This window comes from Triturus cristatus, chromosome 1_1 (assembly GCF_964204655.1).
Source record: "Triturus cristatus chromosome 1_1, aTriCri1.1, whole genome shotgun sequence".
Lineage (NCBI taxonomy): Eukaryota > Metazoa > Chordata > Amphibia > Caudata > Salamandridae > Triturus > Triturus cristatus.
This window is the reverse complement of record NC_140579.1, coordinates 768,250,310-768,394,488: the sequence shown is the minus strand read 5'-3', so window position 1 is coordinate 768,394,488 and position 144,179 is coordinate 768,250,310.

Here is a 144,179-nt window from a genome sequence, read left to right as displayed (position 1 = left end):
TTGGATAACAGAGGACAGGAGAGACATGGAGAGGTGCACCAAACCGACCCTGCAGGGCAGGCATCAGGGTTTGCAGCAGCACAATACACCACACAGGGCATGCAGGACGGGAGTGCAGCACAACAATCCATAGAAAGCAAGAGGGAGGGGACAGGACCATGCACATGGACAACAGAGAACAGAGGGGCAAGAGGCAATGGTAGCTAGCTGACCATAATGGACAGACAGGAGAGAAGGCTGCAGCATAACAGACCATAAAGGGCAGGAGGGACGGATCAGGGGCATTACAATGGAACAGACAAGCCAGGAGGGAGGGAGTAGGGGTCTGCACATGTAAACAGAGGGCTGGGGGCAAGGGGGCAGGGCAGGAGCAGCAAGATGGCCATGGAGGTCAGGCAGGATGGGCACTAGAAGCAAGACACAACATGAAGAGCAACAGTGAGACTGTGATGGCATACACACAGACCATGGAGGGAAGGTGGGAGGGGGTCAGGGGCAGCTAACTGACCACACAGGGAAGGTGGGAGGGGCCATGGCAGCACAGAAGACCATGCATGGCAAGTGGGAGGGTTAGTGGCAGCACAATGGCTATGACGGGCAAGAAGGAGGGTGCAGGGGCATGCACAAAGGACGATGGAGGATAGAAGGGAGGGTCAGGACCTGTGCACAGACAAGAAAGTTCAGGGGAAGGGGCCTCACAACAGACCACACGGGGCAGGCAGGAGGAGCAGTTGCAGCACAACAGACCAGGGAGGGCAGAAGGGTGTGGCAGTACAATGGACCATGTAGGACAGGAGGAAGAGGATAGAGGCATGGCATGTGGACAGGCAGGGTGGAGGTGGCAGGGACAGGTTACAGTCATCTGACAATGCTAGGCAGGTGGGAGGGGAGTGGCAGCTCAACAGAACACTCAGAGTAGATAGGAGTGGCAGGTCCATGGGACATGGTGGGCAAAAAGGATGGAGCAGGGGCATGCACAAAGACATCGGAGGGCAGGGGGAAGGAGAATAGGGGCAGCAAGCTAAGCACAGAGTTTAAGCAGGAGGTCAATGATGGGGCATAGAATTGGGCAATGGAGGGCAGGAGGAGTGGACTGGTACATCATACTAAATTGAGGGCAGTGGCAGCACATCAGACCATGCATGGCAGGAGGGAGGAGGCTAGTCCATGGATTCACACAACAGAGGATAGGGAGGAGGGGGATGGGGCAGCAAGCTAACTGTTCAGAGAAGGCGGGTATTAGAAACTTTATTGTTTTTAAAACATTTTGTCTGTGCAAACGACTTAAAATATGAACAAGTATGCAGCATAATCTCACTTTTATTCAGGAAGAAGAAGACGTTAGTGACTGTGACTCCGGGCTCACTTGGCAAAAACACCCCCTGACCCTCCACCCCCTATCGCAAAATGTAATGCCCGTGAAAAGGGTAGGTGAACACAGTGTTATATAGAACATAGTCCTGAGAGCACGATTGAAAATGAAAACTAGATATAGTGTATGGTATAAACTATGCACCAAAAAGTGTGATATAAGATGAACCAGGCGTGAAATATAATATGCAATACATTGTGCGCAATGACAGATTCATTGGAGAGCGCGAGATAGCACAGGCACTAGCGTGTGCTATGCGATATGCGCCTTGGAGTGTAATATGCACAGGGCAGTGTTGTGTAACCTAACTAGTCTCTAAAGTTGTAATATAAAATATGTGCTGGGGAGTGTAACGTTGCATATGCACTGTGACAAAGATATGGATCCCAAATTGTAATATGTATGGCATAGCACTGTGCGTTATAACATAGGCATCGAGGAAGGCACGTTAGATGGGGCAATATAACCCGTGCGAAGACAAGTGTGGCATGACATTTTCACGGGGTGGTGTTACAGTGCACATGGGCTAGAGAGTGTCATAGCATATGCACTAGCTAGTGGAATACAATACAGAGGTGTGTGGCACTCGGCAGGCAATGGTGGGTGTAACACAGCATTGGGCTCTGTCAGGAGCGCGCTGTGACTCGCAAGTGATGTTCGTCCCCTTTCCAGAGAGTAAAAAAAAAAGTATTACACATCCGGCAGTGGATGTGTGTTTTATTAACTGTGAGGGGGGTTTCTTGCATAGTTTTGGTTGAATTTTTGTCGAATCCCCTTTGAATGGCTTGGTGTGCATGTGTATTAAATGTGCCCGTCAATAGCTACCCATGTTTGTATAAATAAACGACAAGGGTGTCTACCGGGATTAGGCACGGTAGAGCATCAGACATGTCAGAGCTTCACTAGTGGTGTAAATACATTCCACGTGGATTCATTGCATGCATAGTCGCCTTTTAATGAATATCACGCAAATCATCATGGTGATAGGTACGTACGGTTTGTCCAGCATGTCCTAGGTGTGTCTATAAATATATATTTTTTAAAAATAATAAAAAACAGTGGCCGGCCCTGGGGATTGGGGTCAAAAAAATATAATTAGGAGACAGGCCCTGGGGGATGGGGTCATCGGGGCCAATAAATTAGAATAAGAAGGGGAACCACACAGCCCCCCTTCTTAAAAAAATAAAATAAATAAAAGACTGTCATCGTGCCGGAGGCCATGCCCCCTCCATGCAGCACTCTGCAAACGCGCCCCCAACAGGCATCTCCAGTATGCGCCAGGGAGCTGCGCTGCAGACAGGTGTTCTGAGGCCAAGCCCCTTTTTACACCTCTCTGCAACGCAGCTCTGTGGCGCTTACTGGAGGTACCTAGTGGTCTAGTGTGACCCTAGGGACCCTTAGGATTCAAGGGGACTTAATCTCTCAACTTAGAACAGCCACAGGGCGCGTTTACACAGTGGTGAAGGGAGGGGACGGGGCCTGAGGTGACGTGTGCAAACACGCACCATGGCACGTTTTAAATTGGGGATATAATTTCCCTTCAATACTGAGGGCCCCTGGGGGCTAACTAGCCCACCAAGTGCTTCCAGTAAGCGCCACTGAGCTGCATTGCAGAGAGGAGGTCCAGGCCGTGCCACTTTTTACACCTCTCTGCAACGCAGCTCTGTGGCACTTACTGGAGGTACCTAGTGGGCTAGTTGGACCCTAGGGACCCTCAGGACTCAAATGAACTTAATCTCCCAACTAAAAACGGACACAGGGCGTGTTTACACAATGGTGAAAGGAGGGGACGGGGCCTGAGTTAACATGTGCAAAAACGCCCTGTGGCCTGTTTTAAGAGGTAGTTTTAATCCCCATGCCCTATTATATACTAGGGGCTTATAGAGGAGGTAAGGCTAATCACAGGGGGACCCCAACGCATAATGTTCCCTAGTGTATGTAGGTGTTTTCACTGTATTCTAAGTGTCTTTTAACATAGCACTGGCTCTAGGACTGGTTAGTCAGACTCAGTTACCACCAGTATCCGTCTGAAAAAGTTGAGGGTACAGGATGATTTTGCAACAAGGCTTCTTTCTGCTCTTCTTTTTGTTCTTTCTGCACGTTATCCTTCTTCCTGCACTTATCTTCGTATTTGAGGACTTCTGTTGCTTCTTTCTGCACTTCTTTTGTTTCTTTCTGTGCATTTTTTCTTCTTTCTTCACATGTCCTATCTCTGTAGGCATAGTTAGGAATTAGCATTTAAAAAACCTCAGAAATTCACTGAAAAAACCATAGGTTTCAGGGGTGTTATAGTTAGCTAGACTTTTCACTTGTACAAAACCATTGAAATTCCCCCGTTATAGTTAGTTCAGCTAACTATAACTCGCGCGCCCGCAATGCACTGCTGATGACGTCACATATTACATCACTCATGACATGGTCAGTGACATCACTCATGACATCACTGATGACATCTCAAATGACATCACTGATGGCATCACTGATGACATCATCCTTGTGATAGAGTGGCAGACCTCCTCTCACCCTAATATAACCTTTGATACACACATTCAAAAATAGAGACTAAAATTTTCAAAACAATGGACATACCAATACCAGTTACAACAACCTCTTCAGTAATTCTAAGATCCACATACACATCCACTCATTCACCAACAGTCCAATACAGTCACTCATACATGTACTCACTCATCATATGTACTCATACACCTATACATCCTGTTACACAATGCCACTCATCCATAGTTACTCACACACATAGTCACTCATGCTAATAAAGAATCAAACATACATTTACTTGCATATACAGTTATACACACACCACCACACTTACTTCTACGGAAACTTACACATACTTAGTCTTTTAAACAATCACTTATAGAAACACATACTTATTCATACAGGAACTCTTTCAATCTCTCACTCTCACATATACTCACATATATACACCAATAGTCACATATACTAGTTTAAAACATATGTAGTTACTCATAAAGACACTATTGAGACAGTCATTCACTCACTAACACACCCATACACACACTCATCCACCCATACAGTCCTGCACACATACTGTGTTCAACACATACAAACAGTGAGTCACTCATTCATGCACCTATGCACTACGTAATACCCCCACCGAACCATGCAGACACTCAGACTGATACTCAAAAAACCAACTAATAACCTATATAGACACCCATGTAGCTACTCACCAACCCATGCAGCCACTTATACACAAAGTGAGAGACTGATACAGATATTTACATATTTAAACATTACTCACTAAGCCATGTATTCACTATGATACACTTAATCAGTCAGTTACACAATCAATTTTTCAAAAACAAATCATCCATTTAGACACTTATATACCCATTTATTCTTCCATCGACCTTGAGATATACATATATAAAACATATTTAATTTTCAGAATAACACACATTCACTGGATGATGTCATCAGTGATGTCATCAGTGATGTCATTTGAGATGTCATCAGTGATGTCATGAGTGATGTCACTGACCATGTCATGAGTGATGTAATATGTGACGTCATCAGCAGTGCATTGCGGGCGCGCGAGTTATAGTTAGCTGAACTAACTATAACGGGGGAATTTCAATGGTTTTGTACAAGTGAAAAGTCCAGCTAACTATAACACCCCTGAAACCTATGGTTTTTTCAGTGAATTTCTGAGGTTTTTTAAATGCTAATTCCTAACTATAACGTGCCTGAAACCTATGGTTTTTTCTGTTAATATTTATATATATATCACTGACAACATGGTTAAAAGTAAGTTAAGGTTCTGGTTCAAATACACAAAACTACTGAAATTTGATACTTATGGTATGCAACGCACAAAATTAATGCAAGGTTTTGAGTTGTCTGGTGGTTACGGATGCTGGGGCATAAGTTGGAGGGGGTGATTAGCATCATTCAGGTGTCTTTGTTGGTGACCACAAGGCAGACATGGGTGTTGGTGGTTTGCCGAGACTTGCACCCACCCTTCTGTTCGACCGCATGGGGGGAATTACCTCTGGGAACATTTGGGACCCCATCAGTAGTCTAAAGGGAATGAAGAGGCACCATACCTCAACACAGTAAGATTCCTGTGTAAGGCAGAAGGTGGGGTAATGGCAGAAACCCGTCAGGTACCCGTGCTCTGCCTACCCATGACCCCCTGTAATAGTCTATTAGGGAATTATTGTCAAATCTTAGGTTAACCACAAAAGCCCCATACACCAGACTGACTCTGCTGTTGCTTATTAAGTCCCCAAGACCACCAAAGCTAAACAAAATGAAAATGGCAAAACAGGTCCAGCCATACCTGCTCGTCCCTTATGTCACCTTCTTGATACAGCCTATACCTTATGATTAGGCTTTTCTGTTTTCAGTTTCTATTTTTAGTAAATTCTGGTGGGGTTTTTTCAGTGTTTTCAAGTGATTTTAATACCTTAAAAAACAGTTGTTATCAGTGGTTACACATTTTCGCGCCACTAAAAACAACAGAAAAAGGGTTTTTCCGGTGTTTATGGAACATTTTGCTTTTATTATTGGTTGCTTTCTGCACTGATAGAACATGGTATATAGACAGTGTACATATAGTGTATATGAGGTCCAAATCGATTTTTGCAAATTAAACTTATTGTAGTACACCATACAATACGTCTTCAGTGAGTCTTTGGTCAAGTGTGCCTGCTCTTTCCTTCCCATGTAACCTTCTGTGAAAAGGCCCTCTCAACATTGGCACTTGAGACGGACAACGCCAAAATGCGAGCACACAATTTCTTAAATCTGGCCACTGACATAGCTTTCCATGCCAATACTGGTGCACCTGAAGATTGCCGTTCTTAGGGCAGGTTCTACAACATTTGCATTGAGCTGGGCGCTTATGCCCTCAGAGTTATTGAAGCGGTCAAAAATGAAGCAGCACTTAAGAAACTACAGAGGAAATGCCCCTTTACTGAAGGGATCTAGAACTTGTACCGAGTACCACAGTGAGGTTTCATTGACTTCAAATGCCAATGGTGGTGAAGGGATATTTCTAGGCATCATTGCAAGCCATTTCTCATACTTTGTAAAAGAAACGTTCCTGAATTGCTCTTCAACATTGCTTTGCTTACCAAGTGGCAAGCACTCAAACATGAAACATGCTGCAGTGCCAAAGTCACTAAAGGTGTCGCCCAGCCTACTCTCAAGGAGATGTTTCACATCTATCCAATAATGCCAGTCAGTTTCTTACTGCTAGCTTGGATAACAAAGTTACATTGTATTGACCCCTTCTTGATGAAAAAAAAATGACTCTTTTACTCTCTTTTTCCTTTCATTGAATGGCATTTAGTTTGCATTTAGTTTGTGGTTGTGCAGGTGTTTTTTCAGTGTTTATATGTTTTCACTGGGGAGGGCTATTCTCTTTCAGTTGGGTTTTATCAGTTATTATAGGTTTAAACCTAAAACCCCACAGCCTACTTATGATGTAACATTAGAAAGGGGACCAACCTTGTTTCTCTTTGAAATCCCTTACAGCCAAAGTTGCTCAATTCTTACCAGCAGAGGAGACGCACTGAGGTTGCTGTCCCCTCTATATCATTCTATGGGTGACGTGGCCAACAGCAATGTGTTTTTAAAACTTCCCTCCAGCCACTGCCACTGCCATTCAAATGTGCACGTGTGAGCATAACTCACCAAGTCTTTGAGAGCCCTTGTCCAGTGGCGGCCATGGTCGGACTGGCCTATAGAGCAATCAAACAGTGCCAGGTGGGTTGATCTGATAGGTCAGTGTGTGGGCTATTTTTGGCTATTTATGGGCCTGTTTCATCATCTAGTGGGCCAGTTTTTACTGTTAATTTCCCTGATATTAAAAAATACATTGCCTCCACCAGGAACACCTCTGGGGCAAAGAAATGCAGTACAGCGATTTGCACTGTTTTTTTGTTATTCTGTATTTATCAACTCACGCAAAGTGGCCTTGCGCTGCTTGATAAATCGCATTTAAGGGTTGTGCCGCACATGCACCCCGTTACACGGTGCAAATGTGATGTAACCCTTTCATAAAGATGGCCTTGTGTCTTTATAAGTTAAAAAATGCCCCAATTTGAATACATGGGTCCATTTTTCAGCTGTCTAATTCATTAATGAGGGCCCGGGCCAATTTTCTGGCCTAGTCCGGGCCTGGACTGTCTGGCACTGTTAATTTACATGATCCTTCTGGTCTTCCTGTGCAGCACTAACACAATAAAATCATGCATGCTCCCTAAGCAGCTCTTTAAGTAACATTTTTAGTAGAATAACTTAGACTTCGGTTAAAAATCATACAACCAACAATCATACTATGCAACACAATGCAATATATTTCATCTAAATGCATTTCTAATTCATCATATATACATTTAAAATGGTACAATTCTGCCACAGACTTTTGCAATGAGTCTGCAGGGCAGGTACCAGAGACCCCATCAGCTGAGCTGGTAAAATAGCTCAATAGGTTAATGCATCTTACGAATGTGTGTGAGTTACTCGGCGGTTTGCCGATGGTTCTTAATGTCGTTTGAATAAGGTAGATTGGGTTTAATAGTAATAACTTCTGGAATTAGCTCTAAGAGACAAGCATTGGTTGAGCAGAGAGACAGGGTAGTAATGACCTTGGTGCAGTTTGGGTTCCTCAATTTCCCCTTACTACCACGGACAGAGTGATTTCGCAGTCACACACACACATACACATCACACGCTGGTGGGGCCCATAACACCAACATTCATTCTAATCAATCTATCCGTACCACTTTATTCAGGAAAAGGGGAATGAACATTTAGTTCCGAACTACACTGCTTTCCCCTCGATGGGAAATTTTCACTAACATCACCTAACAGAAATCCCTTTCTCCTCCTCCTCCTCCCATCAAGGAGAACAGCTTAACTTTGCTGGTGAATCATTTAGTTGAATTTAGTTTAATGACTCCTAATTCCCTAAATCAATCAATAATACATTTCAATGAAAGAACAACACCACACATGAATTCAATAAATCTTTACTTTATCTAAATCAAATGAAGGTTGGACCTAATTAGTAAATTTCATCTTTTGTCATATTTACCTATTCTGGCTATTTGTCGTTTTCTAAGTCAGAATCTGGTCCTCAGTCAAATCGTCAAAGTTCTGTTCTATCATGCAGCGTCACCGTCCTCTCCGTCAGCATAACTTCAGGATACTGGATATGGTGGAGTGCATTCAGCTACGACCCTCTCTAATCTACTAATATTTATACTAAAATTTACATTTAAAAAGTTACAATCGTCTTTTTCAGAGCATCTCATTGGACGGACCAAGTACATCTTAGTTCATCAGGTAACATTCGATGTCGTTCCCACAGGCAAAAAGTTCCAAATCGAATGTATGGGAACGGTGGCAATTCATGGTTTAGGTTGCAACAATTTGTATTGAAGGGTTGGCTCTTCGCCTGGTACAGCCTTGATGGGCACAGCGATGACAGTTCACCGGCAGGTCGCAGCTGCTGAGGTTTGCGCAGGCGCGTTTCTCCATTCCCTTCATTGATTTTACTTCGTAAAGTCTGATTCAGTCGGCGGCCATTTTATAGCAGGCCCAAATGGTCAACTTAAGCAAAGAAAAACAAAAACGTCATTAATACATTGAAATGATTGAACAGTGTTATTTCCCGTGCTAATACCCATATGTGTATGCATTTATCTAGCCATATGCCACGTCCAAAGCCAATAATACTTGTTTATTTAAGCAGAGTTCACGAAAACATAACATAAGCAACGTTTATCCTATTAATATGCATACAGACTTAGTTTACATATTATCCTTAGCCATGCAAAGCAATCCCACGTATATTCTCTTAGTTAATAAGGTTGATTAGTATTGAAATCCATACTTCATTAATTCTTATGATTAATCATTAGTCGTTTTAATACAAACATATATAAATGGATTGGGTATATAAAAAGAAAACATTTTACCCGCTCCATCAATCCCCCCTTTGGTGATTATATCACCATAAACAAAACCGACAAAAATCCATATTTTTTTCCCTTTTTATGGAAATTCGAAATGTTTTCTTTCTCAATTATAATTCTGTTTCTCTTTCATCTTCTCTTTTTGTTTTGTCATACATACTCTCCTTCCATTCTTCCAATTCCATCTCGTCAAAATCCCTTTCTTGTTTCTTTTCCTTCTTTTTTTAATTTCTCGTCTAATTTTCTTTTTATTTCTTCTATGTCTGCAACACATACATCCTAATCTAAGTATTAATAATATGAAAATCACACACGTTAATGGAAATAATATTTTGCCTAATATAGTACTACCTAATTTACCTAAGAAAGTCTTAATAGCAGCCATCTTATTACTAATTCTAGTCCAGCTACTTTCAACCTCCAGTGGTACTATTTTATCATGCAGTTCTGTAATATTTTTAATATATACCTTTAGATCTTTGCTTTCATCAGGAATGTAAGTGCAACAATGTTGAACTTTCAGCATTCCTCAGACTCCACCCTCTTTTGCCAATAAGATATCAAGGGCAAGTCGATTTTGCATAATCATAGCACGGATAGCAACCATTTCAGTATTTACCAAAATAAATCCTCCAGCGGTGCTTGTTGACAAGCGATCCACTATGGTTGACAATTTCCGATTATTATTTGTATTCAAAGATATTCCCACTGCTGGTATCAAGGCTCAGAAAATATCACCTACAATTTCTAGCCAAGTTTCTCTTCTACTACGCATTAATAGGTTATGTGGTCCACTACTTTCTACTCTATCCATGTGAAAGATTTTTGGAAAGACCAAGCCAACATAACATGTGCCATACCAATGGTCGGGCAACCTGTAATAAGCTTTGTTCTCACAAATATAGTACAGTCCAGGAAAAACTGGATCTTCTCCGCCTCTAAATCCCCATCCGGATGCAATAAAATATGTTTCATGACACTCACTTGTCCCTATATAATAATAATCATATTGAGATCTTTCCCTCATAATGCATAATTTGCCTTTTTGTGGTGAATCTATAGATATTGTTGGTCTAGCTTCACCCTTTGTCTCCTTTCTCCCATCTATTTCCCAAATATTTTCCCCCACTTCATGTCCTTCTGCATTTTTATGTATTTTCAATCTCCTTTCTTCGACCATATCTAGAAATGGTTTCTCTTCTGTCTTCAAACTGCAAGTTAAATTGTTTCTAAAAATATTTTCTAAAGTTAGTTCTTTAGTCTCTATAAAAATCTCACCTAGTACATTAGCTGTTTTAGCTGGATTCAATTCATTATTCATGGGCAATTGTCCAAGAATGTTATCTATATTAGACAGATTATATTCTAATTTCCCTACTTGATAAAATATACTGGTTAAGACACTACATGTTATTCCATAAGTTGCTGGAAGGTGATGATAAGTCACTCCTTCTGAAACAGAGGCAGGTAACTGCATACATACGTAGCAATCCCTTACGTCCATTGTTTTTACATATTCATACAATAATTTTGAAAATACATTGCTAGAAAAATCAGTTATAGACCTATCCTTGTGTATATGTTCAGTACTTGTTTTAAATGGAACTACCTTTTGTGAATTCTTCACTATATTAGTCATGTTCTCTGTATGCCCTTCTAGTGTATCTAAAGTTACTTTGAAAGAGATCAAAAGAGCGAGTACGCTCCAAAGAAGCATTAATAGTCCTGTACAACAACAACACATTATGCACCATCTTCTCATAAAGGTACATCTACTCTTATTATCATTTATGTTAGCCATCTTGTTAAATTGACCGTGTCTTTTGACTTAGCCTCTTCTATTCCGCTTCTTGTATTTTCCCTGCAAGAGCTAGGCCCTTATCAGGTTATCCGAATCCTTCAATTTCTTATTCAATCCTTTATATTTTCTACAAGGACTTTTTTTGAAATCGCTCAGCTTGGCCTCTCATAGTTTTTCACTTCCTTGTCATCATCCACATACAGAATTTCCTGATCTTCCGCTTCTTCTCCGATATCAGATAGAATAACTCTCAGGATTTCCGCTGTCTCTTCTTCCTCCACCACTTTCAGTAAAGTCTCCTCTGGATTTCCTTGACTATCTACCTCTTCTCCTTGTTCAGGCAGTGCCACATACGTCCATTCGGGTGACTTATACTTCTGGTTTGGTTTTCTTGATCGTTTGTTTCCTTCAGACACTTCTGTCTCTCCCTCCTTTTCTTTGTGCTGACTTGTTACTTCGTTCACTTGTTCAGCTTTTGAGGGTTTGACTCGTGTCAATCGATATCTCAGTCTCTTTATTTTGTTTGGCCAAAGGTCTCCTTTAGCATTTCTTCTTGTTTTGCCTTCTCTACTGTTTCTCTCTTCGATCCAAGTTCTCTTCCTCAGAACTCGACCTTCTGGTTCACTGTCTTCAGATTCTGTCTCATTTGACTTTTCTTTTCCACCAGCTACTTTCTCCACCTCTTGTGTTGGCCCTACTTCTGTCCCTCCTCGGGTCTCCGACACGCAATCTTTCTGTTTCCTGATTGTCCCTTCACCTAACTCAGTGTTGGATGTCCCTACACCTCCTCGGGGGTCTTCCGCGGAAATCTGTCCCTCTCTCTCAATTTCTGTCCCTTCTTCAAGAATTTTCTCAGGTGGAACTTCTTCTACTCTTTCATCTGGTGTAAATGTTACTTCTGACGAGACATTCTTTTCTTTTCTCTTCTTCTTTCGGTGCTCGCCACTGGCGTTTTGCTCGTCGCCAGAATCTGAACTATCTGAAATCTGCAATCTCTTCCTCAGAATTTCTTCTCCTGGAGTTGGAACTAGTCTTGGTTCCTTTTCCCCCCTTTCAGGATTTTCTTTTGTCTTTGTATTCTCATTGTCTGAATCAGCACTTGATTCCGAATCATTGAAATATTATTTTCCAATGCTATCTGCTGGATTTGAAACTCTCAAAGTGTGACTTGCATGTATCCAATTATTCAGTCCAGCACACTTCACAGCAGTTGTTGTGGTCAAGATAACTTGCCTTGGCCTTCCGCACCTTGGAACCAAGCAATTCCTTCTTCTGTGGACTTTTATTCTCACCCAGTCTCCTGGGCTCAGGTCATGGGCTGGTTTTCTCTCAAGGGTGGTGGCGTCCGCTCCAACCTGGTGAAACACAGAATGGACTGCGTCAGCCAGGCCTTTACAGTAATCCAAAATCATGTCATCAGTTATTGTCATCAATTTGTTGACTGGAACAAATACGTGTCTCATGGCTCGTCCCATGATAATTTTGTGGGGACTCAACCCTGTAGTTCTGTCTGGAGTGGATCTGATGGTCATCAAGATTAGAGGCAAGACATCAGGCCATTTCATTCCTGTGGCTAAACACATTTTCCCTATTCTGTTTTTGATCGTACCATTCATTTGTTCAACCACACCAGAAGCCTCTGGTCAATAGGCACAATGTAGTGTTTGTTGTACACCCAATGCTTCACAAATCAATCCCATGATCTCATTGTAAAAATGTCCTCCTCTGTCTGATTCAATGGTCACTGGGAACCCGAATCTTGGGATGAATTCCCTCAACAAGAGCTTGGCCACTGTGATTCCATCATTTATTCTTGTTGGGTATGCCTCCACCCACCTGGAGAACAGACAAACTACCACCAGAACATACCTCAACTTGTTATAAGGGGGCATTTCAATAAAATCTATTTGCATTCTGGTGAAAGGTCCTCCCTCTCGGCCTATTGTGCCTAGGCTCACCACTGTTTTCCTTCCAGGATTGTACTGCTGACATATCAGGCATCTTTGACAGAGACTCTCTGCTATCAAACTGAATTTTGCATTGTACCAGGTCTGCTTAAAAGCCCTTATCATGGCATCTCTCCCTAGATGTCCTTGACCATGATACATCTGTGCCATGGTCGACATCATGCTATCATGCATTACTGGTCTTCCATCCCGATAGACCCACATATGATCTTTCTCCCTGGGTGCACAACCTGCTTTTACCCACTGTTTCATTTCTTCATCTCCGGCTTCATCCTGCAACTGCCTTACTTCTTCCCATGTTCCCACAACGTTAGTAAACATTATGGAGCAAGAAAACATTTTCTTTTCTTTTGCTCTATTGATTGAATACTGGTTTCGGGCATGGTACTGCGCCATGTCATTGGCGTATCGGTTCCCAGTAGTGATATAATCACTACCTTGACTATGAGCAGCACATTTTACCACTGACAGTTCTTTTGGCAACTGTATTGCTTCAAGAAATTTTCCCACCACTTCTGCATTCTTTATAGGAGTTCCACTTGAGGTCAGGAAACCTCTCTGCAGCCAAAGTTGGCCAAAATCGTGGACAACTCCAAACCATACTGGCTGTCAGTTATCACAGTCACTCTTACATTCTTCCCAATTTTGCATGCCCTTGTCAATGCCACTAGTTCTGCTACTTGAGCGGATTTAACTCCTTTCAAGTGTGATGCTTCCATGACTGCAGCAACTGTGCATATAGCATAGGCCGCACTCAACAATCCTTCATCTGTTCTCAAGCACGATCCATCCACAAACAACACATAATCACTTTCTGGCAATGGTAAATCTTTTATGTCTGGTCGGGGTTTCGTGCAAAAGTCAAGCACATCCAAACAATCATGATCAACATCATCTCTTACCTCCACTCTCTCTGCATCTGGCAAAAGTGTAGCTGGATTCACATTCACACATCTTTCCAGACTCACATTGGTTGCACCTAGAATGACCTTCTCATACTTAGTCAGCCGACTATGTGACATGAACTGTGTTCGGCTCCTTGTTAAAAGGATCGCCACATTATGAGGTACAAACACTCTTACTGGATATCCCATCACAATGCTTTCACTCTGGTCTAGGCTTCGGCAGGTAGCAGCTACTGCTTTCAGACATCCTGGCAAACCTACCGCCACTGGATCTAACATTGACGAAAAATATGCAACTGGTCTCCTCTGTCTTCCATGTTTCTGTATTAACACTGAGAGTGCACATCCATTCCTCTCACTGCAGTACAATTCAAATTCTTTCTCATAGTCTGGCATCCCTAGAGCTGGGGCTTCGCAAAGGCTGTTTTTTAATTGTCTGAATGCTGCCTATTCTTCTTTGTTCAATTCAAGGGGGTCTTTAACCTCACTTTTCGTCAATTTTACCAATGGTTTGGCAATCAGGGAAAAGTTACTTATCCACTGACGACAGTAGCCAACCATCCCTAGGAACATTCTCACTTCTCTTTGAGTCATTGGGGCTCTCATTCCTCTAATAATTCTGATTCTGTCTATAGTTACTTTTCTCAGCCCTTTTTCAATGTTATGTGCCAAATATTGTACTTCTTTTTTACAGAATTGTAATTTTGTCAGAGATACTTTTAGTCCTCCGTCTGCCAAATGATTCAGCAAAGCTATTGTGTCTTTTTCACAAGCTTCGCGTGTTTTTGACGCCACCAATAGGTCATCAATGTACTGAACCAAAACTGAATTTTCAGGCATGGTTAGACTTTCCAGAGATTTCTTTAGCAACTGATTGAAAATTGAGGGGCTCTCTCTGTACCCTGTGGGATTCGGCACCATGCCAAAATACGCTCTTTAAACCGAAATGCAAAAATCGGCTGGCTGTCATGATGCAACGGAATGGAAAAGAAAGCATGACACAAATCAATTACTGTGTACCATTCTGCATCATGGGGAATCTGATACAAAATCACTGATGGATTTAGAACAATGGGACAACATCACACAACGATTTTGTTAATCCTTCTCCAATCCTGCACAATCCTGAACTTCCCATTAAGCTTTTTCAGTCCCATTATAGGTGAGTTACATGGACTGCTCATTATTTCCCTCAACACCCCTTGTTGAATCATTTTCTCAATCAAAGGTGTCACTCCTTCAATTATTTCAGGTGTCAGTCTATATTGTGGAATATTTGGATAAATCACTCCTTCTTTTAGTGTAATCTTTACTGGATCTATATTTCTCATAAGGCCTACATCTTCTCCAGTAAAATCCCAGACTCCTGCCTTCACTGACTGCTTCAATTCTTTGGGTAATTCATTGGGGTTAAATACTGCATAAGTTCCTGTAATTCCATTTTCTTGATTAGCTATTGTCATTTTATACAGTACATCCTCATCTGGTGTCTCAAATGCTATTCCATCTGGAGTACAGAATATAGTGCAATTCATTTTGCACAGAAGATCCCTTCCTAGCAAATTCACAGGACTGGTATCGCACACCACAAATCGGTGCATGTCTGTGAATTTCCCTATTTTCCCTATTTTAACCTTTTAACCTTTACCGGGGGGTGACCTAGTTTAGGACACCCCCCGCGCCGCACGGCCACCAGCTGCTGCGTGTGCCCCCCAACTACCTGCCTCTGTGCTCCGGCTGCCGCCGCGAGACCAAGCCCCCTGCCTCGAGCAGCGTGGTCTGTGCTCTCTTTCCTGCCTTGCGCCACTGTTTCTGCTGAATTGTGTCCCTAATTGTACCACTGTGTCCCTAATTGTACTTGCTGTATATTGTATATTGTTTTCCTTTTTTGCCTGCTTGCCTGCTGTCCTTGTTCGCCCCGTCTCCTCCCTCCCCGCTCCCGCTTCCCGCCACCGCCGCTAAACCCCGCCCCTTTCTTCATTCTGTACCCTCCCCGCTCCCGCCTCCCAGCTGCTCCGCCCCCCCTCACACTTGGCCATAAATGGCGACCGTGCGATGCAGGTGAGTGTGACCTAGTTTAGGACACCCCCCGCGCCGCACGGCCACCAGCTGCTGCGTGTGCCCCCCAACTACCTGCCTCTGTGCTCCGGCTGCCGCCGCGAGACCACGACCCCTGCCTCGAGCAGCGTGGTCTGTGCTCTCTTTCCTGCCTTGCGCCACTGTTTCTGCTGAATTGTGTCCCTAATTGTACCACTGTGTCCCTAATTGTACTTGCTGTATATTGTATATTGTTTTCCTTTTTTGCCTGCTTGCCTGCTGTCCTTGTTCGCCCCGTCTCCTCCCTCCCCGCTCCCGCTTCCCGCCACCACCGCTAAACCCCGCCCCTTTCTTCATTCTGTACCCTCCCCGCTCCCGCCTCCCAGCTGCTCCGCCCCCCCTCGCACTTGGCCATAAATGGCGACCGTGCGACGCAGGTGAGTGTGACCTAGTTTAGGACACCCCCCGCGCCGCACGGCCACCAGCTGCTGCGTGTGCCCCCCAACTACCTGCCTCTGTGCTCCGGCTGCCGCCGCGAGACCACGCCCCCTGCCTCGAGCAGCGTGGTCTGTGCTCTCTTTCCTGCCTTGCGCCACTGTTTCTGCTGAATTGTGTCCCTAATTGTACCACTGTGTCCCTAATTGTACTTGCTGTATATTGTATATTGTTTTCCTTTTTTGCCTGCTTGCCTGCTGTCCTTGTTCGCCCCGTCTCCTCCCTCCCCGCTCCCGCTTCCCGCCACCGCCGCTAAACCCCGCCCCTTTCTTCATTCTGTACCCTACCCGCTCCAGCCTCCCAGCTGCTCCGCCCCCCCTCGCACTTGGCCATAAATGGCGACCGTGCGACGCAGGTGAGTGTGACCTAGTTTAGGACACCCCCGCGCCGCACGGCCACCAGCTGCTGCGTGTGCCCCCCAACTACCTGCCTCTGTGCTCCGGCTGCCGCCGCGAGACCACGCCCCCTGCCTCGAGCAGCGTGGTCTGTGCTCTCTTTCCTGCCTTGCGCCACTGTTTCTGCTGAATTGTGTCCCTAATTGTACCACTGTGTCCCTAATTGTACTTGCTGTATATTGTATATTGTTTTCCTTTTTTGCCTGCTTGCCTGCTGTCCTTGTTCGCCCCGTCTCCTCCCTCCCCGCTCCCACTTCCTGCCACCGCTGCTAAACCCCGCCCCTTTCTTCATTCTGTACCCTCCCCGCTCCCGCCTCCCAGCTGCTCCGCCTCCCCTCGCACTTGGCCATAAATGGCGACCGTGCGACGCAGGTGAGTGTGACCTAGTTTAGGACACCCCCCGCGCCGCACGGCCACCAGCTGCTGCGTGTGCCCCCCAACTACCTGCCTCTGTGCTCCGGCTGCCGCCGCGAGACCACGCCCCCTGCCTCGAGCAGCGTGGTCTGTGCTCTCTTTCCTGCCTTGCGCTACTGTTTCTGCTGAATTGTGTCCCTAATTGTACCACTGTGTCCCTAATTGTACTTGCTGTATATTGTATATTGTTTTCCTTTTTTGCCTGCTTGCCTGCTGTCCTTGTTCGCCCCGTCTCCTCCCTCCCTGCTCCCGCTTCCCGCCACCGCCGCTAAACCCCGCCCCTTTCTTCATTCTGTACCCTCCCCGCTACCGCCTCCCAGCTGCTCCGCCCCCCCTCGCACTTCGCCATAAATGGCGACCGTGCGAACGCGCAGCGGTCACGTGCAGCGGGTGCGCCGATTGTGCGCCGAAGGTGCGCCAAAGGTAAGCCCGTCTGCGCCCGTCCGCGCCTGGACCGCGCCCAGTGCCAGGACCCCTGGCCCTCGAGGACTCCTGCCCACCCGCTTGACGTACACCGCCGCCACCCTCATCGCTCTCAACTCCGGCCGAATCCCAGGTTGCCACCGAGCCACCCCATGACGCACCCACGGACCCTTCAGCTGCCTCGCCTGCAAGTTCACCTGCATTCGGACCCGCCCTACTCCAGCACCCGCCAAGCCGAACACCAGCAGCAACCACCTCAAGAGCATCCTGCTCAACACCCGCTCCGTCCACAGACACGCCATCGAACTCTGGAACCTCCTCGACACCACAGCTCCTGACGTCGCCTTCCTCACGGAAACATGGATGAACGCCTCTTCAGCGCCCGACATCGCCATCCCAGAGGGATACAAGATCACCCGGAGGGACCGCACCGCCAACCAAATGGGAGGAGGCATCGCCGTCATCCACAAGAACACCATCCGCATCACGACCAGCACCGACGACACCTTGACGACCGCCGAACACCTGCACTTCCAGATCCACACCGACCCGAAGACCACCCTCAGAGGCACCCTGATCTACCGACCCCCGGGACCACGCACACAATTCAGCGAGGACATCGCCGACTTCATCAGCCCGCATGCCCTCCGCTCCGCCGACTACATCCTCCTGGGGGACCTCAACTTCCACCTGGAGAACAACAACGACCGCAACACCTCCACCCTGCTCGATAACCTCGCCAACCTCGGACTCAAGCAGCTGGTGTCCACCCCCACCCACCTCGCCGGACACACACTCGACGCCATCTTCTCATCCAGCAAAGACATCACCTTCAGCCACGCCACAGGACTCCACTGGACGGACCACAGCTGCGTCCACTTCACCTTCAAAAGAACGACGATCCACCACCACCAGCAACAGGCTGCCCGAAGAAGCTGGAACAAGATCACAGCCGACCAGCTCGCCGCTTCCCTGAGCCAGCACCCTCCTGCCAGCTCAGCGAACCCCAGCCAGGCCGCCGACAACCTCACGAAGTGGATCAGCAACTGCGCGGACGAACTCGCCCCACTGAGGACCCCGCCCAGCAGACCCGGCAGCAAGAAGGCCCCATGGTTCACCGACGAACTCAAGAGCTCCAAGACGAACTGCCGAGCCCTCGAGAAAGCCTGGAGAAAGGAACCAACACCGGACAACATGACCACTCTCAAGCTTGCCACCCAGAAGCACCACCAACTGATCCGCACCGCCAAGAAAACTGCATTCAAGGACCGGCTGGACAACAACGCACACAACTGCAAGGAACTCTTCAACATCGTGAAAGAGCTCTCCAACCCCAACGCCGGAAACAACGACATCACCCCATCGCAAGACCTCTGCAACTCCCTCGCCTCCTACTTCCACAACAAGATCGCGAACATACACAACAGCTTCAGCACTCAACCGACGCACGCCACGACCACAGCAACGCCACCCACCACCACCCTACGCGCCTGGACTCCGACCACCTCCGAAGACACCATCCGCATGATGAACTCCGTCCACTCCGGATCTCCGACCGACCCCTGCCCTCACCACGTCTTCAACAAGGCCGACGCTGTCATCGCACCCCACCTGCGGGACATTATCAACACCTCCTTCAACACCGCCACCTTCCCTGAGAGCTGGAAGCACGCCGAACTCAGCGCTCTACTCAAGAAACCTACAGCGGACCCCACCGAACTCAAGAACTACCGCCCCATCTCACTCCTCCCGTTTCCTGCAAAAGTCATCGAGAAGACCGTCAACAGACAGCTTGCCGCCTTCCTCGAGACGAATGGATCCCTCGACCCCTCACAGTCTGGCTTCCGAGCCAACCACAGCACCGAGACCGCCCTCATCGCCGCCACCGACGACATCCGGGCCCTGATGGACAACGGAGAAACAGCGGCCCTCATCCTCCTAGACCTCTCCGCGGCATTCGACACTGTCTGCCACCGCACCCTAGTGCAGCGCCTCAGCAATGTCGGAATCCAGGAGAAGGCACTGGAATGGATCGTCTCCTTCTTCGACGGAAGAACACAGAGAGTCCGTCTACCACCGTACAAGTCAGAGGCCACCGAAGTCATCTGCGGCGTCCCTCAAGGATCCTCGCTGAGCCCCACCCTCTTCAACGTCTACATGAGCCCCCTCGCGGCCATCGCATGCCAGCACAACCTCAACATCATCTCCTACGCTGACGACACCCAGCTGATCCTCTCCCTGATCAACGACCCCGCCGCCGCCAGAGCCAACCCACACGAAGGGATGAAAGATGTAGCCGAGTGGATGACGACCAGCCGCCTGAAACTGAACTCAGACAAGATGGAGGTCCTCATCTTGGGCCCCTCGCCCTCCGCCTGGGACGACTCCTGGTGGCCCCCCGCCCTGGGCACCGCACCCAAACCGACGGACCATGCACGCAACCTGGGCTTCATCCTGGACTCCTCCCTCTCCATGACCAGACAAGTCAACGCCGTCTCCTCGTCATGCTTCAACATCCTGCGCATGCTACGGAAGATCTTCTGGTGGATCCCCACGGAGACCAGGAAGACAGTCACCCAGGCCCTCGTCACCAGCCGACTGGACTACGGCAACGCCCTCTACGCCGGAACCACCGCCAAGCTCCAGAAGAGACTCCAGCGGATCCAGAACGCCTCAGCCAGACTCATCCTCGACATCCCACGAAACAGCCACATCTCTGGACACCTGAGGAACCTGCACTGGCTCCCCGTCAACAAAAGAATCACCTTCCGTCTCCTCACCCACGCACACAAAGCCCTACACAATCAAGGCCCGAGCTACCTCAACAACCGAATCAACTTCTACGCTCCCAAACGCCACCTCCGATCAGCCAGCCACGCCCTCGCCGCCGTCCCCCGCATCCGAAGAGCGACTACAGGAGGAAGGTCCTTCTCCTACCTGGCCGCCAAGACCTGGAACTCCCTCCCGACTGACCTGCGCTTGACCCAAGACCATCTCTCCTTCAGGAAGAAGCTCAAGACCTGGCTGTTCGAGCAGTAGCGGCACCCCCCCCCCCCCAAGCGCCTTGAGACCCTACGGGTGAGTAGTGCGCTATATAAATGTCATTGATTGATTGATTGATTACCGGTTCGGTAAGGTAGGTCCTAATCTGGGTGTTTGACACACCAACTACTTGGATTGTTTCATCCGAGAGAGGAAGATTCTTCACATCTGCTGACCTGACAGTAGATCGCGTAGCTCCAGTATCTACTAGAAAAGTAATGTTTTCATCATTAACTTTCCCATACACAAATGGTCCTGTCTGATCTATTTCTAGAGTTGAGCCAAGTACGCACTCTTCTTCCTCTCTTCGGCACCGTCAATAATTCTCTTCTGACTCACTCTCGTCATTTCGCAGCCAATATTGTGAAACAGCGCTCGCACGTTGCGGTTTGTTTACCTGTTCTTCATTGTAGAATCCCACTTCCTTGCTATATTTCTGGGTATTCCTGCTTTGCGGTAATGGCGATTTTGGCACCTGATTCTGTGGAATAACAGCCTTCTGCTGTTGCTGCGGTGGGCCACTCACCTCACACTGCACCTGTGGATTCAATGATGGATTTTCATTATTAGTACTCGGTGGATATTTACAATGCCCTAACCTTCCGCAATTGTGGCATGGAAACTTCTTTTTAGCTTCTTCTATATTACCCTTCCCCTTTCCTGGGCCAAATCTTGGTTTGATTCCTGGGTTATTGGCTTGTTTGACCAGCTGAGCTTCCTGTCTTTCTGCAACTTTCACTTGAGCCCACATTGCCTTTTCTTTTAGTTTTCGCTGCTTTGCCTCAATCTCATCACTAAAGTATTTGGCATGTCTTAGAATCTCATCAATTTTCTTGCTTTGCCAATCTACAGTGTGCTGCTTGATCATTTCCCCAATTTCGGGACGTAAACCATACACAAATCTGTACACAAAATGACTTAGATCCTTTTCTCCCAGATTGTCATCTCCACTAAACTGTTTGAAAGCTAATATTAGCCTTTCATAGTAAGCATGAACTGATTCTTTCACTTCCTGATGTGTTCGATCTATTTTAACCCAATCTGTTTCTTTGGGAGGCACTTTGTTTTTCAAAAATACCATAACTTGTTTATATTTCTTCATTACCTCAGGGTCTGGTGCTCCTGTTTTGGGATCTCTCAGGTATTCTTTAGCTGGCCAATCTATGACTATTTTGCATTCTGCCCATAAGTCTGCTAGCACTATTATATCAAATAAGCTATTCAGATCAATCCACAGTACTTTTGACAACTTAAAAAATCTATCTACCTGTCTGTACCACTTGACGGGCTTTTCTCGCAATCGAGGGAAGTCATTTGTAAATGACAAAATGTCCTGTCTTGTCCATGGGACATGCACATATCCCCCTCCTGGAATCACTCTCATGGGAAATTCTGTCACTACCTTTTCCTTTTCTCTCACAGGAAATGCTGAGAAAGGTCTGTCTGAGGTATCATCTCGCTTTCTATACCACCTGCTTTTCCATTTGTCCACATCTCCCCATTTCCTCAACAATGTGATTATGTCCTTAATCTGCCCTATTCGTCCTGCGGTGTTCAGATTTTCAATATCCTTTTCCGCGAAATCCACTCGGTAAGGCTTCTGTAAAGCTTTTACCTTGTCCATGTCAATTCCCATTTCACTTGCTATTTCTGTTAGCCTGTCATGTAAATTCTTTGCTCTCCAAGTGACACTCTTACATAAGAATAACAACTCCTCGTCCTGGTAATTTTTCAGCTTTTCTATGGGGATTGTCCCTACTATTAATTCTTCTAACACCATGCGTAATTTTGCCACATCAATGGTTTGGGATTCTTTCTCTTTGCCTTGCAAGCCCTTCAGCCATTCGCTCAATTCGTCTGTAGTTATACCTACTGATATTTCTACATTCCTTTGTTCTGTCATTCTCTGTGGTTCTAATATTGGTCCCCCTACCATTCTGCTTCTTTCTACAGTATCAGGATTATAAAATGGGTTATTTGACACACATGTAGTTCACCTTCACTCATGGTGTGTCTCCAAGGATTCTCCTTTGCTCTCATTAGGGGTTGTTCCACTTGTCTATTGCTCACATACGGAACTGTTAGACCATGCTCACTTTCTTTTTACTTCTCAAAAATGGGCATAACTGGACCTATGGTTACAGGGACTGTAACTGCTTCTAGATTTTTAGTTAATTCTCTTATTTTCTCTGTAAGTTCTAACGTGGTTTTTGCTAATTCCCTCGATTTTTCACTCTCAACCTTATTTTCCATCTCTCTTTCCCTAAGAGAATTCCTTCTCTTAACCTCTGGAGTCGTAACCTCTGTCTTGCTGATTCGCAGAGTTTCCCTCACTGGAGTACCTGAGGTCAGCGTCTCTGATTCCAGTCTGTACGGAGGTGGGCTTTTGTAAAACATATCATCTAGTACATCATCTTCTATCTCATTAGCTCCATACCTTCTAGGTTCTACATTATGCCTCTTCTCTATACATTTCCTTCCTTCACTTTCCCCTGCAGTTCTTACGGGGAACAGTCCTTCTGTCATACTTGCGTCTCGCCACCTTCTCATTCGATCACAATGAGTTTCGCGATCATTTGGTCGTCCGAACATATCTCTATATCTACTGCCATTTCTCTGTTTTTCTCGCTCATGCATTTCGTCTTCCCACTCAGTCAATGCCTCAAACTGTGTTGGTCTAGGCCGCGGATCTAAGGCCATCATTCTCTCCCGTAAGTTTCTTAAAATTGCCAAATTAAATGAACCAATTTCGGGAAACGCTAAAACTCTGTCTTCCTTTGTATACTTTGCCCAATTGTCTAACCAAATGCAAGTATGGTATACATATTTCGCAACCATGAAGGATGCGGGTGTTTTTGTCGGAGGAAGTAACTGTCCTTCCCTAGTCCCAATCTCTTTGCCTTTCACAAACCATGCTTTTATTTTACTAAACACTGACCTTTTCTTTTTTTCAGGTGAATGATAATACATCTTCCTTTCTCTCGTGAACCCTTTAGTCTTTTCGTCCAATAGCAACGCGACTCTTACTCACGCACCAATCCTGGCACGTCTACGTCACTGTCACAATCTCCAATCCCTGCGCGACTCACACTAACGCACCAATCCTGGGGCGTCTACGTCACCCTGTACTTCTCCAATCCTAGCGCGGTTTTACACTGACGTACCAATCCAGAGCGTTTTACACCTCTGACTAGCTGTCCAATCCCAGCGCAGTCTTTCTGACATCAGCAGTCGCTGCAGCAGCTTCTGCTCCTAACTCCTGTCTCCAGTCTACCCCTCCTTTACAAAACTACTCGGTAGACTTTGTTTCAATTTTACAATACTGTTAGTTACAACATATAAACATCTCCATTGTCTGCTTCGCTAGCCACAGAATAGCAATAGACCTTTCCCACGAGAATCCTGTTTTCCCCGAGAGCAGCGCTTACCTCTGCCCTACCACAGAATCGTTACTTCCGTTGATAAAGTAGCACATCCCTCTACTTCACCCTTCTACCAAGCATCAATTACCTGTTTCTCCAGATTTAAGACACATAGTTGGAAACGCAATGCTCCTGAGAAATAAAACCAGAGTTTCACAATTAACCCGAATGCTATTTCATTTACGCACTTTCACACAAGAAAATGTAGTTCATTCACACAGAATCCTGTCTTTTCCGAGAACAGCGAACAGTCTGTCCCACTACAGAATTATGTCACACGTTAACAAAGCAGCGCTTACCTCTACTTTGTCCTTCACTCAAGCTCAGAGAACACCTGCTACCTTTTCAGTGATAAGCGTTATCGGTATGCCAATTAGTTTCCTGGTACTTAAGACCAAAATTTCACAGGTAACCCTTTGCTATCATTCACACTTTTCTCACACAGAAAATATCACTAATGGTAACATTCAGCGATGCTACCGAATCAAACCCAGACAATGCGCCGTGCAACTTCAATTATCACCCAGTTTTCCCGTGTACCTACGGGCAACCACAATCCCGTCTTTCCCGAGAACAGCACTTACATCTGCTCTGCTACGGAACTGTTACTAATTCCCGACTTCCTACATCCCAGAAGCCGTACAGACAACATAAAACTCAATACGACTTTAACATATAGTGTTAGTACATATATCAATACCAATCAATAATCGATAAGCTATGTACATGCCAAAATCATTAAACCAAAACAATAAAAAACATCTCTAGCTACCAGAAATACTGGTGCAGTTCGGGTTCCTCCGTTTCCCCTTACTACCACGGACAGAGTGATTTCGCAGTCACACACACACATACACATCACACGCTGGTGGGGCCCAAAACACCAACATTCATTCTAATCAATCTATCCGTACCACTTTATTCAGGAAAAGGGGAATGAACATTTAGTTCCAAACTACACTGCTTTCCCCTCGACGGGAACTTTTCACTAACATCACCTAACAGAAATCCCTTTCTCCTCCTCCTCCTCCCATCAAGGAGAACAGCTTAACTTTGCTGATGAATCATTTAGTTGAATTTAGTTTAATGACTCCTAATTCCCTAAATCAATCAATAATACATTTCAATGAAAGAACAACACCACACATGAATTCAATTAATCTTTTCTTTATCTAAATCAAATGCAGGTTAGACCTAATTAGTACATTTCATCTTTTGTCATATTTACCTATTCTGGCTATTTGTCGTTTTCTAAGTCAGAATCTGGTCCTCAGTCAAATCGTCAAAGTTCTGTTCTATCATGCAGTGTCACTGTCCTCTCCGTCAGCATAACATCAGGATACTGGATATGGTGGAGTGCGTTCAGCTACGACCCTCTCTAGTCTACTAATATGTATACTAAAATTTAAATTTAAAAAGTTACAATCGTCTTTTTCAGAGCATCTAATTGGACGGACCAAGTACATCTTAGTTCATCAGGTAACATTCAATGTCGTTCCCACAGGCAAAAAGTTCCAAATCGAATGTATGGGAACGGTGGCAATTCATGGTTTAGGTTGCAACAATTTGTATTGAAGGGTTGGCTCTTCACCTGGTACAGCCTTGATGGGCACAGCGATGACAGTTCACCGGCAGGTCGCAGCTGCTGAGGTTTGCGCAGGCGAGTTTCTCCATTCCCGTTCATTGATTTTACTTCGTAAAGTCTGATTAAGTCGGCGGCCATTTTATAGCAGGCCCAAATGGTCAACTTAAGCAAAGAAACACAAAAACGTCATTAATACATTGAAATGATTGAACAGTGTTATTTCCCTTGCTAATACCCATATGTGTATGCATTTATCTAGCCATATTCCACGTTCAAAGCCATTAATACTTGTTTATTTAAGCAGAATTCACGAAAACATAACATAAGCAACGTTTATCCTATTAATATGCATACAGACTTAGTTTACATATTATCCTTAGCCATGCAAAGCAATCCCACGTATATTCTCTTAGTTAATAAGGTTGATTAGTATTGAAATCCATACTTCATTAATTGTTATGATTAATCATTAGTCGTTTTAATACAAACATATATAAATGGATTGGGTATATAAAAAGAAAACATTTTACCCGCTCCATCAACCTTGTCCCCTTATATTTTATATTTTATATTTTCTCGGCTAGCAGAGGTGATTAGGTGTCTGTCACGAACTCAGGCACCACAAATAAAGTCAGCCTCTAGGCAAATAGTTTAAACAATTAATTGTTGTAACTCTGGAGCCGGTCAATCCATCATGCTGTCTCTGCACCGATGGCCACATCCTGTCCCCAAGAAGAGACACGAGATTAGAATCAAAGTGCCAAAACAGGAATTTCTGCATTTTGCCGCTTCAGCGTTCCCCATAAATAGAACGCTGCCGTAGCTGGTGCTGAGCTGAGAACAGGTGCCCTGCGTCCCTGAGTGCAGGTGCATCTAGACTCTGCTCCAGTCTCCCACCTCTACAGCATCACTGCACCTCAGCAGAGACAGCCGAAAGTGGAGAGGTTCTACTTGATCTCCAGTGACAGGCGTGAGTATCCATCAGAGGCATGTGCACTGGAGAGGGAACACTACCAGAGGGTTATTCTAAGGGTGATGGCCCAGTGGAGTCCAGGGAGGGCACACCATAGGGGCATTTTGTGGGTGATGGTTGAGTACAAACCAGGGAGGGCACACCAGGGGTACATTGTACGGTTGAGTGTCCAGTGCAGACCAGAAAGAACATGCCTTAGGGGTATTCTAGGGGTGTTGGTCCCATCAAGACCAGACTGGGTACAGCAGCGAGGCATCATATGGGTCATGGCCCAGTGAAGACGAGATAAGGTAACCACGATGGTCATTCTAGGGCTGGTGATCGATAGTAGAGCATAGAAGACACACAAACGTGGCAATACTAGAAGTGATGCGCCAGTGCATTCCAGAGCAGGCATTCCATATGGACATTCAGTGGCTAGTGGATCTGTGAATTCCAACCAGGGCACGCAACTGGCCTTCTAGGGGTGATGGTCTAGAGAAGCCCGAGAGAGTACAGCAGAGAAACATTCTGTGGGTGACTGTTGCGTATAGAAGAGAGAGGGTTACCAGAGGGGCAGACGTATCAGTGGGTATTCTGGGATGATGGTCTGGGGCTTACCACAGAGGACACACCAGGGCGACATTTTACGGGTGATGGGTAGGTGGGCATTATAGGGTGATGACTGAGTGCAGACAGGTGAAGGCAGCCAAAAGTGGCATTGTATGGGTGAGAGTCCAGTGCATGTAAGAGATTAGATATTAGAGGAAAATTCTTGGAGTGATGACCTTGGGCAGACCGGAGGGGCACAGCACAGGAATATTCTATGGTTGATTGTCCACTGCATACTAGGGAGGGAATACCAAAGGGTATTTGGTGAGTTACGGTCCAGTATATGATGAGGGGGGGTATACATTTACCAGATGGCAACTGTGGTAATAATGGACAACGCAGTCTTAATTCTCTTCCTTTTCATGTTTGTGTGCTTTGAAAGTCTTAGAATTATTTGCAGTAATCTGAACATATTCCAGAGGGTTCTGATGTAATAGTACCTGTTTCTGAAATACTTAATTTGATGTTCATTCAGATAAACTCGGACAGTCTGCAATAGACAACGTTTCACAACTTTGTAGTAAGTCTTTTACAGGCAGCTCACGGTGACAAGTGCTTCGTTTTGACCTAGTCTGTATTTCACTATTTATCTCACCACTCAATTTCTTAAATTGACATATACTTGATGGTGTTGTGTACATCTCGCTAACCACAACACATTCCTATTTAACTTGTTAAATAGCCAATCACGAAAGCACATTAAAAATACCTGGTCGTAGAAAGTAAAGGAATCACAGTCCCAGATTGTATTGCCTCCCCTCATCAATTCCTTTAACTGCCCCTTCCATGGACAGGCCATTTAGCACTTAAGCGTGAAAGTCATGGAGACCTACGAATAATCTAAAATCCACGTTGTGTTGCTTGTAACCGCTGACCTGCATCTTCTGTATCCACTCTCCCAGCACACACTACCTCTGGCCCCACTCAATCAAAGGTAAACAAAATGACCTGATGTGCTGAAACATCGCCCCACATGGTTTACCCAATCAATAATGATAAATTGTGCCTTACATCTTGAGCCCTTTCCCTTTATCCCCACCCTCAAAATCAAGTGAACTCCTGATGCCACCACCCCCCACCTCCCTCATTCAACGCAGACAGCCAGAGCAGTGAGACGCGCTGAACTCTTCCTCCCTGATTTTCCAAATAATGAACTGGGGCTGACTTTAACTATATTAATTCCGGCAGCGAGTCACAACGCCTAACTAATACAGCTGTCCCTGCCATCCAAGCCTACTCAAACGTGACAATTCTCACGAGCAAATCTTAAGCGCTTTAACCCTGGTGAATTCATCCACCCCCAGCTGCTAATTGAAGCTCTTGACTACAATTCTTATGCCAGCAACTCGGCCATTTTCGCCTCACGGATTACTGTACCAATTCAGCTTGTTAAACTGCTATATGTCCTGATGATGATCTCGAACAATTGAGATCAAAATGCCGTTGATCCCTTACAACATAAACTCTTCCTATTGTATAAAAAGTTTTTGAGGAGTTTTCTACAATTGTTGTCAATGCGATGCCGTAATTTTAAACTTCACTATCACTCTGCACGTCACGCTTTTTTTACTTATTGTGTGAGCACCTGAATACTTTTATTGTGGAAATAAATCTTTCACATGAACTGACCTATGTCCCTTTGTACATTGTTTTTGCTCCCTTAAGGAAATGTATTTTTCATTTCTCTAGTCATAGTGCTCTCCCTAGGATCACTTTATAATTGGACCTTTTAGGCCCCACCCTAGCACAGACACAACTTCTGGCTTATTTTAATGCTCTTCCTTGCTTTTCATCGTGTCATGCAAACAGTTTTCCCAGTGAATTTGTCAGCAGTTTTGGATTTATCACATAAACAGATGTGTGTCAAAAATTCATTTTGCTGATACTTGATACAATATGGCTCCATACATTAAAACAATACTTAGTGCATGATTACGAGTGTGGTGGTCCGATGATCCAAATGCCTTGGCTGTGGCCGCCGGAAGACCGCAGAACCTGCAATGCATATGTATACATTACGACTGCACATGTATCGAATGTACACATATGCATGATACATATGTAACAATACCACCTATTCATTGCTGAAGTCTGGCCCTTATGTGTCCAGTCCAGTCAATGGGTATATGGTACAGACGGACTTACCCATTTTTCGGCCCAAACAGGGTTGTGATATTTGGGGTGAAGATGCTGCTGTGAAAGAGGGACCTGGAGGAAGGAAGAGTCTGACAGGAAGAAGAGGAATTGGGTGAGTATGCACCCCAAATCCTTCAATTCTGCATATTCAAGTCAGGCGGCTCAACCTCCAGGGTCGGCTCTTGAAAAGCCAACTCATAATATGGACAGGGTGCTACAGTCCTCTGTAGCACCCTATGACTGCTGCTTTCTTCCCACTGCTGCAATGATGGTCTGCAGCTGGCTGGCAGTGTCAGCGGTTTGCCGGCAGTCTTTCTGACAGCAATCTGACAATCTTTTAATAAGGCGGTCAGACCTCTGAGGTTTCGGCGGTTGGACTGCGACCGCGGCTATGGCAGTCTCTGGACCGCCAAACTCGTAATCAGGCCCTCAGCCAGGCTTGATAATTATAATGGGCTTGGGAAGTGAAAGTACATCTCCACTGCTTGGCAAGTGAGTGTGTGTGTGTGTATTTGTGGGAATATATCTGAGTGAGTGAGCATGAAAATGAATCAATGTGTATGCCAACTGCATCTTGCAGTAGTGCAGGAAAGGTCCTAGAAGGTGTTAGTCCAAAGTGAGATGTGTAGCACATGGTAGGATTGATGGATTAATGAATGAACATGGGTAAGCAAGTAGATGGACGCCTGGATGAATGAGAAAGGGAATAGGGTGAATAAATAGGTGAGTTAGTGCAAGCATTTTTTCACACTCCAACATGAAAACTGTGACAAAATCTCTTCCTCAGTTTCCTCGCTAAAGATCTTTTCTCTTTCACAGATCAGGATGGGGAAATAAAAATATGTGGTGCCTGTCTCAGTCAGTCCTCGCTTTCTGGATAAGATGCAAACAGACAACTTCACTCGCACTTTTCTGCTTTTTAGCCAGGGAGCTCCTTCAATCAGATTTCCAAGGAACTGGATGAGGTCCTTAGGCTGTTGAGTAAGATGCCTGAAGTTAGGGAGTACATCTGGAAAAACTATTACTGTCATAGATTTCCAGAATTTGCCCAAAATGTATGGGTAATCCTATGGGAACAAATGTCTAACTTTTCCCTCTTTGCCTTTGTGACTGCGGACCTGAATCTTTCTTTGTCTTCCTCTCTACCTCCCTGGTTCACTTTTTCTCTTTATGCCCGTCTGATCCATTACACGGTAATTAAATATCCTCGCATCTTTGAATGTTAAGCTAAATTGAAAATGTAACCTCCCAGAGCTATTAATAATGGCCTCATTTGGCTTGTGACTTTGAATGACAATAAATTAGTTTGCCCATTCCGTCCACTTTGAGGTGGTTTTTTCGTAAATCAGCTTTAGACAGATGCGAATTTCAGTTCCTTTTGTTGTTTAAGAATCCCCTTTAAATCCATTCCTTCTTTTCTAGACCAGTCTTCAGAGCAACTCGCTGGTCAGTATGAGGGACTCCTCTGTGCTGCCCCTGATGTTCCTCTGCATCCTTTACACTCACCCAGCATCCAGCTCAGGTAAGATGTATGTATGTATGCGGTGAATGTATAGCACAAACCAAACCTAAATGCATCGGACCGCTGTACAGGGTCAAAGACAAACTTACCGTGAACGAGTGACAAGAGAGTCATTTAAAAAACACAGGGATGCGCTGTATTTATGACAATACGGTGCACCCCTGTGCTCTCAAAATAGCAGGTTTGCGCTAATGCAGACACCTTGCTCCATGGTGCAAGGGTGCCTGTGTTGCAGGGATTATTGTTGTTGTGCAGGAAGGTGCATCTTCCTGCACAAAAACAATCATCAGTGGAGTTTCGCTCCTTCTATGTGGGCCGCTGAATGCACCACACATAGAAAGCAAACAACCACAGAGAAATACAAGTATTTCTCCTTTTTTGCACCAAATGAATGCCTCCTTTTGAAGATAATCAATAGAACATTGGAAGTTTTAGTAATTCACCTAGAAAACACAACCCAGCTACCTGGAACATAGTTGTGGGTGGTGGGGTCAAGAGGAAAAACAGCTGGAATAACAGAACATGTTGTAAACAAGACACTAACCAAGCATTGGCAAAGCCAAAAGGTCTTGCCTAGAGCTATTGGCAATGTGTTTTAGCCATGTTGTACACCAGTGTGACTGGTGCAGAGGCATAGCTAGAGCTTGTGGCGCCCGGGGCTATCCCTCAGATTGTCGCCCCTGGGGGGGGGCGGGGGTTGCTGGGGAAAAAGGACGGCAAGCACTTGAAAGAGGACCTAGAGACACGTAGTATTGCCTCTAATAGTTACCACGATAATGCAAGTTACATGCACATACATGACACGGTCCAAGGCTACACAGTTGAATACATCGGTGACTGGCAGTACAAAAGAGAAAACACAGACTGCATGATCTATCTGGGGACTCAAAAAAACCGCATGTGACCTCCATCAGAGAGCTGCGTGAACAATTACCTGGTAATCCCCTCAGCACAATGCAAACATGCACATACATGACACTGTTCAGGGATCCATCATCTACAGCTGACATTAAATGACCATTCATCATGGTCCCCCCAATAAAAAAAGGGAAATTTGTGATCTGCATGGTACATGTTCTTTGCAGCAGGCATATTAACCCTCTGTGCTACCTTTCCAGGAGTCAATCCTTCCACTAGACAAAACTCGGATCTCTCTCTAGGAAGAACATTAATCATCGAAGTTATCATGACATTTTTATTGTTTCTGAAAATTGCTGGAGGCCAGGAAGGTGGCAGCAAGTTTTTTTAAAACCATAATATACTTGCAAACACTACGCACCCACCCGAAATAGGTACCCAGTGCGGTCACACCGTTTGCACGGCCCTAACCTGCTCAAGGTTCATGTGACCTCAGTGACAGAGTCACAGTGACTGGATCACTGTTGCTCTAGGGTGTGCTGCTTCGTAGGCCTGCCCACAAGACTGGAGATGAACTTCAGTATGGATTGTGGTGGACAGGCCTTCAAGGTTAACTCACAATTGACACCACTAGGGTACACCTACTTGCGCTAAGACATCAAGCCTTCTAAGGTCTAGTGGGGCCTTGTAAGGTCTAGCATGGGAATATGCTCCCTCAGTAGAGTGGTCTGGTGGACTGGTCATGAAGGCTGAACCCAGTACCCCAGTTCCAAATTCAACAGCTCTGGCCATAGTGCTACATCCTCTCCCCCACTGAACACCATACTGCCCCACTGAGAGAAACCCGCACTGCCTTCAGCTACAACCTAATTGTGCCCGCTATAAACACTTGGATGTGGCTCAATTCAAATTATGCACTTGATAAGAGTAATATGCTGCCTAAAAAAAAAGTAAAAGCAAACACTCATAGGGGATGCAAGATTAAGTAAAGCATGTGCAATGTAAGCAGAAACAACATGGTCTTAACGATCTCTCACTCACTTTTCAGAAATCAGCGAGTGGTTTTACCTGAAAAGTTAAGGACATGACTACAGGGCCCTGAAGGGAACCGTTTCAATGTCCATTGCTTATATCCTTAATAAACGTAAGCAGTAAAAAGACCACATCCATAAACAGAGCCATGGTACACATTTTGTTTTCCAATCCATCCATCAACCAGGTATTGCAGTACCTCCAGGAATGGTGCACTCCCCCACCTGGGGACAACAAAGCTGTTCAAAGAAAGACGAGAAAACAAAAGTAGGCTTCACTGCAAAGTCTGTAAAGTGAGGCTGGTGTGTTTGGATGTGAATAAAACCAATCTGGACACTTTGCAACCACTCTGTCTTGCTTTATTTAGTTATGTATTTATTTTTCATATTTAAAACCTTCTATTTCTCTCCATCCCGCTGCACTTTGGAATAGAAAAATGACAGATAAAGGGCATTTCCCACAAGAGTGTTTTTCTTTTTTGGATCCATTTCACAGGGAAGCAACTAAATGAAAGAAGGAAAGAGGTTGTGAACCGTTTCTTCAAGTTACGGTTTTCAGTAAGTGAGGAGCAAGACAGAAAGAGAGGGAATAATAGGAAGAGAGGGGGGGACAGCTGCCAGCACAGAAAAGAAGAGGACATTGCCCGAGTCCTATTCCTTCTCTGCCCATCCCCGAACATCCACGAAAGCAAGCCGAGCCTTATCTGAATGCCTTTGTCTGCCCCCAAAATAGTGCCGCCTGGGTCGGACCGCCCCCACCGCCCCCCCCCCTAGCTACACCACTGGACTGGTGTTCATCCTAGCTAAACGTTAGTGGGGTTTGGTAGAACGAAGTGACCTAGATTTGAGTATGGTAGATTCAGTCAGATTGGGGTAGTATGGAGTGGATAGATTTGAGTGGGGTAGATTAGGGTACATTAGAATTGGGTAGATTGGAGTGGTGTAGAGATGGGTAAATTGGAGTGGGGTATGGAGGAGCATATTGTGGTAGAACGGAGTGGGGGTAGGTTGGGTTGCATTGAAGGGGGTACATTGGAGTGGGGTAGATTGGATTGAGGCAGGCTAGGTTGAGGAGGTAGAGTGGATTAAATTGGAGTAGGGTAGATTGGAGTGGTATAGACTGGTGTAGATTGGATTGGAGTGGGGTAGATGGGGTACACTGGAGTGGTGTATATGGGTAGATTGGAGTGGGGTAAACTAGAATGGTGTACATGGGGAAGGCTGGGGTTGGGTAGATTGAAGTGTAGATTGAGGTGGGTTGGGTGTGGTCGATTGGGGTAGGGTAAACTGGGGAGCGGTAAATTGTGGTAGATTGGGGCGGATAGATTGAAGCATGATAGATTGGTGTAGATTAGGGTGGGGTAGGTTGGGGTAGATTTGGGTGGGGCAGATTGGAGCTTGTTAGCATGGGGTGGGTAGATTGGGTAGACTGGGATGGGTAGATTGTGGTGAAATGGGTGTAGTACATTGGGACAGATTGGGGTAGATTGGAGTGGGGTAGATTGGGGTAGATTGGAAAAGGTAGATTTGAGTGGGATAGATTGGGTGGAGTAAATGGGGTTGACTGGAGTGAGTTAGTTTGAGTGGGGTAGATTGGAGTGGGGTAAATTTTGATAGTTTGGGTGGCATAGCTCGTGGTAGATTGGTGTGGATTGAAGAAGGGTGGAGTAGGGTAGATTGGAGTGTGATGCTTTGAAGAAGAGGTGCAGTAGCACATGGAGAAAAGGGGAGTAGCAGTGTCATAGAGATGGTGGAGCAGTAATGCAATGAAGCGGATGAGGCAGCATTATTATGATGAAGTGCACTGTTCCTTCTTGTTATCAATAGCTGTGAAGGCAATTTGTTTTGAAAAGTGAATAAAAAGACTTTTCCTGCCCTGGACCCACTATGCCCATTGCAGGAAAAACCCAACTATCCAGTTTCAAATGCTTGGGAACTGTTTTAAATGTAGGCGTTTTGTTAATAGAACGGATTTACTTTGTGATTTTTTTTGTCTTTGCAGGACATTTGTGTTGTTCCAGGTAAACAACTGCAATATTGACAAATTTAGGTGGCGGTGAAACCGCCACTGGCAGGCTATCGGTGGAGGTTTCACCGCCATCGTGAGGCCATTTTCCGCCCACCATATTATGATGGCGGGCGGTACCATGGTGGTCGGAAACACCGATTGCCACGTATACGAAGGGCTCCCCACCATTCTTTCCATGGTGGTTCACCTGCTGGTGGGGATGGCCTTTGGGGGCTCGTTGTGGGCCCCCCTTGTGCAGGGGCAGTTTGTTTTTGCACTTGGGGGGCACCTATTGTGCACCCCTACATTTCCCTGCATCATGTGGCAGGCATCGCGTGGTGCTTGCCACGTAGTGCAGGGAAAAGCAAAACCTGTCTTATTTCCATCACAGCAGGTGCTGTAGCCAGCAGCACCCGCCGCAATGGACAAAATGCCTTTTGCGGCTGTCGTGGTGGCGGATGGATTGTATTTGCATATGTGGGACGATGACAGACGGACAGAAATCCATCCGCCATCATTATCAGACCCTTAGTTTCACTGTATATAGGTGTAACTGCAATGCAGAGCAAGCCGTTCCATGGTTTATTTGCATGCCCATATTGCCATGGACTCTAATTACTGATTTAAGATGCTTTCCCCTTTTTAATTGTGTTTTTGGAATAGTAGAGATAAGTTTGAAAGTTGACAGTAGACAGGGCAGAGTACATGGGCAGTGGGCCCTAGTTTTTAAAATCACTCTCACTTTAAAGGAAATCAGATTAGGGCTTTATATACTGTTCTGTACAATTTTGCTGTGACTCACATTCTGCCTGCTAAACATAGGAGGGTTTGGAAGGAGTGATTGCCATTTGCTTGTTTGTTTTTGTAAAAAATAGGAATGGAAATTAAAGAGTGTTTAAAGAGTGTTTAAACACATTTAAAGGGGGCGGGAGGTGAGACAGAAAAGGCATGAATGGTGAAAGGAACAGGGGGGTGAGAAAGGAGTGAGTGAAACCCCAAGCACTCGTATGGAGTGTGTAAACACTATTAAAACAGTAGCTCCAAAAATGGGAGCAGTGGATGGACACAAGTACTTGGTCCATGCTAAACACATGAAGCGTCATGACGCATGCATGCCAAGACAAACTCCAACAAAGGATATGAGAATGAGATTGTAGCTAGAATATGGTAAACAGTTAGTAGCCTATGGGTGGGCTACTAACTGTAAACAAAATGCTTTGAAGAGAAAGCACATGCGCTGTCTAGCCGAGACCTGGAAGGGGAATGAAAAGGAGTGAGCAAGGAGAGATAATAGAAACAAAGAAAGAGGGTGTAGAAGAATAGGAGAAGGAAAGCATAAATGAGGTGCTCAAGCTCAAGTGCCCAGAGCTAAGTGTGTGAGGTACAGAGCCCCAACATAGCCCAATATATATTTGTACCAAAGACTAGCTCTATTCGGAAGAAAGTACCCCACATTCATTCAAACATTCAGAGTAGGTCATTTAGCTTAGGTATCAGCCTTTAAAGAGATAACATCATCATCTATTAATTCAACCAGACACAATGTATAGACAAAACTGCTGACATCCATCTCCAGAGTTGACAGATTTTTGTTATTGCCAGAGACATGAAAATCTATCTGCTCCAGTTGTTCTCCAGTTCGGTATTTTTTGGCATGTCATAGAGCAGGCGAATGGAGTTTGCTACATCACTGAACCCCTCATAATAGACCAAGCCCAGTTAGAATAGAGCCTTTACTCTGGATTGGGCTATATGACATGTGGTGTGTCAGAGACAGTTTGCCAACATCTCCTGCAAGAGGGAATTAGGATTAAGTCATACTGAATTCAAACAAGACCATTGCATGCTATTAGAGCAGTGTTTGAAAGATGCTGCCCTTCTGAAGGCCCGGCCCTTGTTGTGTATGAGGAGCAGAGCAGACATGGTGTCTTCAGATCATGGTATGAAATGATTCAGAAAGTCTGTCTTGTCAACAGTAGTGCAGCATGTCCTCTCTGGGTTTGAAGAATATCTAATTCATCAGGTAACTGCCGAGGAAACTGAGAGTCTCTTGTGCTGGTCTCATAAGTTCAGTTCTGAAAGTATTGGCGACACCGGTAGACCAAAAGGAGTCATACCCAGGGGGTTCCTCAAGCAGTTGGGAAGCGGAAGGTATCTCCATTTTTGTGAGCATGTGCAAACAAAATGCTCTTTATTATGTCTGAAGTGGCCACAATGCGCAGAAAGTCCTGAAGATGGTTAATGCACTCAGCAATTCATAGCAACCAATGAAAGTGTCAGTTGTCATATGTTGCTCATCATTCTGCCAAATAGAATCCCCAAAATGGGGGAGGATCTTCAAAATTCATGCCTCGCGGACAGCCGTTAGCAGGCATCATAAAAAGAATGACTACGTTACAGATTACCAACCATCTTGTTTGGCAAGACGACAAGTGGCATATTGTCTGAAGTGTGTGGAACTCATCGAGTTTCAATCCACGTAATTCTGCGGAGTTAAATAAAAACTCAGTAGCATGAGCAGCGCTGAAAGTCAGTGCGAACGGTACCATGCGTTGCGCAAGACCGTGCGGCCATTCGTGTTGATTTCAGTGCCAATGGAGTAGAAAATCTAATCAAGCTGCAGCAAATTTACTAGAATGGCAGCTCTCTGACTACGACTGCTCATAACCACCCGCAACTGCCTACGACTGCCAACGTTAGACAATCATGCTAGGGGATGCCAAATCTGTCTTGTGCTCACCAGCTTGTATTTTCTGGAGCCTAGCGGGGGAAAATTGCGGCACGGAATGATTGGCAGTATTTGGGCATAACTCTGCATTATAGAGTAATGCGGAGTGACCAAAATTCCACTAATTCTGGGGGCAGAACCAAACATTTTGCCCACCCTACATATTATAGTCTTATCATAGCTGAGTACAGTTACTTGCGAAAGGGGACTATCTATATGACTGGGAAAAAGTCATAGTCAAGAGACCTTATGAAACCATTGGTGTGACCTAAAAATCAGAGAGCCACATGCATGAAACACACAATTTGTGATTACCTATTAGCGATTGTTACTGAATCGCAAATAGGCAATCGCTAAATGTGATGTAACAAAACATACAGGAAATAGCGATTCCCTAATAGCAATTTCTTAAAAATCGCAAACGCAATTAGGGAATCGCTATTTGTAATTGCCAATCCATTTCTTCCTCTGGGCCTCAAGATCCATAGGTGCAATAGGCTTTGCATTACCTAAATTGCGGTTAAATATTTTGTAATCACAAATTAGGTCATGCAAATGCAAGGGTGTACTGGGGCTTCTGACCCACCTGAAGTGCCCCCCCAAAAAAGGTGCACAAGTAAGGCACACACATAACCTAGGGGAATGTGTGTGCCACATGGCATTTTGGAAAATGCTTTTCTTGCATTTTCTAAAATGACACGTTTACCATCGAATAAAAATCAATGGTAATATCGATTGCTAAATACACAGTTTTTATTTAGGAAAAGCTTCTTACATGAGCATTAGGGAATCGCGAATTGCAATTCACTATTTGCAATCGCAATTTAGGTAATCGCTAAAAATTGTGATCACCTAAATTGCGAATCTCAAAGCCTTTCATATATTCAGAAAGGCTATTTTGCCTTTGTAAACAGGCGAATTTAGCGATTCGCACTGTTTGATAATGATAAATACTTAGACACATGTGGCCCAAAATTATTCAGTCTGCCTGAACACAAAGGCACATACAACACTGTAATTGCTCATCGTGAATATTATTTCGTTTTTATAAAGCACATGAGGCCAGAAGTACTAAGCATTTTAATGGCAACAAATGATCCAATTTGGCATTTGTGGCCGTTAAAATGCTTTTTGTATGTACTGATCCCATTTTAGGTATTGGAAAGATTTTTTGCGATCCTTAATGAATACCAATTCAGTATCGGGATGAGTGTTGTAGGCATCCCTTTCAAACATGGAATTATTATCCTATCTATCAATATTTTGAGACTAAAATCTAGTCACAAAACATTGAAATTTTACAGACATCACAAATTATTATTGTTATTTAAAATTTGTAGGGCGCACAGCTTCCCCAAAGGTGTTCCCGGCACCAGGCAGGGTAAGAAAGAGAGAAGAGGTATGAAGAATAGCTAATTTAAGAACAACCAGATTTTCAGACCCTTGCGGAAGGCAAGTAGAGAGGTCTCAGCTCACAAGGAGGCTGGTAAGGAATTCCAGAAGGTTGGTCCCAGGTTAGCCAATGGCCGGCCTCTTGCACGGGTCCGTCTGATTTTAGGAACAACAAACCGAATTTGCTGAGCAGAGTGCAGGGGGTGAGATGGAAGGTAACACTGCATTACATCCTGCAGATGTTTCAGGGCCAAACCTGTTATAATTCTAAACATATAACACAGAGCCTTAAATTTCACCCTATTAGACACAGTCAGCCAGTGTAAGACTTGTAGACACCCTGAGCCTGAGGACAACTTAGGCAGTCGAAAAAGAAGTCTCGCTGCTGCATTTTGCACCAGCTGCAGACTCTGGATGGCCAACTTATCTGCTCCCAGATAGAGGAAATTACCATAATCCAGTCTTGAAATAACAAAAGCCTGGACCACGATTCTCTGGGCTGAGAGAGAAATCAGCCATAGAATCTTCTTCAACCATCGCAAGACTGCGAAACTGGTAGATGAAATCTTAGCCACTTGTTGTTTCATCGATAGATATTCATCTATAATGAAATCCAGGTTCCGAACACTGTTCACTAGCATGGGAGGAGATCCCAATTTAGGGGGCCAATGTTGTGGTCCTCAGAGGTCATGTCTTTTGCCTAAGATCATAACTTCCATCTTGTCGCCATTTAATTTGAGCGCATTATTTTGCATCCAAGAGGCTACTTTGCTCAATTCTAGGTTAAGGTCAGAGGTCTTATGTCCTTTTGATGAGGAGAGAGAAAAGATAATCTGTGTGTCATCAGCATAGGAAAAAAGAGACAGTCCAGAATTTTCAACAACCTCCGCTAAAGGGCGGATGTATATATTAAATAACAGCGGACCCAGCACTGAACCCTGTGGCACACCGTAAAAGGATGCATGAGAATTGGAACAGACAGTTGCTGAGGAGACCTGGAAGGTCTGATCCTTAAGGAAGGAACAAAACCATTCTAAAGCCATTCCGTCCAAGCCAACTGTAAGGCTTTCTCCACGGAATGATGGGATACCGTGTCAGAAGCGGCACTAAGATCTTATAAAATGAGTGCCTGCAGTTTCGCCTTCATCTAGACGGTGCCTTAGCATTTCTGTCACCCCGAACAGTGTGGATTCAGTAGAGAATCCAGCTCTAAAACCTGATTGGGAGGTGTGAAGAAAATTCTGGGTTTCAACGAAGGAGGCCAGTGGACCATTGATATGCTTCTCCAAATTTTTGAGAAAGTGGGGAGCAGCGAAATAGGGCGAAAGGTAAACGAAATGGAAGGATCATAATTGGCTTTCTTTGTGAGGGTGAGGACCATAGCGTGTTTCCATCTGTGGGGAACTATCCCATCCTTTAAGGAGGCATTTATGACCTCCACTATCATTACTATAATGGAGGATCCAACTGCCCTAATAAAGGTAGAGGTATGGGATCAAGCGGGGAGCCAGATTTAATATTTGAAAGGAGTTGATTAAAGGAGATAGAGTCCATGAGGGCCCAAGTGTCCAGTTTGGAGGAAAAGCTAGTATTTCTTATGGAATCAGATATAGCAAGGGCCTCTCTAGCATTGATGACTTAGTATCGAGTGTGTTTTTCCTTCGTGGCCCTGTGTGTATAGTTTTAATTTTGTCAATGAAGAAGAGAGCAAGTTCTTCACATTGACTATGGGAAAGGGAAGGAGACTTTATCAGTTTTTCAGTACCGGATAGTTCTTTTACTACTGTAAAAAGTGTTTTAGTGCAATTTTGTGACTGCAAGATTTTTTGTAAGAAAAAGTCTGTGCGGGCCACTTTGCATAAACTGTGGTATGCACTTAAAGCTTTTTTATATGTCGGTTTAGTATCTTCATTGTAGTGTTCCCTCCAACGCCTTTCCAGTGCGTTACACTTGGACTTTTCCCTTTTAGCCTATCCATAAACCAGGGAGCCGGAGGCAGGTGTCTGTTTGTGCGTTTAGAGAGGCATAAATCTACTGCTTCCAAAAGCCAGTTATGAAGGAGATAATGATGCATTTGCAGAAGTGAAGAGGTCACCTAAGGAATATTAAAAATCATCTCCAGTCACAGCGTTAAAATTTGTGACCTACATATGTAATATTTATCAGGTATTATTACAATGATTTGAAACAATTATTTACCGGTTAGAAAAATACCAGTCACAAATTACAACCAGTGTTTTGCGACCAGTAACTAGTACATCTGACTGTTGGTCTCTATTTATGTAGTCTTTTGGTCTAATGTAACACAGGAAACTTGGCAAGCGTCTTCTGATGACATTCCTCATTGAATGGAGAAGGTACTACCATGGAGCATGCCTTCCTCTTGAGCAGTCCAACAATGAGGTGGTCTTGTGAGGATCAAAAAGTGTGGTGCATTCCTATTTAATGCTTGTAGGCTTTTAGCTTAGTATGCATGCTTGCCAACAATAGTCTAACATGGAGTCAAAACGTAGGAAAGGAAGACCCTGCCTGTGAAAGGACCAGTGTCCTTTCAACAATGAACTGTGCTTTCTAAAGCGGTAAGTCAGAAGCTGGTGGGATGTGAGTTTTGGAAATGCCAAACGATTATGGTGTTCTTGATGAAGGACATATGGAAGCACTTGGGCAGTCATCTCACCAAAGAATCTAGTTCAGTGACACCAATGCATTCTTTGGGAAAAGGCAAGAGATGGAAGAACCCACTTGAGGGGCTTAAGATGATTCTATCAGTCCTTAAAGAAAACTGATATGTAAGGAACTAAAGTCAGTGTGATGTGATAGAAAACTCTCAAGGTCTTTAGCATTACAGCTAGACCCTGACTGGTTCCAAGTGTGAAAGGCCAGAAATTCTTATTCCAGAGTTGACAATGAGAAACAAAGACTTTTGTTGAGGTTTATCTTTAAGAAACTGTAACACATCCAGCTGTAGTGTCCTCAATCAAGCTGTTGAAAGCACAGGTCGTCCAGAAGTCTTGACTACAAACCTTAGAAAGATGTAGGTATCAACAGCATGGTTGTAGAATTCTAATAATTACTGATGGCTGTAAACTACGCAGAGCGGAAGAAACAGAATATCCTGATGCCACTGACTTACATGCCCAGAGCAACATGATTCTGTGAGGGTGGCTTTACTAGACAAATTAAACTTGGTTTTTAATTAGTAACAAGATATTTACATGAAAGTACTGTGATTCATGTGGTTGATGAAGAAGTGGATGAATTGAGAGTTGTCCCTCAAGTCAGACTAGACAGATTTACTGTGGAGGGCCACTAGACAACCTCCTGTTGTAGTCGATGAAATGATAACGTTGTCAGAAAGCGTTACCCACAGAACCATTATTCTTCCTTAAATATATGTGGTTGAGGAGCCCATCTGCTGACTTCCACTGCGCGCACATTCCAGTCATTAACTGATCTCCTGGCGGAAATCTGGAGTTCGAACGCAAAACCAACTGACAAGATTATTGAACTTCAAGAAATTACAACTGCATCAACTAAAAGCTGTAATAATAAATGCAATCACACAGGTACAACCCCTACGCAACTTGGGGTGCTCATAAAAAGACCTTTATCCCCCATTATGAGTATTATTCTCACAGTTTTCTGCAATATCTCATGCTTATGCCAGCTACCCCTTTGACACACAGTGATTAGAGCATGTCTCCAGTCCTCAAACACTTTATTCAGACCATACACAAGTTCCCACACATACCAGAGTTTATCAGCCCACTCGTAATGAGGGCCTATGTCTTTCCTTAACCTAACCCTGAGCCTACATTTAACTATAACCCTTTCCCTCAACCTTTAATCTAGCTGGTAGCCTAGTAGCCTTTACCCTCACCAAGCCCTCCGTGCTTCTACCCTTTCGCTAACCCTTCCACCAAGGCTAACATTAACCCAAACGCTGCCTCTTACCTTCAGCTTTTCTATGGCCTTTTCTCAGGAATGATTTTTCAGATCTCTCTTTATGTTCACAGCGCGTATAAGTCGCGTAGAGCAGCTGCTAGGGACTTTCACCCTGGCGCCATGTCTTTCCTAAATACAATTTATAAGGTAAAATGCAGAGCCCCCACTCTACAGATATCTGGCTCTGAGTAAAAAAAAAAAAATCCAGCAAAAGGTGATACACCTATAGGTTAATGGTAGCGGGAAAACCAATGTGTCATGCTCCAAACAAGAAAGCAGATTTCTATATCCTTTGTTACAGCACAAAATTGCAAGATGTTCAACTTTGCATTTTCACTTATCACCTTTCCAGTGACCATGCTCCATTGTTCGAACCTATCTGACAGAATAGTCAATTATCATTGTGATCTCACAGCCTTTAGAAAAATACCTTATGGAAATGTAGATGGATGCTACTTGATAATGGTAATCAGCCTGTGACTTTTTACTATAGTCACAGCAAAGGGGTGCATTTCATATCAATTCCTAACTGGGTGGACTACCACCCCATCAGGAAACAGGTCAGTGATCTGTACTTGTGTTCTCATACAGTACATAGGGGAAGCATGGATCATTTTCACCGTACCATTCACTGTTCGACTGCCCCCGGACTAGGTGGACAGTTACCTCTGTCCACAAGCAGGATCTGGAGAAACAAAATAGACAAATGAATAGGCCTGTTGGGCAGGTTGGTTTACATTGTCACTGAATTCTCTCTTTTCCATTTCCTGACTGCGTCCACCAAGGGTGGCGGACAACCACTCTGGACAGCAGACTGTGACACATTGCAGACTTTTGTTAACACTGTATTGAACCCTTTAGGGCATGTGTGGACTGGTGGATGAGATCTGTTTAAAGAATCTCTTTCTGATAGATTCCCTTTTCTTTATGATGCAGATAAAATGATCTATGCCGACACCACCGAATTTGAGGCGATCTGGAATGACAAAGATAGTGGGTAAAAGGATGACATGTCCATTTGGAGACCAGTGGCTTTTCAAACAGGTAAGAAAGATCCAGCATAACTAGAGATATTTTGTACTCACTAGGTACAGCCAAGACTCAAGTGGACAGAAAACTGTTTACATGGAACCTTTGGTATCCCCTCCAAAGTGAATAAACGTTGGCAACCGGCAGGCAAATTGGCTTCTTTCCAGGGCAAAACTCAACTTTTTCTAGCTCTATCAACCAAAGCCCTTTATCCCCAAAATTTCCTGCCAGTTGTACATCAAGTGCATCAATGACAAAACTTCCTTTTAATTAGAGATCAACGGAATTGCCAGCATCAGATAAAATCCAATTGGTCCAGTTGGGTGCTATCTTATTGGAAATGTTTTATACATTTAACTGCTAGCTATGTGCAAGGCCAGATCTAAAGACTGAAACAGTTATTCAAATAACAGGGTAAGTGGCATGAATAAAACTGGCCCAACTCAGAACTGAAATTTGATAAATTCTTAGAAAATAGACTGAGGGCCTGGTTTAGAGTTTGGCGGATGGGTTACTTATCTATAGAATATCATGGAATAGAACTAGGGTGGACGGGATATCCGTCATGTTTGTGTCAAAGTAATCTCGCCCCCAAACTAACTCTAAATCAGGGCAGGAGCTACCCCAAGAACTAAATGTTTTGAGAAGTCCATAGAAACTTTGTCTGTGTTCAGATTTGTAATACTATTGGGACAGTATATTCCTTCTTAGTATCTTGTTTCATATTGACGTTGCATGGCCACCTAAGGCTTAGCTTTTCCTAATGATGCATTGAAAATATGTATTCTTCTGGATTTGCAATTTATATTAAGCACCAAATGTTTTATTTGCAAATGTGCAAAAGTTTCAATCAGATCACCAGCCAACTCTTTCATTTGATCTGAAAAGATCCTCTGAGGATCTTCACTGTGGTACATGAACGTAGGGCTAGCAAGGGCTACATATTAAGGAGATTAATGAGCCATATAAAGAAGGTTGATGAAGTGTTGAAAATGGTATTCTTTGAGGAGGTTTGGGTAGTTTCAAAGTAGGATGCTACATACCTAGATCTTATTTCCCCTTGAATGTGAATACAACATGACTCTGACCAAACCCTATGATGTGCAGACTCCCACCTCAATCTAGGATGTGAAGATCCTGTACTAAAGTGTCCATTAAGGACAATCTAGTGCATGTTTGAGAGCTTCTGACATTTCAGGATGGAGTGGTGATGCGATAATCCCACTTTAGTTGTTTCCTGTTACAATTTGTGTAGTAGTTACTTGTGTCACAAACATGAAAGCCTACTAAAAAGAACTAAGGTAAAAATGCATCAAACTTTAACTGTTGTTGAATCATTATTATTCTTTTATACAGTTAATTTGTTTACATGCAGTTTTATATAACATGAAAAATAATTCTTGAATGGGTGACAGTGCACATTTTTAAAATACCCAACTGCATTTAGGGGTTGTTGCATTACTTTATCCTAAAGACTAGTTTTAATATAAAGAGTACAATCAAGTGAGACAGTCCTTGTAATACTTTTTTTGGCCAACTAGCAGAGCAAAGACAAAAGAGTAAGGGTGTCCAGACATATAGTCTATTCTTTCTTTAGGCAGAAACTGCCCATCACTGTGGAGCCTCCACCAGTCATGACCATGACACGCGTGTGAAAATCCCCAGGAGGCACATTAAAGGGTCAATGGTCATTGGGCGATCCACTGTGTCCAACAACATCTCCACTATCGTCACCCATAAGCGTCCTATACTGGAGCAGGACCACACCATGTTATAGAAGTCTTCCTCCGAAGCAGGGCAGCTGAGGCACCAGTGGGCCACAGTTAGGAACATGCGGTGGATGTGTTGTACTGTTCCTACTAATTCAGTAAGACCGTACATTCTGGCAGCATAAGTGTACAAGCTGTGAGTGACTGGGTCTACTAATACCATCAGACTATGTTGACCTAGTTCCTGGCTAGCTCACAGTGTGCAATTTGGACCTCTAAACCTTACAAGTAACCGGACGGTGTCTGCAACCTCAGAAAATGACAACCCTGATTCCCCAACAGAAATTGTAGACTTAGATCTACCCTTTCATTGTTAATTCAGGCATGCCCAAAGGGAGATATACGAAATACACAAATTGGCATTTTACACTTTAATTGAAGCAATTGGATTGTGGTGTAAAATACATGTACTGCAATTATGAGTAGAATAAAGCAGAGCAAAGTATCAGCATTAAACGAATAGTGAAAGAGATACACAATTCAACAATTGTGAGAACTGAACGCACCAGCAAGGAAGGGAAACCTGCAGAGGAGAGAGCTGGAGACTGTGGAGGCAATCAGTAGGCTGCAGTGGGGAGAACAAGGGCTCCAGGTGCGTCTGCGCCCATTGTGAGTACCGCTGTGTCTACCCCCTACACACCCACTTTCAAATATGGGTGACGTGTGAATGTCTGTTTGCTCTGTTGCCATGTTTAGATTGGTTGCATTGGACTGTCATACATAGGTGCATGTGGATGTGTGAGCATTTTCTGCCAATTGTGTGGTGTGTGTGTTTAGGTGCTGTCATGTATAGGAGTTTGTTTGAAAATGGAATGTTATGTATAAGGGTAGTTGTGCGAGTGAGTTCATAGACTGCTGAGTACAGGGGTAGTAGGTAAAGCTGTCATGTATAGGTGTGTATGTGTGCGACCTGACATATAGGTCTGCGTAAAAGCATTCATACACATGTTACCTATGTTTGTATATGGACTGTTGTGTGATTGTAGAGGCTGTGATATACATGCTCTTGTGTGTGCACGGTATGCACATGAGCGGATGTATGATGCTACATCGCAAGCGTTAAGATCGCATACCTATACATCGGCGTCTTTACATCGCATGCGCATTCAAAACGCACGCTTTCACCACGCAAACCATTACTTTGCTTACCTTATCCAAATGCATGCAAAACACATTCACAACACACACAAACACCTTGCATGCTTTAAAATCGCAATTTGTTTCCCAAATATCCCCTACATAACACACACTACCCTAAAGCCCAAAAAAGTACCCTACACTTCCCTAAACCCTAAGCCCTAAGCCCTAAACCCTAAGACAGTACACCTAACACACTGCCCTAAATAACACACACTACCCTAAAGCCTAAAAAAGTAGCCTACACTTCCCTAAACCCTAAGCCCTAAAACCCTAATACACTACGCCTAACACACTGCCCTACAGTACGACCATCAGACACTGCCCTAAACCCTAAACACTACACTGTAAGCACAATCTCCAGACAGTGCCCTACACACTACACTCTAAGCATAATCCCCGTTACCTCTTTCTCCTCGCGTTGTTCCGGCGCTCCTCTGCCTCTGTCCCTGTGCTCGTCCGTGCTGCCCACCTCACGTCCATTGCACCACATCCGATTTTAAAGCAGATGCGTTTTAAATGTGCATGCGATGTAATGGTACGTGGGGTAGTGGGCCGCGTCGTAACGTCGCTTGCGTTATAACTAACCCTGGGCATAGTTCGCAAAGTAGCGCTACGCGTAGCTACGCAAAGTGCACTTCGCACTACGCGAGCTATGCATAGCACTTTGTGAACTGCGTAGAACCCTGTTTGCACTGTGCAATATACCGTTTTCAATGATTGCACAGTGCGGACAAGCATCCGGCACTGTGCAATCATTGAAACCGGCATCTTGCACAGTGCGAGCTGTAGTTTTCTGCCGCTCGGGTAGATTTTTACTGAAACAGCAGCTTTCTCAACGAGGACTGGTAGTTTCTCATCGTGAGCGGTCGCGAGCATACGCGACCACTCGCAATGAGAAACCTGACCTCCCCGCGTTGAGAATCTTGCCGGGAGGTTTATTTTCCACGCTCGCGATCGGCAACTTGATGTTGCTGATCGCGAACGAGGAAAAAGTCTCGCCAGAATGTCATTTTCCTTGCTAGCGGTCGCCAACTTGACGTTGTGCACCGCGAGCAAGCAAAAAATGACCGCTGCACTACGCTACGCTACGCGTGTTTGCACTGTGCTATGTGCAATTCGCGTAGTGCGAAGTAGCGCAAACTTCGCAAACTACGTGAGCGTAGCGTAGTGCTTTGCTCAGGCTTAGCTATAACACTTGCGACGTAAATGCATGCTACGTAATGCATGCGTTATAATGGATGTCCCCTACATAAGCATATGTGCATGTTAGAGAGAGACTGAAAAGACACTGCCGTATTGAGGTTCGGTGTGTGATTAGATTGCAAAGGTTGTCGTGATCAGGTGTACATGTGTGCTGGGACTGCTGCAAGTGTGTACATCTGTTGGAGGTGCCATGTCAAGCTTGTACTAATCTCATGTGTATGTGTTTAGAGATCACCACTTAGGTGTGTATGTATAAAAGGGCCTGACTGCTTTGTTCAGGTGTGTGCCGGAACTCCCTTGTATAAATGTGTGCATATATGAAAGTCACTGCCATGTATTGTGTGTGAGATAAAAAGGACTGCTATCTATAACACGTGTGTTGAGACAACCACTCCCTTTCAGAGGTCTTGCTTTTGGTGTGAATGATATATATATATATATATGCAGTTACTTATGTGCAAGAAGGGATTCCAATATATTTGATGTGTGTATGCTAATGTAAGCGCTGCAATGTAAAGCTGAATGTATGTGTGAGTATGTAATGACTAATTTATAGGTATGTCTGTTTGGGGGCATGCTATACATCGCTGTGTATGTATTGTATTGTATATTGTATTTATATAGCACTCATATGTAAGTGTAGCATGTGCCATGTAAAGCAGGTGTATGTGTTTGTGTGTAATGGACTGTAATATATTGTGTGTTTGTGTGTGGCTACATGCATGGGCTTTGTTGTGTGTGGGAGTGAGGTAGTGGCCATGCATAGGTTTCTTTCTGTGTGTGTTTGCAGGGACTGACATTTTTAGGTACTTGAGTAGAAACTTTAATGAAAGCAAAATCAATGTATAGAGTGTGAGTATGCTTACATGCCTTCTGGGACTGCAATGCAAAAGTGTGTGTGTAACCAGCAGTGACTCATTCCTTAGTAGTAATGCTAATATCATTAAATATGCACTGTGCAAAACCTACAAGATAGCGGAGGAGTTCATGAGCCATACACTCTTAAGGGGCATCCAACCATGTGACATAAGTGGGAGCAGCATGGCAGAGCAACAAACGAAAAAGGGCATCACAACAGGGTCAACAATACAGAGTAACTGAACCAAATCAATACAACCAGGGGCTGCATTTTCTGTGATGCTGATACAAGGTAACACATTTTAGCAACGCAAAAAGAAAACACCTTTGACTCTCTCCAAAGCACTACTCTGTCTCACCCTATACCCCTCTCAATATATCCTCTGCCCCCACTCCGCGTGTATCACAAACCTCATTTTACTACTATGATTTCCCTAATTCCTTTGTAGAGACTCTACCTTCCTCCATCTTTACTTTTACTCCTCCTAAATCTCATCCTACTTCCAGGATCTCCCAAGCAATACTAACAAGTCTCTTCCCTCTTCTATGCCTTAATTATTCTATTCAATTCAACTAACAGACTCACATGCCCACCTCTCAAATTAACACATATATCCTATACTAATTCTCTTTGGGTTCTGGAAGGCGTGCTACTCGCGGAAAAGCACATTGACGCTTCGTCAGGGGTCTTATTTCTATGATCTCCCAAATAACACCTTCTAGACTCTTCTATCTTCTGTCCCTCCATTATCCTATTCAATCCAACTAACAGACTCACATGTCCACCCCTCAAATTAATATATATTTCCCTATACTAGCCCAATACGAATCCTTTTTGGGTTCAGGAGTAGCGCACTACTTGTGAAAAGAGCTTTGACGCCTCGTTATGGATAGTAAGCACTATATAAATACAATTACAAAGAAAAACCTCTTGAGGAACATTCTACCTTATAAATAAATAAAGAACTGACTTGACTGAATTGTTTTATGATTTTGGGCGAAACTTCTTGCTCTCCGTAGTCTCGCGTAGAGCGAGTTTCCAAGAGCTGCTTCAAAGGACCATGAACTGCATTACTGCTGAGTAGGGAAAAAGGCACGACTTGTGCTACTTTCTCTTTAAACTGAACACGTGTCAATCTGTGTGTTTTCTTTTTATGCCTGTCCGCACCCAAGATGGCCAGCACATTTTAATCCTGTCATATGTAGTCCCCATCCAAGAAGCCCCATACCAAGGCACAGCCACCACCAGGAGTCATCCAAAGGAGTACCAAGGGCCACCTGAATGCCACCAAAACCCTGAAGGCACAGGCAGCATTTCAAACTGCATGGTGGTGTCCCTCTGGTAGAGAAGCTATAAAGTAGCAAAACCATGGACGGACTATGGAACAGTGAGACCAGCAGCAATGGTGCCTTCATGGGCTCTGACAAAGGGCCAAGTACAACCTCTTCCACACTTGACTTTCACTGGTAGGGATGGCGAGCAGTCACTGGTTTCTCAGGGAGGTTGCGGGGGCGGAGGGAGGTGGGGGAGGCAAACTCAAAAGTCAGCAATCACCAGCAGCACAATAAGTGAATGTCCGACAACGTGCTTCACTTTGGTAAAAGAAAAGTACTTTAATCTACACACTTCAAATGTAATACTTCACAGCACATAAAACAGTCACAGTTCTTGTACTGGTGCTTCAGCCACTGCAACTTGTTTTCTGCTCCAACTTTCCTCTCTCTATCTTCCCCCTTCGGTGCAACTAGGTAGACTGCCCACGGTGTTTGAGTGTTCCTTGAGTGTGTGTCAGGGCTTAGTTGCAGATTACCCCAGAGTTCACTTCAAACACTCAGTTTGGAAGCAAATATTTGCTATTATACAGTTTCAACACAGTGCATGTCTCAGAGTCCATTTTCTGGTATTTAGTGGAGACCAACAGGCCATATTACACTTCACTCCTGCTTTTGGAAGAAGACACAATAGCTGGACACTCGACCCGCAATATGGGGGGTGGGCAGCAGCCAAACGACAGCAAGAGCTGCTGTACGATGTCCTCACAGGTAAACAGTGATTCTGGTACTGATGGACCCTCTTCCAGGTCAACAGTGAGGTGCAGTTGGCAGGCCCTCAAGATCAAAGTCACGCTTGCTTCAGGGCAGCTCCAACAGAGTTTTGGTTGCAGCAACACAGCACACATCAGGCACAATCTTGGAAGGTAGCGTCAATTTCCACCTAGGCACAACTTTTTGGTGGTGGTGCAAATTCAGATTTATTCTTTATTCTTTAAGTTAGTTAAAACCATAACAATATACCAATAAAACTGTACGAGCTAAAATAACATAAATAGATAACACAAAGGAATTCTGTCAGCCGTAAGGTATTGCTTGAGGACAGTGATAGATCGGTGTAAGAAAAAAATGGGCCAAGATCAGGTGTTACAATATTTCGCAGAAAGTGCTGCAGTGCTCTTAATATCATAGTCTTAGTCTCATGTCATGCAGTGTCAAATCTCATGGCTCTTCTCAATCTTCATTCATCCAGCACACTCACACAGCACTGGGATTAAACTGCTCTGGCGCTTCAGGTCAGTCACATCTCTGCAGGGTTGGCAGGCTCCTTCCCTCTCTCAACAGTAGACCGGCTTCAATGCTCCTTAGGCCAGAGACTCCTCTTCTTCTAGCAAGACCAGACTCCAAGTGGTCTCCTGATCTCTGCAAAGCTGTCTATCAGGCAGACACCAGCTCAGGCTGTGCAGTAGTCTTCTGAGCACTCTGTGGCACACCCTTTTCCATGGTTGAAGAGAACTTGTAACTGGAACAATAAGTCACTGAGTCACTCCCACTTATATACATTTAAAGCAGACAAGGGATGTGGATTCTCTTTTTGAAAGTCTGCACTTTCTTTAAAAAACTTTTTTTTATTACTTTCAAAAACAGTGAAACCAGAACAAAATTCAGTTACAATCATTCAGTACTTTATGTTAATTATCAGCATATAAAACAGTACATCTTGATAGGCTTTGCAAGCCCTTTTGTTGCATAACCACGCACAAACCAAAGATTTATGTCACATTTCCATAGGGCTTCCTTTCCCTTTAGTACCGAGATACCATCAGCTTGACATTGAGCCTGGAAGGACTGTCCCTCTGGGGTCCATTTAAGCATCCCCTGCTATTACATCAAAGCCATAATATTTCCTGCACCTGCCCCACACCTTGTGGAATTTCTTCGGGCAGCCCCTCGCCATGTAGGTGATCTTTTCGGCCGAAATGTACATATCCATCCCTGCTCTCCATTCTCGGAGTGTTGGTGTGTTTATGGCTCCCCATTTTCTCGCTACATCTCTCTTCCCTGCTACCAGTGCCAGTGTCGTAAAGATTAATAGTGGTCTACATTGTTCGGGATTCCCAGTAATAGAAATTTGGGATCTAGGTTATAGGGACCTCTAGTATTTTGCTCAGTTCCTGTATTATCTTTTTACAGGAGGCCTGTATATTGGGGCACTCCCAAATGATATGATGAAAGTTGCCTTCCCCGTGTCCACACCTCTGGCATTTGGGTTCATTTGCTCGCCCTATCTTATATAGTCTAGCTCAGTCGTAGTAGGCCCTGTGTAGTATTTTGTATTGAATGAGGCAAAGGCGTAATTTGATCACCACCTCCCTAAGGTGCATCAAGGCTGCTTCCCAGTCTATGTTCTCTAGTGTGCCCAAATTTCCTTCCCAGGTAGACCTCAGTTTGCCCAGTCTGTCTGGTGCATTATTGTTTAGGGTCTTGTAGGTGAGTGAAATGGCCTTGGTCGTCATATGCTCCTGGAGCAGTCTCCCCTCCAGTGGTGCATATTCTGGCAGTGAGGAGTCGTCTATGCTTTCTGCATGCATGTCTGATCTGTGCATGTTTGAGGAACTGGGATGGTTGTAGTGCAAATTCAGCCTTGAGGGCATTGAAGCTTTTGAGTTTACCTTTGTCTAGGATATCTCCTATTTGGTAAATACCTATGCCATCCCTTCTCCCCAAATCCCCTTAGTTTCTGCATTTCTTTTAGCCAGGTACAATGCCATAAGGGGCGTCTCTTTGGTAAGTTTATGTTCCCATCCCATTGCCTTCATTGCTCTTCCCTATGACTCTATTGTAGCTTGGGTAGCCGGGAGGAGTTTCCCCTTACCTCTGCCTCCATATAGATTGTAGAAGAATGTAGGTCCGCTCATGGTTTCCCTCTCTAATCTGTAGGTGGGGTGGGCGTCTGGTGCATGTATCCAATCATTGATTGGGGTTAGATGTTCCGCTCAATAATAGGCTTCTATATCAGGTAGTGATATCCCTCCATTATATTGATTGTGCTGTAGGGTATGGAGCGCAATCCTAAATTGTTTCCCCAGCAATAGAGTGACCATAGTTCAGCCTCTATCTCTCGGAAGATTGTTCGTGATAGGGGGAAATATGTGTTTTGTAGGGCATATAGAAATCGAGGTAAACTCATCATTTTGAACATGGAGGCCCAGCCTAGTATGGTAAGTGGTAGCGATTTCCATCTCTGCATGTCTGCACTTTCAGGAATGTTTTGGGTTGATTCTCTTTTGGTCTTTCTTCTCTAGGTTATTCTCCAGACATAGCCTTGGTGCAGATTGATGCTTCTCACAGCTAGGGGTGGGCAAAACTTGCAGAGTTTCATTTAACAGAATTCCACATAATTACCTAAAAACTCTGAAAGATTCCATGGAGTTTGCGAGTGGCAGTATTTGGTACATAATGCTGCTCACGCTGATTTTTAGCACCAAGAGCTTATCTTACTCTGCAAAATCAGCACAAATGGCACCATGCGGTGCGCCAGAGGGCTCTGCTTCTTTCTACCGCTTGAGTGGATTTTCTACTCAAGCAGCAGCTTTCTCAACACGAGTGGCAATTTTCTCAACGCGAGTGGTAGCGACCTGCTGCGACTGCCTGATTTGAGAAATCTTGCAGGGAGGAGGTCTAGCACGTGATTTTCTGGCTTGCGCTTGCTAACTTGATGTTGGCGAGTCACGTATTAAAAGAACTTCACCACACAGCGGTTAGCAGAGTTTTTCCAGAATCCACGTTCCAAACAGAGCGTGGAGTGGGCAAAACTCCACAAACTCTGCCGGAGGAGCGGAGTTTTTTGCCCACCCCTACTCACAGCAAGGTAGTCTTCGGCACAGAGTACCTACAGCACAAGCACAATGAAGTGTTAGTTTTCTGTAGTTAGCTCATCAGCAACCACAGAGACAATGATCATAAAAGAGACAGAAGACTGACCTCACCTAAAGGGCTCATATCATCCAGAAGAACAGAAATGACAGCCCCACCCTTCACCCCAACATCTACCAAATGGCAGTGCAACAGGAAGACTAATCATGTCCCTCTCAGCAAAAGGAACTAATCAAATGTCTAAAGGAGCTCTGTCTCCTCTTTCCCCACTGTCAAGGTGTCCTAAATCTAGCTTCAGGAATGTCAGCAATGCGCTTCCAATGAATGGGAAAACAACTTCACCTCCATCATGTGCACATGAATAGGCTAACAGCATCTAAAATGGTATGTGCAGGCCTTCATTACTCTGCCTTAACTATAAACACACTGTATGCATGACATAGTCCACACGCATAACAGACACTTGAGATGTTAGCACAAGGATCTTGGTTAGTGCATAGAAGCAGAATTTGACAAGATTTTGCCAGTAGTCCTTCATTCCAGTTACACAGATGAAAAGATCTGTTCATAACCACAACTACTAATTCATAAAACAAGGTGTGCTGTCACCACCGTTCAACATGCTAAACCTTTGAAAGGAACTTTAGTCCACTGTCATTCAAATGAGGGCAAGCTGGACCTCACTCATGTGAAGAGACAGGCCTAGGCCTTCACACACACACGCACAACCACACACACACACACACACATTAGATTAGCGTGAGACTGGAGACAAAATCAAAACTGAAATACCAGGTATTTCCAGTTGGACACTCACGGCAGTGGGACCATTGGTGTAGCTAGACGCTTGACAAGCAGGGGCGGCCTGCATATGAAAGTGTGGGGGTGCTGGCATATTCCCGCTACAGCTGCAGGTAAAGGGAGAGGTCACTGCCACCAAAACTCGTGATGCCCAGGGTGGTTTGCCCCTTCACACCCTTTGCTATGCAACTGAGTAGGACACAACTGTACAGCATGCAGGGAGACTAGCTTTGTGACTGATGCTTTACAGGCATTCAGTGTACCTGGAGGTTTTCTACCCAGTGTGGGTCCTCTTATGCAGAGTCAAAAAAAGCATGACTGGCATTCAAAGCAGTGATATAATTTTTGCCCAGTGTGTGTTATTATATCGCAAGTGAGGACAGATTACCAAAAAAGATTTTCGGACATTCAGATTACAAGTAGGGTTTCTATCCAGTGGGTTTTTAAGTGAGATTTCTTCTGAGGTTAAAATGTTTCTGGCGTTCAGAACATCAATAAGGTGTTTCTTCAGGGTGACCACTCTTGTGGAGTGAGATCTATTTTATGATTTAAGTTTTTCTGGCATTCAGAGCACAGTTTTCCCTCATATAGGTTTTTGCAAGTCAACTGAAACTGAATTTCTGACTAAAGATTATCTGGCACATAGAGAATTGGTTTCTTCTCCAATGTTGTTCTCTAGTGTTCCACAAGTCTGACATTAAAACTGATGTTTCTCCGTGGCAAAGCACTGATAAGCTTCCCCCCTTGCGGTTACTCTCATGTTAAGTGAGACTAGCTTTCCTGCTGATGCTTGTCTGACATTCAGAGTTTCAATAATTTTCTGCCCAGTGTGGGTCTTTTCATGCAGAGCCAGAGTGAATTTACAATTGAAGCTTTTCTGGTATTCAGAGCACTGATAGGGTTCCTTCCCAGTGAGATTTCTCACATGTTGAGTGACACTGGGTTTAATACTGACGCTTTTCTAACGTTCAGAGGACTGTAAAAATGTGTTTCCGAGTGTGGTTCAAATGGGATTCACAAATACGTCTGTTTACACACTCAGTGCACTTATAAGACTTCAATCTGAAGTTCCTTTCCTCAAGTTGGAGTTTACCTTGCATATATCCCCTGATAAAATTGAACCTCATTTCTGAGCCAGAACAACCTTTTTTTTTGTTTGTTTTTTTGTCCTCATTTGCCATTACCTCCATCTACCAAAGAAAGCCAACCACCACACGTCTGCCTTGGAATATTTTTGTCGATCTATCCGCCGTGTCACATTCCAGGCAAAATTTGTTTATAAGGCGGGAGACTATCTCATTAGGCAGAAAAACGGAGAAGCACCAGTCAATACTGACAGACCCAGAGCTTACGGACGGGGGAGACCACTTCCCAGGGTCTTCTGGAGCCTAGTTGACATAATCATCGGACCCGGGGAAAAGAGAAAAAAAAAAACCCCGGTATCCTAGCTCCAGTTTATTAGCAAATCCCAAAAAGACAAATTCTTTTTGGAGCATGATCTAGCCAAGTCAGTCTTAGAAGTTTCATACAATGATGTCAGCCAGGCTATGTGTGATGGGGCTTTGGCTTCTACCCAAAATTTACATATTTGTCGTCTAGCAAGAATAATAGAGTAGAAAAGAAAAGACCTTGCCTGACCATTTATGTTTTCCTCCAGTCCAAAAATTATTAACGGGAGAGTAACTTTCAGTGATGTACTTAATACAGAGTTCAGAGTAGCTATTACTTCCTCTCAGAAAAACCTAATAGCCGGGCATTCCAAAAACATATGTGTATCTGAGGCAGCCACCAAATTACACTTATTACATTTTTTCCCTGGAAGAAACTTGGAGAGCCTTAGGGGTGAAAAATAGGCCCGGTGCAGGGTAAACAAGTGGTTACGTCTTAGCCAGGCTGGTTTCACAGTTTTATAAAGAAAAGAAAAAGATCTGATCCATAAATCCTCACACTGGAGGGCAAACTCATTTCCCCATAACTTATCTGGCAAAACAAAATCTCCATGTGCCTCCTCTACCATAGGCCAGTACCAGATTGCCACTTCTTTATCCCCTTCTTGCTTTTCTACCAGTTGCTTTTCAAACTGGCTAAACTTCCCCACTTGAAGACCCTTCCTATTTTCTGCACGTGCCCAACTATCCAACTGTAAATATTTAAACCTAGAAAAAGCCATACCCACCTTGTCCCTCAATACCTCCCAATCTTGTACCCTGCCATCCACCAAAATTTCTCCCCATCTTTGAATCCCAGCGTCTTTTAACGGAATTACTAAACTGTCCTGCATACAGGGTGGAAGCCCGGGAGAGTCCCAGACCGGAGCAAAATTAGAGTAATAATGTAACCTGACATTTTTTCTGATCTGAACCCAGTTTAATATGGCTGACTGCAAAATCTTTAGTCTAACTTTCTTAAAGTATTTCATGTCTCCAAACTTAAATAGAAAACCATCCGGTGGGATGTCTACTGCCCTTAGCATGGCCCTAAACATAACCCCCAGAGATGAAATTGCGGGGATTTTCAAAAGCATCCTAGAATAGGTTAGCTGAAATGCCCACGCGTAATACAACAGATCTGGCAAAGCCAACCCCCCCTTTTCCCGCCTCCTTCTCAACTTCTTCCAGGTCAACCTTGCAGTTCTGAAATTCCAGATGAAAGAATTTATTTCTCGCTGGCTTTTTCTCCACTTTTTTCCGTTCGAAGGACAGGGGAATTGAGTTAAAAATAAAAGTAAATTTTGGTAATATGGACATTTTAACTAAATTTATTCTCCCAAAAATCGAGAGTGGCAAAAACGTCCACAATTTCAGACGTTTCCTACAGTCCGTAGCTACCCGATCTAAATTAGTCTGTGCCAAGCTTTCTATATCCTGGGTAATACGTATTACCAGGTATCTCATTGATAGTGCAACTGTTGCCTGTATATTTGGAACGTTCCAGCACATAATCTCTGTTTTACTGGGATTGATGTCATATCCAGAAATTTGCCCAAATTCTCCTGCCTTTTTGATTACCATCGGGAAAGCTCTCCGCGGGTCTGACGTGTACACCAAAATATCATCCGCATAAAGCGCTATCCGTTTCTCCCATTCACCAAATACAAAGGGAGGGATATCCACTTCCTCTCTCAGAACATAGGCAAACGGCTCGATATAAAGATTAAATAATAGCGGAGATAACGGGCAGCCCTGTCTAGTGCCTCTAGTGATTTTTATCGGGTCTGTTAAAGTGCCATTAACTAATAGTCTGGCGGTAGGGGCCCTATACAATATCTCAATTACCCGACAAAAGGCATCCCCCAACCCGAATCTTCTCATAACCTCCGCCAGATAGGGCCAGTTGACCCTGTCAAAGGCTTTTGTGGCATCTAGGGTCAGGGTAGCCAATGGAAGAGAGAAGGTGGTTGCGATGTCAATCGCCCCTACCAAGTCTCGAGTGTGGTCAGCCAACTGACGTCCTCTTATAAAGCCCCTTTGATCTTGATTATCGATCCGATTACCTCCCCCAATCTTTTTGCCAAGATTGATGTAAAGATTTTGTAGTCATTATTTAGGAGGGAAATCGGCCTATAAGACCCACATTCTGAAAGCTTTTTCACAGACTTTGGAATAAGAACAATCGTGGCCTCCTTCCATGATTCAGGGGAATTCTCCCCTCTCAAAAGAATCCCATTAAAAAGACTTGACAAGATTGGGGTAAGAACGGTGCTTATCACTCAATATAGTTCTCCAGGAAGGCCATCCGGACCCGCCGCCTTCCCCTTCTTTAAATGGCCAATCGCTATTCCCACCTCCTCTTCTGAAATCTCCTTCTCTAAGCAAGCCCGTTGTGATGTTTGCAGGAGTGGTAAATCGATATTATTTAACTAACTCTCCCTAGCTTCCGGGTCGTCCCGAGCCTCTTCCATGTTTATTTCTTGGAAAAATTCTTGAAAAGCAGTTCCTATTTCCCGATCAGAAGTCCTAATAGTGGTCTCTCCATCTCTTTTGATCTCTTTAATGTATTTTCTAGCCTGTTCTGTCTTAACCTTCCATGCCAGAACCTTTCCTGCAGCCTCCCCAAATTCAAAATTGGAGATCTTACTCGCTTCCCATCTTTTAGTTAGTCTCTCTTGTAATATAGTTTCGAGCTGACACCTCAGTTTTGCCTGTTTTTCTGCCACCCCCAAAGAAGCCATGTTGGGACCCAGCTGCTGCTCCATTCTAGCTAGCTCCATCTCAATGTTTTGTATTTTCTGCGGATAGACTTTCCTTCTATAAGTAGCTCTATTAGTTATGCAGCCCCTAATGAAAGCCTTCATGGTGTCCCAAATTACGTTAATGTCTGCCGAACCCAAGTTTATATCTAAAAAAGACTTCACTTCCGCTGACAAAAAATTGGTCTCTTCCTCTTCCAATAATATCGTACGGTCAAAAGACCAGGAAGATTCTTTCTTATGGGTGGCCCCTTGAAGATCAAAAATGATAGCCATATGATCTGACATATGTGAGTGAAGGTATTTAAGCCCTGTTAAAGAATCTTTTAAAATGTAGCTGAAAAGGGCATAATCAATTCTAGATTTGTGTGTATATTTAAAATTTTGAAAAGAAACCCCCAGCTTGTTGCCTGACCTTTCCCTCCATACATCTGCTAAACCGAGGTTTTCCATTATGTCTAAGAGAACCAGTCTTGATTTCGATGGGACAAGTGCTCTTGAACTAGAGGATTTATCTAGCAAAGGATTAAGGACAATATTGAAATCACCAACCCATATAACTGGGTCCTGTGAAAATATGAGGTGTTCCTGAATTGCTTTCAAATGAGAAGGGTCATCTTGATTCGGTCCATAATATCCTACCAATGTTAGCGGGATACCCTCCAATAATATCCTCGAAATTAACCATCTCCCGCTACGATCCTCCTTACATTCCAAAATCTGAACCTTAACTGATTTTTTGAAGATAATTAATATCCCTCTAATATTAACCGCTTGGTCCGTGCATAGGAACGTCTCTACCCAACTCTGCTTTTTTAATATCTGAGAGACGTCAGCTTTAATAAATGGGTTTCCTGGATGACGATGACCTGCGCAGAAGAATCACTCAAGTACTGTAAGAATGTATGCCTACGGCTTTTTACTCGCAGGCCATTGACGTTCCAGGATAAAAACTTAATGGAGATCGTCATCTATAAGGATTTAAAAAAAAAAAAAATTTTATTCCCTTTGCTCTTTTTTTTACTGCTTTTGGAGCGACCCCCAATATTACTTTCTGCTACCGTAGAAACTAAGATGTCACATATAATGCCGCAAGCTAAGATAGACCATTTCTCTAGTGGTGGAAGGCTTAAAAAAAGAACAAAGATCCTATCCTTTATGAGGTCTGACTCTTGAGAACTTTTATTGCTTTTCCCCACTTCCCCCTGTACCCCCCCCCACACCCCTCCCCCCTCCCCTGGAAAACCCTACCTTCCTAACTCTTGCCAGATGTATAGCAAGGTTTACGTCTCTCCCTCCAGTCCTGCTCCTTGTTTAAAAAAAAAAAAAAAAGAAGAAGAAGAAAATAATTTCTGTGAGTCCAGGATCTCTTTTCCTTGGGCCCCCCTCTTACGTTAGAGTCTAACAATGAAAAAGAAAAGACCAAACAGGCCAAACAATGGAAAAAACAAAAGCGAGTATCCCCGCCGAGTATACGAGGAGAGGAGAGGGTTTTTCTTTTCCTCCTTCCTTCCATCCTTTCCTTTCTTCTCCTTTCTCACCTTCCTTGTTTATTTATTTATTATCTTTTTATTTTTTTATTTTTTTATTTTCTCCCATCCTTTTTCATTATTATCTTTTTTTTTTCTTCTTTTCCTTCTTTTTTCCTTTTCTTCCTTTTTTTTTTTTTCGGCCTCTTATCCTATTCTCTTCTTTGGATATTTTATTTTTATTTTTAGTTTTTTCCCTTTTCACCGTTTTCCGCCCTTCGCCCATTTTTTTCCCTTTTCCTTCTCCCCTCCTCCCTCCCTTTCTTTCCCCTTTTCCTTTCCCTTTTCACTTTTTTCCCCAATCTTTTCCAAGACAGTGCCGGGAAGGAAAGAAAAAAAAAAAAAAAAAGCCTAATGCCTCCAAACGGAAACAGTGCTATACCCCATTGCCCCATTACCATAACAGGGAGAGAAAAAAGAAACTACTTGACAAACAAGTAAAGCTAAGAAAAAGCTGAATTAGACCAGACTCTCAACAACCCACGCTTCAACTCGATTTTCCTAAAAATTCATCTACTTCAAAAGGAGAACGAAAGTTGTGCATCTTATTGTTATGCATGACCCGCAAAAATGCGGGGAATCGCATCTGAACGGAGGCCCCAGCCGCCCTCAGCTTTTGCATCCTCTGGCCCAATTCCCATTGCCGCTCCAATGTCACCTTAGACAGGTCTGACCTTATTTCGCAAAGAAAGTCAGGGCCCTTGAGTGACTTTGATTTTAAGGCAAGAGTCAGAATTTTTTCTTTCAAAGAATATGTCTGAAAGTTAACCAGGATCTTGCGCGGTTTAGTTCTGCCAGAATTAAGGCGGAAGGGGTCACGGTGAATCCGCTGCATATCCTTTTCTAGTACCTCTGCGGATTCATCCATTTTAAGTGAATCTCTCAAAAGTGTCACCACGAACGCTTTTAAGATTTCCCCCTCTCTTCCCTCAGGAACTTTAAGGATCCGCAAATTATTCCTCCGGGAAAAATTCTCCAACGACTCGACCCTCTCCTTCATAACTTCCCCTTCCCTTCGTAAAGCTTGAATCTCACCCTCAGCAACCTCAAATGTTACTTTTAGGGCCCCCATCTCTCCCTCCAAACAATCTGTTCTGTCACAAAGCATATCCAACTTCTTATTGAGTGTGTCACAAACTGCTCTTATTTCCATCTGATTTGTCTTAGATATTGCAAAATCACTCCGTATCTCCTCCCTCATAGCTAACATAGCAGACATAATAGATTCAAAAGAGTTGTTTGACTCTCCAACCCGTCTCCCACCCCCATCCCCACCCCCACCCCCCGTAGAGGTGTCCAACATGAACACTGCGCCCTCTGTATCTAGTGCTTGCGTGAGAATTGTATCAATATTATCTGAGGGAGCGACTGTAGAAGCAGGGGTGAAATTGAGAGTAGAAGCGGAAATGTGTTCAAGGGTAGTGGAAGAGATGGGAGGGGGAAGAGGGGAGTTGGAAAGTGCTAGGCCCCCTAAACTAGGAGCCGGTAGAACCTGTAGAGGCAGGGGCATTATGGGGGGGGGAGACTACCTATATAGACTCCTTTGTCCAAGGCATCACATACCGCAGGCAGGTAAGCTTCAGCCATACTGGCCCTTTTTGTTAGACTATCAGGGCCCTCTGCGTTGATGGTCAATACCTGGACAAGTACTTTGAAAAAGGAGCGAATGGAGGGGGTAACCCGCACTACGCTGTTCACTCTGCTATTATCTTTACCCCTTCTTTTTTTCTCAGAGTCTTTACTCAAATAGCCCCCCCTGTTCTTATCAGTGAGATAATCTAAGCTCCGGCCACTTTCAGCTTCCCCTTCAGCTTGATCTCTCATGACACAGGGGTTTGCGGAGGACTTCTCAGCTACTGATTTACACAAGCCCTCTTTAATACCGGATTTTAAGCTTCTTACGCTTTTACCTCTTCCCTGTCTTTTCCTCTTGTTTTTTGTGGGAGACCCCCCAGGTATTCTCCTTAGGTTATAGTCTCTACTTCCTGCCCCAACCTCCTTAGCCTTTCTCCCCTCCTCGCCCCCCCTCCCCTCCACAAAGTCACACCTCCCTCGAGAAGGGACTGTAGGCCCCCTTGGACATCCAACGTGGCAGTCAATGAGGGGGCCATCACCCCTCCCGCTCGCACCAAACCTCTAAGCAGGAGTCCACGAGCCGCCGCTCTACGCCCTCTCCTCAGCTCCACGGCTGCTTCTCTCCACTTCAATATATATGAGGAAGGGCGAAATCCCTGTAACGAAGCCAAACACATCCGCTCCAATTCACGATCCGCCGTGTGGGCTCTGAATCTCACAGAAAAGTCACCGAAGTCACCGGAGTCCGGCCATTGCCACTGTCAGACTCCGCGAGGGCAGCCCTCCTTTTTTCCCCTGTCTCCGCCCGCAGAGCAAGCGGGAGGCAAGAAAGTGACAACAGCCGCCGAGAGACCGGAAAAACTGCTCCGCGGGACTCCTAACACTCCCGCGGGACCCCGCAACAAGGAACCCGGCAGCAACTGTCCGACCCACTCCCGACTCGCCACCATCAGCTGGGAACGAACGGAGCAGGAGCTCCAAGAGAGACGTGCGCACCACACTAGCCCGCGGCCGCCATGTTTTCCATCAGCCCACCGCACCAGGGGACATGTTATGACAAAATGGAGACTGAAGCCTCACAGTGATCCAGAACAACCTTAGGTAATGTTCAGCATTAACCTACCAGATACTCTGTGGATGCTCTTTGTAATGCTTGTATTGGGTCCATGACCACTTCTGTGGTCACCTCTACAGGAAGAACTACCTTAGTCGTCTTAAGAACTAACTTTAAGCAGTCCCTTACTTCCATGAGGACTACCTCAGATCACTTAAGACCTTCTTGTAAGCTGTCCCTTTCACCCAAGAGGACCACTCTCATGGGGTTATTGCCTTCATGCTATGTTCATGTAGGTTTTCATGTGCAGAGTTAGGATTTTTTTGTGACTTAAGATTTTCTTACCTTTTTTATTTAGCCGCTTTTAAAGCACAAATTACATGTTTTTGGGTTTAGTGTTTACAAATAGAGATGGTAAAAAAACCTTATTGTCTCATATGTGGTAAGACTCGGGTGCGAAACTGAGGGCAATTCCACCGGCTCCACCTCTACCTGCCCCAGATTGCAAAAAGGGAGGAATGCAGGTGAAATACCCTGCAAAACTGCAAAACAAGAATGCCTCATGCAGGGATAGGAACAAGGAACTCTTGTGCTGTCCTGCACTGTCGGTGGCAGACTATTATAATGTAATGGTAATAACATTAAGTTGTTTCCAATGGCTGGCCCCTGACAGTCCTCTCCAAATAAACGTCTCCAGCTGCAGAGTTTGTGTGTGATGCCTGCCTACTATGAGTACCCTGCAGGCAGAAATTGTATACATACTTCCCTTCTGGTGAAGCTGCTTTGAAGAGCACAATCAGGGGTCCAGGCAATGTATTTATCTTAATGCAGCTTGCATTAAGAGATTGTAGTACTGATAAATGCCCAGAATATTGTGATGGGAGAATATCTAGGACAGAACATAAAGGGACAAAATATCGGAAGGTTAGTGCATTTAGGGAAGAACAGATTTACCATTGCCAACTCCAAAATAAAGATATACGTACTGTGTAGGTACATATATGTGGAGGTGAATATAGAAAATCTAGACTTACCTGTCAAAATATTTGTATTTTGTCCTAAACATTGTGTTCCATCAATATTCTTAAGTCAATATTGAAGGTGCACTCCCTTTAATGTAAATAATTGCCCAGCCTCTCACAGTGCTTCAAAAAGCAACTGAGCCTTTTGTTCCACCCATGGAACAGTTGACCAGCTCCAATTCTGCTTCATGAACAGAACATGAACGGGTGAAATTCCAGGGTTTTACTTACCATGGAAGAATTATGCGCACCTCTATTTACTAGTTAGGTATATTTTTACATAAAGATAAAGTCAGAAAATGAGATAACACCTTAGTAGTATAACAATGGCTCTTTTTAACCTTCCTTTGCCCAGTGAATGGTTTCTTGACTGGTGATAAGACCGGAAAGGCGATGTTAAGGAATTTAAAAGGATCGTCATGGTTACATAAATGAGATTAACCCCCATGGAAGAGTTGGTGTCCAGGATCTCTTACGAGTAAAATTACAATTGTTTCGAGCCACAAGAATAAATCATTACCTTCACTGAAATTCTTACGCCTGAAAATCCCTGAAATGGTTACAACCTGAAATTCTCAAAATATGGCCATTAAGTTGTTACATTTACCAGCATTAAAGCCAGTGCTGACAGACAAATCAGTGCCCTCTGGACCAATGTCCACCTCCTTAACTAGGTACAGCATCAAGTCCTTGTCATTACCATAGCAACTGCCTCAGGCTCATGTCAGTCGTTCCTCTAGCTACGCTGATATGTCTCTATTTGATGCAGGACCCCATCCCCAGGTTGTTTTCACTAGAAAAACAATGAAAATCAATCATAAATCTATGTTGAGACCAAGGTGCATCCATTCCATCTCCTCAGTTTAAATATGTGCATCTCTTCCCAGGATTTGACAGCAGAGTGAGCCAAGGCTTCTACTCCCCGTAGACCCAGGATCAGGTCGCTGCTCATTGCAAAAAGGACCATTGCTTCTGTACCTTACAGCATTTCTGGCATAAGCGCATAATTGTTACTTCCTGCAAATGTCTGTTTTCTTCTGAAGAGCAGTTGGGTGTAACCGTGAAAGCTTCACATTGACCTGTAAAGCATTGATCAATGTTGAAATTAGCCAATATTAGATTGCTTGGAAAGCAACATAAATTGGTCTAAATTATGTGTTTCATACCATAATGCCATAGCGGGTATTAGAGAACCTGAGTGGGGGGGGGGGGTGGGGGGGTGGGGGGGGGCACAAATCTGCATTAGTTGACAATTAGATATTGGTAGAGCCACATAGTTGTGCAAAAGGGAGGTTGCAATATGAAGAAGAAAACAAGGTGGAGATGGAAGACTCCTCTCTCTCGCCCTAAAACGTAAAAATTAAAGATACCAATAAAAACGGATCAATATTTTCTAAGTTAAAAGGTTCAATCAGTAAACGCACAAAACCCTTTTGAGACACTAAAGGGCATATTTACAATTAAATGGTGCAGCACAGCACTGCAAGCAAATTTTGCTGTGCCGAGCTACATCAATTGCTTTTGCTCCTTCTATGGGTGCTGCAGAATGCAACCCACATAGAAAGAGCAATAAAACAAGGAGAAATAAAAAGTATTTCTCCTCGTTGCGCTACTTCTACTGGGGAGGCATACGTTTTTAGCACTGCCTCAGATTTACAGTTCCTTGTACACCTGGAGCCATGTCAAAAAGCAATGGGTGCTGCATGGGAACGCCCACAGTAACACCTATCCATGCCCCCTTGCCACAGAAAACTGTGTCGAGGTGGACCATAATACTTATGATCAGCACAATGTAATGCAGGTAGCTTATTTGCTTTTAAGTGCAAATTCCCTGAAAAATAGGACGAACAGATTCTTCTCCTACTCTTCCTTCTAGGATATTGTTGGTCTCTGTTCATTCTTGGCCTTAACTCTTACCTATCTGACATTCTTCTTTTCAGGGCTGGGTAATCCTGTCCCTAACTTCCACTACGATGGAGTTATTTTGGATTGCATACTACCAAAGTTTCTTTTCTGCACGCCTCTTGTCTTCCATCAGACTTTAGTGTCTTAGTTTCATCCAAATAAACACACATAAATCAAAGATAAATGTCTCAGTTTAATCAGTTCCCTCAGAATAACATTGTCCTATGTTTCTTTCTCTTTTAGCTGCTCATTTCTGAGTGTTTATACATATTAACTACAAAAACCTCAGTTTCACCTTTTTCCCTGCTGCAAACTGTTGTGTCTGCTCTGCTTTTCTCTTCTTTCCCTCCAACCATTATTCCTTCCAAGTTCTGCCCAGAAAATGAATGCCAGTTTAGGTTCCGCCTCCCAGTCAGCTTTTAGCTGTCTAGTAGGAGAAAGTCTATTGACTACTAAACCAAAAACCTACAGTGGGCTTTTGGCCAACCCATTGCTTACCATTGGCTGCCTTTGTTGTTATGCTTATTTACATGTTTTTATTCAATGACTTTCCATACCCATCCTGTGTTTGTTTCTCACTTTCTTCTGTTTATCCCTCCCCTGGGGCACAGCCTCTTTGCAGTCCTATTGACTGGATGACGTGTATCCTTGCACTGTTCACCTTTAGGGATCTGCTTTTTTTTAGCACTCTATGAGACTGCATGTGTTTTTTAGGTCGAGCCTAGCGGCAGCGCGCATGCACTGCCCACTCTGCAAGATTTTTGTAGTAGAGTATGGGAGAGAAGCCACAGCCACTCCTCCCATATTTTTCATTGGCTTGTGTCATTGTCTTTCATAAATGCTGCCTTAGGATTTGTTAATAGGCTTGTTAGTCCCTCCTTAATACAGCCTTGTCTTCACTTCATTTGTACTCTCCCATGTCACTGGCCCTTTTACTCCAGTTGTTACACTGGACCTGTTATTTAGTCTGTAAGCACTATTTACTTTATTAAGTTTCTCTTACTGCAGGCCGGACATGCACTGCTTCAGCTGAAACCGCTTGTGTTTTCTTTAAGCAGCATGGCCATCCTAATAACACGGGAGCTGCTTTCAATCACTTTAACCCAGCATTATCTTGTGTCTGTTTCAACCCCCCAAGTAAAATGGATTTAAAAATGATTAGCGATTTAGGTCATGTGAATTCCAGGTGGCACATAATCCTGTGTTAATGGGCTTAAGCTGACAACAGTACATCTGTGTTACATGTCATCTGCACTAAAGCCACATGAGGGGTTATTTCCAAAAGCTTTTTTTATTAACAACACCAGCACCATCCCTCCAGTACCACCACCACCAATACCACCACCAGTACTACCACCATCAATACCACCACCTCCACCAATACCACCACCGTCAATACCACCACTGCCAACACCACCACCATCAAAACCACCAATAGCACCACCACCAATATCACCATCAATACCACAACCACCAGTAGCACCACTACCACCAACACCACCACCAATACCACCACCAATACCAATACCACCACCACCAATACCACCACCAATAACAACACCACCAATACCAGCACCACCAATACCACCATCACCACCAATACCACAACCAATCACACCAGCACCAATACCATCAATTCCACCACTACCAATACCACCACCACCATCAATACCACCACCAATACCACCACCAATACCACCACCAATACCACCACTACCAATACCACCCCCACCACCAATACCTCCACCACTACCACCACCACCAACACCACCACCACCACCACCAATACCACCACCACCAATACCACCACCACCACTAATACCACCACCACCACCAATAACACCAATACCACCCCACCAATAACAACAACACCAATACCACCACCACCAATACCACCAAAAACAATACCACCAGTCCAATACCACCACCAATTGAATACCACTACCACCAATACAACCACCAATACCACAACCAATACCACCAATAGCACCACTGCCACCAATACCACCACCCCAATACCACCACCACTAATACCACCAATACCACAACCACCAATACCACCACCACCACCAATACCACCACCACCAATACCACCAATACTGATAGCACCACCATCAATACCACCACCACCAATATCACCACCTCCAACATCACCACCACCAATACCACCACCAACCATACCACCACCACCAATACCACCAATACCACTCCTAATACCAACACCAGCAATACCCCCACCAATACCAATACCACCGCCTATACCAATACCACCACCATCAATACCACCACCAATACCACCACTACCAATCCCAGTACCACCACCACCAATACCAATACCACCAAGACCAATATCGACACCACCAATACCACCACCACCAATACTAATAACACCAATTCTACCACCAATACCACCACCACCAATACCACCACCAATACCACCACCACCAATACTAGCACCACCAATACCACCACTACCACCAATACCAATACCACCACCACCAATACCACCACCACCAATACTAGCACCACCAATACCACCACCACCACCAATACCAATACCACCACCACCAATACCACCACCTCAGCGCCTCTTGCTCGCCAGTAATAGCAGGGGCAGTGTACGAGGCCAGAGCTGCAGCTGAGACCATCCCTCCCTCCCTCCCACCATGCCTGCCATAAAGCCAGTGCTTTAAATGGTAAAGAACAGTGCAGGTACTCATTTAAATGGGGCGAGTGGGCGGGGCTAGGGGCGGGACTAAGAGCAAGACATACTGTTACTCATTGACTTCAGTACTAGTTGCAGCACGTACCATAACACACGAGAAATGTGTTTCTATAAACAAAATAAGTGAACTCCTAACGAAAGCCAAACACGGTGGTGTTTTAACATTTCCTTGTTTTATACGTTTCCATACGGTTATTTGGTGTTGCTTGGCACAATACTGTATATTCTCAAGTATACACACAAACACGCACGCACGTACGCACACCCACCCACCCACAAACACACACACTTCCTTTATTATACCTCCCAAGAGTCTCGAATCTCCCCCCACTCTCTCACTTTTTTCCTCACACAAAACCGCCCACAGACAAACATAAGCAGACACTCAAGCAAAAGAAGCAGGAAAGTTTAAAGCCATTTTAACCTCGTTACCTTCTTTGGATTTCTTAAGTGCGCCGTCACCTGGCTGCCTCAATCCTGTGTTTGCAACACAGCAGGATGGTGAACACCGGACGTTATGCAAATGAGCCCATGCTGAATAGTTCAGCGGGGGCTCAGCTCACCAGTCACTGCTACAGAAGTGCCTTGGCTGTCAGACAAGTCACCTGCACTAACAGCCAAGGCGCTTACCGTTTATGAATACCAGTACTCTCCTTGGCAGTAGAGAAGTGCCGGTACTCAGAGTGGTAAAATAAGAAGTGCCGGTACTCAGTACTCGTGAGTACCGGCCCATTTAAAGCACTGCATAAAGCACAGCCCGCCCAGCACCAGGAGGTGAAGCCATGGCCCTACTATAGCTGGACTGTTTTTTATTAGGCCAAAGATAGCAATGACATTATGCAATGCCCCACTGCACACTCAAATCACGGAGAATTCAGGAAATAGACCCCCCTCCTGCTCTTCCTCCTGATCTGCGGTGAGGTGTTGGAGCGCTTTGTTAGTGTTTATAGCTCCGATCATATGTAACTTTCACTTCACACTATGTGCCTGTGTAATTTACACACTTACATATTTTCTTCACTGCACTATTTATCACTACTTTAAAGAGGTTGCAGGCCGGTCTCTTCCTCTGATATTTACAATCTAACAAGCGGACGAGAAGGCCCTTTATTGCAATGCAATAGGTCTTGCATTTGCAAGAGTTTAGGCTATTAGTATTGTAAATGACAATGCCTTTTATTTATGAGTTAAAACCCAAAACATAAATAAAAGGCATTGTCATTTACAGTGCCAATAGCTCAAACTTGCAAATGCTTGTTTCATGTGCTGCTTCTGCATCTTGTGTGCTGTTTTCTCGTGTGCTACTTCTCTCGCCCAAATATCCACCCCACGTGCTACTTGTTACTCTTTCAGCCCTCCCCCTAAGTTGTCCATTGCTTTCCCCACCCCTCCCTTGCTTTTTCTTGTAATTGTTTGGGGCTTCCACTGGTCCAGCTTCAAGAGCTACTGTTGCTGCCTTGCTCCCTGCCTACTCCCCATTGCTTCACCACACACAGCCCCACATGCTCCTCCGTTGCCCCAAACAGTTCTTTTTTATTTTATCTTTTTTGGAGGGCATAAAAATCCCTTTCACACTAGTCAAACAACACTTTTTTTACAATTCTGACTGTCATTTTGTAGGCGCATGCATGTATGGTGACGTGTGTGCTCATACGTCATTTTGCATACATGCACCTAGAACTTACTTTGGGCTAATGCTGCTGAACATCAGCAAACAGCATTGGTAATGCCTGTAGTTCTAAATGGTGAGACCTATTGCCTTTGCCAGTGCTTGTTGAACGTGCTTTGTCTTTCATGTGCATATCTCCGTTGTTAGGTCTCGCCTTGCTATCGCGTAAGCGATCGCGAAGCGAGACTATTGTAAGGGGCTCCCAAAAGTGCTCCGAAGAGCGGATTGCATGGCGAGCACGCGCACAATCACACGCATCGTGCCGCCATGCAATCTGCTTTTGTGAAGCGCTTCAGCCAACTGGCGACGGGCGTGCGGTTACGCGCACAATGACGAGCAGAGGCGCCATATGGCTTTCCTCTCTCGTCATGGTGCGCGCACATCACACACCACTCGCCAGTCAGCCTGCTTTCACTTTTGCGCCTTTGTTAGGTCTGGCTTGAGAGTACAGCTATCTGCAGGACGTCTTGTTAGCAATTCTTTAAAAACACTCATAGAATTGGCTTTAGCTCCTCCCACAGGAGTATACCACTCTCACCTCCTGCTTTTCATTATTCCCCATTCCAGAAAGTACTTCCGTCGGTATACATTAATTACTATTTCACATCTGAAAAGCATCACAGTCACCACTATGTTTGTCTTTTTCTCCTAAATGCATTTCAGAGAAAGCAATCCTTTTTTTGCTCAATTTTGCCCAGCATTGGCAGAGCCGGTTGGGCAGTGTTGGACCTGTCAGCCCTAGGGTGGTCTCCCCGTCTATTTTTGATCGTGCCTCATTTTTTCCACCCCCATTTTCATGTTGGACTAGGTCTCCGGGCGCCTTTTCATTGCCAATCAGTGTTAAGGTGCAGGTGCTCCCTTCTCCCAAGATGGCTGCCACAGGCCCCTGCTACTGCAGAGTGGTCTTTCATAGTAGCACCCTAGCTGCCAGGAGCTGGCTGGAACCCCACAACAATGTTGCGACTCCAGCCCGCCTTTTTGTCCCATAGGTAGAGTGGGGAAGCTCCTGGAATGTGCTGGAACCTACTAGAAGGGAGGTGTGCAGTGCTTAATTTGTAAAATATGAAGTACAGGTGCTCAAATGTTTTTTGGAGGCCACACCCACTTTTCCCAGCTCCACCCACTGCCTCCACGGGCTCCACCCACTTCCTATATTGGCCCCACCCACATCCTCAACTGGTACTGCTGAAAGTCAGATATAATGCCCGATCTGAATTTCAGCAAGGAAGCTTTCCTCCAAGTAAGGTTTTGATAGGAGGTTCCCTTACCCTGTAAACATTTTCTATCTATCTACATATCTACATAATCGTGGTGGGTGAGTGGCTGTAGGTTGTAAGAGTGTTGAATGAGTAAAAATGGAAGTATTTATTTAAAAGGAACTCCATAGTTTAATCTCTGGCAATGTAAAGATTCCATGCTGCTGAAGATGAGACAGCGCCCAGACATCTACTCCATCCCCACACATTAGTCCACTAGTTCCCTTTCACAGCAACAAAATCAAGACACCATCTTTGTGAGTGTGTGGGTTGGCTAAAGATAGCCTTTTGTAACAATAGTAATGCTGGCACTCCATTTCCATGTCAAAATTGTATCTGACTTTAATAGATTCCTTTCATTCCTCTGACAAGAGGGAAGCAAGTTAGCAGCAGTCAGTTGTTGTTAAAGAAATAACTGCTTGCTGCACTGGTGATCTGCATTCCTGCCAGTGTAAGTAGTTGCTTAAATTGGGCAATAACTGGACCAGTGATGCATGTGGGTGACACTGTAGTACTTAATTGTGCTTGTGGACACTTTCTAATGAGAGCTGTTAGAGTTGCCACACATCTTATCTATGCTGTGGAATGCAACCCCATGACTTGCCTTGCAAGCAGGGAAATCTAACCATAAATTTGTCTTTGTTGAATTGACACGTCTCATATAAACCTGAGGCCCTGCTGGCAATGTGTGTTTGCAAGAAAGAGAGCAAGAAAGAGAGCGAGAGAGACAAGGGCTTGTTTTCAGTTGTCCCTCTATTGCTCTGCTGCATCCTTACATTGGCTTAATAGGAGGGCATGGCCTAAATGCTGCCTGGATTAGATAGTCATGCTTATGTGTTATCCTCTCATGTTGAGAGTGGCCCAAAATTTGCCACATCTAAGATGTTCCTCACTTGCTACAGTATAAATATTAATGTGTGCCCTCACCTGTTTCTCTACAATCATAGCAGTGCTCACTGATTTCCCAATCAAGCTTCAGATTGGTCACAAGCAAAGAAGGGGCAAGTGCTAATAGCTGATTACCTGTTTACACACTATGGCATGAGCTTCGAATGCGCAGCTATAACATACATGATGATTTCTGCCCCTGAGGCACAAAGCCCCATTTTTCTTTTATACTCTAAACTTAACTGCATCATGCATGACTGTAATCAGGTGATGCTTTCTACAAACTACATGAAACCAGTGCTAAGTTTGAGGCAGTGGTTTCCGATGCTCAGTAATGGCACTTAATTCTCAACACAGACACTAATGACAGTCCACCACATGACAGAGCTATCTGTCTAATTTTGAGAAAAGCATAGCGACAGTGTTTAAAATTTCAATATACATTAAAAATGAATACCTGCTGCCCACGCCATCCTTATTGCTTTGGATGGCCAGTAATAGTCTGAATTGTCACACTTGTAGGAGTAAGATGGTAAGTATTTGTGTTGGTACTATCACTGGCAGAGCTGACAGGGGCAATGGGTGGTGCAGGCTGCAGTGGCCTCCTGAGATGGGAATTGGCACCTACATTTTTTCAAATTATGCACTACAGAGATATTCTCCTGAAATATAAAAGATGATCGCATTTGGCATTCTAATGGCACAGCATATCATTGACCTGAAATGTTTAATCAGGGTGCTTTAGTGGACAAATAAAGTTTCTTTAAACAAGTGTTCTTTCCTGCAGTTTTAGGTGACCTGTGATTAGTTTGAGTGGAACTATCTAAGCATTCAACCAGCTAGAATAATTTTGTATATCTTAGATTGGTTTCATTTCATCATATTAGACAGACAAAAAAAGACAAGGGTTGTGACACAATGGTGGTATATTCTATGATGCTATACCTGCTTTTTTCTGTTCAGATACAAGCTATTGAGAGAATAAATAATAAATATCATGTTTTTCAGGCTCACGTTCGGCACCTTAGCCGATTTAATTATTGTGAATGAAACCCTAATGCAGAAATCAGTTTTAGAATTTTATATCATATTACACAACATTGGTTTTGGATAGAGCATTCATCACCAACGCCTTAGGGTTTTGTTAGAATGTGCATGCCAGTTTTTTATTGCTTGCCCGGAACAATGGTACTGTTGTCTGAAGGTTGGTGCTTTCCCAATGACAGGCACAACTTAAGTTTTGTAACCTTCCACTTCCCTACATGTTGTTGTGCTCCTGTACTTAGTATGTATACAGTTTTTTTTGTTAAAGGGTTGTGGCTTTTTCTCATGCTCTATTTATGCAGGGTGTATTTTGTGTGACTTTCAAACAAACTCTGTAAGTGTTGTTAGTTTCTGTGTGCATGCTACTGTCTTGTTGTCCAAGTGTGTCAGACGTCTAACCTTTGAGGTGAAAATTGCTGTCAGCTGTGGTGGGCCCTACCAAAAATAGTCTCTACTGGGTAGAGAGCAGGCCCTCCAAAGTGGGGTTGTAGACTGAGGAACTAGACAATGTGACTAAATGTAATATTCATAGTTTACATATCTCTCATATTCACTGAAAAAACCATAGGTTTCACACACGTTATAGTTAGGAATTAGCATTTAAAAAACCTTGCAAATTCAGTGAAAAAACCATAGGTTTCACACACGTTATAGTTAGCTGGACATTTCACTAGTAAAAAACCAATGAAATTTCCCCGTTATAGTTAGTTAAGCTAACTATAACTCGCGCGCCCGCAATGCACTGCTGATGACGTCACATATTACATCACTCATGACTGGTCAGTGACATCACTCATGACATCACTGATGACATCTCAAATGACATCACTGATGACATCACTGATGACATCATCCAGTGAATGTGTGTTTTTCTGAAAATTAAATATGTTTTATATATGTATATCTCAAGGTCGATGGAAGAATAAATGAGTATATAAGTGTCTAAATGGATGATTTGTTTTTGAAAAATTGATTGTATTACTGACTGATTAAGTGTATCTTATTGAATACATGGCTAAGTGAGTAATGTTTAAATGTGTAAATACCTGTATCAGTCTCTCACTTTGTGTATAAGTGGCTGCATGGGTTGGTGAGCAGCTACATGAGTGTCTATATAGGTTATTAGTTGGATTTTTGAGTATCAGTATGAGTGTCTGAGTGTCTGTATGGTTCGGTGGGGGGTATTACGTAGTGCATAAGTGCATGAATGAGTGACTCACTGTTTGTATGTGTTGAAGACAGCATATGTGCAGGACTGTATGAGTGGAAGCGTGTGTGTATGGGTGTGTTAGTGAGTGAATGGCTGTCTCAATAGTGTCTTTATGAGTAACTACATATGTTTTAAACTAGTATATGTGACTATTGGTGTATATAAGTGAGTGTATGTGAGAGTGAGAGATTGAAAGAGTTCCTGTATGAATAAGTATGTGTTTCTATAAGTGATTGTTTAAAAGACTAAGTATGTGTAAGTTTCCATAGAAGTAAGTGTGGTGGTGTGTGTATAACTGTATATGCAAATAAATGTATGTTTGATTCTTTATTAGCATGAGTAACTATGTGTGTGAGTAACTCTATGGATGAGAGGCATTGTGTTACAGGATGTATAGGTGTATGAGTACATATGATGTGTGAGTACACGAATGAGTGACTGTACAGGACTGTTGGTGAATGAGTGGATGTTTATGTGGATCTTAGAATTATTGAAGAGGTTGTTGTAATTGGTATTGGTATGTCCATTTTTTTGAAAATTTCAGTCTCTATTTTTGAATGTGTGTATCAAAGGTTATATTAGGGTGAGAGGAGGTCTGCCACTCTATCACATGGATGATGTCATCAGTGATGTCATCAGTGATGTCATTTGAGATGTCATCAGTGATGTCATGAGTGATGTCACTGACCATGTCATGAGTGATGTAATATGTGACGTCATCAGCAGTGCAATGCGGGCGCGCGAGTTATAGTTAGCTTAACTAACTATAACGGGGAAATTTCATTGTTTTTTTACGAGTGGAATGTCCAGCTAACTATAACGTGTGTGAAACCTATGGTTTTTTCACTGAATTTGCAAGGTTTTTTAAATGCTAATTCCTAACTATAACGTGTGTGAAACCTATGGTTTTTTCAGTGAATTTGCAAGGTTTTTTAAATGCTAATTCCTAACTATAACATGTGTGAAACCTATGGTTTTTTCAGTGAATTTGCAAGGTTTTTTAAATGCTAATTTCTAACTATAACGTGTGTGAAACCCATGTTTTTTTCAGTGAATTTGTATGGTTTTTTAAATGCTAATTCTTACCTATAACATATGTGATTCCCATATTTTTTTTATTGATTTTGTATGATTTTTTTTTTATAAATTCTTATATTAAATGTGTTTTTTTTTTAAAAAAAAAACAAGTTTTTTTTAAACTTTTTATTCTCTTAAAACACTATGTTTTTTTTAAAAAAAATCTGCAATATATCAATGTTTCTCTTTTTTTTTTTTACCAAACAGGTAAGATATATTAGTATAACATAGAAAATATATATATTTTTTTTTTTTTTTTTTTTAGTGCGCGTACGGTAAGCATACGGTAAGCGTACGGTTTACGCAATGTCCGTAATTTATCTACTCTGTTTGCGTATAGTTACGCAATTTGCGTAGCCGCGCGTACTGTGCGTGGGGCGCGTAGGCGTGTACGCTACACGCACACGTTACGCGGAAGTGTTGTGGGGTGACTGTTTTGCGCATGCGTGTGAGCGCGTGTCTTTTTTACGCGCATGCGTACTTTTACCGTAAGCGCACCGTAAGCGTAACGTACGCGCACGGTGGGTCATGTGATCTTGAAACACAACTTTTGATTGGTTGAAACTACTTTCATTTCTAGAACTCTCCTACACCACACCCATTCCCCTCATTTCTGTTTGTGATCCCTTAGGAGAAGGAGCTGACTTGTCTTTGTGATACGATGGCAGACCAGCACTCTTCTACTGAGAGTGAGGCTAGCAGCACCACCATCAGGCAGAGAAAGAGGAAACAGAAGAGCTCTTTCATATGGGAGTATTTCAGTTTTCCAGAGGGTGAGAAAAAAGTCAATGCTGCTTTGGTGACTTGCAAGCTGTGCCAGCGTGTACTTTCGAGAGGTAATCCCAACAAGAAGTATTCCTTCGGGAATCACACTATGTTGAGACACCTTGAGGATGTGCATCCTAGGACACATGCACGACATACTAGAGGCAACCCTTCAGTAAGTCGAGCAAGCACATCCACAGTAGCTCAGCCGAGTCCTTCTTCGGAAGCTCAGCTGAGCCCTTCATCTGTGGGGGCAGATTCACCTTTTTCTGATCCTCTGGAAACGAACCCTCGGTTTGGTAGGGTTACTATGCGGTGTTCATTTTGCCATGATCTAATTGTTCATAGGGAGACCAGTGTTCCCCTCATTAACAACAAAATAGACCAGCACAAATGTCCAACCAGCTAATGTTCCCATACTTCCTTTCCTCTGTCCCTGCATGAACACAACGGCTCTTTTAAGAGCCAACCTTACCTCTCAACTTTTTTTTATTTTTTCTTTAAAACTTTTTTTTTTTTTTTTTACCGTACGCGTTTTTTTTTTGTTTTTTTTTTTAAAACACTAAAAATCAATTACCACATCTCAAGATCCTTGAGGAATTAATAACTAAATACTAAAAATCTTTTTGAGATAAAGTGGAAGAAAGAGACCTTCTAATTTCTCAGTTACCTGTCCCACCCAACAATTTAATTTTTAATTAAAATGTAATTGAAATTACTTGAAAAAATGGTTGGTTTTTTTTGAAAATTTTCTTTCACAATCTGAAAAAAAAGAAAAAAGTATTAATATTTAATAAATCAATATATAACACAGTACACGTATTTACATATTTTTCCCCAAAAATATTTTGCCTTTTTTTTGCTGTTTTCAGAATATATTGCATTTCACTATAAATTGTGAAAGCAATTGCATTCATCATTTAACAGCGGGCAAAAAAAAAATAACAATCTCAAAGATTGTTTTAAAAAAGCCCACAATCTCTTTTTACTTAAACATAACATTATAGAAATACATAATATTCTAAAAAAATATCATCTAATATCAATACCTATTTCTTTAAAATACCGTCTGACATTTTTGTTTCAGAAGCATAATCAAAAAAATATATCTCAAATAACTCCACAATACATCTGGTTCCATTTCCTTTAGGCCAAATAGTAATTTTAAAATTCTTTTTTGATTAAATTTCCAATGGTAATCCAATAAAATTCTAAAGTTTAAATTGTACAGATCTCACCGATTCTCTGTAACATTTTGGTTTCCGAAAGATTAATTAATAATTAAATAAGTCCACAATACAATTGTTTACCTTTCCTCATGGCCAAATAGTAATTTTAAAAATCTTTTTTGAATAAATTTCCAATGACAATCCAATAACATTCCAAAATTTAAATTGTGCAGATGTTACCGATTTTCTCTAAATTTTTGGTTTTCCAAAGTTTCATTAAAAATATAAAAAGTCCACATTACAATTGGTTACCTTTCCATTAGGCCAAATGATAATTTGAAAAATCATTTTTTTTTAAAATTCCAATGGTAATCCAATAAAATGGTAAAATTGTTTTGTACAGATCTTGCCAAGTCTCTCTAAAATTTAGGTTTCAGGAAGATTAGATAGGAATTTGCTAAATCAAAAGGCAAACGTTGCTTGAAAATCAATTGGGAATCATTACACAGTGTCCAGCCTTTTTCACATTTAAGATAAACTGTGTAATGTCCAGAAGTAACAGTAGGTCCTTCATGGAAAATTATTGCAACTGTTACAAAAGTTTTTCCTGAAATTGATAATTGCTGTCCTGTAAACTTCTTTATTAAAGTATCCAATTTTGAACCATCAGCTTTACATCGTTGCATCATTAAAATTACATATTGTCCGTATTCCTTTAAAATTAACGTTGAAAACATTTCAGATTGACACTCACCGCATTCCATGTTATGATTAGCATCTTTAACTAATTTAGCAAAAGTGACTGTTTTACTTTCTGTCAATGTTAAATAAATAAACCTTTCAGAATCAACATTAGAGCCACATGTATTGTAACAGTTTTCACAACTATGTTCCCATTTATAAGAGACACCAAACATATTTTCAATGGGAACCCCTTCTTCTTCCAGTACCTGAAGAAAAAACATCAAGAATTCCTGTGCGTCTTGCTGTACATTTTGAGAAAACTGTGTTCGTCCTGAACATACATCTAAAAGTTTTCTAATTTCAGTAGCACTTTCTATTTGAGTTTTATCATTACTCAGCTTTTGAAAAAGGAGACTCAACTCAGAACAGAATCTTTTTCTCTGATTTACTATTATCTGCTCTTGCACACTTTCCAGATAAAATGCAACATTCAGCACTACATTAGCGTAGCAGTTGACACCAGAGCTATTTTCAAAATGACATCCTACAACCTCTTCTTCATTTTCCTTTTTCTTTTTGCTTGCAATTACATCACTCCTCTTTTTTTTCCTCCTCTCTACATCTTCATTACAGATATTCTCAGTTCTCCTTTTACGAGAAACTACACGTTTCTCCAACACAGGAGACTGACCTAAATGAGGAGCATAGGTTCTTCTTAATCTATTATACTCCTTTACACAATTTGTATCAGCACTAACTTTTGAGTCATCAAAGTCTATCATGAATAAACCAGATAATGTTTTCACTCGTGACAAAGCTACATAAGCCATACCTTCTTTGAACACAGTTGAACCAATGTTCACAAAAGCACAATCTACAGTCAATCCTTGAGACTTGTGAATAGTTATAGCATATGCTAGCGAAAACGGAAACTGCTTCCTACGTACATATAAGTCTTTCACAAGCATGAAACGAACTGAACAACGACAAATGTCTTTAACTTCTTCTATCTGATCAAATTTTATTTTTAAACATTCAATTCCATCTTTTTTCTGATAGTTAATAAAACCCACAACTCTTCCCATAGCTCCATTAACTAAACCTTTTTCAACATCCAAATTTCTCCTTAAAAATACTCTACAGTTCATGCAAACATATAGATTTTTTTCTAATCCAGCTGTTTTGGAAATGTTCTTCTCTAGTGAATCCAATTTATTTTTCAGTGTGCCTGTTAATGTGATAGTAATTCTTCCATCCTCAATTTTGTCCACTGCTTCCAATTTCCTGATATCTTCCTTTTCCAATTTTAAAAGCTCCTCATTGAATATTGAGCATTCACGTAGAGTTGGCATTAAGCAGATGACACTTTTCTTTTCTGCAATGTTCTTGTATATCTTCTCTGCAACTATTTCTTCCTTTGGAAATAAATTATGTAGCAGCCGACTCTGTAATGCTTTTTTGCCAACTTCTGTGAGTAGTCCAATTCTGATATCTTTCAGAATACTTCCATATTCTTCATCGTTTGCTTGCCTCATATTAGTAGTAAGTTCCTTGTACTCAAAGAAGGACCACATATTTGCATTACCGATGCTTCCCAATGACTTCTTTGTGTCTTCATGTGTCACAGTATTAAACACTGGTTGTCCTTTAACTGGAGTAAGTTGTAGAAGATCCCCAAAAACTATGACATGTTTTCCACCAAATAACACATCATAGTCTGTCCTTAGAATTTGCTGCATTGTTAAATGCACAAAGGCAAGCATTAAGTTTGATACCATGCTCACCTCATCAATAATGAGAACTTGCATCTTCTTCAATACTCTTGAAACTTCCAAGCATGCTTCTCCAGTTAGCTTGTTGTATTGTATTTTGTTCTCATGCTCCACTGGTAACATTAGCAAACGATGTAAGGTGATTCCTTTTATGTTATATGCTGCTAACCCAGTTGGAGCAGTAACCACACAAGACAAAGTAGAATCCGTTTTTTGCTGTAGGTAGCTTCTGATGACTTTTATTAGGAAACTTTTTCCAGTTCCAGCTTGTCCGCTTACATACATCCTGATTGGATGAAATGATGTGCATGAGCACTCTTTTTTTTATGTAGAAATCCGTGATCAATTTTGCTTCTGATCTCTTCATAAATTTGTTGCTGCTCTTCATTCAGTTGTCTTTCCAAATTTTGTAAGTCTATAAATTCTTCTTGAGCTTGATTCATAGCCGTTTCCACTTCATTCATGGCTATTGATGCTTCATTTTCAACGATTGGTTGTCCTAGGGGATCTTGACTGAGTGTTCCTGAACTTTGGCTGTCTTGAGAACTGTCTCTAGCTACTTCAGCTGCAATTGTAGTTTCCTGTTCAATTTCTTCATTTAACATTTGCAGATAAGTTGAGAATGTACTGCATTGTATGCTGTCTTTGCAAGCATTAAAAGAATCTTCATAGCTTTGAAATTCTCCCAGTAGTTCATCCTCTGTACGCCATGGTTTAAACAGCTGTAAAAGAGCCAAGTAGTAAAATTCCTTTTTGTCAGTAGTGTCGCAACTCAGCTTCCTGTGATTTATCAAACTTCCTTTTGTTTGCTTCACCAAACATCCTTCCTCACCAATGACTTTATATTTTCCATTGTTGATGTCTTCTGCGGCTTTCCGTGAATAAATGTAGTTCTGCAGCACTTCATAGAGACACATGTTCTCCAGATGATGACTTCTTTTTGGATAATATGTGTCCAACATGTTTGATTTCAAAATATCTGTACTTTCTGGGTCCTTCTCGGCCAAATTTTCAATTTCTCCAACAGATTTCAGTACCCGATTTCTCATTGCTGCAAGGCCTAAACTTGCCCAAATTATTCTTCTTGATTTCGAGTAGAGACTTGCAGAAGATAACCTATCTGAACATTCGTAGGATCCAATTTCTCGATGCGATAACATCTTTAAACTGAAACTGTACAGCTTCTTACTGACAGTCTTCTCATGAGAAATCTCTTCCCACATTTCTTTCAATTCAGTTTTTTCAGATTTAGTAATGTAAGACGTTACATATCGAGCAACAGCAATGGAATTATCAGCTACATACTGTATATCCATGTTAGCATTCCACATGGATAAAATGACTGGGTTGTAGTCATTTATATTTTTTGATTCTTCTTTTCTTTTTAGGTTGTAGGTATTCTTAGGTGATTTTCTTGTGAAAGTATGTCTCACAGATGACATAAAACTGTTTACTCTTCCATTTGAAAGAACAGGTCTAGGAAATCCAAATCGACATTTAGTGTAGTATTTATCTTTGCTCTTGTATTTCCGTCGACAGTATTTTCCACACCGATGACTTTGGAAACGTAAAACTTGCTCCTTTAACTTTTTCTCTTCTGTGCTTTTTGGTATAGCACATGTTGCATATTCTTCAATGTAAGATAACACTGCTTCATCAGTATCTGTTCCAAACTTTGGGGCATCCTTGATCCACAACAGCATATGAATATGAGGAGCACCTCTTGCCTGGTACTCTTTTCTCCAAAAGAAATCCACTACTTCTCCAAGAGGTGGATTTTTTATTGCAGATGAAGGACATCATAGCCTCAAATCTATGATTGAAATATCTGCAAACATTAACCGGATCCAATGAGCACAGTTCTCCTGCTGTCTTGTATTCGATGTTTTTAATGTTTGAATTTGCCTCTCGTAGAAAATCCAGTAAATCATCCCAAGCGTACTCAGCACAGCTTAGGGTAAGGAACCATGTTGGAGTTCCTAAATTCCGTAACATGCATTTTAATTCACTATGGCGTCGGTACCAATATTCATTTGTCCCACGCTGACAAGCCATCAGATTGATCAGTTGTGTTTCCAAATGATCATCTCGGTGCTGCACTTTCTCCATAAAATCCTTAGCAGACACATTTTGTAAATGTACTCCACTTTTTAAAATGTGATTTACTGCATAAGATAGTGCAGACAAGTCGCTTTCAAATAAAAGATGGAACAAATAAGGAATACTTTGTCGAAATCTGGGATCTTCTGCATATAGTCTTGTAGTCCGATACTCAGAAGCTGGAATCTGTTCTGGACGTTCATCGTATCGTCCTCCTTTGCCTTTAGGAAACAGCTGGGGAAAACATCGAGCTTCCAAGCTCTCCTCCCATAAACTCACGGGAGTTCCTTTTGCTTTCTTCATCTGAAACAGATCAATATTGTCTCCCATAACTTCTTTTGAATGTAGAGGATGTATGCTAAAATGTTCATAAATTTCTTCTTCCTTTGACTTGTCCACTTTTTCAATTTGTCCAGTTGGTGTTTCTGTGTCTTCTTGTAAATCTTCTTCTTCTTCTTCTATATAAATTGATTCATACCATTTGTTATTCCTTTTCAAATACAAATTTGCTCTTTGTACTTTCCGTACATGTACCAGCTCCTGCCAAATCTTCTTATTCTTTGTAGGTACACCATTAATGAGAATAACTAATGGTTCAGTTTCCAAAGTATCTGCATCAATAGTTTCCATATTTTTTTTCAAATCCAAGGGCAAATACACCACTCTACCTTTTAAACCTCTCAGTAAATCTGAAGGAGGTAATTTACCAGTTTTGGGCTCCATAAGTACTATGGTCTGGAACGGATGAACACATTGAATAAGTATAGACTCATATGTATTTAATTCAGAAAGTTCGGCAGGAATAACATCCAATTCTAAATTATTATGTACAGCTCTGGTTGGCATTCTATTTTCCTCTAACTTGTTGTAACAGTGTTTACAAATACGCTGATCTTCACCCAATTCAAAACAATTTTCAAGAAATATATATATGTCAAAATCCTTCCACTTATAATTATCTTCATTTTCACTCTTTCTGTAGAGATCAACATTACTAGTTTGTTTTCTATAATGAGTTCTGCGGCAACAAATACAAGTTATATTTGGTCTTTCATTAGATATTATTGCAAATTTTGTTATGTGATCATTAAATGTTTTACTTACAGAGGGTTCTACATTCTCTTCCACTTCTTCCTCATTGACTGTGTCCTTTTCTGCACTGTCTTGTTCAGGACCAAAGTAACAAAACTGAATTTCATCAATAACCTTCTCTACATCTGATACCGATCCACGGAACAGAGCCCTATTCAATTCATCTAACTTTATTGCTGGACTTTTAGCAAAATACAACCGTCTCACAAACTTTCTCATTTCAGTATGATGAACAGCCAGCATCCTAAAATGATGGAAAACACTATTACACACTTTTCTAGATAGACAAGCCAGAGAATGACCCTGCAAACCAGTATTCTCTCTCACTCTGCATGGATCTAGACTTTGAAGCACCTTAATCTTCTGTTTTACACTTTTTTTACTATATTCTCTTAGAAACTCACGAAATTTATCAATAGATTCCTGACGCACAGTGCAAATACTACTACAATTCCAAGTGTACACTGGGGCTTTAGGACGTCTCCCCATAGCCTCATCCGCCATCACTTGTACCTCATCTCTTGGAACCATTATCTCCTTCTCCATTATGCAACCATTTTTCACTTCATAAGCACGACCTCTGGTGTCAACTGCATGCAGCAAACTATTACTTTGAAAATAACTCTCTTCATTAAAAAAAGGTTCACTACTTGAACTATGCATCCATTCTCCTAAAAACACTTTACAAAAGTTTGTTCTTTTCACTACTCTTTTCCTTTTGCTTTGTGATTTCAGTACATTAACCATTTTATCTAATGTACTGGTCTCACTCAGGAATACTGTTTTCTACCTAGAATCATACCATGAGACAGTGATCACATAGGAAATGTAAAGAGAGATTTCATTCCGGTTGGTCTTGCTCTATTACCCTTGCACTCGCAGGAAAGGGGCAGCTTGTTTTTTGTAACACTCTAGTCTAATCAGTCAACCTCTAACACATGGTCATGGACTCAAGGAGCTGTTAGGACATGTGCTCCTTTGTGCTTGTCTAAACTAGAAGGAACATGAGTTAGTCTGTTACAGTAATTATCACTTGCTCTACCCCAGTAGTAAATGTGCTTTCAAATTGCCAAAGGAAATATTGCTTTCTGCGTAGAATGAGACCATGAGTCTGTGTGCACACAGGAATTGTTGTCAGCGTTTTAATTTGTGTTGCTGTTGTTCTGTAAAACTTGCACATTCAGGAAAGGCTCAGCTTGTTTTCTTCCAATGTGTTGGTTAGCACTCAGCAGAAATCAGTCTCTCAAAAATGTGATGCAAATGCAAACACATTTGAAAATAGCATGGTAGATTTTTCATCAATTCTTGCAATGGCTGAGGTGGTTCCTACATGTTGAAAACTCCAATTAACCCTTACCACACATGTACTCTTACACACATGTCTGTACTCTTCATGCAGTTGTGGGAGTTTCCATGCAGATGTCTCTTGCAGCTGACAGTACACAGTCTCCAGAAACACACTCTTTGCACACACGCAGCAGCTTCTGCTACACTCCCATGTGTATTAGTCAGCTCTGTGTGCTGTTTCAGATAGCAGTGTGTAACGCAAACAGATTCTAAATCACCAAGGCTCATTTCCTTTGCTCTAGTCTAATCAGTCACCCTCTAACACATGGTCATGGTCTCAAAGAGCTGTTAGGACATGTGCTCCTTTCTGCCTGTCTAAACTAGAATGAACATGTGTCAGTCTGTTACAGTAATTATCACTTGCTCTACCCCAGTAGTAAATGTGCTTTCAAATTGCCAAAGGAAATATTGCTTTCTGCCTAGAATGAGACCATGAGTCTGTGTGCATACAGGAATTGTTGTTAGCGTTTTAATTTGTGTTGCTGTTGTTCTGTAAAACTTGCACATTCAGGAAAGGCTCAGCTTGTTTTCTTCCAATGTGTTGGTTAGCAATCAGCAGAAATCAGTATCTCAAAAATGTGATGCAAATGCAAACACATTTGAAAATAGCATGGTAGATTTTTCATCAATTCTTGCAATGGCTGAGGTGGTTCCTACATGTTGAAAACTCCAATTAACCCTTATCACACAGCTGTTAGGACATGTGCTCTTTTCTGCCTGTCTAAACTAGAAGGAACATGTGTCAGGCTGTTACAGTAATGATCACTTGGTCTACCCCAGTAGTAAATGTGCTTTCAAATTGCCAAAAGAAATATCGCTTTCTGCCTAGAATCAGACCATGAGTCTGTGTGCACACAGGAATTGTTGTCAGAGATTTAATTGATGTTTCTTCTATTTTGTAAGAGTTTGACTCGTAGGAAAGGATCAGCTCATGTGATAGGATTTGAAAAGTTTTTAAAAAGAAAATGTAATGAATTTAAATTACATAAAGGTATTTTTTTTTTAGTTTTTTGCAGGTATTGGTGAGCAACAGTGAAAAAATATAAAGATGCCTATAAAGTCAAGAAAAAGAAAAGAAAAGAAACAACAACTATATTTGAAGACGACTGATAAAAAAAAGGCGAGGCACGTGTTGGAAAACAGAAAAAGTCTTCTGGTAAGCAAACTAAAAAATTTAAAAAAAATATCTTCAAAAAAAAAAAATGATCGAAAGATACATTCAAACAGTGTTACAAGTACAAAACTACAACAGAGTCGACAGCAAAAACAAAATGCTAATATAGACTCAGAAGTTAGGAAGAGTGACTTAACACAGAAAATAGATTTTAAAAACATTCGTCGAAAAATGTTTCAGAGAAGAGTGATGTTAAATTTGCTGAAGGATGTGAAAAAATATAAGAAAAAAACAAAATTGTATAAGAAAAAGAAATTTATTGAAAGTATTGCTAACAAGGCATTAGAAATAAAAAAAAAACTATTCATTTTAATTTTGAACAGGATGCGTAGATTAGATAAATTAGTGAATGCAATGAAGTCACAAAGCAAAAGGAAAAGAGAAGTCAAAAAAAAAAACTTTTGTAAAGTGTTCTTAGGAGAATGGAAACATAGTTCAAGTACTGAACCATTTTTTAATGAAGAGAGTTATTTTCAAAGTAATAGTTTATTGCATGCAGTTGACACCAATGGTAGAGCTTATGAAGTTAAGGATGGTTGTGTAATGGAAAAGGAGAAAATGGTTCCAAGAAATGAGGAACAAGTGATGGCTGATGAGGTTATGGGAAGACGTCCTAAAGCCCCAGTGTACAGTTGGAATTGTAGTAGTATTTGTACTGTGCGTCAGGAATCTATTGATAAATTACGTGACTTTCTACGAGAATATAGTAAAAAGAGTGTTAAACAGAAAATTAAGGTGCTTCAAAGACTAGATCCATGCAGAGTGAGAGAGAATACTGGTTTGCAAGGACATTCTCTGGCTTGTCTATCTAGGAAAGTGTGTCAAAGTGTTTTTCACCATTTTAGGATGCTGGCTGTTCATCATACTGAAATGAGAAAGTTTGTAAGAACATTGTATTTTGCTAAAAGTCCAGCACTAAAGTTAAATGAGTTGAATAATGCTCTGTTCCGTGGATCTGTATCAGATGTAGTGAAGGTTACTGATGAGATTCAGTTTTGTTACTTTGGTCCAGAACAAGAAAGTGCAGAAAATGACACAGTTATTGATGAAAATGTGGAAGAGAATGTAGAACTCACTGTTAGTAAAAATTTTGATGATGAAATGACAAAATTTGCTATCATCTCTAATGAAAGACCAAATATTACTTGTATATGTTGCCGGAGAAGCCATTACAAAAATCAAACAAGGAATGTTGATCTGTATAAAAAAAGTGAAAATGAAGATAATTATAAGTGGAAAGATTTTGCCACATATATATTTCTGGAAAATTGTTTTGATTTGGGTGAAGATCAGCGTATTTGTAAATGCTGTTATAACAAGTTAGAAGAAAATAGAATGCCAGCTAGAGCTGTACATAATAATTTAGAATTGGTTGATATTCCTCCAGAACTTTCTGATTCAAATACGTATGAGTCTATACTCATTCAATGTGTCCATCCGTTTCAGACCATAGTGCGTATGGAGCCAAAAACTGGTAAATTACCTCCTTCGGATTTACAAAGAGGTTTAAAAGGAAGAGTTGTGTATTTGCCATTGGATTTGAAAAAAATATGGAAACAATTGATGCAGATACTTTGGAAACTGAACCATTAGTTATTCTGGTTAATGGTGTACCTACAAAGAATAAGAAAATTTGGCAGGAGCTGGTGGATGTACGCAAAATACAAAGAGCAAATTTGTATTTGAAAAAAATTAATAAATGGTATGAAGCCATTTATATGGATGAAGATGAAGAAGAAATACTAGAAGACACAGGAATACCAACTGGGCAACTTGAAAAAGTGGATAAGTCAAAAGAAGAAGAAATTTATGAACATTTCAGCATACATCCTCTACATTCTAAAGAAGTTATGGGAAACGCTATTGATCTGTTTCAGATGAAGAAAGCACAAGGAACTCCCGTGAGTGTATGGGAGGAGAGCTTGGAAGCTCGTTGTTTTCCCCAGCTGTTTCCTACAGGAAAAGGAGGACGATATGATGAACGTCCAGTACAGATTCCTGCTTCTGAGTATCGGACTACAAGACTATATGCAGAAGATCCGAGATTTCGTCAAAGTATTCCTTATTTGTTCCATCTTTTATTTGAAAGTGACTTGTCAGCACTATCTTATGCAGTAAATCACATTTTGAAAACTGGAGTACATCTACGTAATGTGACTGCAAAGGATTTTATGAACAAAGTGCAACAGCGAGATGATCATTTGGAATCTCAATTGATCAATTTGATGGCTTGTCAGCGTGGGACGAATGAATATTAGTACCGACGCCATGGAGAATTGAAATGTATGTTACGGAATTTAGGAATTCCTACATGGTTCCTTACCCTAAGCTGTGCTGAGTACGCTTGGGATGATCTTCTAGATTTTCTTCGAGAGGCAAATTCAAATATTGAAAACATCCAATACAAGACAGCAGGAGAATTGTGCTCATTGGATCCGGTTAATGTTTGCAGATATTTCAATCATAGATTTGAGGCTATGATGTCCTTCATCTGCAATAAAAAAAATCCACCTCTTGGAGAAGTTGTGGATTTCTTTTGGAGAAAAGAGTACCAAGCAAGAGGTGCTCCTCATATTCATATGCTGTTGTGGATCAAGGATGCTCCAAAATTTGGAACAGATTCTGATGATGCAGTTTTAAGTTTCATCGAAGGATATGCAACATGTGCTATACCTTAAAGCACAGAAGAGAAAAATTTAAAAGTGCAAGTTTTACGTTTCCAAAGTCATCGGTGTGGAAAATACTGTTGACGGAAGTACAAGAGTAAAGACAAATTCTACACAAAATGTCGATTTGGATTTCCACGACCTGTTCTTTCAAAAGGAAGAGTAAACAGTTTTATGTCAGCTGTGCGACATACCATTACAAGAAAATCTCCTAAAAATACCTACAACCTAAGAAGAAAAGAAGAGTCAAAATATATAAATGACTACAACCCAGTCATTTTATCCATGTGGAATTCTAACATGGATATTCAGTATGTAGCTGACAATTCTATTGCTGTTGCTCGGTATGTCACATCTTACATCACTAAATCTGAGAAAACGGAATTGAAGGGAATGTGGGAAGAGATTTCTCACGAGAAGACTGTCAGTAAGAAGCTATACAGTTTCAGTTTAAAGATGTTATCGCATCGAGAAATTGGATCCTACGAATGCTCAGATGGGTTATCATCTGCAAGCCTGTACTCCAAATCCAGAAGAATAATTAGGGCAAGTTTAGGCCTTGCAGGAATGCGAAATCGGGTACTGAAATCTATTCGAGAAATTGAATATTTAGCAGAGTTCGAACCAGAAAGTACAGACATTTTAAGAACAAACATGTTGGATACATATTATCCACAAAGAAGTCATCACCTTGAGAACATGTGTCTCTATGAAGTGCTGCAGAACTTTATTTTTAAACGGAATGTCACAGAAGATATCAACAATGGAAAATATAAAGTCATTGGTGAGGAAGGATGTTTGGTGAAGCAAACAAAAGGAAGTTTGATAAATCACCGGAAGCTGAGTTGCGACACTCCTGATAAAAAGGAATTTTACTACTTGGCACTTTTGCAGCTGTTTAAACCAAGGCGTTCAGAGGAGGAACTACTTGGAGAATTTCAGAGCTATGAAGATTCCTTCAATGCTAGCAAAGACAGCGTCAAAAGCAGTACTTTCACAACTTATGTTCAAATGTTAAATGAAGAAATTGAACAAGAAGCAACAATTGCAGCTGAAGTAGCTAGAGACAGTTCTCAAGACAGTCAAAGTTCTGGGACATTCAGTCAAGATCCTCTAGGACAACCGATCATCGAAAATGAAGCTGCAATAGCTATGAACGAAGTGGAAACAGCTATGAATCAAGCTCAGGAAGATTTAGTAGACTTAACATATTTGGAGGAGCAACTGAATGAAGAACAAAAACAAATTTATGAAGAAGTCAGAGAAAAAATTGATCATGAATTACTACATGAAAATAAAGAGTGCTCATGCACATCTTTTGAACCAATGAGAATGTATGTAAGTGGACAAGCAGGAACTGGAAAAAGTTTCTTAATTAATGTAATTAGAAGCTACCTACAGAAGAAAATGGATTCCATTTTGTCTTGTGTTGTTACTGCTCCAACTGGGTTAGCAGCGTATCACATCAAAGGAGTACCTTACATCGTTTGCTAATGTTACCAGTAGAGCATGAGAACAAAATACAGTACCACAAACTAGCAGGAGAAGCATGCTTGAAAGTTTCAAGAGTATTGAAGAAAATGAAAGTACTGATTATTGATGAGGTAAGCATGGTATCAAACGTAATGCTTGCCTTTGTGCATTTAAGAATGCAGCAAATTCTGAAGACAGACTTTGACGTCCTATTTGGAGGAAAACACGTCATAGTTTTTGGAGATCTTTTGCAACTTACTCCAGTTAAAGGACAACCGGTATTCCATACACTTACATATGAAGACACAAAAAAGTCATTAGGAAGTATAGGCAATGTAAATATTTGGACATATTTTGAGTATAAGGGACTCATTACCAATATGAGGCAAGCCAATGATGAGGACTATGCAAGTATTCTAAAAGATATAAGAATTGGACTACTCACAGAACATGGCAGAAAAGCATTACAGAGTCGATTGCTGAGTAATTTGTTTCCAACAGAACAAATAGTTCCATAGAAAATATACAAGGAAATTGCAGAAAAAAATACTGTAATCTGCTTAATGCCAACACTACATGAATGCTCTGTATTCAATCAAGAAGTTTTGAAATTGGAAAATGAAGAGATCATAAAACTGGAAGCTGTGGATAAAATAGAACATGAACGAATAAGTGTTATATTGACAGGCAAATTGGGTACTAAATTGGATTCTCTGGAGAAAAACATTTCAAAAACAGCTGGTTTGGAAAAGAATCTTTATGTGTGTATGAACTGTAGAGTAATTTTAAGACGGAATTTGGATGTAGAGAAAGGTTTAGTGAATGGAGCTATGGGAAGAGTTGTGGGTTTTATTAATTACCAGAAAAAAGTTGGAATTGAATGTTTAAAAATAAAATTTGATCAGATACAAGAGGTTAAAGACATTTGTCGTTGTTCAGTTCGTTTCTTGCTTGTGAAAGACTTATATGTGCGTAGGAAGCAGTTTCCGTTTTCTGTAGCATATGCTGTAACTATTCACAAGTCTCAAGGATTAACTGTTGATAGTGCTTTTGTAAACATTGGATCTAGTGTGTTTAAAGAAGGTATGGCATATGTTGCTTTGTCACGCGTGAAAAAATTATCTGGTTTATTCATGATAGACTTTGATGACTCAAAAGTAAGTGCTGATGCAAACTGTGTAAAGGAGTATAATAGATTAAGAAGAAGCTATGCTCCTCATTTAGGTCAGTATCCTGTGTTTGAAAAACGTGTTGTTTGTCGGAAAAGGAGATTTGAGGATATCTGTAATGAGGGTGTACAGAAGAGAAAACAAAAAGATAGTGATGTGACTGCAAGCAAAAAGAAAAAGGACAATGCTGAAGAGGTTGTTGGTTGTCATTTTGAAAATAGCTCTGGTGTCAACTGCTACGCAAATGTAGTGCTGAATGTTGTATTTTATCTTGAATTTTTGCAAGAGCAGATAACACTAAATCATGAAAAAAGATTCTGTTCTTTGCTGAGTCTCCTCTATGAGAAGCTGAGTAATGATAAAACTAAAATAGAAAGTGCTTCTGATGTTAGAAATCTTTTAGATGTATGTTCTGGACGTACACAGTTTACACAAAATGTCCAGCAAGATGCACAGGAATTCTTGATGTATATTCTGATGGTACTGGAAGATGAAGGGGTAGAAGTAGAAAATGTATTTGGTGTCTCTTATAAATGGGAACATTGTTGTGATAACTGTATGAACACAAGCAGTAGTAATGTTGATTCTGAAAGGTTCATATATTTACCATTACCAGAGAGTAAAACAGTGACTTTTAGTAAATTAGTTAAAGATGCTAATCACAACATGGAATGTTCTCAATGTAAATCAGACATGTTGTCAACGTTATTTTTAAAGAAATATGGACAGTATGTAATTTTAATGATGCCTTGTTGTAGAGCTGATGGTTCAAAATTGGACACTTTAATAAAGAAGTTTACAGGACAACAATTATCAATATCTGGAAAAACTTTTGTTGCAGTTGCAATATTTTTTCATGATGGACCTTCTATAACTTCTGATCATTACACAGTTTATCTTAAATGTGAAAAAGGATGGACACTGGGTAATGATTCTCAATTGATTTTCAAGCAACGTTTGCCTGATGATTTACCCAATTGTTACCTAATTTTTCTGAAACCCAAATTTTAAATACTAACATCATCATTGGAAGAAAGCATTATTAAAATTTAAAAGGATTTAAATTGGATATTTCGCTCAAAAGAGATTTTAAACTTATCATTTGGCCGTAAGGAAAGGTAAAACAAACAATTGTGGACTTCTTTGACAGATATTATTTTGGAAAATGTTCTTTTGCAACAAGGTTTACAGACGTTATTTTTTGGAAATTGTTATTCTTCTTAAAAGGTATTTTTAACATTTCTATTAAAGTATGTTTTAGTGAGGATACATTTGGGCCTTTTTGAAACAATCTTTCAGATTGTTTTTTTTTTTGCCCGCTGTTAAATTATGAATACAATTGATTTCACTATTTTCAGTGAAAATCAAAACATTCTGAAAACAGCAAAAAAAATTGCTTTGCTAAATATGAAAAAACATGTACTGTTTAATACAATGTATTGTTGAATATTAATACTTTTTTCTTTTTTTCAGAACTAGAAAGAAAATTTAGAAGATGTTATTCAGTTATCTTTGCAATTAAATAAAAATATTTAAAACTAAATTATTTATTTTGATGGTCAGGTAAGTTTAACATATCTGTATGTGTCACTGGTTTCGTTTCATGCTTCCTTTTCTTCACCTCTCCTTACTCTACTTTTCTAATTTCTCTTCTCACTCTCTCTTCCTGCTTTACTACTCTTTTGTAACTTCCTCACTCCTTCTATACTACTCCCCTACCTTTACTACCTCCATCACTAATTTTTCATCCATGTTTCTTTTTCTGTATCCATATGTCTTAGTCTTTTTAACTGCCTTACTCCTTGTCAGTTGTTTGCTCTCTGTGTCTGTATCTGTCACTCTTGGTTTGTTTGTTTCACCCTTAATTTCCTTAACATCTCTGGGGCACATTTACAAGCCACCTGCGCCACCACTACGTCAATTTTCTTGACGAACTAGTGGCGCAGGGTGCTCCTCCATATTTACAAGGAGAGGATAAGCCTCTCTGTGTGTCTTTTCCTCTCCTTGTAAATACAGCCAATTCAAATGCAGCACTAAAATGGGCTATTATGTTTTTTGGGTACCTATACATAAATACTGATGCAGAGTTTAAAGTTTAATAGGAAGATTGTCTTACGTTCATCTCTGAAATGTACACCATCTCTTTTTTAATTACTTTGCCACTCCCCTCTCTTTCTCAAGGAGTTCCTGAAGGTTTACTAAAGGTGAATCAGTGATGTCATTTGAGATGTCATCAGTGATGTGATCAGTGATGTCACTGACCATGTCATGAGTGATGTAATATGTGACGTCATCAGCAGTGGATTGCGGGCGCGCGAGTTATAGTTAGCTGAACTAACTATAACGGGGGAATTTCATTGGTTTTTTACGAGTAAAATTTCCAGCTAACTATAACGTGTGTGAAACCTCTGGTTTTTTCAGTGAATTTGGAAGGTTTTTTAAATGCTAATTCCTAACTATAACGTGTGTGAAACCTATGGTTTTTTCAGTGAATATATATATATATATTACCGCTGCAACTCCCCTTCTCACATCCACATGTTTTGTGATCGTGCAAGTTTCCAGTGAATAAACTTTGGGAACTGCCCCCCGTGAGTGCTGTCTTTCTCCGGTAAAGTTGGATGTGAGAAGGGGAGTTGCAGCGGTAATAGAATGCGGGTACACCCCCGCACTAAGAAGCACCCGCCTGAGAGTGCACCTGACCGGTGTGTTGGAGCAGTAATATATATATATATATATATATACACATACACACACATATATATATACTTATGTAATGTTTGGAACGCTTATGCGCAAATAAAAACGTTTAATACAAAGTGACACTGCATCTTGCAGTTAGATTCATGATACATCAACTACTTAACATAAACTCTCCTTGAGATGATCTATTCTGTACATATATATGTAAACACAATCCCGCCCCTTTCATTTGATCCCACGAGGGCCACTAGCGTGTGACATATGTAAGGAATACAAAATTAAAAATGGAATCCACATTGTTTAATATACTTTTATAAATGAGGTATTGCTTGGCTGAGGTGGGCACTGTATATGAACAATATGTGTAACATTAGATGCATTTTTCTCTCAAGTCACTTGTTATGCTTATGGGGCATTAACTCACTTGGGTTGGAACTTGGAAGTCAGTTACTGACTTCACTCATCCCTTGCTACACAAAGTACACATCAACAACTCTTGCCCGCCTTCAGGATCCACAGCACAGCAGATATAAAGTTCATGAAGGTCACCACACACACTCCTAAGTCTGCACAGAGCGGGGGCTCCTGGGCCTCGGGACATTCAGCAAACACAGACAAGCGTGGAAAGAGCCCCAGCAGCGAGATAACATCACTGAAGCTGAATGTGCACAAGCAAGGCTAGCGATGTTAGAATGGCAATGGAAATCAAATTGAAGTTAAACTAACGCAGGATGCAACCAAACATCTTCTGCAAACTAAGTAAAGAGGCCATGCAGCAAACGGATGCAGTGGCCCAACTGGTCCGTACCTCACAACAGGAATCACCACTGCATGCACCAGGGCCGGCTTTAGCGCTGGTGGCGCCCTGTGCGACAATGTTTGTTGGCGCCCCCTCCAATGTCCACCTCCACCACGGATTCTCTCACTAGCACCCTTTAACAGTGACCAAGTCACCATAACCACACTCTCTCAGATGCATTGAATTAGTTATATAGCGCCACTCATACCAGTGTAGGGTGTCAGAGCACTTTGCATCACACACACATTACACAGAGACAATCAATCATACGTGTTTTAAATCAGAATATAGGAAATGTTACATAAGCCAGAGGACTGAAAGTGTAGGAGTAAAATGTCATCCATACTGGTAGGCAGTATAGTTTAAGAGTGCTTGGTGTGGAGAAGCACACCCTCGAAAAAGAAACAGCATAGTTGGGAGTTTTCTTTAATAATAAGAATCGATTTCTAGTCAAATTAACCCTTTATGCAACATTAACCAATGTTCTAATGTATACTTTGCAGTGTGTATGCAGTTCTAGGATGAAAGTTAATAGCTCACTATCCTATATTAAGACTTTAAGTTATAAATCGCAAGTAACAAAAGGATGTCTCTTTTGAAGGCAGTAATCTGTTGATCTGTTTACATCATATGCACTCTGTAATCTACTTGGTACACGTTCTTTGCAGCAGGCATATTAACCCTCTGCACTAACTTCACCTAAGTCAAAACCTCAACTATACAAAACACCGATCTCTCTCCAGGAAGATAATTAATCACACGAGTTATTTTGACATTATTGTGAGGCCTGGCAATTCCCAGAGGAAAGAAACGCTGCAGCAGGTGCTTCAAACACATAATAAACTTGCAAACACGGCGCCCCCAAGAAGCCAGCACCCGGAGCCGGTCACACCGCCCTAAAGCCGGCACTGGCATGCACAAACAACCTGAGCAACGATGACGTAAAATAGAAATATCCAGATTCCAAAACAGATGAAATGCAAGGAAAAACAGCATTTCATTTGAATTGAGGCAAGTAAAAGTAAATCACAGACAGAAAGGGGTTAAAGGCCAAGACCCTGCCACCCTTTCAGCCTCCTGACCTGACTTGTGCTCCTGCACACACCGTGCCCCGCCCGGAGAGTGCTCGGGCCTCAGACTCTGTTCATACCAAGTCTGTTTTACTCCCCCCACGGTGACCATCAAGAAAAAGCAGCATCGGTTTGATGTTTACTGGTGGCCCTGCCTTTATCAAGGGGCCTGCTGCTGCCTCGAATTCGAATGATAGTGCCCGCCTCAACGTAGTGCTTCACGGGCGGTGACGCATGAGGTGCGTGTGTGCCGGACGTGACATTTAATTAAAAAAAAAAAAAAGGTTACGCAGGCTGCCGCAGCCCCTAGCCCCCACCCCCCCACCCCCCAGAACCAAATACAGGTCAATCAGTGGCCCGCCCACCGCTAACACGGAACTGAAGGCAAATTTGCATGGATAGGGATTTATTTTCGGTTTTTCAGCACAGCAACACTTATTCACCTGGAGACTTGGGAGACTGTAGCAGAGGTTGATTAACCTGCAGTGAGTGAGCCAATTATTTTTACTTGTACGATATGACGTACAGTGAGTGCAGTCCTGATGTTGATGTGAGTTGGCAGGGGCAGGGGCGACCCGGCCCTGGTAAATAAGTGCCGGTGCTAAGCACCGGCACAAATTAAGCACTGGAGGTGTGGTTTTTCTTTTGCCCCCTTGGCTAGAGGTCACCTGACCTAGGGCTACTTAAGAGAGGGAGGGAAACTTTTGTGGTGAGTTGGCCATTGGGGTGAAGCAGAGCTGGAAGAATCCACCAGGAGTGTAGGCGGTAGGGCCTAGCCGGGGACTTATGCCTCTGAGAGTGACAGGATCTAGGTGCTGCCTCTTAAGTGAGTGAGGGACCCTGTGAAACCCACTGATCTTGCCCAGCAGTAGGAGGACCCAGAGACTCTCTGCCCAGCCTGACTAGGAAGGATCTAGTCGCCCTCTCCATTCCTAACCCCCTGTAACAGAACCCCTTAAGGGCGCCAGATACATCTGCGCCAATAAGACTTCATCTAACAGCTGAGAACCAAGACTGAATACTGAACTGCATGTCCAGACTGAACTCTAAAACCTATTCACCAAGCACTGAGACTGCGTGTCCAGACTGAACTCTAAAACCTATCCACCAAGCACTGAGACTGCGTGTCCAGACTGACCCCTGAACCCTGATGCAAAGCTGACTGGAGAACCACCGGGGATCGACCAGGTATTAGCGCTGTGACCGCTGTGACCCCTGCGCTCCCTGCCCTGGTCTGGGACCCCCGGCAGCGTGCTCCGCTGAGCACAGAACCCCATCCTTAATTTGAGCCCCCCCCGGTGACGACGATGCCAGCGCGCTCACCGCCGTGGCCTGGAGGCCTGGAGGGGTGCCCTGCCGTGCCACGAGGCCCGCGGAGAAGCCTGGGGCCCCGTCGCTGCCGTCGCAGCTGTGGGAGGAGGTGTGCGAGGCCGGGGCCAAGTTCCCCCATCATCGTGGGAGCGGACGCCTGCTGACGCCGAGATCGAGGTAAGCCCGGAGGCTGAGATTGCCCCCGGTGCGCCCCCTGCGGGTTGGGAGCCACACCGCACCCTTAGCCGGGTTTCCTCTCCGTGGGATTTCCCCCCCCCTGACTTCGCGACGGAAGAGACCCCGCCGAGGGATCCTTTCCGTGTGCCCCCTCGAGCGGTACTGAAGCGCGGTGCCCGACGAACTGCACCGGAGCCCAGAGACTTGCTCCTCAAGTCCCGTGGCGCTCCCCGCTGGAAGCTCCACTCCAAAGTACTGAGAGTCATTGATTACGAGTGGCGCTTTGGGTTATATGCTCCGCTCCAAAGTACTGAGAGGCATTGATTACGAGTGGCGCTTTATGTTATATGCTCCGCTCCAAAGTACTGAGAGTCATTGAGTACGAGTGGCACCTTGTGTTATACGCTCCGCTCCAAAGTCCTGAGAGTCATTAATTACGAGTGGCGCTTTGTTTTACATGCCCTGCTTTAAAGTCTTACGTGCGATTGATTCCGAATAGCGCTCTGTGAGGCATATGCCATGTTGAAGTGTTACGTGCTATTGATTCCGAGTAGCGCGTTGTTATTCATATGCCAGGTTGAAGTGTTACGTGCTATTGATTCCGAGTAGCGCGCTATTATTCATGTGCCATATTGAAGTTTTGAACGCTATTGATTACGAGTAGCGCTCTGTTATTTATATTCCCTATTACAGTGCTATGTGCCAGAGATTACGAGTAGTTCTCCATGCTAGGTGCCCCGTTCTGAGGACGTCACCGGTTAGCGCACCCAACGCGCGTGTACAACTACGTGAGTGGTAGTTGTGCCCCAGGCAGTACTGGTATTTCATGAATTGCATATGTGGTACGAACCGCCTTTATAGCTCCTGACTGATATGTACATTGCTAGCTATTGTATTATCAGCTTATGAAATGTACTGCTACCTCATGAACTGCATCTAACGTGATCTACTTGGATAAACTTGAGTATTTACATAACTCCTACAGTGTGGCGTCACTTATTGTGTGTGTTCCTCGTCGCATGTGAGGTGCGTTTTGTATGGTTGCTTTACACACAGTCCTCTGGTGGCCCGACCGCTCGTGTCACGTTACCGCCCCATAGGGCCTGGAGACCCCAGGTCTTACAGGCAGGCTTAAATGTGATCAACAGCATTTGTGCATACAACGCCTGTGATTACACGTATTGGAATATTTGTGCCAGACCTTTTGGATTTGCTAATGCTTGCTTTTATTCTTTCACTGCCTGTCATCATTTGCCTTCCCTTCTTTCTCTCTCGCGTCTGTCGTCAGTCTTGTTCCTGCCCGTCACCTTCACTCAGCCTCTCTCTCTCTGCCCCTCATATCGCTCGTCTGTCTCAGGGACACGTTGTTTTTCTTCCCCTGCAATGTACACCACCCAAGGCGGACGCCTTGCTGTACACGATTCCTGACGGCGCGGCGGTGAGATAGTGTTAGAACTTGAGCTTCTCACGCTAAGGTCATTTGTCAGGCGACTCACTGCTTTTTCCCAGTTTTTGATAGTCACGCCCTCATCGTGACGTCATAGCGCGAACGCTCCTTGCAGAAGCCGGAATCCCCTGCCCGATGCCACCTGTTCGTGTTTAATAAAAGAATAAACGGGCTTTCTACTACCCCGGGTTTTAAGTGGGATGAAAAAACCTGGGGAGTCTCTCAAAGGGGTGTGGCCACTGTAATTAAGGGCGTGGCTTAAAACTGTAAGCTAAAAATCAGTGCTTAGCATAGTGTGCGCAGGACTTGTAGGGACTTGTAATTTGCTGTTTATGTCATGACATCCAGATATATGATACAACAAGTAACCTCATACCTACAAGAAGTCAGGACTATTGGCTTTGTCAATGGTAGTTAGTTGCATAAGATAAATAGGCAGCAACTATGGCTTGTATATAATATTGAAAAAGATTCCAAGTAAAGAGCTGGTGACACCCAGTGGTCGAAGTGGGCGGGAACGGCAGGGCACGGTGTGCCCCTACTTCTTTAATTCTATAGCTTCCTTTCTCCTACTTTTTAGGTCTCGCCTGGCTATCGCGTAAGCGATCGCGCGGCGAGACTTATGTAGGGGCTTCAGAAAATGCTCCCAAAGGCTTCCCAGGCGGATCGGGTGGCGGTTACGCGCACAACCACGCGCATTCCATTTGCCACCAGCTACTTCCTGCGCGTGCGCCGCCTCACGCATTCAGAGAGGTTTAGTAATGGGCACAAGACCTTAGGAATGCGGTTTATGGCCATTGCATGTGAGGCATTCAAGCACGAAGCTGGCATCTGGCATCGGACTTGAAAGCAGCAGACTGCTTTCGCCAGCGCACGCTCGGCCTCACTTCCTGCATCCCCTCTTACAACAATTAACTTTCATTATAACTTTCGCCACACACTGCTGCACGCCGCACACTGCTACACGAAACACTGCTGCACGCCACACACTGCTGCACGCCACACACTGCTGCACGCCACACACTGCTGCATGCCGCACAATGCTACATGGCACACACTGCTGCACGCAGCACAGTGCTGCACGCCGCACACTGCTGCACGCCGCTGCACGCCACACAGTGCTGCATGCCTCACACTGCTACACGAAACACTGCTGCACGCCGCACACTGCTGCACGCCGCACACTGCTGCACGCCACACACTGCTGCACGCCTCACACTGCTGCACGCCTCACACTGCTGCACGCCACACACTGCTGCACGCCGCACACTGCTGCACGCCGCACACTGCTGCACTCCACACACTGCTTTTATGCGAGTTTATGCTACTGACATTGTAAATGACAATGCCTTTTATTTGTTTTAAAACCAAAACATAAATAAAAGGCATTGTAATTTTACAATGCCAATAGCCCAAACTCTTATAAATGCGAGACCTATTGCATTGCAAATGCTTGTTTTTAAGACTTGTCATTCTGTACGTTTCAGTAGACACGTGATCAGTCCTATTGTTATTGCCACAAAAAAACTCTCATTCATGTACTTTCCGCACATTGTGCCTCACATCCACTGATCTATATTAAATGATGAGACAATTAGCTAGAAAACATACCCATAATACAGTGGGCTAACACTTCAACAGGATAATTCTGTAGTCAAGGTGAAGATCACAGATTCACAAGCGCCGCTGAAATGGATAATGTGTGTTTCTTTAGCACTTTCTTTTTTGCTTTCTTATATTTAATGGCAGCTGGGAGCTCTTTAACTTGAGAGAGCGCATTGTTTTCTGCCAGCTCGGATTTGTTTGTTGTTTGTTTAAACTGTACAGGGGACGCCTGGCTGACCTGTTGGTGCGTGTGGAGAACTGCTGCCCTGACTGCTGCTTTTCCTTGCAGCGCCTCGCGGAACCCGCTTCGCGGGTCCCGCTTCGAGGGGTGTGCTGTCCTGGACCTTTGGACCCCTGGAGTTGTTTCCTTGCCAAAGCGGAGCCTGCAGTGGGTGTGAGTGCGCGTGGGCAGGGCTGCGAGCTGCGGGACCGGGACTACCTCTCCCAGGAGTCCCCGCCAGCCCTAATTACAATCATCTGGGCCGCTCTCCCTGCCTGCCCCGCCCCCACTAACGAATTTAAAACCTTTGGGACTCCGTTATACTTTGGGACGCCTGGCTGACCTGTTGGTGCGTGTGGAGAACTGCTGCCCTGACTGCTGCTTTTCCTTGCAGCGCCTCGCGGAACCCGCTTCGCGGGTCCCGCTTCGCGGGGTGTGCTGTCCTGGACCTTTGGACCCCTGGAGTTGTTTCCTTGCCAAAGCGGAGCCTGCAGTGGGTGTGAGTGCGCGTGGGCAGGGCTGCGAGCTGCGGGACCGGGACTACCTCTCCCAGGAGTCCCCGCCAGCCCTAATTACAATCATCTGGGCCGCTCTCCCTGCCTGCCCCGCCCCCACTAACGAGAGTCTCTATTTTTTCAATCTGTTATTCCCGCTGCGCGGGAGCGCACGCGGGAGCGTCCCGGGAGAAGCCCGGGACAAGTGCGGGACCGTCTGTGGCCGTCAGAGGCCGGAGTAGGCCGGGCTGGGCCTACTCTCTTGGGTCATCCATTCGACCCCTGGTCCTATTTACTGTCACAGCCCCTTGCCGATTATAATCCATCACTCACATTATGCCGTCTCCGGCAAGGGAGAGTACCCCATTGAAGCCGGGAGGAGTTAAAAATAGGACCCTAGAGAATTATTTCTCCCGGGCGGCGGGGGAGGGGGACAAAGAGTGCAACCTGTCCTGGTTAAGGGCAGAACGGAGACGTTCAATAGATAACTTGAAAAACATCCCCCTTGGAGAACAAACCACTACGCCAGGGAGGAGTTGTCCCTAATAGATGAGGTCCCACTCCTGCTGAGGGATTGTATAAACACTCCACCAGTTGCAGCCATGAGTATAGTCCCAGCTACCAGTCCAAGCCCTACAATGGTGACCATTGATTTAGTCTCCCAACCCTCCCCAGCCTCTAAGGCTAGGAAAGCTAAACCCAAGCCAGTCACCACACAAGGAGCACCGGGGCCCCCTCCTAATAAACGTAGGAGGAAATCGAAGGGAGCCCAGGGAAGGAGTAAACCCAAGATCTCTCACTCGGACTTTGGGAAATCTTCAAAACCCCCCGTATTAGCAGCAAAATTACCGGCTGAATCACACCCCAAATCTATTGCCCGGGAGGATTTAGCTCCCGCCCTGATAAAAGACATAGGAACTAGTACCGCTAATGTCCCCCTCTCTGTTGTCCCGCTTGGAAATCTGGAATTCTTGCTAAGGTCTCTATTACTACCGATTAGCGAGAGTATAAAAAAGATTGAGATCAGACTAACTATTCTGGAGGCCACACTAGGTAGTCTGAAAATCCCGGCTGGTCATCAGGGAAGGCATCTAGAATCTACCCCCGCCACAATAGCCCCTCAACAGCCTGTAAATAGTGCAGCAAACTTAGTCCCTCCACAAGCCGCAAATGCGGCGGCCCCGCTAAAACCCCTAAGGCCCAAGCCTGCACCAACTAAGCCCCTTAACTCTAACATGCCTACTCCTCCTTCAGGCCCTGTTCATCCGGCACAGCCGGTAGATAGTACCACACCGACTCCCCTAATGAAGCTTCCCTTGAGACCACGCAGACCTAACCTACCCCCAGAGACTAATGATTTCACTGTAGTCATGGCGGGTGTCCCCCCACTCGAAGAAGGTGAAACTGAGGATTTTTGTGCCCTGAAAAGTAGGGTTATTAAGTGGTTAAACATAAACAGACCCCTCCCGACACACCTTAATAACGAAATCATAATGGTAAGAAGGGTGCCATGGGTGGGGAGAACATACAAATCTATTATAGGGGACTGCATATTGGTGAGTTTTAGGGACACAGGAACCGTGTCCTACATATGCCAAGGGAAGAATAGATCCAGAGAATCCACTATCCAAACCCTTCGTGTATCTTTCTTTTTCCCCATTATTCCAGTCCCATTGCAGCCGCCCCAAATTCATGACAACTGGGAGAGGGTTGGCAGGAGGGGGAGACACTGGGCATTCAACCCTAGGCCACTATTTGGCCGACCAGAACCACCCTTGTACACCTATAACCGGTTTAATTGCCTGAACAGTCTAGAGGGGGTGGATTGACAAACAGATAATGTCCTCCAGGGTTACATGGATAAGGGCGTTTTGGTAGAGGTGGTGGAGGAGCAAAACTCTCAGGCTCAGCAAACTCTACCGAGTGGTGTGGGGAATTCCATGTTTGCTGAACCTAACGCTACAGCCATAGAATGTATAGGAGGGGGACATGGGCTGGCTACGCAAGGGTCAATACAGGAGATACCATCAAGGCCCCAGGGGGGTTCAAGACGGAGGGGAGAGGGAGTGAGATTCATCTCCTGGAATGTAGCAGGCATAGCGGGCAAATTTAATAACAAGGAATGGGTTGATTTTATTAGAAAATTTCAAGTCATATGTGTACAGGAGACATGGGCCTTGGTGAATAATTACCATCTACAGGGGTACAAGTGTTTTTTTGTCCCCGCCCGAAAATCTAGATCAGGGAGAGCAATGGGCGGTTTGTCCATCTACGTAGATTTAGACCTCCCAGGCTCCTGGTCCTCCCCAGATTGGAACTCACATGGGATTCAGGTAGTTCGGTTCCTTGGAAAGGGGTTAAGATTTTCTGTTTTTAACATCTATAACACTGAGATAGTAAACAACCATATCCCGCTACTAGCTGAACTAGACCATAGGCTGGGACAAGAAACAACATTCCAAAATAAGGGGCCGACGCACGGGCTGCTTTTAGTGGGAGACTTTAATTGCCACCTCTGTCCGGCACTGGTCAAGGTAAACACAGACTAGTCACAATGCCCAATGGAGAAGGGGCCGCATTTTTCTCATACGCCTACTGGGTTGGCTCTTAGGTTGCTTCGGCTTAAGTACGACTTAGAGCATACCATTAATATGATAGACCCACAGTCGGATGGTACACTTCTACCAACTTTCAAGGGCAGGGGTTGCTCATCTATTATAGATTATATTCTGGCCTCGAGATCCCTGATAAACAAAATAATCAGTGTAGGGATAGATTGGAGCAGTTTCAGTGACCACAATCCCCTTGTTTTGATGCTCTCGTATAGGGTGGGTGCTGGAACTAGAGTCCACCGCTCAATTGAGGAGAGGGTCACAGATCAAGGTAGGAGACTGAAATGGTCCAAAATAGATGGGGTAAAGTTTTATAAAATTTTGGGTGACAAGGGCCTACTGGCCATTAACGACTGCTTAGACCTAGAAGTCCAGGGACCAAGGGTACTGGAAGCATTTGACCAGATCGCTAACCTGGTCGATGGCCTACTTAGGACCAGTGCGCCCACACGTAATCTGGTAAATCCCCGGTGGTTTGATAAAGACTGTTCTAAGGCATTGAGGGAGTTGAAATGCTCCCTTAAGCTAAAACCAAGGGACCCTCAAAAAATCAAGGTATGCAGAGAAAAATATAAAAAAGAGACCAAAAGGAGGAAACTTGCCCTGCAGGCAGAAGCTTGGGCAGACTTAAGAGAGGCAGGCGAAAGAAGGGATCTAGCGGGATTTTGGAGAATCATTAATAAACCGACCTTTCAAGAAAATGATTCCCCAGAGATAGGGGTTAACATCCTCCCGGAGCAGTGGGTCACACACTTTAGGGGTCTATATAACCATGAGCCCGGTATCCATGTAGAGTCACCCGTAACCACAAGTCAGATTCCCTCGGTAGTATTCACTCTTAAGGAGATTACTGCAGGGATGGAGGGTCTGACTAAAAATAAAGCTCCGGGGCCGGATGGAATTCCCCCTGACCTGTTTCTTAGTAATATAGAACTATGGGCCCCGCTGATGACCAGGGTCATAAATACTGCGACCACTTGTGGCCTGCCGCCATCCTGGTCTAAAGCGATCATCGTGCCAATCTTCAAAAAGGGCAATAGGGATGACCCCAAGTGCTACCGGCCCATTTCCCTGATTGACGTATCGGCTAAACTTTTGGGTAGGGCAATCCTCAACAGACTGTCCGAGTGGACCGAAGAGAATAACACCTTCTCGGACACTCAATACGGGTTTAGGACAGGGAGGTCCACCAGTGACCAATGCCTGAACCTTTACATGCTGACTGCCAAATATACTCTGGCCAGTGATGAACCCATTTATATGGGATTCATGGATCTGGCAGCAGCATTCGATCACGTCAATAGAGGAAAGCAGTGGGATATGATGTCAAGCATGGGGATTGAGAGTGGTTTAATTACCATATTAAGGGAATTACACAGCGACACCACGGCCAAGGTTCGATTTAATAGGGAGGGAAGATTGTCTGACTCTTTTCCCTGTAAGAGTGGAGTCAGACAAGGTTGCATTCTTGCCCCTTTTTTGTTCTCCCTTTATATCAATAAACTGGAGCAGTTCCTTTTGGGGTTAAAGGCAGATTCCCCAAGGGTCGGGGCGCGGCATATTCCTGTTCTGCTTTACGCAGATGATGCAGTTCTGCTTGCACGCACACCCCGAAGCTTACAAATCCTGATAGACGGGTTTGTTAGGTTCATGAGTACACTGGATCTATCTGTCAACCTGGGCAAATCATATGTACTCCTGGCCGGCAAAAAACCTTCCTCTAAATTTACTTATACAATAGGCACCCATACTTTAGAGGAGGTCAAAACGTTCTCTTATCTTGGAGTAACCTTTGATGGTGTTTTGCAGTTTAACTCTCTAGTGGCGGAACGTTGTAGCAAAATGATTGCCTCTAATGGGGCTATAGCTGGATATGGAAGGAGGCTAGGTAGATGGAGCCCGGAACAGGTGATGAACTTGTATGGCTCCACGTCAATTGAGCAGAAGGGACCCTGCGGCTGCGACAACAGGTCTCCGCAGGATTCCCTCCATTTTGTTTTGCTCTGTCCCTATTTCTCTATGCCCAGGCGCAGATTTCTTGTAATTATTTTAAAAAAAGCCCAACAGGAACGTGCCAGGGACGCATTAGTCTTTTTGCAAAAAGCCTCTGATCCACTAACATTGTGCTGTATTATGAATTTTATTAAGGTTGCGGTCCGATTAAAGATGACTAGGGGAGAGGAATGAAAGACTTTGGATTTTCTATTTTTATGACCCTGTATGTCGGTATCTCTATTTGCACTAACTCTGTACAAGGATCTCGATTAATGTTTAATGACTTTTTACCCATGTATATATATGTGCTTTTATGGTGTTTTTTAATCACCGAATAAAGATTCTTAAAAAAAAAAAAAAACTGTACAGTTGAGGTGGTCTTTCATTTAAAATGAATCTGTTAAAATGAATCTGTCTTACTTGGTACTGCTGTTAAACGTTTTTGCTCTTTTTGGCACTTTTTTTGAACCCGAAAAACTCAAACAACTCCAGCCTCGACATCTGCCCCCTGCCGTTTCACTTCTACAAATAATTTTGCACGAGTGCAAAAAATGGACTCTACAATACAGATCAGGCCGGTGACTAACTTGCCCTAGGCAAATGACAGCGTCTTACTAATAAACTCTTAACAATGTGTTGTAGAACCCCCCCTCCCCACCCTTTCGGGTTCAGTTTGAGCTAGCTTTAATACAATTTTAAAATTGTCCTCTCTTCACGGCCATCCTCAGCAGCATGCTCCTGCCTCCGAGAAAGACTCTCCAAATAGTCCCGGTATTGTGTAATATCTGGTATCCCCTCGGGATCCGGTATCCCCTGCTCTTCGGCTCTGTTCGGAGCTCTGCCCGATTGGCCAGCTCGGACTGCTCTTCTGTAGCCACGCCCCCATCAAGCAGAGCGGCTGGCATCTCAGGCCTGGCTCTGCACGAGCAGACAGAAACAGCAGCGCACCGAGCCTAGGATGGCTCGTAAAGAATCCTTCGGCAGTTTTATTAATTAAAGTCTGTTAGTAGCGAAGTGTGATATATTTAGGAAAGATACTACAGCAGAGGCCCCTACCTAGAGCTTGTGCTCTGCAGAGGGGCACCTTAGCACGTGCTCTGAGGCCGAGGGTGTAGCCAGGAAAATAAAATGGATCAAAGTGAACGATCTCAAATTTAGCTATAAAAGCCAGTGAATATTGTTTACTCAAGGAAAATGTGTAAAATATTGCATTTTATAAACATAAATCTAAAGGAATTTGGAAAAAAAATGCATTTTTTTTTATCCTGTCCTCCTTTCCATCCATCTTTAATGCTTTCTATTAACATTTATTTATGTTTTTTGCATTCTTCTTTCATTTCTCTTTCATCTTTCTTTCTCTGTCCATACTTCTTTCCTTCCATCTCTCATTGTATGTATCTTTCTGACCTTGTTTATATTAAATGTCATTTACATTCCTTCTTCCATCCTTTTTGTAATTCATTATTTTCTTGTTCCTTCTGTTCTTATCATCCTTTTATCCTTCCTTCCCCCCTTGATTCTATCCTTTTTTGTATTCCTTCAATTTCCCTTCCTTTGCCCTTACTTCTGTCTCCCATTTCTTCTTTTCATTATTTCATTCTATTTTCCAGCTCTCCTTATTTCTTTTTCTCCTTCCATTTTTCGTCGTATTTGTTCCTTCCATATTCTTCCTTCGTCCTTTTTTTTCCTTTCCATCTTTCTTCTTTTGAGCCTTTTTCTATTGTGCTCTCTTTTTATTTTCCATCTTTCTCTTCTTATTTGCACTGTATTCTCCTTCCTTCATTCGCACTCTCTCACTTTATTTGCTCCAACTTATTTTTTCTTTACCATTTACATACTTTCTCTTTCTGTCCGTCACTGTTTTTTTGGGCTACTTTTGCAACACTTGGCCCCTATCACACACCTGTGTCATGGTAATTATTGTTCCAGTACTACGAACCACAGATCAAAGATCACAAGTATTGGCATAGCCAATAGGTCTCGCCTTTGGGACCTTATAAGTGTTTAGCCAGAGTTATTGGCTCTGCTAATGTCTCTAAGCTATGTTTTAGAGCATTGTGGCTGCTGTGCAGCATGATGAACATAAGACACTGACACACATACAGAATACACATGCAAGTAAATATAGAACCGTGTAATGTGAGACCATTTTATGTAGTATGCCATCAGAAACATAGGTTAACATGAATGAAAACAAGCAACAATGAGCAAGCAAAGACCTGGATGGAAGACAGAACTGATGGAGAGAAGGATGGATGGTGGAATGAAAACCGAGGGAGGAAATATAAAAGTACAAAACTCATAATATGCCCCTATTTTCCTCAATTTTCTTTGAAAGGAGTCACCCCTTCTATATCACTCACGGAGGGGTAGCCTTTGCTGAATTTAATTGCATCATGAGTGCAGAGACAGAATTTTTTGCAAAGTCTCTATTAATTTGGCTAAATTCACCACTTGCAATGTTGTTTTCAGAGTAGACGAGGTGAGCGGAAGAAAGATGCACTTAAGCAAGCTGGGAGCCTTGTGTGGCTGTAGCTGAACTCCTGTCTGAAGACTAGCAAGCCTCTGCTTGGAGTAGAGGTGGTATGGTACTAAATCTGTAGTACAGCCTGTCACAGTAGACCAGCCCCACAAAGACAGATACAACCACCCCCGTAGTAAGTTCCACTCAAGGAACTGTAGACATCAGGGGTGTGGTGCGGTGTCAGCGGGGCCTCTACTGACCGACCGCGTACGCGGGGGTTAGCACAGCACATGCAATAATTCAGCCCACACTAGCCTGCAGAGCCGGAAGTATCGCCCCGAGCAGGCGCTTCCTTTTATTATCCCCGCAGGCCACGCCTGGCCTGCGGATGTGGTGCTGCGGTCCAGTAGCGACTAGACCGCTAACTATTACATACCTATCCAACTTAGTCCATGAAAACAAAACAGTTCAAACAGTTCAGACAATTCAACTGACAGGCACACAGGTTTTGGTAATTGCGTGGATCCCCAGGTGCAGTGGCCAGATATCATCAGCAGGCAAAGTCCCGCAGGCGCTGGTTCGGACGAGTGTTCAGTCTTAGACTGTATCCCTGGGGGCAGCCACACCGCTGCGTGCTGTCGGGGATCACGCCATCTGGAGTTGGACTGGATAGCGGCACAGTGTTGGTCTCCGTGGTCTCTTGCGCTTAGGTAGCTGTGCCATCTGGTTGTTTGTTCATTGGAGGGCCTCCCAGGGTGTTCTGTTGGGACTTCCTTGAACCACGACACGTTTCGGTACACCTCCTCTCCTCCTCTTTGTGCGGTTAACATGGTTCCGTGGTTTGCGGTGACTGTCCAGGTCCCCGGTTCGTAGTTTGTTCTGAACTTCCCTCCAGGATGACGGTCCCGCAGGAGGACGGTAGCCCCTGTGCGGAGTGTTCTTGGTGTGGCATGGCGGCGGAGGCTTACTTGTTGGTTTCGGCAAGATCTCCGGTCTTGCGTGTTCTCGGCCTCAAGAGGGGGTGGTGACCACCCCGGGCAGGTGGGAAGCAGATCTCTTCTCGGTCCATGGAGCATCAGTGCCCACTGGCTCCTCTGAGTGGTGCAGTGGAGGGTGCTCCGGTATTCCCTCAAGAATTTGTAGAGTCTCCTTTCCGGATCCACCTGTTCAACTACTGCTATACGGAACATCTTGTTCAGCGTACGCATAAAGTGTTCGACATCGCCATTGGCTTGTGGCCACAGAGGGGTGACTCGTCGGTGATGTATTCCTCGCTGTCTTAGAAAAGTGGCAAACTCGGGTCCTTGAAACGGTGGCCCATTGTCGCTGCGTATCTCGTGAGGAAATCCAAACATAGCAAACACTTTTTCCAGGATTGGCCCCACGTGGTTGAAGGCAGTGAATGCGACTGGCTCTACTATGGGGTACTTCGAGAAGGCGTCCACGATTACTAGCGTGTGCTTCCCTCTAGGAAAACTCCTGAAGTCTATGCTCACCTTGGACCAAGGGACGGTGCACGCTTCTTCGGTGATCACCGGAATAGGTCTCTCCGGGGCACTTGTCAGTTGGCACGACGGGCAGCGCCGGACATATTCCTCCACCATCTTCTCTAGGTCTGGGAACAAACCTTCTCCCTCATTCGTGCCTTCATTTTGGTTACTTCTTGATGCCCTCCGTGGGTTAACTGGGTCGCCCGGTGTTTTAGGGCTTGCGGTATCACCAGCCTGGACCCTCTTAACAGGATCCCGTCACTAGTGGCACTGAGTTCGTTCCGTATCTGCCACATCTGCGTTAAGTGTTCGCGTTCTTCTTGGCTCCAGGAGTTGGCTTGGCGCAGGTAATTCGTACACGACCCTTCTTGGACGGCTTGCAGGGTCCTGGCGTACACTGCATCGGTGGCGGCCGCCTCTTTGACGTCGTCCAGGGTCATGTTCTGGGGGCAAGCCGCAATAGATACCATGTGGACATAATGTTCTGCGTCGTCTGTGTCGTCTTGTGCCTCTGGCAGAACGGGGAGCCTCGACAAGAAATCCGCGGGGTTTTTGGCTCCCGGCCGGTATACCAACTCCATTTCGTACGGCTGCAGCTGGACCGCCCATTGCTCGATACGTGGAGGGGGGTGGTGCACAGTCCCTTTGAAGAGAGGAACGAGGGGCTGGTGGTCGGTGACCATGGTGAACTGTTGCCCTTTTAGGTATAGATGAAAATGGCTGCAAGCCCACTTGATGGCCAATGCCTCCCGCTCGATTTGAGCGTATCTCGTTTCTGAGGGTGTTAGGGACTTGCTGGCGAATGCTAGGGCTGCCCAGTGGCCAGGTTCGTGTTCTTGGGCCAGCACTGCTCCGAGTCCTACTGGGCTTGCATCGACGAGCACTTACGTTCTTTTCGCTGGATCGAAGTATGCCAACGTAGCTTCTCCCAGAAGGGCATCTTTTATGCCTTGAAACACCTCTTCTCCTTTCTGACCCCATTGCCACGTGGCGTCTGTTCTTGTAAGGGCCCGCAGTGGTTCGGCTCAGGTGGCTAGTCCTGGGATAAATATCCCGCAGTACGTGGCCATGCCTAGAAAACTACATTCTTCCGTTGGTGTTGTTGGTGCGGGGGCGTCCTTGATTGCCTGCGACTTTCTTGGGTCCACTTGGATGCCTTCTTGGTTGAACACATACCCGAAAAATTCAAGGGATGGCTGGAAGAACTGGCATTTGTCCTTATGCAGGGTTGCTCCATGTTCACTGAGGCGTTTCAGCGTGTTGCGGAGATGCTTGTAGCGATCCGTGTCCGTCGCCGAGTGGATTAGAATATCGTCGCTGATGTTTAGCACTCCAGGTAAGCCTGATAGCATTTCTCGTATCGTATTTTGGAATACTTCAGCTGCCGAGGATATTCCGAAGTTTAGCCTTTTGTATCTCCGTAATCCTAGATGGGTGCTGAAGGTGGTGATGTAGCGGCTTTCTTCTGATAATGGGAGCTGGTGATATCCTGCATTCAAGTCAATTTTTGAAACCCACTTGGACCAATTAACATCCGCGATGATGTCATCCATCGTTGGCGTGATGTGGCGTTCCCTTCGGATGGCCTTGTTTGGCAGCCTCATGTCGATGCAGAGGCGTATAGCTCCTGGCTGCTTTGGCTTTTCCGCGATGATCATTGGGGACACCCAGGGTGTCGGTCCCGACACTTTTTCAATGACGCCTTGCTTCTCCAGGGTCTCTAGCTCCTTTTCCACTAGTGGCCGCAGGTGGAACGGGACTCTTCTGTGTCGCAGAGCGACTGGGGCGACTGTCTTGCCAATGTGTAATTTGATGGGGTCACATTTGATGCGCCCAAGCCCTTGGAACAGTTCAGGGAATTGACTGAGTAGCTCCTCTACCTGGTGAGTCTGGATTCTCCTTGCAAAAGAAGAGTCCGAGGTCCTCTTCTGTGTGGCTGCTCAGTAAGGTGTCCGCTTCCCTGTCGATTACATGGATTGTTGCTGTTACTTCAAGGCCGTCTGCCTTGATGGGGACTGATATTTTTCCTTTTAACAGGAGAGGTGTGTCCGCCCCATAAGCGTAGATTCTGGTCTTGGACGGCATCACTGGAGGGCATGGCCGTAGACGACGATATTGCTGGAGGCCCATGTCATTTACTGTTGCTCCAGTGTCAATGACCGCCTTTATCTCTGTTCCCGCCACGTGAATCATGCACGTTGGCTGAGGCCTGCGGCGTCGCTTGAGCTCCCGCACAAAGGACATTAGGTACGCCTCTTCGTCGTCGTCTTCTGAGGAGTCCTCAATCGGCTCTTGGTATCTCCTGCCCTTTCTCTGCATGTCTTCGGGTGGCGTTGATTCTGTCACTGACAGTTGTCGTACTGCCCGTGTCAGGGGCCTTTGGTTTTGGAAGTCACGGCCTCTGGCGCGCATCCGGCATACGGTGGCGAAGTGGTTGGGTATTCCGCAGTTGGTGCAGGTCTTTCCTTGTGCGGGGCAGTCCTTCGCGGCGTGTGGTTCGTGTCCACAGTATCCACACCTTGGCTTGGATGTTTCCGGCTTTGGTCTCCTGAACGAGGGCATCTGCGCGCTCCGTCTTGATGATGTCGGACCATCCCTGGGTCTTGATTTGTTCTTGGTCCATCTCGTTCGCTCTGGCTGTGGACAGGTCGTGTGATCTCGCCAGTATCAGCATGTCTTCGAGCGCGATCTTCGGTTGGCGCAGGATGAGGCCTCTCAATGTCTTGTCGCGGCAACCCTGGATTAGTTGTGCCCGGATCCCTTTTGGTTGGTCATTTTCAGTGCACGTGCTGGCGAGATCGCGAAGTCGGGTGTAGAACGTGTCCATGGACTCTCCCTCCCTCTGGCGGGCTTGGTGTAGTTTGAATCATTCGAAATCGGGGTTCAGCTGTGGGTCAAAATGGGCTTCTAATGCGGCCACCACCGTGTTATAGTTAGTCGCTGCTCCTGTGTTGGGCAGGTGCTTGAATAGTTTGAAGATTTCATCCCCAGCGTAATGCAGCAGCAGGGATCTCTTTACTGCCTCATCTGTCTCCCGGGTTGCAACAAAATAGTTAATGAGACGTTCAATCCAAATTTTCCATCGGGGAGAGCCGTCGCAGGGTCCTCCAGTTCACTGAATGGGGGTAGGACCCCTGAGGCCACATGTTGGAAGAGTGCGTGGGCCGGTGCTGCTGCCAGATCGTTGTCCCCCATGGCGCTTGGTGGCAGAAAGTACTGGGTATGCTGAGGCAGGTAACGTGCTCCTGATGGGTTCAGCAGAGGTGATGGCGCAAAGTAGCCCCCCGTGAAGGTGTGGATGAGGGCCAGTTTCCTTGCTGCACAGATGTATGCTTATGTCGGCCTTCGGTAATTGAGGCGGTGTTTGCTCACCAGGGTATGTCTTCTGGGGCATATATGTCTATTAGCAGCTCCCCTGTGGACCACACACGCTGCTGGGGCCTTGCACTGGGGCATGGTTTAATTGTGGCTGTAACGCTGGGGTTGATTCCTGTGCAGAATGAGCGCGTGGAAGCGCACTGACCGTCTTTTCCCAGAGGTCAGAGATGTGGCACGGCAGAGTGCGCTCTGCCGGGCTGGGCCGAGCGCTCACGTGCGCAAGTTGTCGTGCGGCTCACGGTCGAGGGTTCCGTGTTCAGCTGCGGTGTGGTGTGCGGCAGATGGCGAGCAAGGGTCTCGATCCCATCCTCGTCGCCAGTGTGGTGCGGTGTCAGCGAGGCCTCTGCTGACCGACCGCGTGCGCGGGGTTTAGCGCAGCGCATGCAATAATTCAGCCCACGCTAGCCTGCAGAGCCGGAAGTATCGCCCCCGAGCGGGCGCTTCCTTTTATTAGACCCGCAGGCCACGCCTGGCCTGCGGATGTGGTGCTGCGGTCCAGTAGCGACTAGACCGCTAACTATTACATCGGGGACCCCTGAAAGTCTAAAGAATGCCTGAGATGGTGCAGGTTACAGGGAAACCCAAAAGAGCTTCCAGAGAGCATGCCACGGAAAGAGCAGTGACAATTTAGATGCCGCACAGTACTTCAGAGGGACTGCACAGTGTTAGGAGTTAAAGGCGAGACTGCAGAATTCTGTAAGACCCAAGATAGACTGCAGGGAGACCAGTGAAAAGCTGATGCGAGACTGCGGGGAACTCACCACAGGGGAAACCCGCGAGAGACTGGTGACAAACTGCAGAATGCAGGGAGACCAATCAAAGGCTGGTGAGTGACTGAGGGATGCAGGGACCCCTAAATTGGATGCAGGGGTCGTCTGGGAGGCTATGGAATGTGAAGAAGCTATAGAGACTGCAGAGTGCAGGGAACCCACAAAAGACTGCAGGGAGACCGCTGAGAGAGACTGCAGGGAAACTGACGATACTGGTGAGTGACTGTAGTATGCAGGAAACACGTGACAGACTACAGGGGGGGCCAATCAGAGGCTGGCGAGAGACATTGGAATGCAGAGACCTCACTGTTTCAGATATGTTTGTTGGAGGGGGAGTAATCGTAAGGAGTGAAGGCCTTTGCAGGACAGACAGCACTAGGGTGAATGCCAAAAGTCAGACAAATCGCAGTGGAGTGGGGGAAGGTCCATGGATGAGCCTGACATTTTTGATCATTGTGTATTTTTCAACCAACTCATTAAAATATAACCTTCTGTGTGTTTTAAACATAAACATTGATTTACACATTTTAAACATGGAAGCATGTGTTTTAGCGGAGCGTTTATCAGGATGACCCCTTATCAAGCGTGACACCGTTCCCTGACCTAGACTTTTTGTCAACAGTATGTGCATCCTGGGAAATGTAGTTTCGGTTTTAACTTGTAAGTATGGGCTCATAAATCATAGTAGGGAAACTGCTGAAGAGGGGATGGCTCCCTGTGAAGTGTTGCTGGCTACACTTGTTATGTGTTCTGGTTTATATAAAACAGAAAAAAATCCACCACGCACTGACAGACACGGATCACTCAACATGCATCTGATTTTCATGTTTGAGGTCATAGAGTTTTTAGTAGAGAAAAAGAACAAAGGCGTTTCAGTGAAATGTTAAATCCTTTCTTACTTTTTTATATAGTCAAAAACAAATTAAATATGATCACGTAGGAACATACTGATATATTTGTTTTTTGTTTCTATGTTTCCTTTTTGACTCAGTGTGTGTAATTGTGCATGCCTGTGTGCAGGTGTGCGAGAGTGGCCATATGTGTGCTTGTGGTTCCTGAGTGCACACATGCATGTGGGTTTCAATTTGTTGAGGTACAATGTGTGGGCTATGTGAGTGAGTTTGTGGGTGTGCAAGTCTATGTGTACGAGTGAAGGGCCAGTATGGGTGCTAGTGTGTAGGTGGTGGTGGCTTTTGTTATCCACTCAAGTAGTAAAATACCACAGCACCACAGTTCACACAGGCATACACTTTAGCAAAAGTTAAGAAAGAAATGCAAAGTATCATTAACAGTGTTTGCGGACCACAAAATGACACCTCATTCTCTCGCTCCTTAGACTTGCTTCATAAAGGTGCATCTTAAAGATGTTTCAGAGTAACATATCTCTAAAAATGCAAACTTTGTCAAGGTATTGTGTTTACTTGTGGGCGAAACATTCTGGCAAAACCCACGGAATCAGACTGCAGAAGAAGTTCTAATCAGCGCAAATTCAATAGTGCTTTGCAAAAAAAAAATCCCCGTGTTGGATTCCGCTGTGTTTGCGACATTCAAGGACAGTTTGCAAATAAGGCAATTAGTAAACAAAATATCTGTTTATTTACGCGCGTATGCAGTATGTTGATCTGTAGAAGCATGGACGAGCACTCCTTTTCAGGCTGCTTCGTGTGTCAGATCAAAATGATGCTGGCTCTGACTACGTGCTTCGTTGCCTGGAGACTCCCCAGTCCCTCCTGCCCTCAGCAGCAGCCTCTCATGATGGCACACAGCTCTACACAGCTGCTCCACTTACGGTCCCTCTCGGACTCTTGCGATGGTGGCCGCTTTTCTTACCTTTCACAGTTGCCTTTTAATTAATACCAAGTCAACAGTCAGCTGACTAGACAGAGCCATTGCAGACAGTACCGGGCAAGTCTCAGGAGAGGCACACATACGTGATAGCCAGCTAGGCTGTTAAGGCATGAGTTTAGCAAGTATGATCCAGGCTCCATTAACTTGAGGCTTATTTTAAAATAAAAACAAATACCCCAGCAGTAGGCACCCACATAGAATACTGTGAATGAATACCTAAATAAAGAGAGTAGTGGATTTCGAAGACTCACATTTGCCATTTCCTTGTAAAAACTGATGCGCACAATTGCTCTGCATCTGAAATCCGCCTTGCTGTTGGATAAACATATCTGGCAATCTGACAACCGATGCCAGCTGGCCCTCAGAGGGCACTGCCAAGGGACATCTGCGACCCTGTGTAAGAAACCTTGGTTTGGCTGCACACCAATGACACGTGCTCTGTTCGTGTTACTTTAGTGATGACTCCACTGGCTGTTGATCAGGATTGATTGATAGGAAATTTATAATGCGCTACTTTGCCCGAAGGCGTCAAGGCGCAACTGATGGAAAGCAATCAGCCAAATCCAAGAAGCGGAAAGGAAGGAGCATTAAGGGTAAGCTTCAGAGAAAAGCAAAGTTTTGAGGCCTCTACGAAACAGAGTAAGAGATTCCTGATTCCTGAGATCAGGGGGAAGCTTGTTCCAGAGTCTAGGGGCAAGGGCGAAGAAGGCCCTGCCTCCCCACCTTGCTTTCGCAACGCGAGGGACGATTAGCAACTTCTGAATGGCGGATCGCAGGGCCCTACCTGGGGTGTAGTACGACACCAGAGACCTAATGCCCTCAGCCCCTGCGTCATGAAGAGCCCGGTGGGTAATAATCAGGGTTTTAAATTTTATCCTGGCATGCACCGGGAGCCAGTGAAGATGTTTCCTGATCGCGGTTCCTGAGGAGCGTCTAGGGGCATTAACAACAAACCTTGCTGCCGCGTTCTGGACCACTTGCAGCCAATGGACCAGTTTGTTGCTCATCCCAAGATAGAGGGCGTTACAGTAGTCCAAACGCGAAGATAGGAGGGCAACCGAGACATGTTTCCGGGCGTCAGGGGTAAGGTAATGTGTGAGCTTTCTCAACACCCTTAAAACCCCACAGCAGGTGGAAACGGTCCTATTCACTTGCTTATCAAAGGCAAGTGAGGTGTCAAATAGGACTCCCAGATTACGGGCAACGGGGGATGGCTGGGGGCATAATCCCAGAGTCGATGGCCACCAATCGGCTGACCATACCTCCTTGTTTCCCCCGAACACAAGGATCTCAGTCTTCTCCCCATTCAGCTTTAGGAAGTTTGACGTCATCCAACCTGCCACGGCCTCCATACAATTCCTAAAGTTTAGGGCCGTAGACCCAACAGATTGTGACAGGGAGACCATGATTTGGGTGTCATCGGCGTACGAGAGTACTTCCAGTCCAAAAGACCTGACAAGCCTAGCGAGTGGGGCCACATAAACGTTGAAAAGAGTAGGGCTCAAAGAGGAGCCCTGAGGGACCCCACACTGCAAAGGCTTGGCGGTGTAGAGGAAGTCACCCAATTTAACCCTTTGCTCCCTGTTGTTGAGGAAGGAGGTAAGGAGACTAAGGGCCAAACCCTCCACCCCCATCTCACTGAGACGGGAGGCCAAGATGGTGGGGAACAGGGTGTCAAACGCGGCAGTAAGGTCGAGCAGGATCAGAAGCATGGTCTGCCCCCCGTCGACCTTAGCGCGGATGTTTTTGACCACCACTGTAAGGGCTGACTCAGTACTATGCGCCTTTCTGAAACCATGCTGAGATGGATCAAGCAGGCAGGTTTTATCGAGAAAGGCGCTGAGATGGAAATTAAGATGAGCCTCCAACATCTTTGCCGGGGCAGGAAGAAGGGAAATGGGACGGAAGTTCTTTAAAGTCCCAGGGTCCCAAGTGGCCTTTTTTAAGAGGGGATTTACAATAGCTGTTTTTTTTTCAGGAGGCTGGAAAAGCACCACTGGATATAGCCCTGTTCATAACTGCCAACAGGGGAGGGATTAAAGTTGCCCTACAGTTTTTTAAGACTTTGAGCGGACAGGGGTCAAGAGGAGAGCCTGACTTAAGAGAATCCAAAAGACTCTCGAGGTCCTTGGCCGTGAGAAGGGGGAAGCTGGAGAAGGTTTCAATAGGGAGAGTAGTATTCCCCGAATCAGAAGAGAAAGGCCGAGTAGAATTTTCCGCCTGGAGGGCTGTGTAAATGTTTAAAATTTTGGTGTGGAAGAAGGAAGAGATCTGATCACAGAGTTCTTGTGAAGGGACTATGGGGTCTGGGTGATGGACAAGGGATAAGGTGTCTACAATTTTAAACAGGTCCCCAGAGGAAGTAAGAGAGGAAGTGAGGTTAGAGAAATAAGATTGCTTTTCAGCCAGCACCGCCGCCTTATAGTTCTTAAGGAGATTTCTGTGCTTAGTCCGACCTTCCACGTCGGGCTGGGTTCTCCAGAGCCGTTCTTGCCTCCTACAAGCCTGCTTCTGAGTTCTAAGTGAGTCGGAGTACCAGGGTGCGGAGGGGCGTTTCCTGGCGCTATATGAAGATTTTAAGGGGGCCAGGATGTCCACTGCCTTTGCGATAGTACTCGCAAGCTCCCGTGCCGAGAAGTCGATATCCTGCGAGGGAAGAGGCTTGAGGTTAGCAATAAGGGGACCCAGGGAATGATCAGTCAACCCCCGGAAGCTCCTCTTCTGCACCCAGCAGTTTATATCTTTTCTAGGGACGAGAGAGGTGCAGGGAGTAAATTCCATGGAAACTGCATAATGATCGGACCAAGAAAGGGAAAAGGATGGACCCAACTCCAACCTAGGGTCATTCATGAAGACTCCATCTAGCGTATGACCGGCAGTATGGGTGGGAAATAATACCTTTTGAAATAGATTGAGGGAGGCCAGCAAATCCACAAGGGATAGCGTGTCACTAGAATTACTATTTTCCAAATGGAAATTAAAATCCCCGAGAATAGTAAGGGAGGGCCTATTTAGGAAAGGCTCTATGGCTTCCAAAAGGTCGGAGCCAAACGAGGATCTGGAGCCTGGGGGTCTGTAAATAAGAATACCAGAAAAATGTTCTATGGGAGAGGAACTAAGGGAGAAAAACATGGCCTGAAAAGAGTTATGGGGAGAAGGAAGAAACTCCATGCGACAGGTAAAGATGTTCTTATAGATTATACCTATTCCACCCCCTTTACAGCCCTCTCTATCCTGTCTTACCATGGCATAGCCGTCAGGGAGAGCGTTGACCAAATCAGGGCCTGCTGAATCCGAACCCCACGTTTCAGTTACAAAGACCCAGGAGGGTTTCTTTTGAGATACAAAGTCTCTGAAGGCTAAATTATTTTTGACCAGGGAACGGGCATTGATGAGAAAGCCTAATTCTTTCAAGGGGGGTGGGGGCTCCTGTGTCCCAATTTTCCTGCAGGAGTTAGTAACAGGTGCCGGGAGTGCTGTCCCAGACTCCTTCAGACATCCACAGTCCAGACTATGGTGCAGTTGCCCAGGTGAGAATTTATAATGACATTTTAACAGGGGGGGTCTAAGAGATTTAAGAGTGCTCAGTGAATACAGCCGGATATTAGGTGGAGAACAAAAACACCGGGCAGCATTCCTAGCCCCTCCTTAGCGCTGACGGGCGCAGACGGGCAGGACTCTGGCATGACTCCGGCCTGAGTCCAGCCCGTCCGCCAGGCGCGTCCGCTGCGCGGGGAAGACGTCATCCCCTTATATAGAGGACTAGAGCGCGTCCGCGCGCTAGAATACCCCCAATATGGCCGCCGAAACCAGGTTCGCCTCCCCGGGACCGAGCTCTCAGCGTCGATACTCAGCTGAGAGCGGCCCGAGCAGCGACTGGTCGAAGAAACACCTTAGCAGGTAAAGAGGCAATTTACGATCTCTAGGGGAACTATTAAACACAAGGCACAAATGCAAATACAAACGCAAATTTAAAACAGCAAGGTAAAAGCTTCTTGAGTCAAGCAAGTCAAACAGTAAAATTAATTACACAGAGCAAGAGTGCAAGGAAGGACCTCCTGGCTTAACGCCTCAGGAGGGGAGAATGCGACTGGCTAACGCGATCCCCGGGTCAGGGACCCCTTATGTAGAGGACTAGAGTGGGTCCGCGCGCTAGAATACCCCCAATATGGCCGCCGAAACCAGGTTCGCCTCCTCGGGACCGAGCTCTCAGCGTCGATGCTCAGCTGAGAGCGGCCCGAGCAGCGACTGGTCGAGGAAACACCTTAGCAGGTAAAGAGGCAATTTACGATCTCTGGGGGAACTATTAAACACAAGGCACAAATGCAAATACAAACGCAAATTTAAAACAGCAAGGTAAAAGCTTCTTGAGTCAATCAAGTCAAACAGTAAAATTAATTACACAGAGCAAGAGTGCAAGGAAGGACTTCTCGGCTTAACGCCTCAGGAGGGGAGAATGCGACCTCGGATTGGTGTGTGTTAACAGAGCTGTTGTGCACCGCAGTACTGGAATGACCGGGTTGCTGCAGTTTTGGGTTGAGGTTCATCGGGGTAGTTGTTTGTGAGAGGTAAAATGCTGGAACAGGGAGAACGCTGGAAGTCAGGGTTCAGGCAAACACATTGTTTATGTTTAACCAACACAGAAGTCCAATCACATCTCCCGAGCAGCTCACTGTTTGCATGAAAACAATTCAAGTGGGTTGCACGTAGACCTGAATGAGTTAAAGCAGATTTGGCCCAGTGGTCCTTGGAATCAATGACCTGGACCAGGCCGGAACTGTGGCATTGGGTGTAGAGTGGCATTAACTGCAGGGATATTAATAGGTGTTTGGAAAACTCGTTCTGTCCCAAGGCTGCACAAGGAAGAATGCGGGCAAGCAGCATTCCAACACAGAAGTCAATAGGATAAGACTATTTTTCGTACAGTAACCGGCCACATATTTAACTGTGTGATTTCAGACGTGCCTTTCTGTCATCATCAATCTTTTGTTGAGTGACGAATGACATCGGGGGAATATGCTACTGGCTTTCTTGGTAGCAGTCATTGGACAATACCTCGGATTATGACGTAAGGTGGTCAGTCAGAGCCGTGCTGCTGTGGGCCGGGGAGTGATCACAATTATAATGAATCAAGCGTGCGCGCCTCGCGCTAAAAGTAAAAAAAACAAGGCAGTCACTGAGAAATTGAGTTAGTCAGACGTCACTGAGAAAACGAGGCAGTCACTAAAAAAACAAGGTAGTAACAAGTCACTGAGAAAACGAGGCATTCAGACGGTCATTGAAAAAAGAAGGCAGTCAGCCGGTCATTGGGAAAACAAGGCAGTTACATTTCATTGAAAACAAGCGCGCTTGCGCGCCCCGTCGTGGCAGCAGGTTGAGAGGAGGGGGCCTGAGACGGTTTCCCTTGCGGGAGCGAGCATGGACCATTTGTCAAAGCTTGCTCCCGCAAGGGAATCGCCAAACGTGCACGCGTTGCCATTGAAGGCAATGCAACGTGTGCAAGTTTTTGGCTGAAAAGGCTTATCATTTGCTAAAGGTCTCCTTCCTATGCAGCGCATGCGCGCTACATAGGAGCGCATGCGCGCTGCATAGGCGAGACCTAAAAAGGGGCCATAAACAATGTATTCGGCCCTACTGGCAACCTCGCTTAAGCTAATAATCACTACGCCCTTCCTCTGGGCGCTTCTTTAAGTGCAAGGTTTTGGAATTGTTCATTGCAGGCCTTTGTCATGCATTGCAGGACTCGTTTTCAGAAGTATTGCAGGATTGTTCACACATGCATTGCAGGAATTGTTTATTGTTTGCATAAGCATTGCAGGAAATGTACACACAGCCATTGCAAGAATTGTTTATGGAGGCATTGCAGGGATTGTTTATTGTTTGCATAAGCATTGCAGGAAGTGTCTACATAGGCATTGCAGGAATCATTTACACAGGCATTGCTGGAATGATTTATTGCTTGCATAAGCATTGCAGCAAATGTACACGCAGCCATTGCAAAAATTGTTTATGGTGGCATAGTAGGAATTGCTTATTGTTTGTATAGACATTGCAGGATTTGGTCACACAGGCATTGCAGGAGGGATTTATTATTTGCATAAGCATTGCAAGAAATTAAGCATTGCTCATTGTTAGCATAAGTATTGCAGGAAATATTTATGTATGTATCACCCCTTCTGTGCACAAGCACTTTAAATTCATTTACATGCATATGGCATGTCTAGTTCACAAGTGACATATCATATGGCCTTTTCACACATAGTACAGATCTTTCTTTAATTGAGCTTTGCACAATGTGCTACTTGGATGACCACTTAGAAGCATTCTTACAATCTTGTGAGGGAAAAGGGGTGAAGACTGTTAGTCGGACAGTCAAAGGTGACCCGCGACTGTAGGCTGACAGAAGTAGGTGGCCCTTCACTGCTTTGATTAACGCTGTGTAGTTGGCTTCAGAATTGAGCCTTGTAGTGCATGGCTGTCCCTCTGAGCACTTATACTCACCTTGTAGAGAGGATGCAGTTTCAGGGAGGCCTTACCATTTTGTGGACTGGTGCGGATGGAAGGATCATAGGTCCACTTGTTAAAGGGCTTCTGAGCTAGGGCAGGCGACTTTAAGGCTCTTTGTGCTGGAGTCAAACCAGGGATTTTATGGCTAACTTTAGGTTGAAGTGAGGGGAGCATCATTGTCCGGCAAACCCTGAAATTTTGAGATGGCTTTTCATAAGTCCTCCATGTATTTGTTGTTGCTATAGTTGAGATAGGAAACCACCACCACAATGACCAATGCAATTCTTCTTGGTGTTTTGTCCACCATGATGACTGTAGAGCGCATATATACCATCATGCCCCTTTACACCATAATGAAGAGAGGGTGGTATTGTCCGTGCTCAAGCAATGAGCACCACTATGCAGCATAGTGTGCTAACTGGTAGCTGTGAATCATTGCACCAAAACCCACAAGGGAGTGATGAATTAACTACTTCATGCTTTTGCATGTTGAAGAGAATACAACCTAATCTGCTATGAATGTATCAGTCTCTCTCTCAATTTAGCAAGGCCTTAGAAATATTTATTTTGAACTCGTAGTTCATCATGAATAGTGCTTCTTTTCAGCACCAAGAACCATTTCCAGCTGAAAGTTACTCTCGGTGAATACCTACTGCCACTGATACTGTCTACTGTACATGAAATGACGTGATCAATTATCTTTAGTAATATTATGAATGCAGCCTCTGCTTCATTAAAGTTGAAATAAAGGAAGCAAATTGACATATAGACTCTCACTTTTAAACCATATAGCCTTTATTGTTAAGTAAGAAGCTACAGTAAAAATTCACTATTGATTCCTATTTTTTAAATCAAATCTTTAGGAAAAGGAACGATAAAGGTACTCTGCCTTCATATATTTCAATAGCTCACTTTTACAGTGGAACATTTTGAGAAGGATTTAAACAGCAAAGATGTTGGTAGAAGCAGTGATCCAACCAGTTGCAATATAAGATGATGGTAATTACACACCACACTAAAGCTAGCTTTTCAGCTTGGCTTGTAATGTCCATGCAAACCTTCAACAAATTTGAGAGTAAACAAACTACTGCTCCTTTCAGGTTTACTTTCCCTTATTATTCTGAAGGTGGATAATGGAGTTCAGAAAGCAGAATCTTTGTCAGAGTTTTGCAGATTGAAATGAACAAGCCATGCAGTGCAAAGAGCTGAGTCAGTAATGTATTACCAGATATATTAGAAGCCAAAATTGTCTCCCCTTTCCTTCAAGTCTAGGATAATTGATGGGAAATCTGATTCACCTTATTGCAATGTAAATGCACCAGGTGATCTTTTAGAGTGTCCATTTCTGATCTGTGATTACCAATTACTTCCTTTAAAATCCAGTTCAATTTGCCTTCACATCAAGCTTGCCCCAGCCTCATGGTTGCCCCTCTTCATCTTATCTTCACATACACCTCAACTTTACATCAACTCTATCTAAATCTCACATTCTCAGCTCAACCTTGCATCAGGATAATCTCGCACAATCCATCTACATGTCAATTTTGGCTCAGATTCACCTAAACTTATCTTCCTTCACATCCAGGTAGTGTTACCTCAGTGGCATCTCCGCCTCATGCTTGCCTTACCTCAAGCTCACCATCACCTTAACATCAACCACCAAAGCCTCTTCCAGACCCCCTAAGCCACAACCTCACCTAAACCTTAGCTCGTCCTCAAACTAATGCCCGTCACTTTCTGCAACCTTCCTCTTAACTTAGACTGACTTGAACCTCACCTGAATTGTATCTTCTCCTCAACCACACCTCAAGATATTTTAACCTTAATTTCATCCATCCTCACACCCTCACCTATTTCTCATCCTTGCTTCATGCCTGCTAACGTTAATTTATTGAGGTTTTTTCATTCAAAACTTTGCCATAATATTTTGATTTCCTTTTTCATTTTGACTTGTCTAAAATGTAAAGTTCTTCTCATAGTGCATTACGCAATACCTCACATTTATGACTTAAGAAATTATGGTTACAATGTGTCGGGGCAGTGGGAATAATTGAAAAGGCAATGTTGGGGTGGAAAAGTATTCTGCATGGTTAGACAAGTACCCCTGCCTTCAGTAGCCAACTCTACTGTTGTCTGGATCCCTATTGCTGATTTGTTTCTCTTACATAACAGGGATAATATGTGTGTGCCATGACATAGGCTTGTTTCACAGATCGCAGTCTTGTTGGACCCAAAGTGTTGTCCAAAGCATTAACCTCAAAGTGGTTAAAGGCTATTTCCATCACCAAGAGTTAAACTGAAAAAACGTTGTGGTGGCAGCATACGGTGTAGTGATCAATAGTACTGAACAGGTCGTTTTTACCCTTTGTCAGTGAAGTGAGGCCTACAATCTCACGCACCTTTTTAAACAGTCGGCTGCTTACCCAAGGCGTACTCACCTTGTACTCACCCATGGCATATGTCAGGTAGATGTGGAGTACTGCACGGTGTAAGAGTAGTAACTCTGCCCTGAATGTATGTGTGCCTGGGAAAGGTACAGTACAGGGATAGAGCAATACCGTACAGTATATGTGTGGTTAGTGCATGTGGTGAGTGTATTTTTGGCTGTGGGGAATTCATCAAATGAGAGATGTAGCACTGTGCAGTACATGCGCAATCAAAGCATGTGCTGAGTGTATGTGTGCTTGCATGAAGTACAACACATGAAGGGTGAATTGTGTGCTGTGCACATGGTGAGTATTTGTGCTGGCAGCGCATGTGTTTGCAAACAGCACACCTCGGAACAATACAGAAAAGCTTAAGAACTGAACAGTGCACACAGACTGAGTGTGTGTGCTGAATGTATATTTAGCTGTAATGGCACAATACATGGAGGTAACTGTGCTGGCCAATAAGTGTGGCGTGAATGTGTACTAGGTGTATGTGTGCCTGCAATGGTGCCCTACATGGAAGACATTAGGTGCCATTTTGAGAAGCCCAGGCCTGCCTGGTGAAGAAATGAGGAGTAGAGGACCCCCCTAGACAGATTTATGTATTTCGAATTTCTCAGAGATGGGTGGAACACATACTGAAGAAAGGGAGGAATAGACTGCCCATTTACAATTCAAAAGGTTACTCTTTTATTCAGTGATAGATCACAAGGAAGCGGCCTCAACACATCTCAGAAGGAGATAGGGTTAATAATGTAATCATAATGAGTAGAGCCTGGAGACAGGATTAACCTTTTGATGCACATATCACTGTGGCTGACATCCAGGTGTGAACCCTGGTCATTCCTATGAACTGTGTTGTGGGTCTATCAACTTCAGAGTCTTTCCTGCTGTGACAGAGCGCCTTTCAAGAGGGAAGAAGAAAATGAAAAATGTACACTTCGAAAGATGCAGAACCCCAACATTAAACTTCAAAGACTTAGGGGGTCATTAGGATGGCAGACGGAATTGAGTCTGTCCGCCATCCTGTGGCAAACCGGGACCATCCGCAATACATGCAGCAGGCCCGCATACCAGATCAGGATGCGACCGTCACCATGGCGGTCGCATATTGGTTGTTAACATTGCGGTGGATGCTGCTCACAACAGCACCTGCCTCGAAACGAAAAGCCATGTTATGCATTTCACTACACTATGTGGCAGGCACCACACAGTGCCTGCCAAGTAGTGCTGTGAAATGTAGGGGGGTACCATGGGTACCCCCCAAGTGCACCCTCACCTCGCCCAAAACATGGAGGCTGCAACGGTGCTCCCACGTGCCTTTCCATGGCAGCGGGGCCACCATGTAAAGGCATGACATTTCCCTCATCATAATTTGGTGGACGGTGCCTGCTAGGCACCGCCACCATTTTATGGTTCCTAGATCTGAATGATTGCTTCTGGCGGACAAGTGGCAGACTGTCTTTCCATCCGCCGAGGTCAGAAAACGATTCCCCCCGCCATCCTAATTTGGGGGGGGGGACTCGTAGCTGGCTGGCGGTGGGGGTCCTTCCACCATCCTAATCGACCCCAATGAATTTAAATCACATTTGGTGTCTGAGAATGGACTAGAAGAAGGGGAGGTTGAGACCCCAAAATGTGTTGTCTGCCAATCAGCCGGCCGGGCTGTTTGAGAATTGGAAGCTGTGTAGGACTTCTGCCTGTGACCAGGACTAGCGACATAGTTTGGCTAGTCTCCCTGCTGGGTGAGTGGACATCACCCAGGGAAAACCAAGATCATCTCCTCTGGAGCATGGAGCACCAGTGCCTGCCTGCTTGCCAAGAACCGAGTGCCCTGTGAGGAAGAGGAGAACGGTGGACGGAGCAAAGTCCAGTGAGAAGGCCTACTGCGGGAGCCATGTATGCTGGAAGAGGCTGCCTGTACCAATATTGGTAGAAGTTTAGGTTGTTATCCGCACAGAATATTACAGTTGTGACTTGGTGGTCAAGCCCACACACTAACACCAGCACCTTACTGATTTCCCCACAAACTTAATGACTCTGCCGGAGATGTTTTACCGTCGCTTGGCTCCAGTCAGGAGCTGGAGGATCAAATACCCCCGTGAGGCAAAGAATGACTTGCCTCAACTTTGCGGAGCAGTGGCTGGTCCGTTGGGATAAGCTGGCACTGCTGCTTGAGGGAGATTGCCTGTGCCTGTATGGTGCTGCTGCATGTAGTGTGAGCAGCCTGGCTCCACAGAACAGGATCATGACTTGTGAGCATCTACAGAGAGAGCACTCACTGCACCACTGAATGCTTCCATAGAGCCAGAGCAGGTACAATTAGAACTGGGTCCATGGAGCCCAAGGGCTGACCGGCTGCTGACGCTGCTACAGTATTATAGACACTTTTGACGAATTCCTAAAGAGTCAATGGAGAACTCTTGAGTATGGCCTATAGTGAGCATTCCCTAGATGTGGTGACGATTTAATGGGGAATAACCCTGACCATGTTAGAAGGTAGAAGGTGAGACAGGGATGGGCCTGAGAACTAATAGAGCCCCGGCCTCAAGGGGATTGGGTTCTTGCTCATGAATGTTTTTATGTGTAGAGTTAGAAATAAAATACTTATTTTTCTTATAAAAGGAATGATTTGTCTGGACATTGATTTATTGTTAGTACTGTATGCACTTTGAGTTATGAGTCATGTTCACTCACCAGTATCTATACTCCCCCCCCCCTTCCCTCTCCCCCCTCCCCCGAGGGAGCCTTTGACTGCTCGTCCACAGCTTCCACTGAGAATCAAGTGCAGAAGGGGTATTTGGCCGAGTTGCTCAGGATCCATAGTAGGTCGGGTCCCGGGACATCAGAGGTAAAAGGGCTCAACCCCAATGATTGTGCCCAGTAACCCGTGCATGTCCCCATGTCCTCTGAAAGGGGTTCTGACAGGCAACTTTAAGGGCAGAGTCATTTTAAAAATTCTCTACTTCAAAAGTAGCTCTTTGCCCTATCCATTATCCTGTGAGCATCAAGAGTAAAGCAGGTCGTAAGGGGAGGGCGATAGGATACTGCACTCAGACTATTGCAAACAAGACTACTGAATGAAGCATATTTGTGCTTTCAATCTGAGGCTGCATGGCATTATAATAGTCATTGTTTAATGTATTTGAAGCCTCATCATCATCACCCAGGCCCTCACCTCCAAACTCGACCCACGTACGAACATCAGTTCTGCAGTAGTGATGAGCACAGCATCCAACCACAGTACAATACAATTATTAATCTACTGTGCATGAGGGAAGCTCAAGAATGGACTACTGGCTGGTGTCTATAAGGCCTGACATCCTAGATTGGGCACACTGGCAATCTATGCCAATCCTTATCAAACCACTCCCCAACGTAGGTAAGGGTGTTGGGGAATCTTGTCTGCCACCCCCACTCCAGCATAGTGAAATACCAGATAAAGCTGCCCGCGAACACGCAGTGCAGCTGCTGAAGACAATGGCAGCCGCCCAGGGCAGGAGTTTCAGCAGGACACAGGTCCACCCACAGATGAAGCGCAGCATGATGGCACTACTCCCAGGCATGTCACTAGGAATCGTAGGAGCATCGGTGCACTATGGGTAATAAAGGCAGACATGGGAGCACCGATGCGCTCAGATCCCGGGATCTACGGTAACAGCGGTCCCCTCCAAGCTTTGGCAATGGATTCTCTGGTGCACGAGTGGAGCACAACAATGACCCCTCAGGGCAGTCATCCACTTTCCTGCTGACCAAGGACTGCGGCATCACACGGGTTACTCTGGTCGCCCCGGAGTGGGGGCAGCTTCGGGTACTGGATGTTGGTGGACCACCCTCAGGAGGGCAAGCACCACATTGGTCAGCCCCGCGCTGACTTAGGGACAGGAACTCACCGCTACTCATGCGCCGACTTGGGGCTAGGGCACAAAGAGCAAACCCACGATTAGCACAAATCCAGCGCTCTCCCTACGCTGGGTTGCAGCAACATTAACTGGAAATGCCCTCATTCCCAGCTCAGAGCACGCTACTGCCGGACTCACGGAGACACGAGTTCCATGGCAGAGTTGCTCAAGGTGCCACCTTCATAGACCCCCTTGAGAGCACTGGGGACACACGCACAGCAATAGCAGGCAGGAAGGCCAGCACAGATAGTCAGCTTGCAGAGGGGAAGTCCCTCCAGAACAACAAGCAGACAGTCCAAATGGTGGTTTGTCCTAGCAGCACAATAGTTCCTTCTGGCAGGTGCAGTCTGTAGAGGCAGCAGAATCTGGTTACAAGTCCCCCACAGTGTGGTCACAGCCCCTGTACTTATACCCACAAAGTCTTTGTTCTGGGGGCACTTTGAACAACTTTATAAGTGCACAACACCCACATTCACTCGTCAGCCCTGCTCCAGACACACTACAGGGGGGCGGAGACAGCAATGTGAAAGGCAGGCACATCCCTATTCAGGTACTAGTGAAATTCCTCCTACCACTCTAAATGCAGACCAGACCTATTCAGCCCAACTAAGAGTCACCCAAAAAAGGCAGGATACACCTCAACCCCTTGTGACTATGTAGAGTGGATGCCCATCCCCAGCCCCTGTCACGCCAAAACCCTACAGTGAATACACAACCAGGCAAGGCACAAAGAGTCATAAGCACACAGAAATGCCCACTTCTAAAAGTGGTATTTCTAAAATAGTAATAACAAATCCGCTTTCACCAATAAGCAGGATTTATCACTACTATTCCAAACATACCAAACATGGCCACGCTACCCCTTTCAAATCAGAAATCAGGAAATTCCCAATGCAAACCCATAGGAGGAGCAGCCTCACATCAGTGAGAAACCAAATAGGCTGTTTGTCACTACCAGAACATGCCACACAATAAAGACACATCTCCTACCTTTTACCTACACAGCACCCTGCCCATAGGGCTACCTAAGGCCTGCCTTAGTGGTAACCTATATGCAGTAAAGGGGAGTTTCAGACTTGGCAAACACTTTAAATGCCACGTCACTGTGGCAGTAAACTGTGTACGCAGGCCCTGCAGTGGCAGAGGCCTGAGACAGGTTAGAAAGGTTAGATCTGTGGGTTTCGCAAGCAGCGCTGCGGGACCACTAGATGCATTTAATTTACAGGCCCGGGGTATATAGGATACTACTGTACAAGGGACTTACAGGTAAATTAAATATGCAAAACAGGTGTAGACCAATCTTACCAAGTTTACAGGAGTGAACACATGCACTTTAGCACTGATCACCAGTGGTAAAGTGCCCAGAGTCAGAAAACAAACAAAAACAAATCAGAATAAAATACAAGAGGAAGGCAAAAAGTTCTGGGACAACCCTGCAAAAAGGGCTAGGTCCAACATTAAAAAATAGTGCATTACTAAGAATTAGCAGAATCTTAATCTACACTAGAATTCACACGTGTATACGGACCTTATGCTATTGCATCTGAAACTATTTTTATATGCCCTGTTATAGTGTGTTATCCTGCCTTATGAGTAACAAGTCCTTAATTAGGTTTTAACATCATCTTGTCAAAAATTTATGTCACATTCACTGTTTATTTCTGCTGCACATTGTCAAGCAAGTCATCTTTGTTTATATCTGAATGACACTGTTCTTGAAGAAGACTCTTTGGCACCGACTTAGAACGTAACATTTTTCCAAGGCTCTTCCATGTGGTATTGAATTTATTCACAATGTTTTATTGTTGGTTATGTAACTAGTATGTTCTGACACCTCCAGATGACATTAGGTCAGGGGGTTGGGGGCATTCATTATTCATGTAGTAGGTTAGTGCTTAGGTAGTAAGGCTGGACAACGTTATTAGTCTGTATTCTGATATTTTGAAAATGTATTTCCTTCCTCATACCACAATGCAGCAGTTTTCATACTGTTCTATGGGGAGATTTGCTTCATAAATGCCTGATTTTTGGGGTGGTACATTGAAACAGTGGTCCCAGTAGACATTAAATGAACACACAAAGTATATCAGTCAAAGACAATTATTCACAAAACACATATTGTAATTAGCACACAGTGTTATTAAATCACACTGAGCATACATCGGTTTATAATATTATTACATCTTTTCAGAGTGCCCCTAGAGGAGAGAGGGGAGAAGAGGAAGTGAGGTGTTGGAAATTCAAGTGAGGATAAAGAAGTGAGTAGGAAGTGCAAATCACAAACTACGTTGTTTAGAAAACACAAAGGCTCAAATCTTAAGTCAAAAGATTCACAGTTTAACAGAACAGTAAATAGCCATGATTTGTAACAATATCACAGTGATGAATCGCTGTTGGTCAAGCTGGCTAGTAACACAGATGTCAATGTTTCGACCCCTAAACAAGTAGGTTATTATATCCCTTACACCGGGGTCTTCATCAGGACAGGGGTGGAGGGGAAGGGGCGGATTCCTAGGGATAGAGCATAAGAATATCTTAGAATTGGATTTATCATTCAAGATCATGAACCAATTACTGAGCCTCGGAATTTACCATGAAATAGCCCTCCACTGAGCGCAGGAGGAAGAGTGTGGGCGCGTAGGCTCCAAATTGGCGAGAGCACCTGCAAAAATAAGGTGCAGATTCAGGAAGACCCTCCTGTAAATGCGGTTAAATGGGGAAGGGATGGACCGGATAACATCACTGACTTACTTGAAAAGCAATCCATAGAAAGACAAGCCAGATGAACCGGCTGGGCCCTGTATTATGTCCAGTTCTAAAAGGGAAAAGATTAAAAAAGGATCAGGTTTTGGGTGTGAGCCAGAAGACCTTTCCTATGCTACTAGTAGTGATGCTGTCTGAGTTCTTACTGATTTTCCTGCATATTTGGAACTTGGTCTTTTATGGATTTTGCCTATTGCTCTGTATTGGTTTCTTAAACAGAGCCTTGACTGCAATGACTTTATGCATATAAATGAGATTAGTTGTATTTGCAGTTCACTATTTCTGTATTGTACATTTAACATGTTTGTAATAACTCTTCATAAAACTTCTAATTTTGCTCTTTATCTCATTCACTGAGTCAAACTTTTCTTATTTGACTGTATTTTGATATGCTGATTTGTACATCATCTTGGGACACATTGTCTCATGAAATTGAGGTTAACACTATTCTCGATCCACCCAACCAGTGGGCATGTTTTTGTAGTGCAAGGTTTTAGGAGTACAGCACACTCACAAAACTCAGGTCCTTAGACTAGAGGAATGTAGAATACAAAGTTGAATGCTGTGCAGTGCACTTAGAAAAATTGCATGCATTCTCGCCACTGTGAGTTCAGTCTAGAGGCACTACTACAGCACAGCAGATTTGCAAACTACCTTAATGATATCACACCTGTATGATTGGAAAGGTTCACACCTGTCTGCCTTGAGGATTTATTAGAGGTAATAAAGTAGCTGCAGATTGGTGAGGTACATGGGATTACAATTCCATTTTATGAAGGTTATGCTAATTTGATAAGCCCCCAACTGCGTAAGGAGTATGAAGGTGCCATTCTGGAAGGGGAGCTTCCCACAATGACATGAAAGGACATGTGCTAGCACTTCTCAAACCAGACAGATCAGAAGGCCACTGTGTATCATATAGCAATTGCTTTGCATTAACAATATGATGTTTGCAAAAAACCTAGCTAGTAGACTAAAACCACTTATGTCAGGTCTGATACTTCCAGACCAGACTGATTCTTTACCCAGCCGCCCAACATTGTTAAATTTAAGTACTCTCCCAGCAGTGACACATCATTTAGATCCTCAATTACCGGCAGTGTCTCTTTTTCTTGAAGCTAAAAAAGTATTTGACTGAAATAGCCACATGTTTCAGATATTAACTAAAATGGGTCTGGTTAGGCATTTTATTAAAATTATCTCGTTCCGTAGGAAACCCTTGGACAAAAGTGTTTATCAATGGGCAGTGGCACCAGACAAAGTTGCCCCCTGTCACCACTCCTATTTGCCATTGCTGTATTAACCTTGGCCTTTGTGTACAGGCAGCTACATGCACATAGAGGAATTTACATAGTTGGCAGGCCATTGGTTGTATACCTGTACATGGACAATGTCCTTCCGTATATACAGAACACAACCAGAAACATAAATCCAGTTATTCAGGAAACCATCTCATTCAGTATTATCCCAGGACTAAAAATCAATTGGGCAAATCGAAGTAGCCGGAGGGGCAAGTTTTATTCATTTGACATGGACATGTCCACAAGTTTTGAGGAGTGATGACTACACTATACAAGATGTGTTAAATCCTTGCATCATTAAGGGCACTAGAGAGCCCAAGATAAGATGGCCGCACATTAGTGCAGCTCTGCCAGCCGAACAGCTAAACCCAGCAGAATCCGCCGCATGGGCAGACTCCATAGGCCCTAAAATGGAGTATTGTGTGCAGTGGTAGGCGGGAGACACCGATCGAGGTTAAAAAGCTGCAAAGAGGTAGGCAAAAGCAAGAAGTAATTGCCGATCGGCCAGTGACATCCGAGAGCGACAGGGCAAGATGGCGGCCCAGAGGGCTCTCAATTAAGCAAGGAGAGTTGCTACTGGCCTACAGGAAATTCGTTCTGGGCGCTTGAGGCAGAAAAGCATCAGAGGGACTCACCATGGAATGAGGGTGAGCAAAATAAACCGAGCTACATCATCCAGCAGGCCTGCTGCGGTGACCCAGGCACGAGCGGCTTCAGCGTCAGCGGTCCCGGATGAACGGGAGAGAGGCGAAGAGCGACGGCTTCCCTGTCGCACATTGATATCAGGCCGTGAGCAATTAATGAGATGACAAGTGTATGGAGCCTAGCACCTGGAGGAGCTGCAGGTAAAAAACAAAAAGAAGTAAGCCTGGAGGCGAGGGTCATAGCAAAGAGCCGTGCGCTGCCCCTGTAGCCCAGAGGGCCCATGGGGCCTAGTGGGGAAATGTAGCTGGCCCGTGAGGGCCCACAGTTGCGGAAGGAGGCACCTGGCGCAGCCGAATCTGCAAGGAGGCCCATATAGACCTCGAATAGGCGTGTTGGGGGGAGAGGTGCAGATGTAAGCACAGCTCCTACGGCTTGAGGCCTAAACAATGGTGAGAACCCCACATCCGCCATTTTAGCCTTGTACTGAGGAACGAGGTACCTCTGCCGATGTGACTAGGAACAAGAACGCGTTCCTAAAAAAACAGTGGGAGATATTGGATGGGCCTGGAAAGATCCCACGCTACCCGGCTTGAGCTACAGGAAAACATAGGAACGGTGCTGGGCGCCGTGCGCCGTGCGCCAACATAATTGGAGCAAGACACACACCCGGTGAGGCCGGCTGAATCAAGAGTAGGGAAACCACAGTAAGAGACCCACATGGAGGGTGAGACGTCTGCGAGCACATAGGAAGAAGGCGAGAAATCGTTTGTGTTGGAAATGGCCCTTTTTGCAGGGTTATCCCCAAACTTTTTGCTTCTTCCTCCTTTATTTTTCCTGACCTGTGGTTGTTGGCTATAGGACTCTGGGCATCTTACCACTGCTTATCAGTGCTAAAGTACATGTGCTCTCCGTGTAAGTTGTTATTGTGATTGGTTATCCATGATTGGCTTATTTGTTTTACTTATTTGTTTTACCAGTAGGTCCCTAGTAAAGTGCATTGAGTGCGCCAGGGCTGGTAATCCAAATGCTACTAGTGGGCTTGCAGCACTGATTGTGCCACCCACATGAGAAGCGCTGAAAAGAGGTCTCAGGCCTGCCACTGCAGTGCCTGTGCGCAGTTTGCTAACTGCCATGTCGACCTTGCCAGTGCACCCACTTGCCAGGCCTTACCCGTCCCTTTTCTTTCACATTAGACACCCCTATGGTAGGCCTAAGGTACCCCCCTGGGCAGCGTGCAGTGTATGTGAAAGGTAGGACATGTACTAGTGTGGGTAACATGTCCTGATAGTGAAATACTGCGATTTCGTTTTTTCACTATTGAAAGGTGTTTCGGATCGCTGGGAGGGCATAGGGTGCATGAGTGGTTGAAGGGAGTGTGGGGGGAATCGTCGGGTGTCGTGCATGAGTGGTGATGTGGTTAAGTTACTGCAGCCTCCAAGCCTGCTCGGGTAGTATTTCTACTACATCTGAAGGCCCTGTGTGACGTAGAAGTGGTTAGACGACTGCGGGTGCAGTTGTCTCAAGGGACATGGTTGGGTGAGATATACAGGGTCAGAGGCGAGCTGTGCTTGCTGTGACCTACAACATGTCTGTGCTGTAGTACCCTTCTCTGCACTACTCAGACCATCTACCTGGGAGGAAGCTGGGGGCTGGACAGTTCAACCAGACGCCCAGTAATGCTGGCTTAAAATTGGACAGTTACTGCCCCCGGAAGAAAGGCACTCCCCAAAAGAGAGTGAAGACCTTGACAATAGATCACAAGCCAGCGCTCACGGATACCACTAAAGGGATTAAAGCCGAGTTCTTGGGCAGAAGCAGCGCCAGACCCAGAGCTGACACTAGCACTCCCCGCAGGCTATACCATGACCAGAGCTGACAGAACATACATGCGGGGGAGGGGGGGGGCTAGCTATCATTTCCAGAGAAGAACTGAGAGTGGTTGGATCTTCAACCGGTAGCTCTCCTGACTGTGAAATGCTAGCCTTCTGGACACTACTTAATAACAACCATACTCTAAAAGGACTTCTTATATATCATCCACCGAAGGCCCAGACCCCTCTGATGAACAGTATTAGTCCCTTCCTGGAATCCAGTATAAACTGTTCTGATTTTACAGTATTAGGAAATGTTAACTATCACCTAGAAGATGAAGCAGACCGCAACACTACCGTACTTATTGACTTCTCATTGGGACAGATAGTTGCGCAAGATACACATGTCGCTGGACATACCCTGGATGGAATCTTTACCTCTAATCCCAGGTTAAAAATTCTGGAAGTTATCCCTGTCCCTTGGTCGGACCACAAAGCTATAATACTCACTGTACTGGCTAACTGGCAACAAACATCATCAATTAGCACACCCACTTCGGTCACTTACCATAATTCGGCCAAAATCAATCTCCCTAACCTACAGGCTCTATTACTCGCATCTAAACCAAACCTAGTTTCTGACTCCAATGCTGTGGTTCATAGATTAACAGCCTGGGTCAAAACAGTGGTAATGCGGTAGCCCCTAAAAAAAACTTTCTGCCCAAAAGGAAAATACCCTCTGAACCTTAGTTCTCAGAAAAACTCAGAGAACAGAAAAAAGTATGCAGAAGGTCCAAAAGAAAGTGGAGAGCTAATTACGATCAGGCGAGGAAAATTGAATATGCATATCCTCTGTCAGAATACAAGAAATTGATTATTGAGGAAAAAAGCAAATATTACACAACGAAAATATTGGAGGCCAAGAACTCCAGCTGAGAGCTGTTCGCTACAGTAAAAAAAACTAGCCAATCTCCCAGCTAAATCTCAGACGATGAATAGCCCGGAATTTTGTAACACTCTAGGACAATTTTTCATAAACAAAGTTGAGACAGTGTATAAAACCTTTAGAGATAGCAATCACTCCTCCTCCAAGATAACTAAGCCAGGGCTAGATACACAGGCACCCGGCACGGGTTTCTCCTTTTCCTCGTCCACGGTGGAACAGATCACTCAAGTGGCGAAGACAACCAAGTCAGGAGCCCCGTCTGACCCTTACCCTCCTAAAGTTTTCCATCTGTTCCCAAAAATACTCAGTGAGCAACTTAGATTAGTGTTCACAGAAATAATACAGTCAGGCCTGTTCCCGGAGGCGTGGAAGACAGCCTCAGTCCTGCCTCTGTTAAAGAAACCCAACCTCGACCCTAAGGAACCTAGCAGCTACCGTCTGATCAATAGGATTCCTTTTCAGTCTAAGGTGTTGGAGAAATTACCCAACATGCAGATTACAACTTTGATTTCCGCCGGAGACCTCCTGGACCATTCACAATTTGGGTTTAGAGAGGGCCACGGAACAGAGACTGCTCTGGTCATGGCAGTAGAGGAACTCAGAGGAACATTGGATGCAGGAGGGAAGGCCGCCTTGATCTTGTTAGATTTATCTGCGGCCTTCGATCCAGTCAACTATGACATTTTAATTGGTAGACTAGCGGAGTTGGGATTCCAAGATACTGCCCTTTCTCTACTGCCATCCTATCTAACGGACAGAACTTTTGTAGTAGAAGTGGATGGGTCGGCATCCTAATCTTTCAAACTGCCATGTGGGGTGCCTCAGGGCTCCTCCTTGAGCCCCACACTTTTTAATATCTATGTTGCTCCTCTGGCAGCGATCATCAGTCAATGTGGTTTCTCGGTGGTCTCCTATGCCGATGACACCCAGGTGGTGGTATCAGTCTCAAATAATGTGGAAGAGACAGCTGATCATTTCAACATCTACATGTCGCAGATAAATACATGGATGCAGACTAACTGCCTTAAATTGAACAGAAGTTCTGCTTCTAGGGTCCAACACCTCCTTTTGGTCTTCAAGATGGTGGCCGGCTGATCTGGGCGAATGCCCACTTCCAGTCCCTAAGGTTAGGAACCTCGGGGTTGTATTTGATGATAGATTGACATTTGAGTGTCAAATTAACAAGCTTGCCTCCACCTTCTGGGGTATTTTAAAGATGATCAGGAAGATCCGCCCTTTTATTCCCCCAGATGCATTAAAAACGCTGGTCACAACCTTGGCCCTATGAAGACTGGACTATGGCAATGCCCTATATGTGGGGATACAGTCCCAGTTTTTATTGAAACTGCAGCAAATGCAGAATGCAGCAGATAGATTAATACTGGACATGCCCAAATACGAATCAGTCTCCCATAGATTGAGAGACCACCACTGGCTCCCAGTGGAAAAAAGAATTACATTTAAATCACAATTCCTAGCATATAAGGCCCTACAGGGTAAAGGACCACTGTATCTGAGGACACATCTTAAAAGGTATATGCCAGCCAGAAATGTAAGGTCAGCTCATTCAAAACTACTATTAATACCCAGGTAAAAGCAGGTTCGCTGGAGGGGGGCAGAATCTTCGAATTAGGGACAGCGAAAAGCTGGAACCACTTACCGATCCCGATAAAGAGCAGCACGTCGCTCATGTCATTTAGAAGACTGCTGAAAACATGGTTATTCGCCAACTGACTTGTTCATATATTGTATTAGTAACACCAGGTCCTGCCAAACTTCAGCATTCCTGCCAATTCTAGCGCCAAGACGCCCTTGGGCATACGTGCGCTTTACAAATCTATAAATCAAATCAAATCAAATCAAAATGCACTCAGGGAAAATGTTTTTGAGCACTATGATGTCATGGGTTTTATCACAGCAAAGAAAGGATGCATACACAGTGCCTAAAGCTGCTCAACAGGAGACACTTATATACGACAGCAGCATGCACAGATTGGACATCACCGGTAACATACTGCATCTATTTTGGAGTTAGCCTTACACCTGCGAAATGGCACAGTCCCCGTCACCCCGCCCTGATCTCAGAGGGAGATACAGGCCTATAGTCACAGCCCATCCCACACCTCAGAGACACAGACAGGCCTTCTCTCATCCCTCCACTCATCTCAGAGACACAGACAGGCCTACCTCCTCAGCCCCTCCCACATCATAGTACCTTTTGTCTCCCTTTCTCTTCCTTCTTTCCCTTCCCCTTCTCAACTTCTGGCATGGGGCAAGCTTTTTAGCCATTTTTGAAAGTTACTCGTTTTGGAGGCCTTTCTTGGCATTGTTCGAAAAAAAACCAACATCCTATAATGCACCTGGTGTTTTGTCACACATCTGATTTGTCATCTGTAATTCTTCATCTGTGTCTGTAGGGGCGGCTGTCATTGTAGTCCCTTTTCTATGTATATGACAGCTGTCAAATAGTCCTACTTTTATGTCGACCATTACAGCAAACTGTAGTACTACTTCTATGTCTATGAACTGTCCCAGTTTTTTGTTTAGGTCTCGCCTGACCCAGCGCATGCGCTGGTCTGGCAAGACTTATTGAGAGGGCTCCAAAAAGTGCTACCACTGTAGCCTAGAGCTACAGTGCATGTGCGCGGGCACGTGCGTCGCGCTTGACCGCGAATACTTTCACTTTCGCGGCTGCACGGCCGTTTTGACGTTTGATCGCGATCGCGATCACTTTCGCGGCCGCACGGCCGCTTGGCATGGCCAATAGGTCTCGCTTTTGGGACCTTATACGTATTTAGTTATGCAACTGTTGCATGGCTAAACACTTCTAAGGTCCCAAAGGCGAGACCTATTGGCTATGCCAATGCTTGTTTGAGAATCTGGTCACCCTACTTACAGATGTGCTGCAAAAGACAGGACTTGCCCCAGACAGATCACAACTGGCGCGTCACACCCGAATATACAAAAAACAGTAACAGCTAAACCTGGAACTATGGGCAAGACGGACAAGCAACAGTCACACTGGAACTTTGAATCACCCCACTCCACAAGGCCGCCAAGTGTGCACTCGGACACAGAACTGGAGGCTCCACTGCTAGAGGCCACATTGCTATTGATGCAACAAAGCCTACAAGCAATTGATGGCAAGATCGACATGCTGACGCAGTGCATAGACAGCATGGCGGCAAAGCTAGATGAGCAAGTGGCCCGTTTGACCACAGTGGAGCAGCAGATATCCTCAGTGGAGGACGAGTCAAATAAAACCGCTGGTAGATGTAAAGGCATGTAGAAAGTGCTGGACTTAATCAAAGCTCAGAATGAAGAATTAGGGGTGCGATCCCGGTGCAATAATCTTCGTATTATGGGGGGTGCCCGAAAGTACAAATACAGGCCGCCTGAAGGACTATATTGAAACCATGCTTAAAGATATTTTTGGAGCGGAACACCTCTCCCAGGGCCTGATTGTTGAAAGGCCACACAGATCACTGGCCCCTAGGCCACCACCGGGTGCACCCTAAGGCAATCATAGCCAGGTTATTGAATTACAGAGACCGGGACGCAGTACTGAGACTGTCGAGAGACAAAAAGAACATTAACTATCAAGGGAATGAAGAGGCCTTTTATCAAAACTTCATAATAGCTGTACAAATAGCACGCACAGAATTTGCAAATGTAAAAAAGAAGCTCCGCATGGCAACCATTCCACATGCAATGATGTACCTGCCGTGCCTCCGAGTCATGCATGAGGGCAAACCCAGATTTTCACGGCGCCAGGCGCAGCCAAGGATGTCCTGAAGCAGATGCAGCGGAACAAGCCGGGATCACCACGCTCAGTCACATCTGAACACTCGGAATGATACCAGGACCGATCAGCCCGTGCACAATCTCCAGAACAATTAAAAAGAAAGATGGATGGTGCGCCATTAATGACCTAACTGTGGGAACACGAATAATCAGCTCTCACGGCTGCATAATAAGGACTGACTGGCGGTCGTATGCTGCAACATGGTCGTAATGGTAATAAGTGTTATGATAAATATACATGTGAAAATAGCAGTTGCAGAAAGAACAAATATTGCACACAGAACATGAATGTAATGCAATTTGAGTGATATAGCAAGGTTATTAAAAAAACTCTGAGGGGATGCACACCAGGTTTAAAGACATGCAGGTAGATACAAAACTCAAACTGCTATAGCATATATAGAGAAGATGGCACCCTACAGCGTATAAATTGCAACGACCCAGGTGTATCGCTATAGAATTAGTATGATTACCACAATATGTCATGATGACACTTGCCCAATATAAAGTGTCTGCCCCCCCGTACACCGGGCAGGACCTTTAGGCTCTAAGCTGCCCCTACAAGGGAGTACCCCCATATCTAAGCAACTCGTAGACAAGAGGGGAACGTACCTTTATCTGGGAAATGTTGTTTTTTGTTGTATTGCGTATTTGGGAATTTCTTTGGCATGATTGGGATGCTGAAGCGGGAGGGGGCATGGGGGACTTTTTGTTGTTCATACTTAGTGCGGTGCATCACAAATATGACTGCCGAAGCGTAGTGCACATGGGGTGGTTGGAGCACCAGAGTAAGACACAAAGGCAATATTATGTAGAATACCATCAAGGCTGAAAAAAATTTGATTTTTGACTTGGAATGTCAGAGGATTGAATAATCCCAAAAGGATTCGACAGGTGTTTGCATATTTAGATAGGCATCATGTTCAAATAGCCCTGATGCACCTCAACAAATTACGGGATACACGCGTAGGGCGGTGGTGAGGGCAGTGGCTTCATACTCCTCATGTGGAGTTATTATACTAATTAAAAAGGGTACTTCTTTCACACTCACCCACACTATATCAAATGATAAGGACTGCTATACGATGGTACAGGGTAAACTAACTGGCACAGAAATTACCATTGTAAATACATATGGACCTAATGTCGATGACCCTGATTTTTATCAACAGATGGAGAGCAGCCTCTATGCTCGGCAACCCACAATAATCCGATGGGGAGGAGATCTGAATACTTACTTAGACCCTAATCTGGATCGCAGTGCCAACGCAGAATGCCACTGGATTCAAACTAGCCTGGCTGATAAGGGGTGATGCCCCGAAACAGGTCCCAGGATACTTGTTTCTGGTCCAGGGAGGACCTGGCTTGGCAGTTTGGGCTGGACTGTTCCCATGAGGCACAGGGTCAAGACTGATTTGCATATGGCTGGGTCTAAACTAGGGTGGCGTGGTGACCAATAGAGAAATGGATTTAACCCAGATCTATTGACTGTGGGTGAATGTTTGATTTGCTCTGCATTCCGCCCATCATCTGTGTGACTTATGATTCCAGTGAGGGCAGGACAAAGTGCTCCACCAAGTGGCGGTTAGTCAAACCATGTGGTAAAAAAACTGCCTCATGTGCTCTACATCTGGGGCATGCAGAGGATGACTTAGGAAACATGCCCTTGATGCATTTCAGTCCGAGGTGTGCCTGATGCAAATAGTTAAATTGCATGTAACAGAAGCATGGATTATGTGAAACCTCCTTTACATGTTGTAACTCCCGGGACCAGAGACGGTCTGTGAATTGCATCTCAAGGTCTGCCATCCATCGGTCTTTAACTCTGTTGTCCGACTAGCAGTGGGAGGAGCTCAACGAAACCTAAAGGGCTGCAATAATTTACAGTGTGCTTCTGTGTGACAGGATTGCATGAAGTGGTAGAGTAGTGTAGTGATTGCATGCTGTGCAGAGTGATACATCAGGAAATCCCCTGCCACAATGCTATAAGTGTCCATAATCTACTGTAAGAGCATTAGTGCATCCGCCAGGAAAAGGTCCCTCATTTCATCAATCTCTGCCTTTCTCCAAGACAAAATGTCATGGTGTTGGGTCACCTCCTCGAGTGTCAGCACCCGCCAACCAGGGATCAGTCAGGAGGACGGAGGATGGGGCCCCTTGCCTTTCTCGTATGCATGCCAGCAATAATGTACTATATTCATCTGATCCGCTTCTCTTTCAACAAACCCACCACACACCTCCACTTCCACCGTTTACCCTGCAGAAGCTGGAACAGTCACAGAACATCAACTCACCACCTTCCTCAATCACACATCACCACCGACATCCTCAGACATCAACATCACAGCACGCAACCTCCACCAATGGATCGCAAAGTGCGCCAACAACATTGCCCCCCTCAAGAAAGCCACTGGCAAACAACATGTCAACAAAACAAGCTGGTTCACCCCCACACTTCAAGACTCCAGGCGCACCTGTAGATGGCCCATGAAGACATGGAAGAACAACAAAACCCTGGAAGCCCACGCTGCCTTCAAAGCAGCCACCACTGCACACCATTACCTCATTAAAACCACAAAGTAGAAAGCCCTCCAAGACAGAATCACCAACAATGCACACAATAGCAAAGAACTCTTCAGCATCTTCAAGGAGGCTGTCAAACCCAATAGCGAGTCCACAGACGACCCACCCTCCCAAGACCTCTGCAACAGACTCAGCACCTTCTTCTACCACAAGATCATGGCTATCTATGATAACTTCGACACCCAGGACCACCGGGCCAGCAACCACCAGAGCTCACCACGGATGACACCATAAAGATCATGAAAAGCATCCACTCCGGAGCACCTTTGGACCCCTGCCTGCACCGCGTCTCCAACATAGGCGCCTTCGCCATTGCACTCAAGCTATGACGAACCATCAACTACTCACCCAAGACCGCCACCTTCCCCCGACGACTATAAACACTCTGAGATCAACCCTGTCCTGAAGAAACCCTCAGCAGACCCGACGGACCTCAAGAACTTCAAGAACTTCAAGAACTTCAGGACCATCCAAAGTCATCGAAATAGCTATCAATGTCCATTCACCGACTTATCAAAACCAACCATGTCCTGGACATCTCCCAATCTGGATTCTGAAGCAATCATAGCACCGAGACCGCTCTACTCGCTGCCACCAACAACATCTGCTCCCACCTCGAACAAGGCGAAACCATGGCCCTCGTCCTACTGGACCTCTCGTCGACCTTCAACACCATCTCCCACTGCACCCTAACCACAAGACTCCACAATGGTGGTATCCGAGACAAGGCCCTCAACTGGATCTGCTTCTTCCTTACTGGCAGAACACAACGGTTTAGACTCCCACCGTACCTCTCAAAACTGACAGAGATCAGCTCCCTCAGCCCCATCCTCTTCAACGTCTACATGGCCCCAATTGCAGCCATTGTCAGGAAACCACAGGCTGAACATTGTCACCTATGCTGACGACACCCAGCTGATCCTCTCCCTCACCATAGAACTCACTGTCGCCAGGAACAACTTCAATGAAGGAATGAAAGCTGTTGCTGCCTGAGTGAAGGACAGCTACCTGAAGCTCAACTTGGACAAGACAGAAGTCCTCATCCCGGGAGCCTCCTACTCCACCTGGAATGACTCCTGGTGGCCCTCTGCTGTAGGAAGTCCCCATACCCACACAAACCACTCACAAAACTTTGGTATTGTACTGGACTCCTCGTTCACAATAGACCACCAGATAAACACTGTCTCCTTGGCCTGCTTCAACACACTCTGCCTGCTTTGAAAGACCTTCAGATGGATCCCCACCGAATCCAGGAAGACTGTCACCCATGCCCTCATCAGCAGCAGACTCGACTACAGCAATGCACTCTATGCCGGCATCACCCAGAAAGTCCTCTGAAGACTCCAGAATGTCCAGAACATCGCAGAAAGATTACTCCTCAACATCCCACGTCACAGCTACATCACTCAACACCTATACGTCCTCCACTGGCTCCTAGTTGACAGAAGAATAACCTTCAAGCGCCTCACCCACGCATACAAGGCCCTTCACAACACCTGAACCACCGCCTCACATTCCACGTACCCAACAGACACCTTCGCTCTACCCAGCTTTCCCTGGCTACTATCCCACGAATCTGCAAGACCAG